This window comes from Panthera tigris, chromosome A3 (genome assembly GCF_018350195.1).
Source record: "Panthera tigris isolate Pti1 chromosome A3, P.tigris_Pti1_mat1.1, whole genome shotgun sequence".
Lineage (NCBI taxonomy): Eukaryota > Metazoa > Chordata > Mammalia > Carnivora > Felidae > Panthera > Panthera tigris.
This window is the reverse complement of record NC_056662.1, coordinates 77264653-77408831: the sequence shown is the minus strand read 5'-3', so window position 1 is coordinate 77408831 and position 144179 is coordinate 77264653. Positions and strand designations below refer to the sequence as shown.

The window sequence follows — 144179 nt, the reverse complement described above, 5'->3', positions numbered from 1 at the left end:
TTATCTCTTACTTTTCCTTCCCTTAATCATTCCATTCGAGCAACAGTGCCCCAGAAATTTTCCCATAAACACATAGTAAGAATGCTCTGCACCTTAGTACACTCAACTCCCTCACCTCCGAGTCATTTTTCAGAACTCACTTTCTCAATGAAATGTATCCTCAACACCGTATTTAACCCTGCAGTTACCTACCACCCCCAGCACCGTGATTCCTGGCACCCTTAGAAATGCTGAAATTTTTACTTTAAAAAGTAGAAAGGGGAGTCTGATTGTTTGTCATGATTTCCCCTTCCCATGTGTGGAAAAATCCATGCCAAGCAGTTCTCCAGTTCTCAGCATATACTGACTGGGTGTAAAACTTGACTCTGTTCTGACACTGTCTACCTGGAGATAGTATCAGATCCCACAGGTTGAGGGCTCAGTCCCCCAAGACTGCCCCCTCCTTAAGACGCCAATGGCAAGGCCAGATTGCTACCTGCACTTCTAAGCAGCTGGCTATAAATCAGAGGTTCCCACAGCTCGGCTCCTACATTGGAATAATTCACTGAAGTCGCTGACAGAACTCAGAGAAACATTTACTTACATTTACCAGTATAAAGGATGTTATGAAGCATACAGAAGAATGGCCAGATGAAGGGGTTACATGAGGTGAGGTTCGGAAGGGTTCTGGCACAGGAGGTTGTGCCCCCATGGAACTGGAGTATGCCACCCTCCAGGCACGTGGGTGCTATAACCAACCTAAAAGCCAATCGTATCTGATTACTTGAGAGTTTTTATAGAACTTTAATTTCCAGCCCTCCCTTTCTCTTTCCAGAGATTGGTGGGTAGGGCTGGAAGTTCCAACTCTAATCACTGGGTCTCTTGGGACCAGCCAGATCGGACACCATCTCAGGGCCCCGCCCTAGGTCACTTCATTAGCATAAACTTAGGTGTGCTCAAAAGGGGCTCCTTAGGAGTAACAAAAAATACTCCTGTCACCCAGGAAAGGGGTTTAGGAGCTTTGTGCCAGGAACCCTGGACAAAGACCAAATAAATACATTTCTTATTACACCACACCCCTTTACTGTGCAGCTGTGGGCTCTGTCAGCAACCTGGAGGACATTAGCAAATTCGTGAATCAGCTTGCACTGCTTATTGTGAAGGAGAATCATTTGTTAGCTTAAGTAAAACCTGGATTAATTACAACTGTCTGTGAAAATATTGACTAAGGAGGTCTTTAGTATACATTTAAGAAAGGTGAAAATCTCACAGACTCATGAAATTCAAGCCCTCTTTTTGTTCATCAGTAGTAGTTGGGGCAGTAATAAAAGCAGACACTTTGGTTCAACTGAATAATGATACAGGAAAAAATAATTAGGGTTTCAAATAAATGATTTTGCAAAGCTTTTTTCCCGGGGTATCTGTGAACAAATGGAGTGTGTGGAAGGGTGGACAAGCAAGACAAGAAAATGTACTTAGAGGTGGCTCTCCGAAGAAGTTGTTCTTTCAGTTTGTTCCCTCCTTTTGTGTGACTTGGGAAGAAACAATCCTAGAAAACCTCGTGAGAACAGTTCTGAAAAGATTTGAAAATGCTTATTTTCTGTAGGTTAACATATGAGGGAATTGGGTTGGTGGCATATTGTGACCCCTGTTTAATGTTGATCCTAAACTTCTTAAAAGTGTGTGTTGGGTTCCCTGTCCATGTTTCCAGCTCCTCAGTGTATTACTGTTCAAAATTATTTACTTTGGTTTAAAATCATATATGTGATGTCAATTATTGACTTAGAAAACATGCCTTGAGTAAAGTGCTTGTTGATATTAGCACACGCAGAAGAGTCTTTGTGGAAGAAACAATGCTACCTCTTCTTTAAAGATAGAAAAGTAGAACCAATCAGGGCTCCCATTGTGGGCCTGGGCATCCTGAACGGGACTGAACAATCTTTCAGGGTACATTTTCAGGAACCCTCCTGCAAACAAAAGGGGACTTCCTTTTCCCTTCTATAGCCTGGTTTTTGAAACCAAGTGGAATCTGTCGCATAATTGTTGCCATAAGGAGAGGCCTCATTCTGTGTCTGAATCCTTTATACCCTCATGTCCCTGAAAATGCCTTTCCAGAGAGAAGTGTGCAGGAGAGTCAGTGGATTGGGTGCTGCGGTCCAAAATCCCCTACAAAAGACAGAAGAAAATAGAGTCCCAGCCTGTAGCGTGTGGATCAAAAGAGAGGAAAATAGAATAGTTACATTTAGAAAGCTTATATGGATCTAGCTACTCATTAACACCATCAGACAATATGGACGTATTTATTCTTTAACAAAAGCTGACCACCCACAGAATGAGAGAGAAATTCTGATACTTACCTCATTTTTCAGGGTAGCATTTTTTGTTATTGTTATAGTAGTATTAATATATAGTAGTGTCAGTAGTATAGTTAGTATTTTCTCCTTTCCTAAATGGTAATGTGTGTTTGCGTCCTTTATATCCACGTTTAAACCTAAGTACACACATACACACGCACATATACATGCATGTGCATATAAAGAAAAAATATGTCTACTGTGTGTGTATGTATGTACAGAGCAAGATATATGTACACATGTGTGCATATTATATATACATGTATGTGTTTATATTTATATATACACGTGTATAGGTCTTACATACATATATATATATACACACACATATATACATATATACATATATATATATATATATATATATATATATATATATTTAAAAGTTTATTTATTTTGAGAGAGTGAGAGTGCAAGCAGGGGAGGGGCAGAGAGAGAGGAAAGAGAGAATCCCAAATAGGTTCTATGATGTCAATGCAGAGCCTGACATGGGGTGCGATCTCACCAACCATGAGGTCGTGGCCTGAGCCGAAAGCAAGAGTTGGACGCTCAACTGACTGAGCCATCCAGGTTCCCCAAGTCATATATATATGTTTATTAAAAAATTTCCAAGTCTTCCAACAAGACCTAAAGCATGTAGTGTCTTTTTTGCTGTAGTGTGATACATCTTTCTTTAAAACACATCATAATATTTCATATTGCAAGTAATATACATTCACTGCAGAATATTTGGGCTGTATAGGAAAGTACAAAGGAGAAATAAATATCACACAAAAATCATATAGTACAACTATCTAAAGAAAACTACTATTACTGTACTTTGTTTTTGTGTTTATGTGGGATACTTTTTAATTTTGGTTGTCCCCAAACTACTATTCTCTAAGAGGATATGTGAAACATATGTCTCACATGTGAAGCAAATAAATTGTGGCATAATTGGTGCATTCATTTTGGTATTTTAAGACAATGCACTTTTTTGTTCAATAAATCTCCTTTTCTGAAGTACATACTTATTCTTTGCCCATCCATCCATCCATCCATCCATCTATCCATCTATCCATCCATCCATCTATCCATCCATCCGTCCATCCATCCATGTATCTTTCCCATGTGTACTTACAGATCTTCAAGTAATGTTTTTCATTTCCATTAGGATTTTAGGTTTTCCCACCTAACTAGTCTCTTGCATTATCCTAGGTCTACCCAAACTCCATTTTGGTAATGTACCACATGGTAGTGATTTTGTTTCCTTGGTATTCTTTTTTCCCACTGCCTCTTACCTCCTTCAGTCCTTTAGCAATTCATCTCAGTGGCTTGGATTATGATGTCACTGTTCATCCACTTTAACCTGTTAGTCTGAGCTTTTCCTTTGTGGGTACCATCTGTAGTTCATCCATCATGCCTTCATCTCTTTTTACTTTCTCAAGGTTTTTTCATCTTTGTACCTATTCTTCACCTCCCTTTTATAATCACTTCTTCCCATTTGACTTGGGCACAGCAGTCAATCATTTCAACTACGACCTATCTCATACATTCAGCTTATTAATGAATTTATCACCCCTTCCCACACAATGCTGAGGAAATCTTGTGATTTTTCTGATTGATAAAAATTTATGATATCCAACCTTAGTTAAAATTTTAAAGGTGATGAAAATAACTTTTTAATGGCAAATGCATCCCTTTCCCTTTCTTTCTGATGTTTTATTATTTCTTTAAACTACAGTTCTGTCCCTAGGCCTCTTTCTTTTAGTGGGCAATCTGACTGCTACTATCAGAAAGAAAAGCAAGCTCATGGAAGTTGGTGTGGTATGGTGGAAGAATAAGGGACTCTGGACTTTGCTACATTACACTTTTGGCTTCACCAATTACCATCTGTATGACTTTGACCCTTGACTTAGTCCTTGAAAAACTTTCATTTTTTTTATTTTGAAAAATTTACCAACTTCATAGGATTTGTCAAGAAAACTCAATGACACGATATGTTCAAAGAATTGTAGCTATTATTCTTATCAGGTAGCAGTGCTCTCAACTTCCTTTTCCATTGAGTTCTAAGTTTATTTGTATCTTTGTCCTTTCTTACTCCTTCCCTATTGGTTTAGAAGAAGATATAGCAACTCCTTCCAAGACTAATAACCTGGAGACTGTATCCTGCATCCTGGACCTTGGCTCCATCAGGTATTCTGTCTCTTTCTTGCATCTTCAACTTGAGTGGCCACACATCTTCCTCATGTAAATGCCCATTCTCTCCAAATTCCGTCCTTCTTGACAATGGTTTTTTGAACATATGACTATTCATAACTCACAAGTGTAATCTTTTTACTTTTCAATCTTGTGCTCTTGGCGTCTTGTTAACCCCTTTTCTGAAACTGTTTATAAAAGTGTCTTATGACTCCTGATTGGCAACTTCAATTGGAGATGGGCCTTAGTTTTCAGCCCAGGAAGCATGAAGAGAACATAGTGCTTCCAGTGCTTCTATTAGACTTGGTTGCCACTCACACTGTGGTGCTATGACACTGTATTGTTATTGGGTTGTCTTTCTCACCTGGTAGATGATGAATGTCTTGAAGAGAGGGCTTTATTCCTAAAAGCCAAACTGAAGGATAAACACACACACACACACACACACACACACACACACACACACACAACCACATTGACTCCAAAGACTGTTGTCGTGAAAAGGAAACTTGACATATAAAGATTGCCTTATATACACCCTGAGGTTTGTAAGTGCTAGGAATGGGCATCTTTTCATGTTTAGTGAGTGTTACCAGGACATTTCTGACATTGCCATCAGCCAGTCAGCAGATATTTATTTATTGACAGTGCTAGATACTGTCATGAGTAATAGGAATTCAGTTCTGAATAAGACCTAACTGTCTTTGCCTTTTGGGGCTGGTTGAAGGTTCAAGGACTTGAATTCTGTACATCTACCCCTCCCCACAGGACATATTAAACACTTAAATTTTACAGCTTCACACTTAGAACTTTTGGGGGGAGAGAGTTATGTTAGAAGTTTCTGTCATTTTCACTTGGGTAGAAAATGTATTTTTCTCCAGACTCATCTGGAGTCAGGGATAGAGTCAGTAAATTAAGTTTAAATTTCAGTAAGTATTTTTGACTTCTACATAACAATGATTGCATAATATGGGAATATGTACACTTGTTATTTAAAAACTGAGCACCTGTGAACTTAGGCACATCCTTGCATGAAGGTTTTGTACAGATGGCACAGGTCTAAGGAAGGAGTCACAAGCACTAGAGAAACATATCCAGTTTGGAAAGTTTTGCTTTTTAAGGTCCTCTGTGTAGAAGGAATTATGGAACAAATTTCACTTTGAAAGGACCAGCTTTAAAAATAGCCTTTATATATATACACATATATATGTATATATATAAACAGAAATAGTCTATCATTGCTTTAAATCTCAATATGTGATATTTTCCATTCTGAGATTCCTGGATATATATATATATATATATATATATATATATATATATATATATATTCCAAATATATATGGATTTCATAACTCAGTAGCCTGCTTGTTATTGAACCAGACATACATTTGAAATATCCTTATCACGATTATGTAACTTCTGAAAAACTGAGTACCCTACTTTGAAAATATTTAAGACGATGTAATGCATTATCAGTACAAGATGATACTGCATAGTTTGTTTTGAAACTGCTATTGTTGTTGGAGTACAACACATTAATCACTGCCACTGGGGTTTTTGCTTTTTTAATATAATCAGAAGAGAAATATGATATGATCACCCCAACCAAAGTGCTGGAAGAACTGAAGCCACCTGTTGGCATCTTCCAGATGACAACTTTGAATGTATGTCAGTATTATCATATCTTTTTGTGCTTGAATGAAACTGTGACCCTCTTAGCATCTTTTCGGTGTTGCCCATACATTTATCCTCTCTTGTCCTTTGTTTGGTTTTTGGCCCCACTTTTTCAGCAGTTTGGGAGAATTATATGAGACTCACACCATTGGGAACCTGGGGATGATGACAAGGGGACTATCTTTTGCACTTCTGGGGTTTCACAGAAGTTTGAACAATGTTTAACACTTGTAAATGCTTAACAGATACTTTTCATAAGTCTGAATGGAGAAGCATGATTGCTTTTTTAAAAAGATTTTATTTATTTATTTATTTATTTATTTATTTATTTATTTATTTATAAATCCAAGTTAGTTAACATATAATGTAATAATGATTTCAATAATAGAATTTAGCAATTCATCACTTACATATGATACCCAGTGCTTATCCCATAAGTGCCCTCCTTAATGCCCATCACCCATTTAGCCCTTCCCCCCACCCAACACCCCTCCAGCAACCCTCAGTTTGTTTTCTGTATTTAAGAGTCTCTTATGGTTTGTATGATTGCCTTTTAAGTCTGTGTGACCACTGTGGTCTGAAATCATGGTCCTTTCCCATTTGAAAGGCACCTTCTCCATCTACTTATATCTGTTCTCAATAGAAGATGGCTATTGAGGCTCTGAGAGATGACCCTTAGAGAAGTCTTGACTTCAAGAAAGTTTATTTCCAGTCTTCTCAGACCAGTTACCTACTTCGAAGTTCCCTTGTCCTTTACCTGTGTTTTCTGTTTCCTCGTGTACTCCAAGAGCAAAAAGATTTTGCAGGAAAATCTGCTTTTTAATAGCAGCCAATGCTTTAACCTAAAGGAGTAGCTCTAAGTTCAGGTATTGGTCAACAAGGAGGGGAAGAAGGTATTTGGGGACAATTGGGATTTCCTGGAACTTCTTGAAATCCATTGAGTTAGGCCACCAGATCCTGTGCCCACAGATGAGACGAGTCCTAAAACTGGATAATGTTTGATTCTGGTCAAGGGATATTCTGCATGGGCATGGATTGGGATTTCCCTTATTTATTAAACTTAAAAAATTCTTATGACAAACAGTTTTTAAATTATATAGATGAAAGTTTATTTTCTTTCTGACTTAAAGGCCCCTGCCTCCACTACCACACCCACAGGCATGTACACTCATGCTCACACAGGTACATGCTTTTTGTATCCATCATACATCAACACTTCATTCTGTCTCCCTGTTAAGTTTATCCACATATTTGGGCAAGGGTAAAGGTGGGAAATGTGCCCCCTATCCAAGCAATCTCAGTTTATTGAACCTGTACAGCATTTATCAGGATTCTAAGACCAGGGACTGTTTGTCTTTGATAACAAATGCCAGCCATCAGGTCTATAGTAAACCTAGGAAAAACTGGGAAAAATCTTTTTTCATGTAACTGTCTTGTAGAAAATAATTTGCCCCAGACATTTTCATCTTTGAAAGAATGTAGATTTATAGGCTTGATTTCTTAATCAGGGTGAACTTTTGTTAATGTTTCATGGCTAGGATATATATGGTCGTGCCATGGACCCAGTGGTGATATTAGTAATAAAGACAATATTATTAATATCACTACATCAATATAAAAAGAGTTATAGAGTTAACATTTGTAAGACAAAAAAAAAAAAGAAAGAAAGAAAAATCCCAGGTTAACAGTTGCCTTCTCTGCCATTAACTCACTCGTTGGCAGTATTTTATGCACTCATATAGTTTATATACCAAGACTAGTATTTGGCAAGAACAATCAAAGACACACAAAAACAACCAGTTGCTTCTTTTTTTCCCCTTGCTTTTCATTTTCCCCTCCTCCTCCTTATGATGAAATTTTATTATTTCTTTGAAACTCCGAATCAGCCTCTAGTGGGGGGCCGTGTCCTTTTAGAGCCAAAGTACAGTATTTGAACTTTGCTATCACATAACACTTTCTGAGACTGCTTGTCTGAAATGACTTAATTTGCACTGCAGGACCAGCCCTGAACCCACAAATACTCCAAAAAGCCACAGTGAGCCAGGGCAGCAGACCTATTACTAATTTTTTATTAAAATCCCTGAGGCACCCAACACAGGGCCCCAAAGCAGCTTTAATAATAGACAACATACAGCACATTTTTCTTGTATTGCCATGTAATCAAATCTGAGGCTGCTGTTCACTTTCTTTGTTTTACCTAGAGGACCGGCTTCCAATTTAGTTGTGGCCTACTCTAAACTGATTTTTCATTGTAATTAATGCCTACTTTGGCCTCAGCCACTTATACAACTTTCCATTAGAGGTTTGCAGCCATCCACTGAGTCTTTTACTAAGTTACCCTCACAGACCTGCTATAGCTGCAATTTTGTTAAAATCTTTCTTTTTATTATTTTTTGTAAAGAATTTTTAAATTGCTTAGCTAAATAGTTAAAAAACATTTTCCTTCTTCCTTCTTTCTGTGCTGTACCTATTAAAATATTTGGGCAGAGGTCCATGTTGGAGAAAAATTCTCTCTTTCTCTCTCTCTCTCTCTCCCTCTCTCTCTCCCTCTCTCTCTCCCTCTCTGTCTCCCTCTCTCCCTCTCTCCATCCACCCCCTTAGCAGCCTCCGACTACCGCAGCCTTGAAGTGATTTCAGAAAGGCTAGTGGAACTTACTTAGATCCAGGGACTTCTGTGGCTAATTTTCTGTCTTTTGGTGCTGTCCATTTCCTCTGAAATAGTACCTGAGGTTTAAGGTTCTTCAGCAGAGGATGTTAGGAGATCTCTGCAAACATTCGGGCAACAACCTTCCCACCACTAACCTTAAAAAAGATTATGGCAGTGGGCCCAGGGTCAGATTGAATAGATGAAAAAGTATATGGCATGCCTTTGCTGCTCCCTGAACCTTTCTCTGTTGGCTGGGCTGACATTTTCAGTGACTTTTCTTAGAGTCTTGTTTAGACTGTCTTCCTAGAAAATTCTGGATCTGTTTACTACCCATCTTCTCTCACCTCCCTTGGCATTACCAAATCACAAGGAACAACTATCAGAAATTAGAGCCCTCTGGCTCCTTGAATGGAAGGAAGCCCTCCTTCATGTCCATGAAGACATGGTTTTTAAGAAGACCCAGTGAATTAGCAAGGTCCATTAACACAGCATTGATAACAAGTAGCTTCCACAGAAGGCAACTTCCTTGGCTTTAAAGGCCTTGGCTAAGAATACTCTGAAATTATGAGAACTTTGTGCAGTTTTTGCTTTTACATTTTAAACATTAGTAGTTTACCCTATGGGACTGATGGAGGATGATCTCCTACTGTCTGGTAATGAGCAATGGATTTCCTTGTCTTAGCTGATATAGGTTACGAAATGCTGCTAGCCATTGGGTATAGTAATTCCCTTTCTCATCTTTCAGAGTCATTTTTACTGGATAACATTTTACACTGTTGTGTAATACTGTCGGCCTTTTAAATGGCATGCACAGACTCTTTTGATCACATCTACGTGTGAGTTGTTGAAATTGAAAAGTGCACAGTGTCTCAATGGAAACTTGTATCTGTGTTGTGGCTAACTGTCAACAACTTGGTAAAGTTTTATGAGAGAGAACACATTTGTAGGTTGGGGAAAGTGAGATCCAGGTCTTTTTCCCAACACCATTGCTTGTTTGTTGAACAAATAAGGCTTGCTCTTCCTCATTAGGTGGTGTGGCCTTATCAAATTTATGGCAACTCTTCTTTCTCCCAGCCAAGATCCACAGGCATCAGAAGATAAACAGAAGCACCTATATAAAGCACTTGATAATTCATATATTTTACCATAGAACATGGTTCCTTTGGTTATTGTTTACGTAAGAAGTGAACCTTGAAAAGACTGATTTGTGTGTGAGGCTTTAGAAGTCAGGTAGTGTGCTTATACTCACACCTCATGAATCTTACGTTTGCATTCATACATATAAATTATCTAAAATTTAAATGTAGAGTGACACTGAAAGGGAAGTGGACTGGTAATTTATTAGGTGATATGTTTTCCTTCTAAATTGGAGCGATCTCATGTACCATGGGTAGAATATGTTGTAAGGACTGAAGACTAAAAAAGAATCACAGCCAACATGGAGAACCAGATTTCTAAAAGTTTACTTAAGAAAAATTCTATCTCAGTGCTTTTTATTTTCCTATTTTTCCAACCTCTTCTCCCTTGTGTCTATAACCAAAATGATCTATCCTGCCTGCTTCCTGAATGTGATAGCCCAGTCATAGTTTAACTCATTCATCAGCTTCTCGTGCACCTTCCATTAGCACCATGTCACCCCTCTCCTTGCCCTAAACATTTCCCCATCCATTGTACACCAGTTGGCTTCTATTTTAAAGAACTTCCTGGCATTGAACATCAGAGTCTGCCTTGTGCCAGTTCTGGCAAATAAAGACAGCCCTCCTCTTTCCTTTAGAAACATCAGGATGATTTTATTCCACCCTTATTTTCAAGTGAAAACATGAAGCTTGACTCTCTGGCTTTAAAGTCCCTCAGAAGATTAATTAGGGATTCCATTTAGGTTTTTCTAAAATGTGTGTGTATGTGTGTGCATGTGTGTGTGTGCGTGTGTGTGTGTGTGTGTGTGTAAGATGAAGGGCAGAGGAACATTCTATTTGGACCATTGACAGATGTTAGAATTTTCTAGCAAACAGAACTGTTGTGCATCCTACCAGGTGCCCAATCAAAACATGTCTTACTGACATCTGAATGGAATCAGATGGAGGCAGCACAAATGCGTTTCCCCCCCCAATATGAATGGGATATTTTCTTGTCTTTCTGACACAAGACAAGATGCTAAGAATTAGAGAGGGGTTGGGCGATTGTGGTTGGCCTGGGTATTAATGCTGGGCTGTTCAGAGCCCTTTCACAATACTGAATACAACTGCAAGGGCTATTTTTACATTAATTGGAATGATTTGGCATCATAAAATATTTGAATGCAAAGGAACTGCGGAGATAATCTAACTCAACACCCTCACTCTGCAGATGGGGAAAATGAGACCCAGAGAAATTAATAAAATTGCCCAAGGTCCCATAAGCAGCCAGTGAGTCAACTGAGAATGAGACCCAGCTCTTTGTAGAATGTTCTCTCCCTTGATCTGCATAAATAATTCTGAGGCTTCCCGTCAAAGCCCAAGCCTACACCAGAGACAGAAATATTGAATTTTGGGAAAGAAGTTTAAGGTACCACTTAATCTGCATCTGCAGTGAAAGCCCAGCAGGAATCTCCAAACGACTTTCCTGCTAAAGTAGCTGTTTGAAATAGACCAGCCATTTGAAAACTGCAGCTTGGTGTAGTGGAAAGCATGTCACTGGAAGTCAAGGGTATCTGTCCAGCCCTGGCTAAAATGTTGATCATCTGGACCTTCGAAACATTAAAGTGCTTTGAAAGAATCTAAGAAAGTATTTAAAATTCAGATCTCCACACTCCTGCTCCTAGATAGGAACTGCATATGTCTGAGATAGTGCCGAGTAAGCTGCATTTTATTGACGACAGTTTCTGAAGACAAGTTACTGACTCCGTGAAGCTTTGAGTCAAACACATGTGTCTGTGTGTGTGTGTTTGAGTGGGCAGGGAAGTAATTGATAAGAACATCATAAAGAAGTTAAATCCAGAGATTGATAAATGAGATGAAAAATAAGGTATAATAAATAGATACATGCTGTGTGGGACTGCAGTTGCTGGTATGGACAGAGATGGCTTTCAAAGACCCAAATAGAGAGGAAGAACCTGTCATTTGGAGATTTGAGGGAAAAAACAGAGCGGGGGAGCTTGTGCAAAGACTACAAGACAGGAACATCCTTTGTGTGAGCAAGGACCACCAAGAAGGGTGAGGGAGGCAGAGAGTGGATGAGGGAAAAACACCAGCCCATGAGGGTGGAGAGGGGCATGTGCATATCCTGTGTCTGTGGTGAGGAGTGTGAAATTGGAATGTGGATTTCTTCCTAATTGAATGGGCAACTATCAAGTGTTTTTTTTTTTTTTTTTTTTTTTTTTTTTAGCAGAAGAATGATACGATCCAATCTTTGCTGTAAAGAGATGCACTTGAACAAGCGTCCCAGGTGATTCTGACGCAAGGCATCCGCAGATGCACACTTTGCAATTCTCGGCCAACCTGTGATCTTCCGCAGTGATTTGCCTTTCTGGGTTTTAGTGTTCTTCTTTATAAAATCTGATTCATGACCATCCCTATATCACAGGAATTGTAAAAATCAAGTGTTCCCCTGGGAATATTGTGCAGCGGTAAATCTTAAAAATGTATACATTTATTTTTACTCTTGTCTCGAAAGCCAAACTGGAAGACTATTGACTGGGAGGTAATTCAGATTTTGGCCACTGGGTTGGAAAAGTCATGTGCTGCAGAACACCCACTTGTAACCAACTTATTTTTCTTCTTTCCAGTACTCATTCTAAGTGGATTTCCCTTTTGTGTATGTATGTGTTTGAGACAGATGGCGACTTTACAGCATGATGTTAGAAGAAAAAAGTGTCTGGAAAAGGAAGAAGGGAGGCAAACACAAAAAGCAAGCCTTGAATAAGCAATTTTTCTTAAAAGGAATACATTCTGGGACAGTTTATTTTTGTGATCTGCCTGGAATTTGGGGACAATGTGCTAGAATTCTTTTTGCCTTCAGCTGGCAAGCTGCCTAAAAAAGGTGGGGACTTGGAAGAGAGACACAGTGTTTCTGTTAAAATAAGGCTTTATTGAAAAGCAGGACCAGTGGCTAAAGTTAGTCCTTGGCTTTTTTAAAACACTGTGGCTGGGTCTACAGAACACTGAAGTAGAGAACGGAAACTATTACCCAGCTGGGCAGTTGGGCTCAAATATCTAAGTATACTATGTTCAAACCAGCGCAGGCCAAGCTGTTTTTGGAAAAGAATATGAATTATTTGGATAATTTCCTTAATTTCCCACTTTGTGGGGTAAATATGGTTTATATTTGAGCCGAGGATGAGTTTAACATATTTTCTCTTTCCAGAGATACTTCTCTGTTGTGTTCCTTCCATTCGCCTTGCGGTTGTCGCTGCCAGCGCTTGTAGAACAGCTCCCTTTGGCCTGGGGATCATCCTGGACTCTGGTCACATCAGACTCTTTCCCAGCCTTCCAAACATCCCCCGGGTGTACAGGCCTTGCTTCTGAGTCTGTTCTGGTCCTCACAGGATCCAAAGACAAATACTTTGCGCTCACAACCGATCGTTATTTTTTAACTTTTCTGTAGGAGTCAGCCTTAAAACGTTGGCGTCGTGATTGGTTCTGCATTTTTCCTATGCTTCCAGCTCTGGCTGCAGTTCTATTGATTCCTCCTTTAACGTGCTTCCCAGATAACTATGATATTCATTAATATTTATTGAGGCTTAAGGTATGTAAGTTCTTTTATGTTGATGAGTTAATCCTGACTCATTCCCATGATACCTTTACTAGTTGATGCTGTTGCTTCACCGTTTCACAGTTGAGGAAACTGAGATGGTGAGACGTGAAGGCACTTATTCCACATGGCAGAGCAAGATGTGGTAGACTGAGGGTGTGAACCGACAAATTAGTGGCTTCAGTCCACGAATAATAATTGTGTGAGTTCTGTGGGTCAGGGGTTTGCCAAACACTGAGAATTCAGTAGAGACCAGGGTAAAGGGGGAGACTGAATTACACCGGAAAATTGTGCTAAGAGACATTATATAATTGGTGTGTAGATACAATTTGTTAGTGCATGGGAAGGCTGATTATTATAAAGACGTCAGTTTTCCCCCAAATTTTATTAATCTAGTGTAGTTTCAAGAATATTATTTTATTTAATGTAACAAATTTACGACTGTAAAATTAATATGGGAAAAGAAAAAATAGTAGAACATTATGCAATATATCTCGTAAAGGAAGAGTAAAAAGATGAGAATTCTCTTTTTGATGGTGAATTCTACTACGAAAGTAATCAAAATAGTGTAGCAGATAGATGTGTGGAGTAAAGTAGGTAGCCACGGGCTAGACAAATCTATGAAAATGTGGGATGTGATACATAAAAAATCACAAATCTCCAGAGAAGGAAGTGATTGATCACTTTACTGATTGATCAGTAAATGGCATTAGGAAAATTGCTTTACAATTTGGAAATGTAAGCTTAAAACATTACTTCTTCCTTTACACTAAAATAAGTCACTAATCATTTATAAAGAGAATAAATTTTAAAATATGAAGTGATTAAACAACATGTAAATATATATATATAGAGAGAGGGGGAGAATAAGTAATAAGTATATTAAGTGTATTGTACCTTATGACTCATCAAAAATATACAAAAAATTTACAAATTCCCACATTTTATCATTAAGTCAGCAGAAATGTAAGCAGAGGTGTTATATTACTCACTATGGTGATGAGCGTAGGCAAAGTGCTTGCTCACTCAGTGATATAGGATTAGAAAGTGTCACGGTCTTTCCACACAGTGGATTTTTAACATTAACAAAGAGCTTCAAAATTTTTAAACCTATGACTTGATACTAGTCCTTTAAGATTTTATCCAAAGGAAATAATAAGAGAAGTATTAAAAAAAAATTATGTATAGGTCTATTTACCACACCATTATTTATCAGAGAAAAAAGTTTCAAAATGACATAAATGTCCAACATAAGGAAATAGTTAAATTATGATATGCAGGAGTATTATGAAAGATGCAGCTGTTTAAAATTATATTTTGAAAGAATATTTTATGTCACGGAGAAATGTTTATATTAGATAAAGTAAACATGATACAACTTTATATATTTCATCCTTTAAAAAAATCTGTGTATGTGGATTTCTTTTTTTTTTTTTTTACTGAATGGGCGTGATAAAATATTAAAAGTGGGAAAATGAGCACTTTGTATATGGAAAGTGAGTAAGAAGACACTTTACATCACGTATGTCTGCATTTTTCAAGTTTTTTTTTCTTTTCTTTTCTTTTTTTTTTTTTTAGGAGCATATTAGTTTTATAAATTGGAAACAAATTTGTTTGTTTGTTTGGGTTTTTTTTTTTGTTTGTTTGTTTTTTAAGAGGAAGCAAACCGACCCTAACATTGACTCAAGTCCGTTCCTAGCTTAATGGGGAAACTGCTCTCAGATGGTATTTGGGCCTGAGTAGCCATGTGTCTCCAGGATATGGCAGGCAGGTCCTGTTTCATCCGTAGAACCCTATGTATTGTGGTGTGTGTGTGTGTGTGTGTGTGTGTGTGTGTGTGTGTGTGTGTGTGTGTGTTTTAATAAGGGAAACTAGAGTTTTCAGAATACTTAAAGGAATGTTTGGCTCACATTGTCATTCAAATTGGTCTAATTTCATTGAATTTTGTTTTATCTCTAGTAAAACATTTTGAAATGGTCTTATGAAAGACCCTCTACAACCAAGCTATTGGCTGATCAATTTGATTAGCAGTTAGGAATTATAAATGGAAGATAAAACGGGTCTTTTCTTGTTATGCAGCCCTGGTAATAAATGGCAAGTACATATTTTTGTGAAGCTTTTATTCTTAGAAAGAAAGCAAAAGGATATAATAGGTTTTTTAAATACATGCCACATAATTTATTCTGACAAACAGATGTATTTTGTTGTTGCTATTATCATTTGATGAAATACTTTAAAACTAGTCCAAGGTGGTCCATTTTCAAATATAATACATACAGTACATCTAGTAGTTAACAAAATTTGGATGTGTAGCATAGAATGGTCATTATTTTTACTGAAAAAAAAATAAAGGCACTAATTACTTACAGACAAGATACTTAGCACAAACAGATAAGCTTCAAAATGAAAAATTCTCAGTTTATGATAATTATGTTCTCTGCTTTGTTTTCAGAGACTGATAATTTGAGGCTTTAAAATCACCAGGAAGCCATTAATTGGAATTCTTCAATAAAAAATAAATTACATAGAAGTTCATGATGAGTTGTAAAAAGCAGAGAGACTGTATTATACAGTGAGCGACATTGCTTCACTATTTATAGCCTCATGCAGATATGTCTAACAGAAAACTGTAAAGAATTTGAGATGTGCAGATAGCAATTATTCACAGATCCAAACTATCTACAGATATTTCAAATAACAGCTTTTAGCAGATCTCTGCACCAATAAAGACAGGGCTTTAATATGAAGCAGGGTTTTGCTAACATGTTGCATGTCTTGTTTTTGACATTTTCCATGGCTTTCTAAGGCCATCTCAGATCGTAGCTTCAGGAGAGAAAGATGTTTGTATCATGTGGCACAGTGCAGCCCCCCTGTAAGGGTAATGTAGCCCTCTGTAAGAGCAGGTACACTTTCAGGATGGTGTCTGTGGTACAGATGGAGGTCTGAGTTGCACTCTTTGTAAGGTCAGCTGCAGCATTCTCAGCTGCAGAATACTCTCCCTTCATCCCTTCTAAAGAGAACCAAATCACTGTAAATCCTAATCTACCATGCTCAGGGCTAGAGGTGAGAGTTAGGATAGCCTCTTTGGGATGTTCCAGGAGAAAAGCAAATCTTTGGGTTTGAGAAGCAAGCAAGTAATGATGATAAACAGGTGCTGTGTAAGTCGAGGTCAAGGGGAAATGCGAACATACCAGTCTATAATTGGATAGTGAATGTGACTCTGATATGGAAGTCTGGATGCTTTGGATCCTCTTCTCATGTGATGTCAGCATGTGAAGACTGGCATCACTCAGGCTCATTGTAGAGGGACAGAGAGAGATTTATATGAGGGTGACAAACAAAGACCATTGTCTAATGAAAAGAAAATGGTGGGACCTGAAGGGCGTAAGAAGGATGTGGCAGTTCACTTTCAGTTTTTCTTAGGATACCTGCCTCAGCCATCTGGTCCATAGTTTCACAGTGTACCCACAGTCCGTCCACAATTGTGGGAGATACAGGAATGTTTGGAGTGTGAAGGGAAACAGGAGAGCATGGTCAGGTGTACAGACAGGAGGCATCATGATTCTGTGAAATGTGCACCAAGTTCATAATCTGTGTTTGTCAGGGTAGGTGAGGTTACGCTTCAGTGGCAAACACTCCCCAAATCTCGGAGCCTTGATACAACAAAGGTCGACTTCTCCATCCTGATACATGTTTAACATAGGTTTTCAGGGGATTCTGCTCATCACAGTTGCTCAGGTACCAAGTCTTGATCACCAAGGAAGGAAAAAGGGAATGTGGTAAGTTTTGTACTAACTCTCAAATCTGCCACTCAGAGCTAGCACATGTCTTTTCGGGTCACATTTTATTGGTGAGTGCGAGTCCCATGGTCACTCTGAACTTCGGTGAGACACAAGAATGGTCCTCGCATGGACTTGGATAGAGAGTTGGAGTGTCTGTGAGCATTCCTAGTGAGCACCTACATTAGTTTCCGGGGGCTGCTCTAACAAGTTACCACACACTGGGAGACTTAAAACAGCACACGTTTGTCTTCTTACATTCCTGGAACTCAAAAATCTTAACAGTTTCACTGGACCAGAATCACAGTGTAGACAGGGTCATGCTACCTCCGTAAGCTCCAAGGGAGAATCTTTTTCCTGGCCTTTTCTAGTGTCTGAAGCTGCAGGGCATTCCAGAAATGTGAAAGGATTTATGTACGATATTATTTCTATAAATCAGGAAATTTAGATGAAATGGATGATTTTCTAGAAATAACCCAATGAAATTGACCAAATAAAAATTAGACATTTTTAATAGACCAAAAATGATAAATGATTAAAAAAGATGTCAGAGTTTTGGTTCTAGTTGGTTAAGCATGGGACTCTTGAGTTTGGCTCAGGTTATGATCTCCTGGTTTGTGAGATTGAGCCCCACGTTGGACTGTGCGCTGACAGTATGGAGCCTGCTTGGGATTCTCTCTCTCCCTCTCTCTCTGCGCGCCCCCCCCCCAAATAAAAAAATAAATATTAAAAAAACTGGTTTCTATGTAATTAAAAAGCAAAAAAAACCAAACAAACAAAACAAAAGCATTTAGACTCAGAAAGTTTTAGAGTATATTCTACCAAAGATGTAAGGAACAGATAATTCCCTGTGCTTTATAAACTCTTTCAGGGCGTTTAAAATGATATTCAAAATGATTTTACCAGGCTTACAAGCATGGCACACAAGAATAAAATGATATAATACACACTATACTATTGATTCTACTATAGATGTAAAAAAACCTACATAAAATAACAAAGCAACAACATGAAGGGGGTGCCTGGGTGGCTTGGTTGGTTGAGCTTCCGATCATGACGTCACAGCCATGGAATCAAGCCCCGTGTTGGGCTCTGCTGACGGTGTGGAGGCCGCTTGGGATTCTCTCTCTCCTTTGCTCTCTGCCCCTCCCCCACTCTCTCTCCATCCTTACCTGCTAAGGCTTATTCTGAGCATGGAAAGATATGCAATATTTGGAAATGTCTTGATTAGACTTACTGTATTAACAGATTAAAAAGATAAACTAATATAGTAATCTAGGTTTTCTCTGGGGAGGAATGGGAGAAGATTTGATAAAACCAGTCCATATTCAATTGACATGAACTTTTGACATGCTCATTTGGTAGTATCTGTCAGAATGTAGTATTTGTGTACCTTGTCTCCCATCAAGTCCTATTTTAAGTTTATGCCTCAGGGGGGAAAATGCTTGCTAATGTATACAAAGAAACATGGACAATTCATTTCATGTTGTTGATAATAAGTAAGAAGTAAAGTCATGCAAATGGCTATCAGTGGGAGGAAACAGAAGACCTAGAAAGATCACCAAAACACTTTTTTTTTGTTGTTTTTTTTAAAAAAGTAAATGCAGACTAGTCCATTCAATACGATTCTTATTTATGTTAAAATAAGACAAAAATAAAACCTAGGTATATAAATACATAGAGAAAGCCTTGAAAGATACATGCCAAACTGATAACTTTTGGTTATTTTTGGTAAGGAAAATGGGATCAGACTGTACAGGCAGGGGGTATGAGTGCCTAATAACTATAACTACATATGCTTTTTAAAATAATCAAAATTCATTCAAGTATCACTTGCATAAAAATAATGTTAAGAAACAGCAGAGGAATAGGGGCTTCATTTTTAAATGACCTCATTAATCCTATTATGTCACGCAGAAATATGTATTTCCTCTGTGGATGAAGGCATCTCTCAGTTCTCCCGAGCTTGGGAGAGCCACCCCTTTGAACAAGTAGCTGCTATTGTTGGTATTCTGTGTCCTGCAACATCCTTACGATGTATATCTGAGTTTCTTTAATGACTCCACAAGAAGGGAATGCCCTGTTTAGTTGCTTGGTTCTTACGTCGAGTTTATCTTTATTCTAAAATAATAGCACTAGCCACTGGTTGGTTTAAATAACAACTCCATACAAACCAATGCCACAATCCCTGGAATTCCCAGCATTTGACTTTTTTTTACTTTCCACCTCTCCAAATGCCTAGGTTTGCAGAACCTATGCAGAAGTTTTTCATATTTATATTTTTTTACATGTGATGCTAATTCCCCCATTACTTAAATGTGATGAATTCACGTCTTTTTATGACTTAATGACATAGCCAGTGTGAGTTTATGGAGATAAGGTAACAATGCCAAGATAGAATGAAACGATATTGGCCAGTGTCTGAACATGTCTTAATGTCAGGATGCAGTAGGGCAGAGTCAGGGACAAATGCCACACAATAAAAATATTGGGTCTCTGCAGGCACAGAAACAGCTCGTAGTTCTTGTTGAATAAAACCCACAGTAAATCACATGAAATCAATTGATAAGTGATCCCAGGCAGATTAAAAATTGTCCCTTCTCCTTCATTAATAAGGTGGCTTCAGTCCAAATTTGATTGTTGATGTGGCTCACTTTGATAGACTCCTTCTTACTTACTGAAAAGAAACTTTCCATAAGGAGACATTATCCTCTCTTTCTTGTGCCAGCTTCGTATTTCCGTGTTGCCATTCAGGAGGGAAGAAGAGTGAAAAGTCCGTTGAACTGGCAGCTCTGGCCAGGGGAATTGCTTCTTGGCATTTTCTAAATTCTTCACGCCGTATTCTATCTCCCTTCGCAAATTCTACCATCAGAAAACTTTAACAAGATTACAAACAAACAAACCCAAACCCCAGTTGTCTACTCTGAGATGCCTGGCTACTCTGGACTAGGGGCAGCAGAGATACTCTGGGGCTTTGAATTCTGTCACCAGTGGTGTTCTCTGGGAAGCAGGCTGAGACAGAGATGAGCATGAAATAAGCTGATTGGCAAGTGTTCCAGGAATAAGACCTGTAAGAAGTGAGGAGAGCAGGGCTGGTCCCAACTTGCAGCTGGACCACAGTGCTGTGTCCACAGAGGCCTCATCTGATCCATTAGAAAGTTCTGGAGCTGGGATGGTCCTGCTGAGGTGTCTCCCATTTGGTTCAGGGGGCAAGTTTTTTATAGCCTGCATTGGATTTGGGCTGCTTCAGGAACAGGGCCTAAGCTGGATGAGTTTATCTTCAGCCAGGGACTCTCAGAAGGAATGCTCAGCTATCACTTAGCACATACCCAGCCACTGGGGAACTGAGTGCCTCATCTTGGAGGACAGGACCTGGCCACCACAGAATCTCTGTGGGCCACCACAGAATCTCCTCACTGTCTAATGTTAGCTAATGCTCCTGCTAATTAGATTCTAAGCCGAGCATTTATTGGAATGTCACTGTGTTATCCGTTACCCTAGTGAAGTCATTCAGCCTGTGTCCAAAATGAAAAGACTGAAGTCCTGACTGGGCCCTTCCATCTGTGAATTCTGTGTACTAAGGACTTTCTTGCTGGACCATTTTAAGCATCGGTGTCTAAAATAGAAGTGCAACAATTGTTATAGTTTCTCATGTCTTCGTTCCTTTTACATACTTTTGTCTAAACCTCTCGGGTGACTTGGGTGAGGGGAGGTCACATGCATCTTTGACAGTCTGAAGTTGTCAGGAACAGTTCCAAAATTTAATTAAGTACTGATTGTCTTCTATGCACATGAGAGAGAAGAAAAAAATCTTCAGAAATAACAGAATTAAGCATGCTCTATTTTGTAGCCTTGTAATGACCTCCAGCAAACGCCTGACCTAGTTCTGAGGGCCTTGAGTCCACTTGCGTGAACATGATGCCTTGAAAAGCTGACTAGGAAATCAAAGTCAAAAACGGGCACCATCCCTGGTAATGGAGCAGGGAGGGATGTCCTGTGTTAGTGGTAGAAAAGACAAAATTTAAAATAGAATGAAAATTGCCTCCAGTCACTTAATTTGGAGACAGCACAGGAACTGTGCAGCATTTGGGTCTGATGGTATACCTTGAATTAAAAGAACTAATCTTCAGCAGGTTTTCTTATTATCCCTATGGTGTTGGGAACAGCTATTTCCCCAGCTATATTAATGACTAGGGACAGCAACTCCGGCACTCCCGCCTGCCCCCAAGAGGTTAACTAGTAAGCAGTGCTCTGTGAAGGTCCCAGAAGGTTCTGTGTGTCGGCCTCTCCTCCCTGCTGCTACAACTGAAGCATCGTTGGTCAGCAGAAACATTGCTCTTGCTGTTTTACGTTAGAAGGTAAACTTCACATTGGGTGGCAGAGCAAGGATGATGTCAGAGGAGTCTTGGACGGTGATCCAAGAGTTTTTTCCTTTGATCATAGGAGAAGGCCCAAAGGGCATGACCTTCCTATCTTGTCTGTCCTGTGTAAGTCACTTCCGATGTCCCAGCAACATTGCCCACAATGTGACTTCTTGAACACCAGTCTTGTGAAGTACTTCACTGAGAAAACTTTTTTTTGCATTGAGTTTGAAAAAAGCTGTTTCCCACACCCCTGTCTTAAGAATTCACAATGAATATTAGCATATTAAAACACCATGTGGGGGCGCCTGGGTGGCTCAGTGGGTTAAACAGCCTTCTGATTTTGGCTCAGGTCAAGATCTCAAGGTTTGTAAGATGTGTCCTGGATCTGGGCTCTGCACTGAAAGAGCAGAGCCTATTTGGGCTTCTCTCTCGTCCTCTCTCATTGCTCCTCCCCCTCATGCCCGCCCTCTCTCTCTCTCTCTCTCTCTCTCTCAAACTAAATAAATAAACTTAAAAAAAAAAAAAAAGACCATGCGGTCGTGCCTTAAAGAAAACAGTCAGGTGAATACATGTTTTTCCAATCTCATTTCCAATCTTATTTGATTTGCAACCATCTTTCCCCTTCCCTCTTCTTGGTAACGGCTTCATAATCACACAAAATGTACTGCAGGCCACAATTCGGGAAATGCAGCTTAAGCTGAACTGTCAGACTGTCAGGCGAGGGCACGGGCCAGTTTGGTGCTCCTCTTCTTGCAAGTCTAACCTGTCTTCCTCCTCCAGGAATCCTCTGATTACCCTGTTAATTGTAGCTCAGGTTAAGTGATTTCTCGTGATTAAAAGTCAAATCGTTTTCCTCATCATCCCTCCCATTCCCTGCTTCCCCTCCCCACTCCTTGCTTTTCCCTTTAAGCCAAATAGCAGTGTTATAGCGTAGGGTCACTCCCGCTTGCTTATACATTCTCACTAGTTACAGCCATCTTAGGTCTCCACTATGCTTTGCTCATAGTGCAGCTTCAATAAATATTGATGGGTAATTGAAGAATGCAAAGTAGCGAACGTAGGTGAAAGAGTCCATCTGGAAACAGGAACATGGGTAAGAACACAGCTAACTCAGAGGCAAAGGAATCCTGGGGAAAGGCAGAGGCTCTACGAGATGGTTTTCATGTCTACCTGGAACTCAGTCCAGGAAGTGTAGGGTCCAGAGCAGCATGCCTGGGATCCAGAATGACATCAGACCTCAGTAAGGATGTGTGGAGGACGATGTGTGGAGGATGATTCCTTTGGAACACATCACAGTCCGTTTGACTACCTTTACTCTTTTAGTCAAAATGGTGCACGAAAGTCTCATTACTTTTGTCCCACATCTAGTTTTTTATCCCCCAAGGATACTCTTCAATTCTGAAAGCCCTTGAGAAGTTCCCCAAGGTACAGTGTTTCTTGTTTCACCACACCCCCCACTTATAACATTTTCTTATTTGGTTTCTTGAAAAATGCTATAACAGCCTTTTACTGTAAATAGTGGCTCCTACCCTCAAATTTACCTCTCCCAGAAGAAAGACACAATAGCAAATCCAGTGTGAAGTATAAGGAGGAGGTAGTGGCTATTACACCACTAGGATTCATGTGGCATTATAAATTTCTATGAAAATGGGCATTACGGAGAATCTGCTTTGCTTTCGGGCAACCTGGTTACCTTACAGAACATTCTATTTCTTTTCTTTACCTCAGAGCATGAGTGGGTAATAGTTACAGCCATGAATCTACTAGATTTTTCTTCAAATAAATAGATGGTAAGATAAGTAGATCAACAGATAGGAGATATATAGCTTTATAAACTCTGGGATTATATCAACTTTAACTTCATAAGTGTTAATTATGTTTCCTGTGTAACCTAATTTATTTAAAAAAATATGTATTGAGTATGTGAAAATACCTACAGAGAGACACAAGAATTCATAAAATGTCCCAACACTTTCAATATAGTATTTTTCTTTTATAAATATGATTGTGAGAAATCAAAAAACAATTTGTGTTTCATTTTATATTTAAGAGAGAGAGAGATACAGAGACAGATGTGTGAGCAGGGGAAGGGCAGAGAGAAGGGAGGCACAGAATCTGAAGCAGGCTTCAGGCTCTGAGCTGCCAGCACAGAGCCCAACACGGGGCTCGAACTCGTGAGCTGTGAGATCATGACCTAAGCCGAAGTTGGATGCTTAACCAACTGAGCCACCCGGGTGCCCCTTGATTGTGAGAGATTTTATTTTGTACTGCTCACTGCAGAAGGGAAATATTATAAAGAAGAAGCAAAATTAAGAAATTTGACTCTGGACTTTAAGTGACAAAAAAGGCCCAGCATACCCATGTAATTTCTTCATTCTTAGCATTTTAATCAGCCAGATGATGCATACTGCTTGCCATTCAGTACAGTCTCCATCCCAAGGAGCAGTATAGACTATCAGGTTTACACTGATGACATGAAGAGTGTGGGCTAATGTCCTCAGGGAATGGCTTCCAGTGGAGCAGCATTTGGGCCTTAACATTTGGACAGTCACAGGGTGAGAATGTGTTGGGGGTGTTTTTAGGCCTTGGGGATACTAATATGAAGGGCGCAGAAATGACGGAATTACCAGTCTGGCCAGGGCAGCGCTACAACACGGGACTGAAGTATACCCACTAAGTGAAGAGTAATGGCAAATGATGCTGGGCATGTCCAGTTTGGATGGGCAGCATTGCTAGGTGACAGTTTTGCTTTCCTCCTAATGGCCAGCCACTTTTACCTGCGGCATTGCAACATACTGACCTGTCATAATCCATTATGCAGTATAATGGAGTGATTTGATTCTAGGAAAAAATAGCTACTAGAGATTTTGTTTGACTTATTTTGTATGTAAATGAAAGTTCCTATCTTTATAATCATGTGTGATAGGGATCTTAGTGTACCATAAAGTCTTCTATTGTCCGTTGCTCGAAGCTAGACATGGCTCAGCCAGCTTGGCCAGATGGTGGGACAGAAAGAGTAACACGCCGTGACGTATGCACGGCATCCACCTGCAAGGGGCTGAAGAGTGTCTATCTAAGGGAGAATACATTGAACCCAAAGAGCACAAGCCAGTGCCAAACCCTTCATCATGAGACAGGAGCTTATGTTCTCCTGGTGGCTGCTCCTTGACTCTGCTCCCCATCCCACCCCTTGATGCATATCTGGGCCCTGACATGATATAAAGCCATAAATCCATGTTACACATTGGGACTCGAAAGAACATTACCTTTGGGCTCCTCCAATGGAATGCTGTGCAGGGTGGAGAGAATGCTTTGCCAGTGTCTCCTCACTGCTGTAAGGCAGCCTGAAGACAAGTACTATGCTTAATAGACTGAGGCATGAGGAATAGCTCAGACGCTCTGAGATACTCTGGAGGTTTCCAGAAGTACCTGAAGCAAGGGCTTCATCAGATGGCGAAGGATACCTATCAGGATGTGATTTCCTAGCAAAGCAGGTAAGCAATTATTGGGTAAGCAGTGTCACCCTCATTCTCATGTGTTCCCATGCTATTACTGAATGGGAAGAAAGGGGGTGGCCATAGAGCAACAAGGCTAATTTTGTAAACACAAGAGATCCAGGGCCATATGAGTGAACAGTGCACATCAGATGCACAGTGGCCGGGGGGTCACCTAAGAGTCTCAGCTACACGTGTCTGGTCTCGGAGCCATTGAAATTCCAAATGGGTGATGTCTAGGGGAAAGTGATTTTCTATGATGAACCTAGTGGCCAGGTGAAGAAAGGATTAATTACAGCATATATTTCAGACCAGGAGGCCCACTTACAAGGGTGGCGTTCAATACAGTCAGCATTGAAATCAGAAAACTTATGTTCATGCTCTTGCTCTTTGAATTAGCTGCTGTGTGCCTGTGGGTAAGATTCTTACTTTCTGAGCCTGCTTTCTCGAATACTATGTGGTCCGTGAGATAACTTTGCTGGTTTGCCTCTCCTCGCCTTCTGCATCTCTATCTGTATCTCTCATTCTTTTACTCGGAATGCTCTTTACTTCCTCTTGCCTGGGTTTACTGTCTTCCCAGCTCTCCCTTTGAAAATACAAAAACCCTCAAAGAATCGTCTCAGAGTTTTTTCAGCTATTACCCCTGGGGCACAAATGAGGAAGCAAATAAGTATGTGAGAGTTTACAAAGCAATAGTTTGTAAAAAGCTTTTCAGTGATTCTTTTTCATCTTCAAACTTAACTTTCCTGATGCCCTTTTAGCTTCCCTGATGACTCATTGGTTAGTTTTTCTCCTGGACATTAACCCTGCTTGACCCTGCTCTCTTTGACACTGGTATTCATGTGAGCTTCTCCCCCTTTTGTGTAGATTGTCTCTACTTGCAGTGGTCGCTACAGCAGAGTGATAGTGAGTGCTCAAGGGATTGTTGTGGTCCATGAGACCCAAGGAAGAAATGTGTGGCCTCCACTGTGGGCTCCAGGCTGGCAGCTTCCCAGTAATATCTTCCAGGTTCCTATAGGAAACCTGAGGTCCCATTCAGTGGTTATGTGGTAGTTCCACACCCCCAGCTGATCACCTATCCCTCCTGTGGGCCATTGGAGTATTCTAAACTGAAACCAATTGGGTATGAGCTAGGGAAAGGTACGAGAAAGGGAAGAGTGGAAAAATGTGCATTTGTGTCTGTCTTTATGGTACACACATATTTGAAGGAATTATTCAAAAAATGTGTATGGGGGATGGAAATCATTTTAAACCTGTATTTCTACTCTTAGATAATATAAGATAATCAACTGGGCCAACCACATAGTAGGGGGTTAAGGAATGTTGGTTCATTTCCTGGTGAAAGTAACTATAAAATTGTGAACAGGTCACATATATTATGAATCTTGTTACATATTGAAATATATAACACAAATCCTAGGACAAAATATTGAAAGTTTTTTCCAGCTCAGGTTCTTAAGTTCTTCTCCTCGCTCCCTTCTTTTCACCCTTCCTCCCCCTTTTTGATGGACTGGCGCTGACAGTTATGTATGTTGGTTAAGTTGCTTAGAACTTCATAGCCATGCAGATTTTCTGCAGGAAGTTATTTTTCTCTCCTTGTTTGACTTGGTGGTGGCGGGAGCTTGGTGAAGGAATGTGAAAGCTCATTAGAGTTTATTGTACGGTGCAGCAGGGGGAAGTGAAATTATAGAAGCCAAGGGGCGTGGCGGGGGAGAGGCAATTGCTAGACCAGCGCTGACACCAATAACTTTTTACGAGGGTGAGTCAAAGCATCAGGGAGGCTGGAACCAAGTTTCCGCCCTCTTGAACCTATTACTGTAGATCATGACAGAGAATGGAGGGAAGGCAAGCCTCTCTCTCAGGCTGGGTAGGGAGAAAGACAAAAGTTATGGAGACAGATGTCAAGGTATTTGAACTCAAGTGGTGGTGAGGGCAGGTGGAGAGATTAGGAGAGACTGTTAATGTACCAAAAATAGTAAGAGTCAGTACCTGATTACCTAGAATAATGGAAGTCAGGAAGCATGTCCCTAGTGAAAAAATAGTGTCAGTGGGCGATTTCCATGGACATCTGAGATTGTCACTTCGTCCCTCCATTTTCATTTATTTTTTTTAAGTTTATTTATTTACTTTGAGAGAGACAGAGACAGTGCTAGTTGGGGAGGGGCGGGGGGTGGCGAGAATCACAAGTAGTCTCTGCATTGCTAGCACAGAGCCCATTGCGGGGCTTGAACCCACAAAGCCGTGAGATCATGACCTGAGCCAAAACCAAAAGTCAGACGCTTAACTGACTGAGCTACCCTGGCACCCCTTCCCTCCATTTTTATGTCCTTGTGAGAATGAAGAATCAGTGTCATGTTCAGCCTGCCGGAGAAATAGGGCATATTATGGACATGTGAAGCTTGAAAACTAGCCCCCTTAATAGAGACACTGTGATACCCTATCTTAACAACTCTTTGACCCTGAGAGTTAACAGGCAGAGGCAGGCATTTCTGGTGAGGCTGGTCCATACCGACCGCTCTTTGCCAATTCCCTTGTGCCTCCTTTCTTCAGTCAAGGGAAAGGCCTCAGTGAGGAAAAGCATAAGTGGGCCCAAACTTGACTCTTCTCTATGCTGGTGGCACCTAGATCTTTGCATTTCCTAGAGACGCATTCTCCTAGGACACTTCTAACCCTTCCGGTGGCCTCAGCTGTGCCAAGCTCAAATGGGAGAACTGTTTCCTTCAACCAACCAGAAAAGAACTAAATTAGTAACAACTTGCTCCGGGCCACAGCTTCTAACGTATGTCTTTACACTTTCATCTCCTCTAGTGTCAGTACTCCACACATTTGCCTCATTAGTTTTTCTTTTTTTCCTTCTTTCTTTTTCACACTAATAAATATATCTGCCTCTGGATGTTACTAGAAGGAGATGCAGAATCCTTTGAATGAGACCCCTCAATCTAAAGCTTCACCCATTATATAAAAAAAAATGCAAACTGCAATAACAGCCCAGGATGGAGAGTGTGTAGGTGCCACAAAGGATGCCAAATTGTTAGCACTTACCCTCTGCTCCCAACTCCGCACAGCCCTTAAGCAAATGCTCGGGCTGTGGTCAGCTTTGGTAGGGGCGGGTGCGCCCAGGCAGGGGTGCAGACTGTGAGAATAGAAGGGCTCTCTCTGAAATTCCTTAGAGCAGCTTTCTGTCCTATATCAAAAGATCGCTGCATTGTATGGGAGTACAAAATGGGGTTCCAGACACCGTTGGGTCTGGATGGCTCATCTCTCCGCTTTCTGCCCGTGTGTGGTCACTGTGGTGCTGCTCCATTAGGATTCTTGGAAAGCAAGGACTTCTTGGATGGCACTCAGTGGTCTTTTGTGCAGACCCGGAGGCCAGCCTCAGTGAGGTTTCCACGCATGTGAAGAAGAGGCTGCATGTAAAGAAGTGGGGAGATGGAGCTGATTGCAAGGCCCTGGAGTCCAGACCTCTTGCCTTTAGCTTACACTGACTTTGGCATTCAGGAGTGTCATTTGATCTGCTGACTCCAGGGTAGCCATGCACACCCCCCCGCAGTGTTCCCTCCTGGGCTGGGGGCAGTGGGAGCAGCGCACGAATACTTGGCTGCATCTTCACACTGAAGCACCAGACCCACTCTGCTTTCCCCGAGAGCTCTGTGTTGGGCATATGTCCAGCTGAAAGGTTTTCCCTTGTGGTTGCGATGAACAAAAACAGCAATGGGAGAGGGCCCCCTAGAAAAATGACCGCCGTCTTATTGTGTCCTCAGGCTGTCTCCTCTCCCTGGCTACTTTTCCTGTAGAGGAACATGCTACAACAGGATCTATCCTCGTTCCTCCAGGCTCTCTCTGACCTTTATTTTAAGTATCTTGTGACATGTGTACATGTGTTTTTATTGCAAACTGCCTCAGATCCATTTGGATATGGATGCTATACAAATTATAAATAAATAAATACATGATAAAGAGAGGAGCTCTTCCCTGCCAGCTCGTTGCTTAAAAAGCAGCAAGTTTGCACTTGCGTGACTCTGCTTTTGCTGGGCCCCATGCCGGCAGCCAACAGGAGTGAAAACAAAATCTGTCCCTTTCAGCACCACACATTCCTCTCCTGAGCCTAGGGGAAGAGGTGGCAAGTATCATTTGCCAATCAGCAACCAGATAGCCTTGTCTTTCCTAAATTCCACATATTTAAGGAAATTCCACCCAGTTTGGGGGAGTCAGGCTGGTAAATCAGGTAGTCATGGCTCTTCCTGCTGGGTTCAGGACACCTCTGCCTCATTCTTTCCCCGCCGTTCTACGCAGCCCCTGGCTCACTCTCCTGTTCTGCCCTCTGCCTGTCCCTTGGGAACCTTGTTTTTCTCATAAGCAAATGCTCCGCTGTCCTTCCTTTATTTTACACATCAGCGTCTTGGCACTTGCTTCACTGCGATCTAGGCTTCCCCTGAACTCCCATCACTTCCAAAGAGGGCATCTGCTTATCGTTTTGGTAGTCCCTTTAGTCATCTCGTGCTTACTTCTCGTCTTGCTGACTGTCTCTTTCAAGACAGGGTGCTGCCTTTGAACGCTGAAGCCCACCTCTTGTCTTTTCATTTTGAGCAGAGAACATTGGGCCCACTTAATAGGCTGTGGAAATCGTTCTGGGTGATTCTTCTCCATGTCCTTTGATTTTGGTTTCCATTTCTCCTGTGTTAGAAGTGGCCTTCTTCCTTCCGAAGGCTCCATCTTCAGCTTTGGCCTAGATTTCAGTCACTCCCTTCGACTGCCGCTCCTTACCCCATCAGTCTGACCCTGGTTTTCTCATGACTCCATTTACTTCACCTCCATGAGTTCTACCCCCATCTTTAAATTTAAAAAATATTAATGAGCTAGAAACCCTCATTCTACCGTGTCACCTCCATAGGCTATTTTCCTCTTGCTGTTTTTCTTATCAACATCAGCCTTTTGGAAGGAATACTTTGGCCCTCTTGCCATTGCTGTGTGATTCTCAATACCACCACCATGAGGAAACTACTTTAATTTTTTCTTAATTTTTTTTAACATTTATTCATTTTTGAGAAAGCATGAGTGGGAAAGGGGCAGAGAGAGGGAGACACAGAATCTGAAGCAGGCTCCAGGCTCTGAGCTGTCAGCACAGAGCCCAACGCGGGGCTCGAACTCAGGAACTGCAAGATCATGACCTGAGCTGAAGTAAGACGCTCAACTGACTGAGCCACCCAGGTGCCCCAGGAAACTACTTTCTTAAATATTATCTGTGGCCCCTTATCTGCCAAGTCAAGTAATTCCTCCCACCTTACATTCTCTGGAATATTTTCTTGCCCCTCACCTTGTGCTTCCATTTCATGCTATGCTTTAGGTCCTACTACCTCTAAAATTATTCCTTTTCCATGTCATTTGTTGCTTCATTGAGTTCTTTGCTTTGCCTTCTCTCCTGAGATTCAGTTCTTAAATCCCAGTTGTCTACTTGGCATCTCCTCCCACATAAAGTTCTATCCCACCAGAATCTCAAACTCCCCTTTCCTCCGTCCTGTTCTTCTACTGAAACCAAATGGCTTCTTTCTCCAGGATACCTTTTCCCCAGTGTCTGAAATCTGCGTGTTTACTCCAAGTACTCCTCCTTCCATAGTTCACACATCTGATCAGTTGGTAAATATTGTCATTTCCCCCTCACCAATGTCTCTTACATCTCTTCTCTTTCTTTCTATTCTTGCTAGCAACCTTCTGGTTCAGATATCTCTGCCTCCTCCCAAAGCATTCCATTAAATGTCATGGATATTTGGAAGGCGAAAATCGTTTGTAGCCTGAACCGAAGACATATAGATGATTCTCTCTTTCACTCCTCTTGCCTCACTATGGATATGTAGACTATGACAAAAATCAGTTGCCTGGGTGGCTCAGTCAGTTAAGCGTCTGACTCTGGCTCAGGTCCTGATCTCACTGTTTGTGAGTTAAAACCCCACATCTGTCTCTGCTATGAGCACAGAGCCCACTTTTGATCCTCTGTCCCTCTCTCTCTCTGCCCCTCCCCCACTGGTTTGCTCTCTCTTTCAAAATAAATAAAACTTAAATTTTTTTTTAAAGTTCACTTCTATACTCTTAATGATGGTTTTGTTGTCCTGCATGATATAACTTTATTTAGCTTATGTTAGATTTTTATGGAAAAACGATACTGTTTTTAAGTCAGCTTGCTCTGTACTGACTGACCTATTTACTCAGAAAAAAAAGAGATTAATCAAGTGTAGCTTGGGGTTGGCAAATATCAGAGGTTGATCACATGGAGAAACCCAGAAGAGAATGCCCACAGAAGACAGCAGAAAGTAGGAGACATTTTAGCAGCTATAGGCTTCAAAATGATATAAGAAAGAGTTTTAAGTGGAGCACATTGCTTCTAAGCAACAAAGTAGTGTTGATGTCATATAGCAAAGAATAAACAAGGAATAAACAATATGCAAAGAATAAACAAGGACGGGGTGGGGGGGCATGAAAACATTACAGACAACATGTGGTGAAGACCAGAAAAACCCACGCAAAATTATAATAACAGAGACTTTATTGCAGCAAAAACATTGTATACCCTTTGTGCGATATGTTTATGTGTAGTATATATACTTATAAATTAATTTTATTCATTTCTGTGTTGCTTTATGGATAAATAATTGTATTTTTCATTGTAAAAGGGTGGTTCATTTTATATATATATACATACACACACACGTGTATGTGTGTGCATATGTGTGTGTGTGTGTGCATATGTGTGTGTGTATGTGTGTGTGTATCTCAAGTTTCTTTTTCATTTATTTTCTTATGCTAGTTAAAAGAGAACCTTGCTAAATTTTGGGGTGTGCTAAATAGAGATACCTCGAACCTTCCAGTGGTGGTAAACAGAAATAAAGATGAGTACCAAGAAATGTTAAACAGCCTCCTTAGATCTCACCTTATTATTATTATTTTTTTTTACAGATTTCTCAGGGACTTTATTTGCTGGATCTTCTACCATCATCAACTTTTTCTACTTCTTCATGAAAAAGTAGTTCATAAATAAGAAGTGGGGAAGACCATGCATTATACTATAGAGATACAAAGTAAGTTAGTCTTGAATTCTACTCAATAACAATTCAAGTTACCATTAAGAGCTTACTACATACCATACCATACCTGTATACTTTATAGGCATTAACTCACTTGATCCTCATAGAATTTCATAAGGTATAAATATTATTCTCATTTTGTTTTTTTCCCCTTTTTTTATTTTTCAATATATGAAATTTATTGTCAAATTGGTTTCCATTCAACACCCAGTGCTCATCCCAAAAGGTGCCCTCCTCAATACCCATCACCCACCCTCCCCTCCCTCCCACCCCCCATCAACCCTCAGTTTGTTCTCAGTTTTTAAGAGTCTCTTATGCTTTGGCTCTCTTCCACTCTAACCTCTTTTTTTTTTTTCCTTCCCATCCCCCATGGGTTTCTGTTAAGTTTCTCAGGATCCATTTAAGAGTGAAACCATATGGTATCTGTCTTTCTCTGTATGGCTTATTTCACTTAGCATCACACTCTCCAGTTCCATCCATGTTGCTACAAAGGGCCATATTTCATTCTTTCTCATTGCCATGTAGTACTCCATTGTGTATATAAACCAGAATTTCTTTATCCATTCATCAGTTGATGGACATTTAGGCTCTTTTCATAATTTGGCTATTGTTGAGAGTGCTGCTATATACTTTGGGGTACAAGTGCCCCTATGCATCAGTACTCCTGTATCCCTTGGGTAAATTCCTAGCAGTGCTACTGCTGGGTCATAGGGTAGGTCTATTTTTAATTTTTTGAGGAGCCTCCACACTGTTTTCCAGAGTGGCTGCACCAGTTTTTATTCCCACCAACAGTGCAAGAGGGTTCCTGTTTCTCCACATCTTCTCCAGCATCTATAGTCTCCTGATTTGTTCATTTTGGCCACTCTGACTGGCGTGAGGTGTTATCTGAGTGTGGTTTTGATTTGTATTTCCCTGATGAGGAGCGACGTTGAGCATCTTTTCATGTGCCTGTTGGCCATCCAGATGTCTTCTTTAGAGAAGTGTCTATTCATGTTTTCTGCCCATTTCTTCACTGGGTTATTTGTTTTTCGTGTGTGGAGTTTGGTGAGCTCTTTATAGATTTTGGATACTAGCCCTTTGTCCGATATGTCATTTGCAAATATCTTTTCCCATTCCGTTGGTTGCCTTTTAGTTTTGTTGGTTGTTTCCTTTGCTGTGCAGAAGCTTTTTATCTTCATGAGGTCCCAATAGTTCATTTTTGCTTTTAATTCCCCTGCCTTTGAGGATGTGTCACGTAAGAAATTGCTACAGCTGAGGTCAGAGAGTTCTTTTCCTGCTTTCTCCTCTAGCGTTTTGATGGTTTCCTGTCTCACATTCAGGTCATTTATCCATTTTGAGTTTTTGTGAATGGTGTGAGAAAGTGGTCTAGTTTCAATCTTCTGCATGTTGCTGTCCAGTTCTCCCAGCACCATTTGTTAAAGAGACTGTCTTTTTTCCATTGGGTATTCTTTCCTGCTTTGTTAAAGATTAGTTGGCCATACGTCTGTGGGTCTAGTTCTGGGGTTTCTATTCTATTCCATTGGTCTATGTGTCTGTTTTTGTGCCAATACCATGCTGTCTTGATGATTACAGCTTTTTAGTAGAGGCTAAAGTCTGGGATTGTGATACCTCCTGCTTTGGTCTTCTTCAAAATTACTTTGGCTATTTGGGGCCTTTTGTGGTTCCATATCACTTTTAGGATTGCTTGTTCTAGTTTTGAGAAGAATGCTGGTGCAATTTTGATTGGGATTGCATTGAATGTGTAGATAGCTTTGGGGAGTATTGACATTTTGACAATATTTATTCTTCCAATCCATGAGCACGGAATGTTTTTCCATTTCTTTATATCTTCTTCGATTTCCTTCCTAAGCTTTCTATAGTTTTCAGCATACAGATCTTTTACATCTTTGGTTAGATTTATTCCTAGGTATTTTATGCTTCTTGGTACAATTGTGAATGGGATCATTTTCTTTATTTGTCTTTCTGTTGCTTCATTATTAGTGTATAATAATGCAACTGATTTCTGTACATTGATTTTGTATCCTGCAACTTTGCTAAATTCATGTATCAGTTCTAGCAGTCTTCTGGTGGAGTCTGTCGGATTTTCCATGTATAATATCATGTCATCTGCAAAAAGTGAAAGCTTAACTTCATCTTTGCCAATTTTGATGCCTTTGATTTCCTTTTGTTGTCTGATTGCTGATGCTAGAACTTCCAACACTATGTTAAACAGCAGCAGTGAGAGTGGACATCCCTGTCGTGTTCCTGATCTCAGGGAAAAAGCTCTCAGTTTTTCCCCATTGAGGATGATGTTAACTGTGGGCTTTTCATAAATGGCTTTTATGATCTTTAAGTATGTTCCTTCTATCCCGACTTTCTCGAGGGTTTTTATTAAGAAACGTTGCTGAATTTTGTCAAAGGCCTTTTCTGCATCGATTGACAGGATCATATGGTTCTTATCTTTTCTTTTTATTAATTGATGTATCACACTGATTGTTTTGCGAATGTTGAACCAGCCCTGCATCCCAGGAATGAATCCCACTTGATCATGGTGAATAATTCTTTTTATATGCTGTTGAATTCGATTTGCTAGTATCTTATTGAGAATTTTTGCATCCATATTCATCAGGGATATTGGCCTGTAGTTCTCTTTTTGTACTGGGTCTCTGTCTGGTTTAGGAGTCAAAGTAATACTGGCTTCATAGAATGAGTCTGGAAGTTTTCCTTCCCTTTCTATTTCTTGGAATAGCTTGAGAAGGATAGGTATTATCTCTGCTTTAAACATCTGGTAGAACTCCCCTGTGAAGCCGTGTGGTCCTGGACTCTTATTTGTTGGGAGATTTTTGATAACCGATTCAATTTCTTCGCTGGTTATGGATCTGTTCAAGCTTTCTATTTCCTCCTGATTGAGTTTTGGAAGAGTGTGGGTGTTTAGGAATTTGTCCATTTCTTCCAGTTTGTCCAGTTTGTTGGCATATAATTTTTCATAGTATTCCCTAATAATTGCTTGTTTCTCTGAGGGATTGGTTGTAATAATTCCATTTTCATTCATGATTTTATCTATTTGGATCGTCCCCCTTTTCTTTTTGAGAAGCCTGGCAAGAGGTTTATCAATTTTATTTATTTTTTCAAAAAACCAACTCTTGGTTTCGTTGATCTGCTCTACAGTTTTTTTAGATTCTATATTGTTTATTTCTGCTCTGATCTTTATTATTTCTCTTCTTCTGCTGGATTTAGGCTGTCTTTGCTATTCTGCTTCTATTTCCTTTAGGTATGCTGTTAGATTTTGTATTTGGGATTTTTCTTGTTTCTTGAGATAGGCCTGGATTGCAATGTATTTTCCTCTCAGGACTGCCTTCGCTGCATCCCAAAGCGTTTGGATTGTTGTATTTTCATTTTCATGTGTTTCCATATATTTTTTAATTTCTTCTCTAATTGCCTGGTTGACCCACTCATTCGTTAGTAGGGTGTTCTTTAACCTCCATGCTTTTGGAGGTTTTCCAGACTTCTTCCTGTGGTTGATTTCAAGCTTCATAGCATTGTGGTCTGAAAGTATGCATGGTATGATTTCAATTCTCGTATACGTATGAAGGGCTGTTTTGTGACCCAGTATGTGATCTATCTTGGAGAATGTTCCATGTGCACTCGAGAAAAAAGTATATTCTGTTGCTTTGGGATGCAGAGTTCTAAATATATCTGTCAAGTCCATCTGATCCAATGTATCATTCAGGGCCCTTGTTTCTTTATTGACCGTGTGTCTAGATGATCTATCCATTTCTGTAAGGGGAGTGTTAAAGTCCCCTGCAATTACCACATTCTTATCAATAAGGTAGCTTATGTTTATGAGTAATTGTTTTATGTATTTGGGGGCTCCCGTATTCGGCACATAGACATTTATAATTGTTAGCTCTTCCTGATGGATAGACCCTGTGATTATTACATAATGCCCTTCTTCATCTCTTGATCTCACCTTATTAAAAAAATATATATATATTGTGGTGGGTCGCCAGATAAGATAAGATAAAATAAGAATTATTGTGGTAAAGTATATACACTCAAATTTGCCATTTGAGCTATTTTGAAGTGTACCATTCCCTAACATTAGTTACAATCACAATGTCTGTGAAAAGCTATTTCCATTTTCTCCATCTCAGCCCAAGCAGGAGTCTGTAATAGTTAAGTAACAACTTCCATTTCCCCCCACTCTTCAGTCTCTGGTAACATCTAATCTATGTTCTATCTCTATGAATCTGCCTATTCTGGATATTTACTGTAAGTGAAATCATGGACTATATGGCTTTTGGGCCTGGCTAAATTCACTTAGCATGTATTCCAGGTTCATCCATGTTGTTACATGTATCAGAACTTTATTTTTTATGATTGAGTAGTAGTCCGTTGTATGTATATGTCACATTTTGTTATTCCATTCACCCATCAGTGCACACTTAGGTACCTATTTCTACTTTGGGTTATTATAAATAATGCTTCACTAAACATTGACACACAAGTATTCTCTTTGGTCTGTGTTTTGATTTATTTGGGGTATATACACCTACAAGTGGAATTGCTGGGTTATTTGGTAATTTTTTATTTAGTTTTTGAGCAACTGCCAAGTTGGATTTCACAGTAGCTGTTCCATCTTACATTCCCTTCAGCAGTGTTTGAGGGTTCCATTTTCTCCACATTCTTGCCAAGACTTACTTGCCATTTATAAAATTATAGCCTTTCTGGTAGGTGTGAATTCATAACTCACTGTGGTTTTCATTTGTATTTCCCTAGTGACTAATGACATCGAACATCTTTTCATGGGATTGGCCATTTGTATAACATCTTTGGAGAAGTATTTATTCAAGTTTTTGGATTGGGCTGTTTGTCTTTTTGTTGCTGAATTATAGGAATTATTTATATATTCTAGTTATTAATTGTCATATCATATGTAAAATTTGCAGATTTTCTCTCCCATTCTGTGAGTTGGCTTTTCACTTTCTTGGTGAATGTCCTTTGATGCACAAAAGTTTTCAATTATGATGAAGTCTGATTTATTTTTCCTTTTTGTTTCTCATGCTTTTGGTGTCATATCTAAGAAGTCACTGTTAAACCAAATTCCATGAAGATTTAACCCTTTTTCTTTTTACTATGAGTTTTTTGGTTTTAGCTCTCGTATTTAGATACTGATCCATTTTGAGTTAATTTGTGTATATGATGTGAAGTGGGGGTTCAACTTCATTCTTTCACATGTGTCAATTCAGTTGTACTGACACTGTTGTTAAAGACTGTTTTTTCCCTAATGAATGGACATGGCACCTCTTTCAAAAGTTAGATAGACAGATAGGTTTATTTGTGGATTCTCAATTGTACTTTAATGTTGTATAAGTCTACACTTACATCAGTATCAAACTGCTTTGGTTCCTTTAGCTTTCTAGTAAGTTTTGAAATTAGGAAATTAGAGTCCTCTGATTTTGTTCTTTTTCAGGATGGTTTTGGCTATTTGGGACCTTTTGTACTTCCATATGAATTTGAGGGATCAGCTTTTCCATTTCTGCAAAAACACCATTGGAATTTTGATAAATTGTCATCTTCAGAATATTATGTCTTCCTACCCATGAACATAGGGTATCTTTCCATTCCTTTAAGTTTCTTTTAATTTATTTTGGAAATGTTTTGTAGCTTTCAGTGTATTTGTGTTTCATCTGTTGGGTTAACTATATTTCTAAGTATTTTATTCTTTAGATGCTGTTGTAGATGGAACTATTTCTTACATTTCTTTTAAGATTGCTCATTGCAGGTGTATAGACTCACAACTAATTTTTGTTTGTTGAGTTTGTACTTTGCAACTTAGCTGAATCTGTTTAGATAAAGTAGTTTTTTGTGGATTTTTGGGGGACTTTCTATATATTAGGATCATGTCATTTGCAAACAGAGATAGTTTTACTTCTTCCTTTCTAATGCGGATAACTTATTTTGTTTTTTCTTGCCTAATTGTTCTGGCTAGAACTTCCAGTACTGTTGACTAGCCATGGTAAAAGTGGGTGTTCTTGTCTTACTCCTGATCCTAGGGGGGGAGCTTTCAGACTTTCTCCATTAAGTGTGATGTTAACTGTAGGTTTCCATTAATGCCCTTTATCATGATGAGGAAGTTTCCCTCTATTTCAGTTTTCTGAGTGTTTAATTAATTAATTAATTAATTTGCTATCAGAAAGTGTGTTAGAAAAGCATCAAATGCCTTTTCTGTTGATTGAGATGATCACATCCCCACTCCCATAGTGTCTCAGTGTGGTAGATTGTATTGATTTTCTGATATTTAACCACCCTTGCATTTCTGGGCTAAATCTCACTTAGTCATGATGTATAATTCATATTCATAAAAGGCATTGATGTGTAATTTTTTTTTTTTTGCTTGTGTTTATCTGGCGTTAGTATCCAAGTTATGCTGGCCTCAGAGAATAAGTTATTTTGAGAAGAATTTATGTTAATTCTTTGAATGTTTGGTAGAATTCAACAGTGAAGCTATCTCATCCTGAACTTTTCTTTGTTAGGAGGTATTTGTTTACTATTTCAGTCTCTTTAGTTATTATAGGTCTGTTGAAATTTTCTATTTCTTCCTGAATCAGTTTAGATAATTTGTGTTTCTAGAATTTGTGCATTTTATCACAGTTTCAGAATGTGTTGAAGTACCGTTGTTGATAGTATTCTCTTATTTCTCTTTATTTCAGTAAAAACAACTTATCCTTTCTTACATTTCTGATGTTAGTTATTTACATCTCTTTCTCTTTTTCCCTTTGTCAGTCTAGCTAGAAGTTTTTTAATTTTGTTAGCCCTTTGAAAGAACCAACTCTCAGTTTCATTGATTCTCTGTATTGTTTTTCTATTCTCTATTTTATTTATACTATTCTTATAGGTTTTTTTTGGTTTTTTTTGTTTGATTTTTTTTACTTCCCCTAGCTTTGGGTTTACTTTGCTCTTCTTTTTCTAGTTCCTTAAGGTGTAAAGTTAGGTCACTGATTTGAGATCCTTCTTCATTTTTTAAATGTAATTATTTATAGCTATAAATTTCCCCCTGAGTACTGCCTTTACTGCATCTCATAAGTTATAGTATACTGTTTTAGTTTTCAGAAGTTGTAGTATACTGTTTTAGTTTTCAGTTGTCTTTAATTATTTTCTAATTGCTTTTGTGATTTCTTCTTTGACCCATTGGTTATTTAAGACTGTATTGTTTAATTTCTACATATTGGTGAATTTTCCAGTGTTTCTACAAAACTATATATAACAAGATATTTTGTATGATTTCAGTCTTTTAAAATTCATTAAAGCTTGTTTTCTGGTCCAGTATATGGTCTGTCTTGGAACTTTTTCATGTGCACTTGAGAAAAATGAATGTTCTGTTTTTGTTTAGTGGGGTGTTTTCTATGTGTCTGTCAGATCTAGTTGGTTTACAGTAGTGTTTAAATTCTCTGTTTTACTTTTAAGTGCGCTTCCCACCCAGTGCAGAGCTCATCACAGGGCTTGAACTCACAACCCTAAGATCATGACCTAAGCTGAGATCAACAGTCAGGTGCTTAACCATCTGAACCACCCAGATGCCCCTAAATTCTCTATTTTCTTGTTGATCTTCTCTCTAGAAATTATATCTATTACTAAAGGTGTTTATTGAAGTATCCAAATACTATTATATAAGTGTTTATTTCTCCCTTCAGTTCTGCCAGTGTTTGTGTCATCTATTTTGGGAGCTCTGTTGTTTTGTGTATGTTTATAATTTTTATATCTTCTTCATGAGTCAACATTTTTATTAATATACAATGTCCTTTTTTGTCTCTTGTGAGAATTTTTTATTTGAAGTCTGTTTTGTCCAATATTAGGATAGCTACCCAGCTCTCTTGGTTACTGTCTGCATGGATTATCTTTTTATCTCCTTTCACTTTAATCTATTTGTGTCTTTGCATCTAAAGTGAATCTCTTGTATTTAGCATATAGTTGGATCATTACCAAAAAAAAAATCATTCTGAAATCTCTGCCTTTTCATTGGAGAATTTAATCTATTTATATTTAAAGTAATTACTGATAAAAAAAGGACTTAATTACTTTATGCTATCTTTGTTTTATGCTTCTTTGTCCCTCATACTCCCCATTATAGTCTTCTTTTGTGTTTGATTGATATTTTTATAGTGAACCATTTTGGTTCCCTTCTCATTTTCTTTGATATATTTTTAATACGTTTTCTTTGTGGTTACCATGGAGGTTATATTTAACATCCCAAATTTATAATGATCTAGCTAAAATCTATATAACTTATCTTCAGTAGCATACAGAAATTCTGCTTCTATATAGCTTTGTTTTCCAACCACCCTTAATGTTGTCAGAAATCATAGCTTTATACATTGTGGACCCATTAATATAGATTTATAATTACTTTATATGCTTTTTTCTTTTAACTCCTATATGAAATAACAAATAGAAACCAAAACACTATAATACTGGATTTTATATTTTCCCATGTATTTACTTTTGCCAGAGATTTCTATTTCTCATATGTCTTAAAGTTACTGTTTAGTGTCCTATATTTTAACCTAAAGGACTCCCTTTAGTATTTCTTATATGGCAGGGCTAGTGGTAATGAGCTCTCTGAGCTTTTGTTTAGCTGATAATGTCTTAATTTATTCCCCATTTCTGAAGGACAGTTTTGCCAAATAAAGAATTCTTGATTGACGTTTTTTTATTTCAGCACTTTGAATGTCATTCTGCTGTCTTCTGGCCTTCATAATTTGTGATGAGAAATCTACTGTTAATCTTATTGAGGATCCCTTGTATGTAATGAGTTGCTTCTCTCACTACTTTTAAGATTCTCTCTTTATCTTTTGATAGTTTATAATGTGTCTTAGTGCGCATATTTTTGAGTTTATCTTATTTAGGATTTGTTGAGCTCCATGGATTCATAGATTCATGTCTTTCATCAAATTTGGGAAGTTTTGAGCCAGTATTTCTTCAAATATTCTTTCCGCCCCCCACCACCCCTTTTTTTCTCTCATCTCCTTTTGGACAACGTGTATGTTGGTTTTTTGATGGTATTCCACAAGTTTCTTAGTCTCTGTTTACTTTTTTTTTTCTCTCTTTTCTCAGAGTGAGTAATTTCGGTTGTCCTATATTCAAGTTTATTAATTCCTTTAACTTCTGGCTTTTAAAATATTTGTTGAACCCCTTTAGTGAATTTTTCATTTCAGCTATTATAATTTTCAGCATGATAATTTTTGGTACCTTTTTAGTATTTCTGTCTCTTTATTGATATTCTCATTTTTCTTATACATTACTTTCCTGATTTCCTTTAGTTCTTTGGCATTGTTTTCCTTAAATTGTATATATTTAAGACAGTTGTTTTAAAGTATTTACCTTCAATTGTAATGCTTGAACTTCCTTAGAGATGGTTTCTGTTAATTCTGTTAATTTCTCTGCATACACGACTGATTTTACATGTTCTAATTTACTAAAGAAACTCTTCCCAGCATTTGTTCTCAGGCTTTAGGTAGCCTGTTGTGTATTTTGACTGTTGCTTTTGTCCCAAGCATCTGAGTATTGTGAGTTTAGCTTTCAGTGTTTCTGAGCAGTGATAACTGCTCTTCTGTTCTGAATTCCTAGTTAGGTGAAACAGATGGGTACCTTTTGTCAGTCCTTCAGATCACTCTTGGTTAAAACAGACATACACAATAATTTGTGAATAAGCTGTACTCTGCTCCCTCCCAAACCAGAGCCCAGGGTCTTACAGTTGGAATCTGTACTGCTGCTGCCTTAATATTACCACTATTCTGGGGAAGGGATTGGCTTGGGTGGGTAAAAATGCCACAAAGTTCTTCTGGTACCTTGAAGTTGGCTTTTTCTTGATGCCACAATCACTTGGTTGCTGTAAATTTTGTTTTTCACAGTTCTGGTAGAGTTGATTCTGACAGTTTTTGTTTGTTTTTTAATATTTCTGTGGAGCAATGAGAGCCTGGAACTGTCTATTGCTGTTTTGCTGATTACACTCCCATCCTAAAATTAACCAAAAGTCCTTTGGGAAAGATTTATGAGAATCCTACAATTTCAGAACTGCGGTAAGCTTTTAGATCATGTAGTCTGGAAGTTTATAATCCATCACCCCAGAGCAGCAGGGGTTACATGGAGGGCCACCTCAGAAGGCTTGAGTCTCTTTACCAACCCTCTCCCCCATCTTCACCTATAATCACTGACCTTGCCATCCTTACTTTTATTTTTTTAAATGGTAAACTTTCATTTGAATCAAGAGTTTTCAGCTTAAAAATTTTTAGAAACCACTAATTCATGTAAAGAGCTTAGTTCAGGACTAGGCAAGGAAGGTTCAGGTTCCTTATTCAAAGTCATTCAGTTTCCCAGCTACTTAGTTAGTAGCTGGACAAAGACATGTAGGCATGCTTGGGAGGATAATAACTTGGTGCCTTTGTTCAACATTTAATTAGAGCAAAGGCACTGTGCTATGCAGAAGGAAAGAGAGGGGGATTATTGTGGCGCTTCTCAATCCTTTTCTATCATCCTCAACAATGTAGTTGTGGCTACAAATGTGTGCCCTCTCCCAGCACAGCTAGCCTCTGAATTTAACCAGATTGTATCTTTTTGGAAGACAACTTATCAACTATTTATTGTGACTGGAAAATGCCTCTTGGAGCATTCACTGCTCCTTCTACCATAATCTGAGGGGCTAGCAAAGTAATTTTTCTTACCACATGTAATTCTGTTCCCTAGAGGAGATCTAGAAACTAAAATCTTCTCCATTTTGTTACATTTTCAGTTCCACTTATATAAGGCCACTAGCTCTGAATACATGAGAATATTGTATGGTAATAGTGAACTGTTTTTTTTTTTTCATTTTTCACTGTTTTTGAGCAACAAAAGGGAGCTTAAGTGATTATTGAATAAGGCATTGACACCCAGGACAGACATGGGACACCAGACATAATATCAAGCTAGACCTAAAGAGAGGTTGGAAAATTTTCTGCTTAGAAGAAATAGCAGTCTCCATTGGGTGGGTTTCACTGCAGTTATTAAAGAGAGTGAGCTGGTCTGATGCAATTAACCTCTCATAGTCTCTTAGAGTCCTAAGACTCCATCTTTTATAGTAATTAAATAATTTCTGATTTCACATATCTTCTATGGATATGACAAGTCTTATTTTCCTTGGTATAACTTAGATATTTAATATTTATAAATATGTAATATTGATATATATACACAAAAATAAATATATAATATTTGTATATACACATATCTTTAATTGATTGTATATGAGTATGGAAAACATGATAATAGCACTCAGAAGTTGGTAGAAGCAGCAGTTTTCAATCCATGTAATATTATATCTAAATAGAAAGCAATCAGCTTGGAGGTTTTCTTGCTGACTGGTATATTGACATGATTGTGATACCTCCAGCTGGCTTTTTCACACTGAATGACAATTACACGCATGCCCCATGATAGTTGATGCTCACAGAGCATAAAGAGAAAGGAAAACAGTGATCTTAGGTCCATGAGGGAAGGCTATAACCACGGACAAAGTAAGCAAACAGAAACCTAGCTAATTGAAAGGGAGGATAGTTAAAATTTAGCATTGTTGAATTGGGAATAGCATCAATGTCAAAGGGAACTTGGATTTCATTGGGTGATTGAAAACTAACATGGCAAATTGTTTCTTTCTTCGAATTTATGGCACCAAAATAAGCCAAGGACTTTCCCCCACTGTGTCATAAAAAGGGAGCCATTGAATATACATGTCTGGAATGAGTTTGGATAAAAGCTGTTGTTCTCTAAAAATATTTTACCTTTTGCATATTTTAACTGTGACTTATGGTTATGTGGCTTTGCATTCACATGAACATTAGTGACTTCTGTTTGAAAGTTCTGAGTATCTGAGTCTCTTTACCATCATGCAACTCTGTCCGTTATTCAGAGTAATAACACTTCTGATTTTTAAGCTAAGGAATAATATGTACATATGAAATTAGTCATAAACAATGAACAGTGATATATTAAGGCAAAAAAATATTAAAAGTTCTCCTTTGCATGTTTCAAAGAGGTACCTGAGTTACAGTGGAAAGATCTTGGTGGGAATTCAGAAAGTTTGGATTCAAGTCTCCACTCTGCCACTTGCTGTGGTTTTTGTCAAGTCATTTTTGTTCTCTTAGCCTTTCTCCCCTCTCACATTTGCACTATGGAGACAGGAATTTTGCTTTCTAATCCCTGGGTTATTTCAAAATAGTATGTAGAAAACCATGTGGAAAAAAAAGTGATATGCAAATGATGTGGATGGTGATGCTCCCAGCTAGAAATTAATCTTTTCAAAAATTATGTTTCTTTTTTTTATAAGCCTCTAGCTTTTATTTATTTTTTATTTTATTATAAAAATTATGTTTCTTACATGCTATTTTACATCTTTTAAAGACAAAGCATAACCAATAACCAGCCATCTTTCCATGAAATAAGAAAAATTTCATTATTATTTTTACCTGAATTGACAATGAAGAATAATGGAAAAAAGCTAAGTGGAAGCAAGAAATAACTAAATGCTATCAACTAACAGAGCTTATGTGTGTTGCTTCACAACCCTGAGGCTTTATTTATTTATTTTTTATTGTTCAAATGCAGATACTCTATTTTCTAAGTTCCTTTAAAATGTTATGATTTGGTAAGTTTTATCTTCATTTATCCTATTATTCTCTCTCTCTCTCTCTCTCTCTCTCTCTCTCACACACACACACACACACACACACACACACACACACACACACTCTTCTCTACCACTTTTTCCTTCTCCTTTAACAAGGTCTTCATGACTTAGCTCAGATGTCACATCTTCCAAGAATTCTTCTCTAATTTCTCCTCCCAACCTCAGTCTGGCTTAACTAAGTCTTCTTTAGGTTATGTTAATACCTTATGCCTAAGCTGTATCATTGGACGCTGCTCTTGGGTTAAAAAGAGTGTATGTGTCTTTTACCCCAGCTACAATCTAAGACTCCTAAAAGACAGGAGTCATGTGCTATTCATTTGGGGGACTAGCATTTAGTAGATTCTTAGTAAATGTTTCTTTACTGAGTGAATAAATTAGTAAATGGATAATATATGAGAAGCTCTTTGAAAAGAAAAGACAATGTGCAATGTGATATTTTTCAAATATAACTGCAGGAGGAAGAAGTATTTATCTAGTGAAACAGTACTATATTTGGAAGCAAGAAATCAGTTATTGGGCCATTTCTACTAATTTGATGAGTAACTCCAGGAAAATCACTTGAGCTCTCTGCATTTAACTTTCCATTCAAAAATGGGGCAATCTTCATTTCCCATTGCCTGCCTCATTAAGAATGTCACAGAGGCCAAAACTGGAGCAGTTATGTGATATCTGCTGATTTTTAAAAATAAAGTTATGTTATGCATTTTAGGGGCTGCATTAATACCTGTTCATAGTCAAACACATATCTCACTTTATACTGAAAAATTCCTGAAAAGTTTTCTCTAAACAATTCAGAATTAGATAGCAGTTTAAGTAGACTGAAGAAGATTTATATTTAAGGCATAGTTTTGGTCTAAGACCAGTTTTGTAGTATACCGAATCCTTTTGAAAGGGAAAAATTATTTATAATTTATTTTATAATTTAGAATTTTCTTGTAACACCAGTTTCTTGAAGTAGCACCCTCCTATATCCCACCACATCTCTTCTTCTGCTCTACAAGCCATTGTTGACTGACAGTGGAGAAGAACTATCCTCCACTGAACCGTCTGTATTGTCTTTGGGATGTTGAATTTTTGTTCAGGAGCACAACCTCTGTCCTGCAAATGATAATTTCCAGCATTGCACACAGATATCTGTGTCTTTGAGAAATAAGCAAAGAAGATGAATCTTTCTGGAACTTTGGGGTGTCTTGATCCTAAACTAAAATAAAAAGTACAACTCTTAATTCCCTAGAAGAGTAGGGATTTTTTTTCTTTTAAAACAAAGTATTTTTGTTTTTCTGTTTGGAAATTGACCTCACAGTAACAAATCCAGAGTTAATTTCTCATGTAATTATGGAATTACTTATCTCCATTTTATCAGGACACTTCTTGTTCTCACCCAGGCAAGAACATAATTTAGGCTTTGCTTAGTCTTCAGTTAAGAATACAAACTGCACAGTGTTTAGATTTTCCTTGTTATGAAATTGTTATGGGGTTTCTTCTTAAGTGTCCCACTATGCTTCTGTATGAAAATTCTGTCTCATGGGAGTAGGACATCTCTGTCTTGATTGCTTTTTTCTTTTTGAATCAACTGGATCGAAGTATACTGTATGTATAATAAACTGTACCCATGTAATTCCATGTAGCCACCACCACAATCAAGGAGCAGGGCATTTCCAGCTACCTCCAAAAGATCCCTCATGTCTCTTTGCATTCACTTCCCATTCCATCTCAGCCCAAGGCAACTGCAGATTTGCTTTCTGTCAGCATAGATTAGTTTGCATGACTGTCTTTTATTGAGCCCACCTTCTTAGAGTTGAGTTTCTTTCTAGGGAGACAAACTATATGGCTGGATTGAAGGAGAAGGCAGAGCTGAGGCATTTACTTAATCTTCAGATGTGATGAGCACTAAATTTTTGTGGAAGCAAGGATTATCAGAAGTCATAGGCCAGGTAGTTAGTTTCCTTTAGAACATGGGTAACAAAGAACTACGAAATAGGAATGAAGTTTGCATCTGGGTCATTAAAACCAGAAACACCCAAGAGGAAGTTCAGGATATGCAGCAGCTATGATGAAGGAACTTTTCCATTCTTCACATGAACTCGATCTTATGCTTTTAGCCATCACTAAACTACTTGGGGGGTCTGATATTTGTTTTTTATACACTCACCTTTCAGAAGTGAGTGAAGTTGTTTCCCTTTCATCATGTAAAGTTATGAGATATAAACTCTTATTTTTAGGAGTGCAGGAATTTGTTCCATTCAAATTTTGAAAGTGGTCAAGGGACAGGGCCAAGACTACTTATCTTCATTTGGCTTTAGTGCAGTAGTTCTGACTACTGGACATTTGACTTTATACGGCTAAGAGTCAAGAGCTGTTTGGTGAGATGTTTGCAAAAGGATTGGCATGAAATTGCCCGACTGGTATTTTATGCTTGTGCCACAGTCCAGAAATAAACATTACATTTCTTTCTCTAAATATATTTGTGTCCTGGATAGCCAACTGACAACTATTGTCTCTTTCTTTCCTTCTTTCTTTCTTTCTTTCTTTCTTTCTTTCTTTCTTTCTTTCTTTCTTTCTTTCTTTCCTTTCTCTTTCTTTCTTTCCTTTCTCTTTCTTTCTTTCTTTCTTTCTTTCTTTCTTTCTTTCTTTCTTTCTTTCTTTCTTTCTTTCTTTCTTTCTTTCTTTCTTTCTTTCTTTCTTTCTTTCTTTGATTTTCCAGTTAAATAGCAATTGTTTTGGATGAAGGAACAGCACTGTTTAAAACTCTTTCACTCTGAAGTGTCTCCTGGGTAAGAAGGAAAATAGATTTCCAGTCTTAAGAATCAAATGACCCTATTCAATGTCAGCTCTATGACTTTGCGCCCCTCCCCCCCCCGCGACATGTTAAAATTTTGTTAAATTGGGCTCTAACCTGTTTCAAAGTAAAGTTGAGAGGCTCCTATATCAGAAATGTTCTAGATGCGGACGTATTTCTCACTTACGAAAGTACCTTTTTTCTTCATAATGTTTGGGGGAAGAAGTGACTTTTAACCTCTTGACGTCTAGGTTTCCTTTATTATTTTTAAGAAGGTTTAATTGACCAATTCCATTTAAATTTAACCTATTGTTTAGAAATTTCTGGGGACATAATTTATCTAAAGCAGTAAGTCAGATTCTTCTCTCCCTCCTCCCTTTTATTCTTTTATAGGCAAGAACTGGAGTATATGCAGATTATTGAGAGAGGAAAAATAATATCTGAAAAGGTGGCTTTCTTAAAAGGCTCCAGCAGCATTAGTGTCATGTCTGAAGCACCCATTTGTGTCAACTGTACAGACCTTTCAATGGAAAATTGTGCTGTGCTACCTTTTAAAGTATGAAATGCTAATTTGGGATTTACAGTTTTTGAACTGGAGGGCTGCATTTTGCATGGGACTTTGTTTAATTTCCCAGTGAAAAAAGGCATTTGAAACACAACTGCCTACAGCCAACTGTCAACAAAAATCAACTGTAATAGCACAGAGCCTGTCACTGATGTATGTGGTGATGTGGTAATCTTCTCAATTTAGCTGGATATTTCTTCTCCGTACAAAATAGCTGAAAGTCTTGCTAGGCATTTATGAATATCGAGAGGTATTATTAGGCTGATAATGGGGCCAGATTAAGGAAGGGTACACTGGTTCAAGATGTCAGTTAAAGAGACGCAGAATGGGACGATGCATGGCCCTCAGTATAAGGGACTCTTCGTATTTCAGGTCTGCTGAAGATTTGGGCGATAGCATGCTGAGTTCCATCTGCTGTGAAAGTGGCTTTCTGGGGAAAAAAATAAAGTTGTTATGCTATTTTTTCCCCCAGAAATCTGTTTTTGTTTATCAAGAGGGTGAAATAAAAAATCTCTGAAAATGGAAGTGAGGAGGGCAGACTAGGGAAATCTCTTGAGGTGAGACTGGTCAGTATTACTCTCCTTGCAGCGTGGAGAGCCAGTGGTTGACAGCTGGCATCTTTTCCTCCTAAGTCACGACTGTATAAGAGCTGGAAGAAGAGAATTCTTGTGGAGACTCTGTATTTTAGTAGTGGGACCCCGTTTGGATTCTGAATAACAAACCTGCAAATGCAAGGAAAACAATAAACCTGCAGATAAGCTATTCTTCGGCAAGGCACAAAGTTGGGACTTATTAGCTGTCATCAAAACATAGCATTAGTGAAGCATCTCATATCAAAAGGGTATTTAGAATCAAATGGCACTTTATGTTACCAGTTGCTTCTTTTTTTTTTTTTTTAAGTGAGCCATATTCAAATCTGGCCCCACCATTTTTTAGCTGCGTGGTAGCTTAGCTCTCTGTGTTTAAGTTTCTTCATCTCAACATTGGATTAATAATCATGCCCACGGCATAGGGATTTTGTGAGAAATTATTTAATAGGTATAAAGAGCTTAGAGCATGCTTGACCTATAATAAGTATCATGTGATCAGTTATCATCACCACCATCATCATCGTTAGCATCAGTACAAGCAACATATTTACTGTTCTCAAGTACTCATGGCAAAAAGAGAAATATACTAGCACATATGCTACATAACTTGTTGTGAAAGGTGTATCCATTTTTTTCTTGATCATTATGTTTTTATATGTAGATGGAAGACAGGAGTGAATTGTGTTATTTTAGCTACAGGGAATATGTTCTAAGATACTTATAAATAGCACCATGGCTAATAAGAATTTGAGAGTGCCCTGGCCCGTTTCTGCACTGCCTGCCCGGTGCCCCTTTTTCTGTGGCTCTACCCTTCTGCCCTCCCTGCTTCCCATGTGACCTTGATCTCTTTCCTTCCCTGCTTACTTTGGCCAATAGTGATAAATCAAGGATGGACCTCTGATGGAGGAGTGTGGCTCCAGATAGGCACGTTGGTGACATGTCTTGGCACACCCCTAAGAACAGCTAGATTGAGCCAATCTAATCTCTTTCTCTGCAATTCCATGATTGAGCATGGAGGTGCAATTGTCAGTTATCAGTAGGTACCCAAATTTAAAGACATGGAGAGGAAGGCAGAGTTAGATGTGGCTTTGGAAGTTATATACAAATTCAAGCTCAGGTAAGACAGTGGAGCAAAGAGGAAGGCAACACCGTGAGACAGACTCTCTGAGGCTGCCTGTTTTTCTGTGTTTCCTGAGCTTTCATAACTTGGCTCTCAGGGGCGCCTGGATGGCTCAGTCGATTAAGCATCCAACTTCAGCTCGGGTCATGATCTCACAGTTCATGAGTTTGAACCCTGCGTCAGGCTCTGTGCTAACATCTTAGAGCCTGATACCTGCTTTGGATTCTGTGTCTCCCTCTCTCTCTTTGCCCTTCCCCTGCGCTCGCTCTCTCTCTCTCTGTCTCTCTCTCTCTCTCTCTCTCTGTCTCAAAGATAAATAGACCTGGCTCTGCAATTTTTCCAGATCTCATGAGCCCTCTTTATGTCCCTACAACAAACTTCCTGTCCTCTTGACTTCCCACTCATTTGAGAATTTTTCTGTTTGCTGCAACCAGTTAGGGCACGGAGAGTCGAAGGTTCCATGTGTGGTAAGAAGTAAAGTTTTCTGCTGATGAGTAAAAAAAAAAAAAACACTGCATGTAATGGAATTAAAATAACATTGACAGAGCAGTCAGGGAAATTTCCATTATCCATTTTCAAAGTCTTAGGAATGAAGGATTGGCAGAAATAGGAAATGGGCAATTATCTCTAGGTTCTAGTGGACTGACAAGGTCTTTGCACATATGGTGATTACTTTTTAATGGCATGGTCAGATAGATGATCAACAAGTAAATATAAATAAACATGGTAACAGTAATTTATAGCCTGAGATGACTTCGATGAGGGAAATAGTTTAGATAAGGAGTAAAATTAGGCGATGGATTGGAAGTTGGCTGAAGTGTGTTCTTTAGTACCACATGATTTTGCTGGGGCACCGCCTCTGAGTGAAAAAATATGACCACCATTCATCCCCTTCCTTGGCCTTGGCCGATGATGATGGACTGGGAATGGATCTCGAATGGAAGAGTGTAGCCCAAGACAAGCACAGGTATAACATAGTTATATACTAGATCAACATATACTCCAGGTAGATATGGACCACTCTAGCTTTTCTGCCTTTTATTTTCAAAGATGACACCAAAACCATCATCAAATTTTTGATTTTTTTTCTCTGTTTGTGATGGATTTGGATAGTGGATAATGGAACAACAATTTAATGAGCCTACCTTTTACTAGGCAATGTATAAGATCCTTTCCACAATTCTCTGATTTAACGAACAAAGCCACCCACTCTCACCTTGTAATCATTGGCATTTATAAATACAGTGGCTACCTGGGATTCAGGCTTCTGTCTTCATGTGGAAAGGAGCATTTTTCTCTGGACTAAAGAGTTTTTTAATCTGCTGCCTCTTTCCTCTAGCATAAAGTTCTAGCCTGAATACAGAGTTTTAATGAGCAACCCATATGTAAATAATTAGTATAAGAGAGGAATTAACTATCATTACCCAATTGCTTTTTTTTTCTTTTTAGAAATGATTTGCTATTCAGTTTTAAGCTTTCCAACTATTTTGATGGAGATCCAACTTGGAGAAAAGAAGTGTTTTTTGTTCTCATTATCACTTCCTGTAAAACTGCATAGTTAATTTCCAGAGGTAGATATCCCTTTGAGTTCTCATGATAGGAAATAGAGAAATCGCTGTTCTGTGCCTTTAAGATCAAGAGAGATCAAGAACATTGGAAAGGGAATATACCATGCACAAGGTCGTATATGAAACAATGGGATTTAATGAGCATGAAAAATTCTGTCACTAATATGTGAACAATTCTCTTGAGTCTTTCCCAGGATGCAAAACAAGTGGTCTCAGCAGGGACTTTTTCTTCTTCAGGGTTTTTATAAATTGAAGAAAAGGCAGATATAAGCACACTGACAAGTAAGCCTTCGGATGGAGTAGTGAGGCCAGGAGAACCACGGGCTACTTCTTGAGAAGGTGAGCATGACTGATTAGGGTGTTTTTCCAATGGTAGTAACTTGACATCTAAACAGGTCCTTTGGTGATGATATTCCTAGTTCTTCTTTACTGTGTGCTTTTCATTCAAAGGCATTTAAGTACGAGATGGAGGTACAGCCATTACCACCCTATTGTCCATCAGAAATGACACGTCCCGAAATACTTACTTCGGGCAAAGTGGTGATACTCCTTCTTCGGAATGCCATTTTGCCCCAACGAGAAGATCTATATCTATTTGTCTTCATAGAGTTAGGCTTAGACAAGTGTGAGACCAGTACGCTTTTTTTTTTTTCTGATGAGCTCAGTATTCTCTGATGTTCATCACACATTTTTTCAAAAATACTCATCCAGAGCCTATGTTTTGCAAGAAGCCACTGAAGATGCAGCAGTAAAGAAGGCAGACACGTCTTGGCTGCTTACATGAGATTATATTCTAGTAAGGAAGACAGATCATCAAGAAAATGTAAACAAGGTAATTATAGATTGTGATGGTTACCAGGAAAGAAAGTTTATCCAGTGGTGCTCAGGGCCATCCCCTCCTCACACCAAACCTCCAACATGCCTTCTTAGTCTTTGAAGCACACAACTGACTTTTCTAGTTTTACATACATAGCTATAGCTAATGCAGCTTCAAGCGCTCCTCTCTTTCCAAATTCTTGTCCCTAAATCTTTTCTATATAGACATTTTAGAACTGCCATTGGGCCCAGTAGTAAGACATTTTCTTGGGAAAAAAGACACAAGACACAAATTGTGTGTTATCAAAGTCTAGAACTCCGAGAGGACAAGTTGCTGTGTGGTAGTTATTTGCATACGCATCTGTCTTCCCTGTTAGATCTCCTTGAAAGTAGACACTAATCTATTTTTTTGTCTCCTGTGTTACATGCACATAGTAGGAACTCAGTATATTGCTCAATGAATTCAATTGAATTAGCACAAACCACAGGCTTTTGCCAAAAGCATTAGTGAATTCATGTTTGAAGAAAATTAACTAACAATTAAGATTAAAACGTCAGTATTCACATGGATTTTGGCTGAGCAGATACATTTCCTTACTGGTGAACATAAGGCTTTTCAGACCAATGAATCTGGTATCCGACAGTCCCTTGCCAGCAAGGCATGGCAGGAGTGGAAGGAGAGGAGCATGGGCTGAATGCAGACTTTGGCAAATGGTTGGCACTTCCATTTCTCCTGCCAGACTTATAAGCTCTTGGTGGGTGTGGCAGGAGATATGAGAGAGAGCAACTGAGAGGTCCTAGGATGAGACCTCCCTATGGAGGTGCCAAGGCTTTTTTTTTTTTTTTTTCCGGTTTGAAGTTTGTGAGAAGGATGCATGCCTACCCCAACTGAATAATTTTGGGCTTCTTTTCTGGACACTCCCTTCAGGGACCTAGTTCAAACGATTTCTTTTGCTGAGATCTCACAATGTGTCAGCCTCATACATAGAGCCAGGGTTACAAAGATTGACAATCAAGATTCTTACCCTCAGGTGACCACTGTTCCCATTTGAGAGGTAGGAATTAACATGTAACCAGTAAAGAAAAGCCAGCCATGTTATTCTCCCTGCCCTGAGAGTTCACCTTTGTGTGTACATGCGCATGTGTGTACCCCCACAGATGTGCACACGCAGACACAGGCACATACACATGTACCTTAGCACTTTCCCATATAGGATAAATCAGAGTAATTGCTCCAAGCCCTTCATTTTGGTAATGGGACTTGAGGCTGGTTCCGGGCTTTCCAGGCTATGACAAGGAGCAGGTTTCAGAGCAAGGACCAGGAAAGGCAACTGATATGGAAGAGGGATATGGTTTTATCAGCTGGCCTTGGTTATATGGACCTAAGTCCTCTATGATACAAATTGTATGAAATGAACAGCAGGAGTACACAATTTATTCAATCCTTCCGTTGTTCTTCACTTAAGAAACGATTGTTGAGTATCTGTTATGTGCTAGGGACTAGGATGGTGCAGAAGGGAAAAAAATATAATCTACAGGAAGAGCAGACATTAAGCAAATAGTTCCACAAATATAAAATTTGCAACTATAATAAGGGCTAAGCTGCTAGGTGTTGTGAGAGGTTATAATAGGGGCATTTAACCCATTGGGGAAGACTTTTTAAAAACTTTATCTAGTTTTGCTAATAAAATACATTTTTGGGGTCTGGGGTGGGGAGGATTGGTTTGCTCTCCACTTTGTGTGGTCAATCTTTGTGTCAGTATGTGAATGCCTGCACACAACTTAGACCGGTTCTATCTTTTTATCTCTTTACTTTTCATTTTACTTATGCATTTATTTACTTGCACACAATTACAACTATTTTTAAGTGTATTTATTTATTTTGTGGGGGAGGCGCAGAGAAATAGGGAGAGAATCCCAAGCACTCAGAGTCCAATGTGCAGCTCGATCTCATGAACTGTGAGATCATGACCTGAGCTGAAACCAAGAGTTGTGCCCCACAACTATTTTTAAATGTTGCTGTGTTTACTCATCATCTTCAGGAGACTATAGCAATTGCATGGAAAGTGCAAATTCTTCAGTCACTCACCAGACATGGGAGGATGTTTCCAATGAGCTGGAAAACAGAACTGAGTGATGAATCATAAAACTTAGCTTTTATATTTTCAACTATGTTATATTAAGGTAGAATGCACTGGTGGTAGCATGGTGTGTGGAAAGAGCAGGGATTTGGGGTCCAAGAGCCTCCACCACTTGTCCACGGAGGCCTTGGTAATTTCTATATCTTCCCTGAGCCTCAGTGACTCTGTCTGCAAGATGGAGATTATAATAGCTGCCTCAGAGGTTTTTTTGTGTGTGTGAAGAAATCTTTAAAGGCTCTAGGACAGTGATGCTCTAGCATTAGTAGGAGCTTGGTAAATATTTATTTCCTTTCCTGCATTCAGATTCTTGGGCCCCTTTATCATAAGTCTACATGGAGATACCCTGCTGACTTCAAAAAAGGTTTCTTTTACCATAGAAAGTGGGATCGAGGGGAAAATTCTCAAGGAATTCTCACCTTGACCTAGGGGAGATGAGATGCCCATACCCCGGCTCATAACAAGATTCCATAGAAAGAGGGGATGGAAGATGAATGTACATTAAAGTGATTCAAAACATGAGCAGACTCTGCAAGTGTTATGCACAGATGAGTTAATTGTTTTGCCTTAAATATATTTCCTGAAGAACAGAAGCCCGATCACAGCACACATCGTTATGTATTTTAGACAAACAGCACTTTGAATCAAATTATAGTACATGCATAAAATATTAAAATAAGACATTTATAACAAATCTTTCTAACTTAGTGCTCAGCTCTAAAATAGATTTATATGCGGATAAGCAATAGGTGCGATAAATGTGGTACAGATACCACAATTTAAATTGCAAATCAATGGGGCATCATGGGTAGAAGGAATGCAGACTTGAAGCACTGAGGGAAAAGATCCAGCCACGCAATATTTTTAGGTCTTCTGCCTGATTTTGTTTTGCAATGTCTGTATCTGGACTCCACATTTGATAAATTATAATATCTGCTCTCTCATATAGTTTCTTTACACACCCAATTTAAACGATCTAATTAAAACCTTCACTTATTGTTCCTTTTGTTTATTGTTGAACCGTTGCCAATATACAGCTCCCCAGAGTCTTCAGGTTATTTTCGTTCCTTGGGAGATTTTAGAAGGTTATTGTTTCCCAGTTAACAAAACAGGCAGGGGAATGGGGAATGATACCTTTGCACAATGCTGGTGTGCTGCCCACTTCACCAGATCACCTTGCACTCTTTTCCTCCCCCGTGGTTTGTTGGACAGTGTGCAGTGAACGTGTCGACAACTTGTCTCTAGGAATGATCCCTGCCCGAGAATATTAAACTTGTTTCATTTATTTTGAAGAACTTTAGGGCTGTCAAGTTGAATGTATATAGATATGAATGTTTCTGGGCTAGCTGGCCTTCTAGAGGACTCCCCCACCCCCATAGCAGAAGCCCTTGGGAAGTCTAAGGGATGAAGTTGCGCTGTAGGGCTCTGATGGGATCCAATCCATGCTTGAGAAGTAGATCATTTGCTAGATGCAGATGCACAGCTCTGGCTTGCCCAGCAGTCATTCTCAGGGCTGGAGGTCTGTGAATGGAATGGATGAAGGGCAATCACAAAGAGTTAATGATAGTATTTCTGGGTGCTGATAACTAAAGAGATCTTGTAGCCAAAATTTTATATGTAGCTACAGAATCGAAACATCTCTCAGCAAGGGGTAGAGCTGTTTTACTTAGAAAACTTTCTTTGCCCGAACTGTATGGTAGAAACTTTTCTTCCCATTGAATATCTGCAACTTTAGTTTTCCTTCACAGAGAAAGTCTGTGTTGCCATCCTTCTTCTCTTCTCATCTCTTCTCGTCTCTTCTCGTCTCTTCTCGTCTCTTCTCGTCTCTTCTCATCTCTTCTCATCTCTTCCCCTTCCCCTTCCCTTCCCCTTCCTCACCCCTCCTCTTCCCTTCCTTTCTTTTTTGCAATGTATTGTATTGAGTTTTTAATGCTTAGGTTCCTAGTGCAATGAACTTACCTACCTTTTTCCCACTCTGCTTGCCATAATTGTTTCCAATACTTTTTTGGAAGTTGCTGCCTTAAAATTAATAAAGAAAAAGAAATGTCTTCATATCCAAGACTTCAGGTGGCAAGCTTCAACCATACTTCATACGTCAGCCAACCACACCAGAAGAGACGACAATGCCTGGCTATATTCCTGCTGTAAAGTCGTATCCACAAAATTATATCTGTCAGTGCTTACCTCCATGTAGGTCAGTACGATTAGGACAGCTCTTAGGAAGAAATTAAATATATGGAATTAAATACATGTATACAGATGGTTCCTGGAACTAAAGAACCAGTATGCATTCCCAATAGTCTGTTCCAATAAGAGCCAAGTGCAACCTTAAAATAGAGGTGTAAAGAGTTAGATCTGTGCTATCCATTACAGTAGCCACTGGCTGTATGTGGCTACTAAGCACTTAAAATGTAGTTAATCTTAGTTGGCAAGAGCTTTGAATGTAAAATACATACCAAATGTTGAAAAATTAACACAAAAAAGTAAAAAAAAATCTCAGTTTTTATATTGATTATCAAAATGATAATATTTTAGATATTTTGGATCAATAAAATATATTATTAAACTCATTTTCATATGTTTCTTTTTCTTTAAAATGTGGCTACTAGAAAATTTAAAATTATATATGTGGCTCACATTATATTTCTGTTGGACAGTACTGAGCAAGATTGATGTCAGGTAATATTGTAATGAATTGGCTTAAAAGACTTTGATGTTAGGCAACTCACTTTGTTCTTTATAGCATGGCTGAAATGCATTGTAAATGGAGTCCTATTTTAAGTATGCCAGGAGATCTTACTGGTTATAGTAACCCCATGGTGAGAACCGCCATATTTTGAGTAATTGCTCCCTAATATATTTGTTTAATAGGTTTTCATTTTAGGGGCACCTGAGTGGCTCAGTCAGTTAAGCGTCTGACTCTTGATTTCAGCTCAAGTCATGATCTCACGGTTCATGAGATCGAGCCCTGTGTCAGGTTCTGTGCTGGATAGCACAGAGACTGCTTGGGATTCTCACTCTCCCTCTCTCTCTGCCCCTTCCTCTTTCTCTCTGCCCCTCCCTGGCTCACGCTCTCCCCTTCTCTCTCCAAATAAATAACTAAACATTTAAAAGAATAGGTTTGGATTTTAATAGGGTTTTCCTAAAGCAAAGCTCACCAATTTTATCATTTGCTTTCCAATATGACCATTATTTATCTCTGTGCAACGAGTCTCTGGCCTTTCATGGAATACATGTTTTTGTTTATTTATCTTTCATAATTGCCACTTTTAGAAGGTAAGTGTGGTTTGGGTGAACATGCTTGGACTCTTAGGGTGGATTGCCTGGGCTCAGCCGATAGTGACTCTTGGCATATCCACCTCTCTAGGTTGAACTTTCCTCATCTGTGAAATGAGACAACAACTCAGAGCTTGTAGGGGAGTAATGCACACTTTATGGGATGATTGCTATCTTGGGCCTATGGACTCAGTGGGGTGAGTCCCCTGTCACATCCTTTTGTTTTATAAGTGCCCTGGGCCCAAGTTTCTAGGACATTGAATCTATATTGCTGACCACTGATTATTTTTCCTGAGGGAAGGCCATTATTCTGAGCACTGTGTGCCTGTTTGATATACTCAAACAGATACTCAGGTATCTGCATATATACAGATATACTCATGACACTTGTGAAGAGTATCACACATAAACTCTTGGCCTGTGTCTTTGCATTTGCCCTCCTCCCTGCGCAAATTACCCTCCTTCCCCCATTATTTCCTTCCCCCGTTGTCTTGTCCGTCCTTCAATGTCCAGATGAAGTGTCACCTCTTTCATTAAGCCTTCTTGGACTACTTCAGAGAGGACTAATTTATCAGCTTTATACATGTTATTGCCAATACAAGCCAGCTTAAATGAAGTAACAAATATTTATCTGGTGTTGCAAATTCCAGTGCTCTCTGCCAAGTGATTTCAAGCTCAATTTTGGTTTCATGCACTGAACTGTAAGTGTTTTGAAGGCAGCGGCTATGCTTCATACCCACTTCACCACCTCCATGTATCTTGATCAAAAAATACTTACTGATTAATTGACTGGCTAGGGCCTGGCTGATAGCAGATTTTCTAATGCAAGAATAAGTATTCATGATAGGAAGTGACCCGGCAAGAAAAAGAACATACACCATCTTTACGGCTATCCGTGGTGAATAATTAATACACATGTCAAAATTTAAGATCATCATCATGTAAAATCCCTGTCTTCTTTAACTGCAGAGTTCTAGGAGATACCTGAGTTAGTAGGAAGATGACTTAAATAAGTTTCCGATTCTGGATCCTTCAGAGATACATAGATATGTGTAATATATACATGTAGATAGATGTATTAAGATCACTAAGATGCTTAGTTTCTACTTGTAGTCTTTTCTCAATAAGGCAGTGAGACATTGGTGCTTTCAAGTGAGTTTAGAGATGTTGAATATGACATTCATGTCATTAAAAATAGTTAGCTCTTCTTGGCTACATTCACAAAGAAGTCCCCTAATGCTTCCTTTAATTGGCAGGATCCACACGTGGTATCTATTTTGCAAATGTACTCTGCACAGAGCGGCTCGAGCTGTGTATGTGTCTGTGTATGTTCTCTGTAGGTGACACTACACCCTAATCAGATAATTCGTGCATTGTACTAGGACATACTGTATGCAGACAATGCCTCGCCTACCACTCCCCCCCCCCTTTTTTTAAACCCTGAAATATGGTTGATATGGTCCATTGCAAAATGAACCTATATTGGAAATGGCAAAATTGTAATGTAAAATATACCGGGGTCAGTGGGGTGTGCTGTTTTTTGCATATATTTTTTCTCCCCTGACCCATGCCATTCCCCTGCATACAGGGAAAAAAAGCTTCATCTCACACAGAAATGTGATGTCCTTTACTGCCAGAGGCTGTTGCTGTTTTAAATGAGGAAAAAGCACAATGCATGAAGAAGGAAAATTAAAGCATATTCATTTTGGAAATTAGATATGGTGTCAGGAGACTCTCAGAAAATAGCCCCGTTTGAATGGAGCCCCACACTACAAGACAGTTCACTGAACTTTTGACCACTATTTATGCTATGGAAGCTTTTGAAATAGGGAAGAGAGCAAAACATTTTATAGCTGCTTAATAGCTGAGTTCATTTTTCTTTCTTTCTTTTTCTCCCACCAGGCATTTGTCTATCCCTTCGGTGTATATAAGATATGCAAACACCATGTAGTTTATTGGCAGGCCTTTGTGTTAATGTTTCCAGGTTGGTTCCAAAACACACAGCTACTGGATGAGAGACTCTCCTGGCCAACCCAGTGACCTTCTTTACCCTCCACAGCACAGTCTGCCTCCTGCCCTGTGGCTAGTCTGGAATGGCCAGGGTCACACAGGCCTTGCGAGTGACGATGACCTCTTTAGAGGTCATTCTGCCAATGCAGAGAGAATATACCTTTCACAATTCCCAGGGAATCCTTATGCAAAATTGGACAGGGATGGGAGAGATGATGGAAAAGGCATTTTGTCTAATTTCTCCCTTTCTATTATTTGGAAGAACAGTTCTCAATTTGTGATCATCCCTGTTCTGCTTCATTGCTGCCCTCCTGCAGAGCATATCACACCAGCCAGGTTAAGTGGGATTCAAGGGCCCTCCAGGAAGGACAGCCAAGATACTTGATTAACACTGAATAAGGAAGCACCTGCAAAAATAAGGTAGGGGAAGAGTTAATCAGGAGTGGATGGTAGGGTCAACTAGAAGTGGAAAAAGAAACCCAATATGAATTGGTATTAATGAAAAATATGCCTTAACTTTTATACAAATATGAAGCATGGAGCTAAATATTACAAATTGCAGGTTGTGAGTCTGTGTCAGCTTTATTATTGTTATTACTATTAATGCAATGATATCAAACTAAGGGGTCACTGGTGTTTGTTTAATTTATTTTCTGGGAAAGCTTGGCATTTCATTTCCAAGTGAGGACCTTTTTTCTGGCCTCTCGGTGACTTGCCTACAAGGGCACAAATTGGGCCCCGCCTCTCTTAGGACCTGTGAGCTCCTTAGTGTTCTCTTTCGGATCATCACCAGCCTGGACTCTCAGGGCTTTACCCCTCACTCCATTCCTCAATCGACCATGGGTCTCTCACTTCCATTAGGAAGTGATACAATATCAAGCTTTTCGAGGTGGCTTGAGGTGGGGTGGGACGAGGGATGCTGAGAGAAGGCTTAACCGTGGAATCATTTTGTGCCACAAAATGTTAAAATGTGTCTGAATGCTCACTTTCTGTGAGGTCATGTCTTTGGCTTGGGAAATAAGGACAATCTGTTCCCATACACAGCTATGAATCCTTTGCAGACTCACTCGAGGAAAACTTCAACATGGCACATGTTGCCGTTTTCTTCTGCCTGTGCTCTTTGGTTTTAACTTCAGAGAGGGAGGGAGCGGGATGGAGGGAGAAAGAGACCATCTCTCTCCTCCCCCACTCCCAGCATTATTCATTAGGAGAAGATTTTTTTCCTCCCTTGGACAGGAAACTTCTCTCCTCTCACTAGCCAGTAACAACCCTTCTGTTCATCCTTATGTCAGACCCTCACAACTGCACTAATATGATCTCTGATGATTGGAAGGGAGCGGGAGAGTGTTGTAAGGGCTGCTCAGAAGTCAGGAGATGGCTCAGGATCTTCTCAGAGCAAGAACTCCTCCTGACTATCTACTTTCTGCCAGGACTGGGAGGTTGAAATCTGTGTGCTGACCTCAGGCCACAGGCTGAGAGAAACCTGAGAAGTGCTTTCATTACAATCTTCTTGGCCTCAGAAACTGCCCTCCTTTGTTTCCTGTTCTCCCTGAGGCTTCTTGGCACTGCCAGTAGCCATGTTGCTTTTGCTCAGGCTTTGTGCGAGGAAAGTCCCAGGGAGACCTGGGGAACTGCTTTGTGCTCCTGCCCATACTACCCACCCACCTCCAGTCTGTAGTCTGATGAATGGACCTGAGATAGGATGAGGGGGATGCAAAGGGGCGGAGTCGTGCTGGCCATGTCAACTGTTGGCAGAAAACAGGCGCCAGAATTGGTGACATCAAGTAAGTGCAGTTTAGAGCTGGGAGTGGGGGAAAGTGAAGGATCAAGCTTGGAAAATTCTCAAGCCCTCCCAGGCTGCTTCACCCTGTCCTTCCTACTTAGGAAGACTTTGCTGAGATGGACCCATGGTGGACTCAAATGCCCTTCATTCGTCTGTCACCCCTGCCTTGGCAGAGGATTACCCCTGCAGTTGTCGCACCATTTGTGATGGCCCATGGTTCCCTTGCCATTGTGGTGGCTGATGGGGATGAGCTTATTAAATAATGAAGCAAAGGGGAGAAAATGATCAAATCCCGCACCAAATGCAATAATAACCATAATGATTTTCTTTTCTTTCTTAAGACAATGAGGAGAGAGACCTAGGCAGGATTTCTGCTTTGCTTAATTATAAATGGACATATTATAGCAAATACGATGATTGTTTTAGTTTAGGAATTTCAAGTCTGACTCGAGTCTGACTGTCATATTCTGATGACCAGGCTTTAAATGCAAATCCGTCTTAAAAGATAGTTCTCATCACGTGCAGTATTGGTAAGATGACCTCAATGCATGTTGACCATGTGGCGGTGAGGTGTTTTCTGGGTCACAGGGGACTTTGCTGGTAGTTCCTGAGTATTTCTGTTATTCTTATGGTAGTCCAAGAAATAGGATTTTTTTTTAAAAAGTTTAGCCATTTCCTTTTTTTAAGTTTATTTATTTTGAGAGAGAGAGAGAGAGAGTGTGTGTGCGAGCGCACACATGCGCACATGAGTTGGGGCGGGGGAGACGGAGAGAATCCCAGGCACTGCACTGTCAGCACAGAGCCTGACACAGGGCTTGAACTCACAAACCATGAGAAATCAAGTGTTGGATGTTTAACTGACTGAGCCACCCGCGAGCCCCAAGCCATTTCTTTCTTTATGCAGTTGGGTTTTGGGTGAGGGTTGCAGGACATAGCAGACTGGTGAGAGACAATGTGATGGAACAAAGAGGGACAAAGTAGCATTCAAATCCCAGGTCTGTCACTTGGCTGACTTCAAGGCCTTGGGCTGGTCAGACTCTCCCAAGTACAGGTATCTCATAAATAAAACAGAGTAATAATCCCTACCATGCAGCATTGTTTTGAAGATTGAAAGTACTACTCACATAATATTTACTTAATAAAAGATGTGTTATTATTATCACTACAATAAGAGGTCTTAGAGCTGGATGAGGCCTTTAAGATCTACTAGTTCAACCTTCCCCCATCTTACAGAAAAAGAAACTAAGTTTAAGAGGAACTCAGCAACTTATTCAGCAACCAGCAAAATGGCCTCAGAGCTTGCCACGGTTTATGTTCTTTGGGTGCCCAGATAATGGGTTATCTCAGTCAACTCAGGCTGCTGTAACAAAAATACCATAGACTACGTGGCTGAATGGAGCATTTCTTTCTCACAGTTCTGGAAGCTGGAAGTCCAAGTTCAAGGTGCCTGCAGATTTGGTATCTGATGAAAGCCCTCTTCCTGGCTCATCAACAGCCTGTTTCTCACTGTGTCCTCATGTGGCAAATGGGGCCAGGGAGTTCTCTGGAGTCTCTCTTGTCAGGGCACCAATCCCATCATGAAAGTCTCATTGCCCTGACCTAATCACCTTCCAGAGCCTCCACCTTCAAATACCATCACACTGGGCATGAGACTTCAACCGAGGACTTTTGGGGCCACAAATACTCAGTCCATAGCATAAACTCTCCTCCTCCTTAGCATTTCTCAGGTCAGGCTTTTCATGTTGTTGAAGATGAGTGCTAAATAAGAGTTTTTCTTAAGTGTTTTATTTTTTTTCCTCTTTTTTTTTTTTTTTTAATAAATTCTTATGGGCCTTGGACCTCACATAGCCCTTGCTTCATTGATATTACTGTCCTTATTAGCTAGCCCTCTGATTCCCTTCAGTTGGAAAACTTTATTACCATATTGCCCTGTCTCAGCCTTGTTTTTTTCCACAGAGGGTAGAATACTTAATAAAAGACACCATGTACCATAATTTATTTAACTTTGTGGTTCCCAGAATTTTGTTTTAACTGATAAGTTAAATTTTTCTTTATTACTTTTTTTTGAAAATTTACTTCTTTCTAATAAGGGATGGATAGAAGTTTGTCAACACTTCAGTTTTCCAAGAGCTTTAAAGAAGTTTATTTTATCTATTAACACCACTTCATGAATAAAAACATCCTTGAAAACCAAAAAAAATAGAAATAATGAAATAGTAGAGCTCTCTTCAAGAAAGAATATCAGCAGAAGGGCATAAGCATTGTCTATGTGGTGAAGAGAAAAAAATTTTGTCACAGACCAGTATAGGCCCATAAACGAGTAAATGGGAGCCAATAGTCTAAGGGACAAGAGTTGGACTACAATGTAAATTGAAAAACCTTAAGGGCGCCTGGGTGTCTCAGTTAGGCGTCTGACTTCAGCTCAGGTCATGATTTTGTGGTCTGTGAGTTTGGGCCCCGTGTTGGGCTCTGTGCTAACAAGCTCAGAGCCTGAAGCCTGCTTCGCATTCTGTCTGCCTCTCTCTCTGCCCTCCCTGCTCACACTTTGTCTCTCTGTCTCTCTCTCAGAAGTGAATAAACATTAAAAAAAAAGTTTTAAAAAATTTAATTGAACAATATTAGCTCATCAGGAGCCTAAAATGGGGATAGCAATGTTAAAATGATTTCATAGAGGGGCTATGAGGTTCAAGTGAAATGACATGGAAATATGCTTTAAACATTCTGTGGTCCTGTGCAAATATAATGGGTTATGGTTATCGTGTCAGAAAGCACTTACAGAACACCGAATTTTATTTATATATACATACATAATATAAATTATATATAATTATATATGTACCGATATACAAGAGCTCTATAGGAGCTCTATAGGACCGTCATACCCCAGGTACTGGGGAAATATCCCAGGGTACTGGGAAACACAATGGGAGTGACAAGAACCATGGCATCTTGTCATAATCTAGTGAGCACAAAGAACTTTGGGAGTACAGAGGACAAAGTTACCATGGCTCTCACCTTGACAGAGTTCACAGAAACACTGCCACCATCCTGTCATCTGCATTGACTCTACCTCCCAAGTCCTTATCCCTAATGCTGGGTATATGCTCACGAAGAACTTTTGATCAACTGATTGTCTGCAGTATGTGGGGTAGCTGCCCAGATGAGATCTTGCTGTAGAGGCAGTGATGCTAGAAACTGAGTAATGTGAAGCTGTGTAGAATGATAAAAAAATAAATCAGTCCGTCTCTCAGCCATTGTTACTGTATGCCTGATTCCAAAACCAATACTGACCCACGTTTTTCTCCAGCCCACATAAGCAGAATGTGCAGTGATCACGGGAGCACACACGTGTCAGGTCATTGTAGCTGGGAAAACATTGTGCTGAGCCATCACTGCAGATGAGAAAACTAAGATCCACAGGAGCTAAGAAACTTGCCTAGTAATGCATGGCAAATAACTGGCAAGGTGAAAAGTTTTAGAATAAATCTATATGACTCACCAACTCACGGTCTTTTCAACAAACTTATAGTCATATATGTATGAGAGTTGTATGTCTTAATGAGTAGAATGAGGAAACTTCCATCGACATGGAAATGACGAACTTCTGCCTTTTTTCTCTTCCCCTAAATGACTTGCCTTTCATCTTTACCTTGACTGACTTTCTAACGCTAGTCACAGTTGAATTCCTTTTTCCGAGGTCCAAAGACAGATACTAATTTGGAGGCGATTAGTTCAGGCGTTGCGTGGGGGCCCAACTAACCTATGCTTTCTCAGATATCAGACAAGTCAGGTTACCCAATTATTTCTGAGAGTAATTACTGTGTTTTCACTCTAGTCCATTTCTACTCTTTGGCTCATTGTTTACCTCAGAGAAGAGCAAAGAATGAATTCAAGTTACAGTCTGACATTACAATGAGATTGCCAATAGAAATCAATGACTTGTCCCATGACAAGCTAGGGTTTATGAGGCAGCCTAACGGTGTCCTTATATCTTTGCCTACCTCATTGTACTGCCATTCAAGCGGATTATACAATTTTCCTGTTATAAAGGGGGTGTAGTCAGGGCAAAAGAGAGTCTAATTGAGTTTAATAAAGCTGGAAGCAGTAGTACAGAAGAGAAAAGAATATTATAAATAGGATATTCCAATAAGAGTGGTCTGGGTTGTCTGTTAAGGTTGATATTTATGTCCACATTTATTGACCTTACAAAGGGGGTATAGACAGAGCAGATAGAGGTCAAGGAACTCACCTTTTCAGCAACAGAAGCCTAGACTTCAGTGGAATTGAAAAGAGTTATACTCGATGTGGTGAAATGCCATTTCATCCATTTTGTATTTATGAGGACTTCTGCTTATTTGGATAAAGTGGCTGAAAAATACAGCCTTCTCCAAACAAAGCAGCAAAGCCATATGGAGACCGTGTGGAGTTGCAGGAGATATACGTAGTTCTAGTGTTGTTCTCTCAGGTACAGTAGCCGCCAGCCACACGTGGCCACAGAGCTCTTGAATCAATGCATAGTTTGCAATATGTGCTTTAGTTATAAAATACACCCTGACTTTCACAGACTTGGGATGAAGAAAATAATCAAAAATCTCACTAATGGTTTTCATATTGTTTACATTTTGAACTGATAATATTTTGGATGAATAGGGTTAAATAAAACATTCAAACAATTTCACCTGTTTCTTTATACTCTTTAAAATGTAGCTGCTATGTCAAATTACATATGTGGCTTGCACTGTATTTTTAGCATACAGCGGTCATCTAATGCAATGCCTACATGGTATCATCTGTGAGTCAAGTTCCAATAATTAGGAATGTCAATGTGTATTCTGCCGGCATGGGATATGGGTTTGCGCCCACGAGTGTGATGTGCACCTACACACACATCCATATTCATGCACGGTGAGGAATTCTATCACCTTTGGAAGGAGAGAAATCATCCCAATACAACCAAAGTTGCTTTCACACATAGAAATGATGTTTTCCTGCGTCTCTTTGTTTTAATAAAACCCCGAACCCTAAAGAGCACAATTTGGAATAAGCTCCTAGAATAATTTATTGTTTCCTCTCCATGGATTAGAGAGGCGGTACTTGGAGCGGCTTGTTAAAGAGAAGAGCTTGGCCCTTGCCCTTGCTCTGTGTTTAATGATCCTCTCTTCATGTGCTACCTCTCTAATCTGCAGAGAGATAGGTACAAATTGTGTCTATAATGTTATATTACTTAACAGTATAATGTATGATAAATCATAGAATTGCATCCCTACCTTGTAATTGGTGAGATGTGTTGCATGAGAGATCCCCTAATTCAATAGAGAGTGGTTGCTCTTATGTATAACTGCCTCTCTGGATCAAACCAATTCAGCCCACAAGTGATGAGGGGAGAGTTAAAGCTTTTTTAATTAAAAAAAAAAAGGAAAAATATGACTTAGAAAGGCTTTATCAGCCCCTGGATTCAAAGGCTGTTTAATAATCCTCTACACAAATGGAGCCTCTTTCCCCTCCCCCCCTTTTTTTTCCCCTGCAGGCGGCATGGATGGGCCATCTGTAGGAAATAGGTACCTGGGAGGACAGACATTAGGTGAATTCATGTTCTCACATGTGGCAGTCATCACTTTTGATATGTTGCCCTTGGCCAAGTGTGCTTATTATTTTTGAAAGTCACTGTCTTCCTGTTGTTATCCCCACATATTTTATCCTGAACACTTTTTGCTTTTGTTTTAAAGTCTATTTATTTGTTTTGAGAAAGAGAGAGAGAGGTGGGGAAGGGGCAGAGAGAGGGGGAGAGAGTCTCATGCAGGCTCCGTGCTGTCAGTGCAGAGCCCAACGTGGGGCTTGAACCTGTGACCTGTGAGATCATGACTTGAGCCAAAATCAAGAGTCAGCCGCTTAACCGACTGAACCCTCCAGGGACCCCTGCTTTTGTCTTAAATCCCTTCCTTTTACCTATATAGTCCACTCCCTGATTCTTCAGAGTTCTTTCATCTTCTTTTGTTTTCTCTTCCTAATTCCTTAAACGTCTTATTGTATTTTTTAGCACTGCCTGTTTTGGTGACCTGTTTTCCTAACTCGTAACCTTTTAAACTTCCCAAGTTTTCCTGCAAAACAAGTAGCATGAGGGTGTTTAACAGTGCAGAAAGATGGAGCGTGGGCGACGTCATCTCCATTCCTCAGAACACACGGAGGTTTTAGTAGGAAGCCATACTCATATAGAAATGAGCAGGGACAGTAGCATATAGATCTTGATTGTTCTTGGCCATCTGAAAATCTCTGACCAGCACTATACTTAATTGGATCATTGACTGTTCAGAAATTAGTTTTGAAGATAATCAAAATAAAATTTGACAGGTGAGCTTAATTAAGTCTGTTACAGTTGTTACGACTTTTTTATACAAATTAGACTGTTCCAGCTGGAGGGGGGGATCACAGATGTCCCTAACTTTCCAAAAGGGTGGAAGAAACATGGGGGAAATAACCAGTCTCAGCAATTCCTTGAAGGAGATCTGGGTCTAGCACTTGTTTCCCTTGGCTCTCATAAGCTCTCTTTCCATTCCCTCACAGAGTCTCTTTTCAGGAAGCTTCTCTTTAGGAGCTGAATTCTAGGATGCATTGTTTGGGGCTGAAAAATACCCAATAAAAGTTGTCTTATGCTTGTCCCTGACAACTCACCATTCATCATTTAGTAAATGAGCGAGATGCGGTGACCTGATTTTTCACTTTCAAAACTTGCATGTGTACATATTTTAAGAAAGATAAAACAGATTGTGTGGTCTTAACTCAGTCACTTCTCAAGTCTGACTTTCTGAGAAGAGTAGAAGGGCAGCTTTTGACATGAGTCATTGATTCTGTCCAAACAGACCTAGGGATAGTGCCAAAATTGCAGCCTAGCACAGCCTACTTGCAAAAGTGGTGGCTTTGAAGGTGGAATTGCCTTCTGGTGTTTGATCACATCTACATCGCTTTTCCTGTACTCTACTTTTTCACGTCTTAATAAAGAGAAACAATTCATTTGGTAAAGAATCTATAATATAATTTCCAGAGATTATCCTGCCATTTCTCAACTGCCAGATATATTTTATTTTTACTCTGCATGTAACCAAAGAAAACAAGGTTGCAAAATGATGCCAGCTTATGCTTTTCAGCTATGAGATGTCAATAGCCCTTGATTTTGTTGCTGTTGTCACTAATTTCTGCAAGTTCACAAAAAAGTGTCATAAAAACAAATTGCTTTTAAACATCCTATCATTATTCACCCAGTATTCTTATGAGATATAAGAATATATTTGCCATAGTTTTTGAAATCACTTTTAATCACATATATTCAGGCCCTTAGAAAAGGCTACTTAAGCTCTATTTTTTATTTTCCTCTCAGCTTTTTTCCCCCCTTCCTTGTGTTTTCATGCTGACATTTTTACTATAAAGTCACATTTTCATCTAGGACAATGGCATCTTGTTTTTAAAGCAAACAAACACGAGACGATTTGTTTTGAAAATATGTGGGTTGATGACAAAGTCATAAGAATTTCAGGGAAATGTCAGCGCTGGTGTCAGGAGAGCCAGTTCTCATGTGTTTCTTCTATGAAAATGGGATTCGGTGCCTTATGCTGACGACCTGCGCACAGAGCAGAAGTTTCTTTGTTTTTGCCGGGCACCAGCTTCCTCCTTCATTGCAAGCCCACTTGATGGTTTCGAAAGATCAATTCTACTTTGCAGTGAATGTATCTCTTAACCTTTTCCCTAGAAACTGAAACAATATACAAGTGAGTTCCACAAAAGGGGGAACTCTTAGATGAACGGCAAGGAAGCAGAGGGTTATATTCTAATTCATCTAGAAAAGAGCATTTTCACTAATCAGTACCCATATCATACATTTGTAAAAATGACTGCCTGACAGGTGAAAAATCTATTTTTTTTGACAACGTACATTTAGTCTTAAATCAGTCCAACACAATAGTTCCTTTTTTTGCTTTACACAAACTCTCTTTCACCTTTTGATAAACTGTACCCCTGTGAGCCGTAGAATGTTTCAGATTCCTACCCTATTCTCCGTTGCAGCAATATTTTGAGAGCAATGTAACGCAGATTCATTTGGCAGAGTGTTTTTATATGCATATCAGTGCAAAGGTAGGATTTAATGATTTTGAGGATTAAAGGCTCTGTCCGAAACTTTGTAATGCGCTGTGAAATACTTGCCGTGCGAATTGGACTCCTGACCCTCTGAGGCCTCTCTGAGGTATTCTATTTTAACCCGGTGCATAGAGCACAATAGCGATAAATCTTGAAGCAGATTAAGTAATTTCCCCATAGTGGTGTGTCTATTGGAGTTTCAAATAGCCCCGCATAGGGATTCAAAGTCTTGCTACATTTGGATATTCCAGACTGTATCCCCTCTGTGTAAAAAAACTCTCTGGCGGGCAGCATCATGCACTTTGACCCCCGTGTAAGAGTATAAATGGATGCCCTACTGGGCTGCTTGAATGCTAATTATTTTGCTGCTCCTGAATCCTTAAAAATAAAATAAAAGAAAGACAGAGAAGAAAAGATGGCCCATTTGCATGCTTAAAATATGCCAAAGATTGTATGAAATGGAAGCTTGAGACATTATGACAGTCTGAGGTTTCAGGATGCCATTGGGGATTTGACTTACTTTTCTATTTTGCTGGCAGATATTCTCGTTTGGCCTGGGCAGTTTTGGTTAGAAAAATCTCCAAGGCTTACCTGAGATAGCATTCATGAGCATGGGATTAGAGAGGCCCTCTAATCCCGTCCCGGTTCCGGGACGGCCAGGAAAGAACATGCGGGACCCAGAGCTGGGACTAGAAATAGTGGTGTCTCTTCATGGGAGCTATCTTGAATTCAGCACTTTGGTAGCGGAGAAACTTTGCATTGTGTCTTCTCAGTGCCAACACCTTTGTGAGGTAAAGGTCAGATCTACATAATGAAACAAAAGCAGGGCCAGGTCAGAGAGAGGGAGAGTTGTTTAATCTAGGAGACCAACAAACTTTGGAGATTTGATTAAAAACCCGAACGCTTCTGTGGGAACAAGCATCTAATTAGTATGGGTAATCTAAATGTGCCCTTGACTTCTTTGTTCCTTTTTGCAAATGACAAGTCTTCTCACTAAACACATTTTCAAAAACAGAGACCATGGGCTCCAGCAGAACACTGTATGGCCCACTGATTTCTCCGCTCCTTTGAAGAAAAGACCTGTGGGCAGTATTGTCATTACAGGGAGAGAGCACTTGGCAGTATGGTGTTGACAGCACATTAAGAAAAACAAACAAGAGAAGTAGGGCTCGAAGCACTCTCTGTTTCCCAGATCAAACCTCAGGGCCCTTCTTGTGGCCTGTCCAGTGGAAGGAACCAGGTGTGCAGCCCAAGCAAAGAGAAAATGTGCCAGTGGGCGTGTGGACAATTGTACGCACAATTGTATGGTTGTGGGGGTATTGAGTGTGCATACATGTGTGAGAGTGTGTGCACGTGCATTTGTGTGGAGAGCATGCATACGTATAGGCAAGTATGCATGATGGGTGTGTAGATTGTAGTGTGTGTATGTGTGTGTGTGTGTGCGTGTCCATTTAAAAAATTGTATATCACCACCTTAATCATGATTATACTCTTAGTTATTATAGTCTGTCATGATGAAAAACAAGGAAAAGAAGAGCTATTGCTTCTTAGCGGCAGTAGGATGAAAATACAATTACTCCCTTCATAGTTTTGATGGGGGCATCATGAGGCAGAGCACACTCTGGCCTAGGAACATAGGTGTACATTAAGTTGGAGAAAGACGGAGAGCATTTGTTGAGTGGGTCTGAGTCAACGTGATGTTTAAATAATGTGCCCCACTCCCCCTATTTCCCTGACTTCCTCATTCCTCTGCCGGCTTCAAGGTCTCACCAACCCAGTGATTCATTCTGCATCGAAGCTCTTTCCTCCTGCTCCCATTTTCCTCTTGGAGCTTTCTAACATGGTCCATATTTCTTTTTCCTCCTTATGTGTGTCTCTACTTTACAAAATATATACTAGAAATTCAGCATTGCAGAACCCCAGATCTCAGGCTTGGCATCACAGAAACTTAAAGCTGAAACTTAAAGCCTCCAGGATGTCCTAATTCAGTTCCTTCATTTGCAGATGAGCATGTTTAGAGCAGATTCCAGGGGGTGGGAGTGGGGGCAGCCAGCTGAGGATCTGAGTACCCAAGCAATGTCATAGGGTTGATGTGGACATTTCACTAGAAGTTGTGGTGATCTGTGTCATGGCAGTGACTGGAAACGGTGCAGAGAGCATTTCCTTTAGGAGATTAAATGTGGAAACTTACATTCGTGAAAGTGCTTTCTGAGTTACGGCGTGGTAACTACATGAAATGTAAGATGATTCTCATTTTTCCTTTCATAATTAATAATATACTGGGTGAAAGTTGTAACGTAACTTTTGAAACCATAAAACCTGGTGAAAACTGAAAAGTCTTTAAGTGCATATTTCAAAGAAGCCCTCTACTGTGTCTCAAAATTCTTTACTGCTGAGTTTCTGGAAAGCTGCTTTGAACGTTCAGCCCTTTAGAGGAAAAGGGATCGTTCATAGAGGTATAGAGAAAGAGCACTGGACTGGGAGATCTGCAGGCTCAGACCCCATTCTTGCTTGAGATTTTGCCATATTTATTTACTTGGTGTCCTAAATGACTGCTAATTATTTAAGCTGTCTAAGTGGGACACCTAATTTTCTCTCATCCAAAAGTGAGTCTCACCTTTTGCAGTTCATGGCCCCAAGTGTCCAGTTGCCCCAACCAGAAGTGTGGGAGGCTTACTCCCCTCGTCACCAGGACCTGTCACATTTGCCCCTAAATATCTCTTCAACTATCCTAGCTGCTGTTGTCCACATCTTTGTCTCACCTTGTTTTAATTCTAACTGGCCTCCCTTTCTCCAGCCTTGCTGCTTTCTCCTTCAAGTGCTGGCCAGATTGATGCTATAAATTCCACATTTGGTCAGCTCACTCCCCTGTTTAATACCCTTAATGATGTCAGAATGCTCTGCGGAGGAAGTTCACAGTTGTTACCTCCATCCAGGAGCCTTTTGTGACCTGGCCTCTGCCATCTTACCAGGCTCCTCTTACTTCACAGCCCACACCCCAGTCTTCGGGATCTTTTTTTGTTTCTTCAGTGCACCATCTTACCTCTCACCTCTGAGCTTTCACATGCCATGTCCTTGGCTGAATACCTAAACGTAAGCTCTTTAAAAGCTCTCTTTTCCAGCTCTGTTATTTTCATATGGTTAAATCCATCTTATCTTTCAAGTCTCTGCATAAACATACCTTTGTCTGGAAGCCTCTCCTGATTGCTCCTCTCTCAGGTTGCTAATTTCTCTGTCCTGTTAGAGCATTTATCACAAATCATTAAACAGCCTGTGGTTCCCCCCACCCCCACCACCATTAACTCCATGAGATAAGGGACCAAGCATATATAATTTTTATATCTCTAGGTTTTACTCCAGTGCCCCATACATAGGCTGCATTCAAATAATGTATGTTGAATAAATGAATGCGTAAATGGCAGTGACTTATTTGTGACCTTGAACAAGTCACTTACCTTATTTGGGACTCTATTTTCTTTGTGACTAGCATGAGAACATTGAACTAAAATTGCATGAAGGTAGCTTCCAGTTTTAAAGCCACTTGAATTTATAATGATATGTTTATTGACATATAAGAAATATGCTAGAAATTTCAAAGTATCTATGAGTCAGTGATACATAACTATGTTTGATTTGAGCTTATACATTTAGAAAGTTTGTAAAACTAGATCAGTACTGTCTACCTCGTGATTAATATCTTCCTAATGCAGCCAATATTGGTCAATTAATATCAGAGATCAAGAAAAGTGTATATACCCTTACAGTTTGGCGTTTTTGGGGCTTTCAGGACATGTGAAAGAAATTGTAAGAAATAATGTTTTTCTGAAAGAATTTGGGTCCAATCTAAAAGAGAGAAAATGGTTCAGAAGGAAATGCACTTTCATTGTTTCTCTAACGAAATAGTTACTTGAATGTTATGGACTAAATATGGGAGCTAGTCAATATGTCTCTCAACTAAGTTGAACTTTTGGAAGTCAAACCATCGACATTTATTTGGTGGCCAAGTCTTAGGTCTTTAATTTCATTGTTAAATGAGAAAATGTAGTGTATGTCAGTGAATCTACAGATTATCCCCGTGAGGAAGCAAGTGAGGTGAGATAGTACTGATGGCAAAGAGAAGCCACAAGACATTTGAGTGTAAAATATGCAGGGAAGAAATTTTTGAGCTTCTTGTTCTTAGTTTTTGGATGACCTCAAAGGTAAGAAATGCACATAATCTACTGTCAAAGAGAGCCAGTTTGGGGGAGCCATAATGCAAATCAACAGACATAGACACCACATTCCCTCCCCAGAGAAGCTGAGAAAAGGTCAGAGCTTTATACCAGGAGAATGATCCAATTAAATACCAATATGAAGCCAGCATGCTATGTGCCCAAAAAACAAAGCTAGGTATGCATTCTTATCAGTGCCTCTTTGTAGACCCCTGAAGCTTGACCCCATAATTATTGTATTTGCTCTTCCCCACTCAGAAATATAACCAACTTTCCAAGCGTTTTGTCCTTGACTTTTCATATTTTACCCTTCTCTGCCTTGTGGTGGTTAGGTTTTAACATATCTGCTCCATGGTATTGTGGTACTGGAATTAAAAGCTCTACCTCTAGGATTATTTTTCCAATTTACTGCCTTCTAGGGCAGGGATTTATTCTTTAGACCTCTTGCCAATCTGCAGTTGCTAGCAAATGATATACTGGTTTGAAGATCTGGATACTTTTAGGCGGGGAAATAAAATCATGAAAGAAAAGGATTTTTGATCTGAGACTGAAATTCAGACAAAGGATTGTTGGTGGTGTTTGAGTAGACAGTGCATCAACATGGCTCTATATTAGCTAAAAGTGCCAGCTTACAGCAAGCAGGAGAGGACTCAAGAAGAAAATAAAACTAGGCCTACCTCTGCTTATTCAAATACCACCCACAACTTTCTGGGAAAAGAACATATGCAGAGCATATTTGAAAACATTATAAGGCATGCATAAAGTACAATATTAGTCAATTTTATATGCTCAGTTGCATGAAATCTGTGTGTTTAAAAAATATAATAATTTGCATTTCATGGCTTTTGATAACCTCAGGAGTGCACTTGAAATTCAGCACATGCCCACAGCACCTCCCAGCTCACCCCATTTTTAACTGAAGACCAATGGTTTCTATTAAGGGATCAGGCAGGGCCTCTGACAAGCCAGTCAATAACTATGTGAGGTTACTTCATTAATGCTATAATGGCTGATAGAGTGAGAGGCAAAAAACAGGTTCCTGACAGCAGCAAATGAAAATGATAGAGATTCCTGAAGCAATGCGCCTTTCCTTTGTCATTGTCTTTTGCTTCGCTTATTCAAAATGTGGCATTTATGTATTCAGTCTTGATGAATGTTGCAGGCTTTAAGTACTTTTTCCATCTCTAATGCAGTGCCAATTGCACATTGTTCTCTCTTTCTCTCTCTCTTCCCCTCTCCCTCTCTCTCTCTCTTTTTTCCTATAACCTCTGCTGTCAAGGCACTGCAGGCTGAAGGGTTGCAGGCACTGGCTAAATAGCTTTTGTGCTATAAATGGTGAAGGTGATGGGACAATGCATCATAAGTGCTGGCTGGGTCATAGAGCAGAGAGGGTGGTAGGAGCTGGGCCCTGCAGCTAAGACGGTGCAGGTCCCCCTGGCCCTGCCACTCTCTTGCCTTTATTTGGAAGCCCAGGCAAAAATCTCCAAGGAACATAAAGACGTCTCTGTGAAGTTCAGACAGGAAAGCAACTGGGAAAGGAAAGCTCCCTGCAGGTGAATCACGAAGACAGGTTGCATTAACAGGACACTTCCGTTGGCCATGTTGAGAACCACGTGCCGATCTGGCCAGGCTGGGCTGACGTGATTGTCTGGCTTCTAGAGGCTGAAGTTTTTTTCAGCTTCTCAGTGCCTCGATGGGCACAGGCTCCATTCTGATCCTCGAGGGGACCTCCCACTCCGTCTGAATGGATACGAAGGGGTACACAGTGGAAAGACACGTCTTTGGCATTGGTGAGAGGGGGCTTTAGCACAGCCGGAGTGGGAGGTGCACACGTTTCCCTGATGCTGCTGAGTGCCTCCTTTGAGGTAGGTCAGAGTCCAGCAAAGGAGAGACGTGCAACGAAGCGAGAGTTCAGAGCTTCCCCGGGGCCTGTTCTGATGTGGTTTGGGGTGGCAAAGCAAGCCACATTAACAGGAGCTCTTACACCTTTGGTGGCATGAGAACCAAACTTTGGAGGAGGAAATGGGATAAATCACTTGATAAAGACATATATTTGAATTTCAGCAGGCTTCACCAGGGAACTGATCTGTCTTTTGAGGTGCTTGGCTTCAGCTGGCAGAACATCAGAATATCAACACGGTCAGAGGCAAGGCAGGCAGGAATGAAAAACGGGATGGCCCTGATTCTCTACGGCTTCTCCCCATACAACTTGGGTGGTGGGACGTAGCCTCAAATTGCCACCATGTGTTGTAAGAACTGACTCAAATCCTTTGTGAAGGAGTCTGTACTAGAATATAAACAAACAAAAACCTACCAACCCACAATTAAATGCATAATTGTAGTCTGGATGTACAGGTGACTGTTTGGCTAGAAGCGGCGTAGCAGAAAGGACCAACCTTTATTTTTCTGTGGTTCCATCACAGAATGTGGTAATACTCTTCCATCTTTGTTTACTCCAGAAAGCCAGAGCAGAAGTTCTTGTCTAATTGAAGACTGAGCTGGCCTGAACTATGGTATTTTATTCTGGGCAGCCTCCATTGCTTTGTCAATTACACAATTGTATTTTAGTGGGTTTTGTTTTGTTTTTCTTACTGGTCTTTACCAATTATTTACATGTAGCTATTATTCTCTCTTTTTTGGTAAATGTTGTGGGCTGAATTGTGCCTCTTCCCACATTCATATGTTAAAGTCCTAACCCCTCCTACCTCAGAATGTGACTGCACAGGAGGACAGGGTCTTTAAAGAGGTAATTAAGATAGGGACGCCTGGGTGGCTCAGTCAGTTGAGCTTCCAACTTCCGCTCAGGCCATGATCTCATGGTTTGTGAGTTCGAGCCCCGTGTCTGGCTCTGTGCTGTGTCTCCCTCTCTCCCTGCCCCTGCCCTGCTCATGCTCTGTCTCTCTCTGTCTCTCAAAAATAAATAAATGTTAAAAAAAATTTAAGAGTTAATTAAGATAAAAATGGGTCATTTGGGAAGCCCTATTCCAATATGACCAGTGTTCTTGTAAGAAAAGGAAATAAGGATATAGATAAGTACAGACTGAAGGTCCTATGAAGACATAGGGAAGAGATGGCCATCTATGAGTCAAGGAGAGAGGCCTCAGAAGAAACCAACCCCACTGACATCTTTTTTTTTTTTATGTTTATTTATTATTGAGAGACAGAGAGGCACAGAGTGTGAGCAGGGGAGGAGTAGAGAGAGGGGGAGACACAGAATCCAAAGCAGGTTCCAGGCTCTGAGCCATCAGCACAGAGCCCGATGCGGGGCTTGAGCTCCCAAACTGTGAGATCACGACCTGAGCTGAAGTCGGTCACCCAACCGAGCCATCCAGGCACGAGGCACCCCACACTTTTTTTTTTTTAATTTTCAACCCCACCTACATCTTAATCTCAGACTTCTAGCCTCCAGAATGGTGAGAAAATAAATCTGTGTTGTTTTAAGTCACCTACCCCCTATCATATGTCCCCAGTGATCAGCATTTCAATGAAATGAGTGCCTTCTCTGCATCCCTGTTTTTGATTTTTAGTTGTAAGTTAGAGGTCCATAGATAAGAGGTAGAATTAAGTCATATATTTGAAACATTCACACACATAAAGTTTCATCTTGCTGTGATGTTTTGTACCTTTATCTTGCTCTGCATTCTAGTTTTAACATGTTTTGATAAATGTAGAAATAATTTATTTTAACAGCTATATAGTACTTCAGTGTATAAATGTACCACCATTCATTTATCCTTTCCCTAATGGAAGGAATCCAGATCATCTCTATCTTTTTATGATAATGAACAGTGTCTTCCATGAACATTGTTTTCTGGAGCAGAGAATGAGACTTCACTAGGCCATATTCTCAGAATAGGAATTAACTGGATTATAGCATATATATATATATATATATATATATATATATATATATATATATATATATATATATTTGTTTTTTCAACCTAACTATATAGTATCAAATTACCAGCCTAAATAGTTATATAGGCCTCTCCTCCCAGAAGCAGAATAGAAACATTGCTATTTTTCTGTAATCTTACTAATACTTATTATTGTTCAGATGTGTAATGTTTTTCTAGTCTGATGGGAGTGAATAGCATCTCATGGTTTTGGGGAGTGTTTTTTTTTTTTTAAGTTTTTTTTTTTAATTTATTTATTTTGAGAGAGAGAGGGGTAGGGAGAGGAAGAGAGAGAGGGAGAGAGAGAATCTCAAGCAGGCTCCATGCTGATAGCATGGAGGGCTCAGTCTCAGGAACTGTGAGATCATGACCTGAGCTAAAATCAAGAGTCAGAAGCTTAAAGTTGGGAGTGTTTTCTTAACAACCACAGTTGCTTACAATGCCAGTATTTGTTGAGCCCTTATCAAGTGCATGGTTCTGTACTATTTGTTTTACATCTTACTTAATCTTTACAATAGTCATACAAAGTTGGCATAGTTACTATCACCTGTATTTTACAGATAAGGAAATTGAAGTTTAGAAAGATTAAATAACTTGCTTAAGGCTAGACAACTAGCAAGTGATTAAACCAGGATTAGAATGTATTAGAATGATTCCAAAGCCTGTTGCATTAGTTTGGGCTTCCTCAAAAGCAGACCATGAGATAAGGGACTTGGGTGCAGGTAGTTTATTTGGGAGTTGATCCCAGGAAGCATACATGAGATTCTGGGGAGAGTCGGACAGGGTTAGAGGAGTCCGTACAAGATGTATTAATGAGCAGATATCCACTGCGGGGAACTGGGGCTCCATATTTCTGGGGCTTCTCTGAGGGTTGGTGCCTTGGAATTATCTCACCTAGTTATGGGGAACCTAGGGGTATTTATCCTCTGATTTCCATTCCTTATTGGTTGGCTTCTGGGCTGCTCTGCATGGGGACTAACCAAGTTCCCCAGGCCAGAGAAGAAGAGATATGTTGGTCCTCTCCCTCCAGCAAGCTGCAGGGAGCGTAGAGGTGGGCACATATGTGGGGAGTGGCATCAGCACCCACCACCTCCAGCTGTACTGCCATCTGCTGAAGCAGGAGAAATCTCTACACTGGCTTCTCCCTCTCATGACCTAGGGAGAAGCAACTGCATTTTAATCTCTCCCCAGTGGGGCTGATTTATAACTGATAAGACTTCGCTTATAGATGTTGGCACACAGCACTGCACTTACCAAAATTGTCCACCTTGCAGTGTGATGGATTTGGGGGGCACATTTATTCTTTCTTGGTTTTTTTTTTGCTTTGTATGTGATAACAAGGCTCATCACATATTTTTTTTTTTTTTTCAACGTTTATTTTATTTTTGGGACAGAGAGAGACAGAGCATGAACGGGGGAGGGACAGAGAGAGAGGGAGACACAGAATCGGAAACAGGCTCCAGGCTCCGAGCCATCAGCCCAGAGCCCGATGCGGGGCTCGAACTCACGGACCGCGAGATCGTGACCTGGCTGAAGTCGGACGCTTAACCGACTGCGCCACCCAGGTGCCCCACATATTTTTGATAAAGTGGGGAAAACGTCAATTTTCTCACTCCTTTCTCTTGAAATATATAAAATAAAGCTCATCTCTAATTTTGAAGTGGTTTTATGTTTATAAAGATGCATTTTTCACTCTAAAAATGCTTCAGTGGGGTCATGGATATAAAACTAGCCCATAAGTAAGAATTTTACCAGAAATCATACTGGCAACAATAAAAACAAGGCAATGTGTCTAACAGAAATAATAACATGTAGATTTGTATAGTACTTTGGGTTTTCGAAGCATTTTCATGTTATTTTACCAGAACTGCCTAACAAGAAAGTAATGGGTACTAGAACCTCATCATTCTCTTTCATAGATGTGAAAACAAAGGCTCAGAATGGTAAAAAAGTTTACCCAGTGAATTGGTTGAACTTGGACTCTGGACTGCTGAAACCCAATCCTATGCTTTGTCAGCTCCATCAGAGTGTTTCTTTTTTTTTTTTTTTTTTAATATTTTTTATTTATTTTTGAGAGAGGGAGAGAGACAGAGCACGAGTGGGGGAGGGGCAGAGAAAGAGGGAGACACAGAATCCAAAGCAGGATCCAGGCTCTGAGCTGTCAGCACAGAGCCTGATGTGGGGCTCGAACCCACGAACCGTGATTGTGACCTGATCTGAAGTCAGATGTTCAACTGACTGCACCCCCCAGGCGCCCCATTCCATCAGAGTTTTTTAAATACATGGTTTGCAGACAACCTGCATCAAAATTGCTCGGTTTACTTCTAAATGGCCAAGTCCTAGGCCTTACCTCAGGGGATAGGCATCTGATAAAATTGCCTGTATACCCTTATGCAAAGGTGCAAGACATTTCGATGGGAATGTGTTGACACTTGTATGTCATGATGGTCACGATATTCTCACTACCCCTGGAGATGGTTGAGGGGCAGGCAAGCCACCATACTCAGGCAGTGTCTTCACACAACCAGGCAGCCCTGCTTTTCACAGCAGAATGTTTTTGTGCCCACCCATAGTGGTCATCATTGTGTCGATGTGAAGAAAGCAAAATTGTTCCGGGAGAAAGAACATATTTGTGGTCATCCTTTCCTTGCCAATGATATCTTTAAACAAAACAGATTTACCCCCAGACATACAGACAGGCTGATTCATGCAATCTGGATAATCTTCTACTACTTTTTTTTTTCCTCCCTCTCTTTAAAAAATTAACAAACGAATCCCAAGAGCATGTCTGCAATATAAAGAGTGACTTATTGTGGCATTGATGAAGTGTCACTTAAGCGAGTTTTAAACACTTCCTGTAAATCTTCTAGTGTTTTAAGAGGCCAAACTTCAGTTTTTATTTTCTCTGCCTATCAAAATGGCACTGTGGTTAATGTGTTCTCTAAAACCTTTTGGGGCAGCCTGAACTGATTGCTGTGCCATCACAATGAACCAGAGATGAGCTGCTCATAGTATTCCCTTGATTTCCAGGATTTTTGCCAGAGGCTGTGGCAATTGTCCAGTTGAAAGATGATAGGAGTTTAGGCATTGATGTGGCAGTGGGGGTGGTCAAAAAGAATTCAATTCTGTTTATATTTGGAAGTAGAGCCAACAGGATTTCCTGATGGATCGAGTGTGAGGTATAAGAGCAAGAGAGGGGTCAAGGATGACTCCCAAGTTTTCTCCCTGAGCCCCTAGAATGGTGAAGTCGCAATAAATTGAGATGGAGGAGGCTGTGGATGGTGCAGATTCTGTGAGTAAGATCAGCTTGGGACATGGATATTTGAGACAGCTATTCAACATGCAGGGGGAGATGTAAGGTAAGCTTTTAGGTGCATGAGTCTGGACTTTGGGAGACAAGTCTGGACTGAAGATATAAATTTGGGAGTCATCAGCATATAATTCAAATGTAAAGCTATGGGACTATAACTCACTGAGACAGTGAGTTGTAGATTTGAGAAGAGGAACAAGGACTGAGCCCTGGGGCACTTAATATAGACTAGGAAGAGGAAGAAGAATCACCCAAGTTGACTGGGAAGGAACAAGTAAGATATGTGGTATCTTGAATGTGAAGGAAATAACGGATATCGAGGCAGAAGCAATGGCCATGTCAAATTTCTATCAAGGTCTGCTGATAATTGACCACAGATTTAGTAACATGGAACTCACTGGTCATCTTTAGAAGGGTAGTCCTTTCTGTGGAAGAGAGAGGCAAAGGCCGGTTTGGGATATGCTGAAGGGATGAGGGAGGAGAAAAACTGGTCCCTGTGTTAACTTGGTTCCTACTGAACATCTCACCTGCACCATTACCTCCAGCGGACTGCCCTTCTGTTATGCTAGTCCAGCACCATTGGCACATGGTCCTCGACCATGAATTTAGTTAAGTAGGATGCCAGCGACCTGCAGAGGATTCAAATGGCCAGTTTTCACCAGCATGGTAACTTGTGGCCATCATCGAGAAGTGCTTTTCTCTGTTTGTGGGGAAGATGATTATAATTGGTCCCAAAATAGCCTATTCGGCACCCAGCACAGTGCCTCATACATAGTAAGTATTTAATAGCTTTTTTGTGGTCTGAATGGATTTGTAAGAGAATGAATGTGCTTGGGTATATTTGGAGCAAATTATCTATGTTTGGTCAATTTTCTTTTTCAAATAAAAGATCTACAAATGATTGCTAGCAAAAATAAATAAATAAAGCCAGGGTGGGGAGGGGGGACCTATTTGAGACAAACACATTGTGTCCTGAAAGATCTATTCTGTCATGCCAGCAGTCTCATTGGCTGTGATTTGTATATTAAGAAGATTTTAATTGCTCAGGTAAGTGCCTGCACCTGCTAAGACATTGTGTATTAGAGCACTTTATTCTAATCTTTTACAATACAGGGCACACTTCACCCATAAAATTATTCTCTGCACAATTATCACTCCGTTTTGCTGAGGTAGAAAGTGCAACTTAACACTTTTGGTTTCACTCATTATTATTAAAATCATGGAAATTAGGATCGTTGGGCAAAGCTTGTGCAGTTAACTGCTGAATTGCCCCTATCCTTTCTGCTCCTCTCTTTGCTTGCACCAATGAGCAGGACTTGAGTGAGTTTTCACGTTATCTGCAAGCATGGTGGGGGCTGGATTGTTTTCAACACAAAAGATTTGTAAACTCCAAGCAGAGCTTTTCTGCTGAGGCTCAAGGAACATCTAAACTAGCTGGTTTTCTTCTTTCTTCTTCAAATAGTATTTTTTTCTGATTATAAAAGAATTGCAAAAGGAAGATTAAAAATAATTACATATAGAAAGAGTGAAAAATTTAGAAAATATAGGGAAAAACAAAAATATTCATAATCATTCATATGTGTTTGATGTACTTTCTTCCAGTTTATATGTAAATAAAGAGAATGCATAAAGCACAAACACACACTCTCACAGTTTCAGATTGGGATATAAGCAAAAGACTAGTTGCCTTTTTCTTTTCCTAAGATAAACTACAGCAGGAGTTAGCAAACTACAGCTTTCAGGTCATAGTCTGCCTGTTATGATAAATAAAGTTTTATTAGAACACAGCCATGTGCCTTTGTTTACGTATTGTCTATGGTTGCCTTCATGGTACAACAGTGAGTGGAGTTGAATAGTTACAATAGAGGCCATATGACCTGCAAAGCCTAAAATATATACTATTGGCCTTTTATAGTAAAAGGCCTATTGACCCTGACTTCCTATAGCAACATTTTGCCACACATCTTGCTCTGACAACCAGGTACCTTGTTGCTAATGTGGTTAGCAATCTCATTTCAGTGCTTGTGTTACCAATTTCTTAGTGGGAAGCACTTACATGCTGTGTCTTAGTTGTGGTTTTGTTTGACCCAGCTCATCTCTATTACATATCTATTTTAGAGTGATGCTTCATTTCTTCACCCATTTTTACCTCACTTTCCTGTGGCTTGCAGCTCCCTGTGTTCCCCAACAGAACCTGCCTTCTCTTTTATCTAGAACACCAGTTATCAAACTTCTGTGTGCCTTAATATGCACCTCAACAGATTCTGAGTCAGTGGGTCTGGGATGGGGCCGAGGATCTGTATTTTAGACAAGCATTCCTCAATGATAATGATGTGGTTGTTTTAGACAACCTCATTTTGTAAGGATTGCCTGAGGCCCTCTCTCTTCTTTCCACCTGCCCTACCAAACTTACTACCTGCTCTCCCTTCCAACTCTACTTAGGGCTTTGCTCTTGGCTAGGAATTGAAAAATCCTTTGGGAGCTGGAAGATTAACATGCAGTGTCTAAGGAGTGTGCTTTTATTCCATTAGGACTTCTAGGAGACAAAATCTTAACCTGTAGAAGTGGTTCTTCCGGAAATTTCAAATCAGGAGCATGTCAGGACAGGAGATGTTTAGATGAGTGAGTCTTTAGGTCTTCATTCTCTTTAAAGTAGACTGTGAAATCTGTACTTGGATCAGCTCTGTTGAACACTGACTGTTTAATAGGCACTATCTAAATTTGTGAGCTATCCTAGTCACTAAGCAAACAAAACCAAGCAGTAGGTTGACACATAGGGACAGTCTTCACTGGTCAGAAGTAGTTCATCGTCATCTCAGTTCCTGTGGTTCATATTTTCTCTCATTTCATCCATTAGCTTCTGTTTATCAACCCTGACAGCTTCCAAAACCTCTTTGGACACAGTACAGACTCTATGTCAGTGTGAACATTGATTTGTAGTTATAATGGCATTATTTAGGTTAGGAGTGGGATAACTTTTTTTTTTTTTTATCAGAAGTCTAAATAAGTTTCTTGTTTGAGGGTTCTACCTCTGCATTGACTGCATCTATTAAGTGAAATGGTTTCTTCTCTAACTCACGAACAAGTCTTTAACAGCTTTTATAGATTTGTAAGGACTACAAGCTCTCAGGTTACTATGTCATTTTCTCCATTGCCCTGCCTGTACTCAGCACAGTTTTAGAAAGCAGTGATTTGAACAGTCACTATTTGGGGCGGAGGGGCTGTGTGGAAAGGGCTGAGTATACCCAGTATTGGTTTAGGTGTGGTGGGGGGGCTACAGAAGTGCCGTAAAGTGTAGTTTCTGTCCTAGAATTGCTTATAATGTGATTAAAGAGAACAATAATCAGGTGACTTACAATTGGGGCATAATTCAGGTCAGTAGAGTTAAACCCTTGGTGTTCAATGTTTTAACATTTATCCATTCAGTCAATAAGTTACTATTGGTTGCCTACTCTGCATTGGTACTATACTGGTAGTGAACAAGAGAGACAAAAACCTTTGCCCTAAGGGAGCTTATTCTAGTGGAGAAGACAGACAATAAATAATAGTATGTGAGTTATAAACACTGAGGAGAGCACCAATAAAACAAAAGGAACATCAGAGAGTGTGTGTTTAGGGATTGGGGAAGGGGTGGTGGTTTTGATGACATTTCTTGTAAGTTACCTAAAGTCTCAAGAATTTGGATTTCCTGAGCGTTGAGACCCTTGCCTAAATCCTAGCCTCTGAGGCCTCATGCCTAGAATCTCAAGGCTGCATATTACTCTGGAATTCTCAAGTGGGCAGAAATTCTAATTAAGTGATAAAATCCTTATTTCTTTATAAAACATAGTCTTAAAGGAAAAGGTGTAATTCAGTGACATGAAAATGTTAGAGAATTTATGAAAGTCTAAGTACATATCTCAGCCTCTGGGGGAGGTGTCTGGAGGCTTTTCTGGCCAAATTTTTGCATGTTTTGCTCTTTATCTTTCTGATCGCAGTTCCTAAGGGAGGTCTGCCCTGACCACCCATCTAAGTCACCACTACCACCACCACCACTACCACCCCCCCCCCCCGCCACCGCCGGCCACCACCCCATTACCTTGCTTCACTTAATTTTTTTTCATAGCACTTACCACTAACTGGTATTTATTTATATACTTGATAATTGCTATCTTCCCTACTACAAAGAAAGCCCCAAGAAAGTGGGGAGCTTGTTTGTTTTGGCTCTTGCATATAGTAAGTTCTCAAAACATATTTGTTGAATGAAAGAAGATTGCCAAGGCTTAGCTATGTCCAACCATATGCAAGGCAGAGAGAAAAGTCTTTCCAACCACTTTGCCCTTAAAAAGTTATTTCAACCTAATTTAAGATTCTAGTCCACTTTTTTAAAAAGAATAAACAAACTTATTGTAATTGTAATAATTCACCAATTTGGAGCAATCCAAAATAGAGCAGTTCTTATTAGTGAAATTTTCAAATTCCCCAGTTAGTTTCCAGATAGATAGATATACTTTTATTTTGTGAGCACATTGTAGAAAAAGCTGCAATTAAAGCAAAATTCCTCATTCTCCTGAAAAGTAATGTGTCTGCATCTTTTTTCACTTAATAAAATGCATAAAATGCATTTACCTTGCCTATGATGTTTCCCTTCAAATAACCTAATTTTATGTATATCATTTGAAACAATTTTTCCTATATTATGAATTAATTCAAGCAAATGGAAAAATATACAGAATAATATAAGCATCTATGAGCTCACCAACCAGCTTTGTCAAATTTTAACATTTTCTCAATTTGTTTCATGTCTTTATTTTAGATAAATAAAAATTCCAAACATGGTTGAAAGGCCCTGTGTAATTGCCCCTTTTCCCATTCCATTCTCCCCTTCCCAGGGGTCGTAATTATCTTGGTTGGATTTTAAACCTCTCTACCCTTGTTTTTATAATTTTGTGCATATATATGATTCCATAAACTGGATAAAGATGTGTGTATTATTATATAAATATATATAAATATAAATGATACTACATGTATCATTCTGCAACTTGTGTTTTTTTTTTTTTTACTCAACATGGCTATTTAGTATTTATTCATTTTGAAATATATAGCTAAGGGGCGCCTGGGTGGCGCAGTCGGTTAAGCGTCCGACTTCAGCCAGGTCACGATCTCGCGGTCTGTGAGTTCGAGCCCCGCGTCAGGCTCTGGGCTGATGGCTCGGAGCCTGGAGCCTGCTTCCGATTCTGTGTCTCCCTCTCTCTCTGCCCCTCCCCCGTTCATGCTCTGTCTCTCTCTGTCCCAAAAATTAAAAAAAAAAAAAAAAAAAAAAAAAAAAAAAGAAATATATAGCCAAGGCTTATCATAGGCTACTATGCTTTCCAGTTCACCCATGGCATCCTGGGTAGGCATGCCAGTTTATATTGCCATCTATAGTATATGAAAGTTGTGATTTGTTCACATTTTCACCAATATTTGGTGTTACTGGATTTATTTTCCTCTTTGCCCTTCTGATGATAAATTTCTATTTATTGTTATTTTGCCATGCATATCTGTAATTAATAGTACAGTAAGAACACAATTTCTTACATTTAGTGGACTTTTAGATTTGTTCTCCTTCAATTACTTGTTCATATCCTTTGCCCATTTTTCTTTAGGTTATTTAACTTCTTAAAATTGATTTATTAAAGTTCTTTGAACTCTGACTATCAAAAATTATCGGTTACTTGAGTTAAAAATACCATTATCCATTCTGTGATTTATAGTTTTCCTTATTTATGACATATTGTGCTGCACAGAAATACTTCATTTTAATTTAGTATTCAAATTTCAGTTCTTTATAATTTATGTATATAATATCTTGTTAAGAAATTATTCCTTACCCTGAGACCATAATGACTTTATCTTACATATTCTTCTAAAAGTTTTAACATTTTGATTTACATATTAAAACTTTCAAGGTATGTGGCTATCTATTCACATATGATATTAAGCTGGGATCTAATTTTGTTTGTTCCCATGCAGATATATAATTTTTCCTATCATCTATTGAATAACGCATTCTCTCCCCATTGGTTTGTAATGACACATATGTCATATTTAAATTTTTCGTAACACTTCTGTTCCATTTCTGATCACTCAGTTTGGTTCTCTGTGTTTTTATATATCTATGCACCAAAACCACACTGTCAATTATTATATTGATTTGTGGAGTATGGCATGGTATGTCCATAGGTGAGGCACCTGTGTTTGAACCTTATCTCCACTATATTCTTGTGGTTGATATTGTGCATGCCATTTAGCTTCTCTGTACCTCAGTTTCTTCTGTAAAATAAAGTAAGTAATGGTAACTACTCAACAGTTGTTATGGCAGTTAAGTTACCATATACTTATAAAATCCTTGGGCCAGTATCTGACACATAAAAGCGCGTAAAATTGTGTAATTGTGTTACCAATAATACTACATTAAAATAAGTCTTGATATTTTGATACTTGTTCTTTTTCCTCAAAAATTGTCTTAGCTAATTTTTGTCTTTTTGCTCTTGCATATAAGTTTTAGGGTCAACTTATCATATTCCAAAAAGTAACCTATTAGGATTTTCATTACAACTATATTGACTTTTTGGATTAATTTGTAAAAATAAATGGCATTTTATGTTTTTGAAATGTGTACCTAGTCAAAGAATAGGTATAATGGATCTGTAAAATATCTGGGCCTAGCAGGTTTGTGTGTGTGTGTGTGTGTGTGTGTGTGTGTATGTGTGTAGATATTTTAAATTACTGATTCAATTTTTTTTAAATATGAATATGTTAAGGTTTTTATTTCTTGAGCCAGTTTTGATTAGTTCTACTTTTCTAAAATATTTTATCTCAATTTTCAAGTAATTAATGTAAGTTTCAAATTATTTTAATAATATTTATATTTTATATAATTATTAATCTAATCTATGATTATGAACGTAATATTATATTTAGCTTTTAATTTGATTTGACTTTGTTGATCTCTATCATTTTTTTCTCTTTCATTATTTTCAGTTATCATTATTTTATTTCTACTTTTTTTGAGATTGTTCTGCTGTTCTTTCTCTTTTTTTTAAGTTGAAGTCTTGGTTTGTTCTTTTCTATCATAAATACATAAGGCTATAAGTTTACCTTTAAAGCAGTTTTAGCTGCATTTCATCACTTTTATTACATAATTTTTTGATTTGTGTTATCTCAAGTATTTTTTAACTTTAAGCATGATTTTCTTTTTTAACCATGAATTATCTCGGAACATTCACTTATGTAATTTTAAATATTTTTTTTATCTTTTTGATTTTGATATCTTAATTAAATATGGCTATATACCATTCTTTTGTAATTATTAGATTCTTTAGGTATTGTGTGTGTGTGAGCACTATGTAATCAATATGTTTGTTACAGTAGCATACCTAAGACACAATACAGGTGGTGAGATCACTTACACACCAAGATTCTTTGGTATTTATTGGGACTTGCTTTGTGCTTTTATGCATGCTAAATTTAGCATATCTATAACTGTTGTACACATTGTTCTATTAATGTCCATTCAATCAGACTTCCCCTTGAGTGTGAGTAGAACTTGTGACTATCAGATTTTACTCCCTTGATTAGGTTACTAATGAGCTGACTCTGAGTAATCATAAGGGAAGTGGCTAGTACCTGAGTAATCTCTAAGAGCTGTATATATCCTATATCCTATATATATAGGATATATCCTATATCCTATATATATAGGATATATCCTATATCCTATATCCTATATTTAATCTATCAATTGTTAAGAAATATGTGTCAAGATATCACAACTCTGCTATGCTTGTTGATTTCTGGTAGTAATTCTGCCCAATTTTTACTTTTTCTAATTTAAGGCCATGATACTTGGTCTATATAAATTCAAAAGAGATACTTATTCTCAATTGATTTATCTTTTATTATAGTGTAGTGACTATTAATAGTTATATTTCTTGCAAACTTATTTTGCCTGGTATTAAAATACTTATACCATATATCTTTTGCATACTGTTTTCCTGGTATTTATTGTTTAATCCCTGTATTTTCAATCTTTTCTTGTTTTATGTTTTTAGATTTGTCTTTAGTAAACAGCATATAGCTGAATTTTTAAAACCTACTCTAAGACTGTTTAAATATAAATGTTGAGTTTAAGGGTGCCTGGGTTGCTCAGTCTGTTAAGCATCCAACTTTGGCTCACGTCATGATCTTGCAGTTCATGGGTGGGGCCCCGCGTTGAGCTCAGTGCTGACTGCTCTGAGCCTTGATCCTGCTTTGGATTCTGTGTCTTCCTCTCTCTCTGCCCCTCTCCTGCTCACGTTGTGTCTCTGTCTCAAAAACAAAAACAAAAACAAAAAAAAAAAACTTTTTAAATTAAAAAAAATATTAATGGTGAGTTTTATCTGTTACATTTACTGTGACTATTGATTTACTTTGATTTTTTTCTATTATGGTATTTATCATGCTTTTTAATTAATTAATTATTTATTTAATTTTAATTTTTTTATTTTTCTTTTGAGAGAGAGAGAGAGAGAGAGAGACCCAGTGGGGAAGGGGCAGAGAGAGGGGGACAGATGATCTGAAGCAAGCTCTGTGCTGATAGCAGAGAGCCCTATACAGGGATCCAACTCATCAGCTGTGACATCATGACCTGAGCCGAAGTTGTACACGTAACCAGCAGAGCCACCCATGAACCCCAATGCCTTTTTATTTTTTAAAAAGCTTTCCTGCCTCATGTCTTTGATCAAGTTGTCCCCTATCTCCCATTTTTCATCTCTATTAGTTAAAGAGTTATATAGTAAGATTTCATTCTTCTGGTAGCTACTTTTATTTTTTTTTTATTTTTTTTTTTTTCGTTTTATTTATTTTTGAGACAGAGAGAGACAGAGCATGAACGGGGGAGGGGCAGAGAGAGAGGGAGACACAGAATCGGAGGCAGGCTCCAGGCTCTGAGCCATCAGCCCAGAGCCCGACGTGGGGCTCGAACTCACGGACCGCGAGATCGTGACCTGAGCCGAAGTCGGCCACCTAACCGACTGAGCCACCCAGGCGCCCCGACTTTTAAACTTTAACAGGTATCTTTTATTTAACAAACTTTAAAATTAATCAATATTTGTATACTCCTAAAAAATACGAGGATCTAAGCAATTTGAAGATCTGATTATGCCCTTTTATCTTATACATTATGTCTTAACTTTAGTTCCGCCTTCTTTTTATAGCATTCCAAGTAATCATTTTTATAAATATTGATTTATATTGTCAATGCTTATTGATTACTCATATTTTCTTTCTCTTTTTTTACACTGTATACCTTAATTCTGTGTTCAATATCTTCTTCCTGTTGAATATTTTTTTTAGTAATTCTCTCTATATGCCCTCAGTATCTGCCTGAGATGGATTTATTTTGGCCCTACTGTAGAATGATAGTTTAACTGGGTATAGAATTATAATTTGACAACTTTTCTCTTTCAGCACTTTGAAATTACTAATCCATTATTTCAAGCTTTTTGTGGCATGGAGAAATTTTTATCACTACCCAATAAGAGGTAGTCTATGCCCCTTCCCCTTGAATCCTCATAGTTACTGTGACTGATCAATAGAATATGGTGGAAGTGACACCATGCCAACTTGTGGGTCCAGGCCTTGAAAGATTGGCAGTTCCCCTGTCTTTCCTCTTGAAATTCTCATTCTCATGGAAGCCAGCTTCTATATAATAAGTTTGATTGCCCTGGAACTATCATGGTGTGAGGATGCCTGTGTGAATCACTTAGAAAGGTTTCAGAGAACCAGTCGTCTCAGACCAGGTGACAAACAAGGGAGTAAAAAAGCCATCTCGGACATTTATAATTCCCTGCCAATGTGATATAGAGTAAATCCATGGCCACAGACATAAGGCCCTCTTCTCATTTTCCCAGTCTTCTCCAGCTGCCAAAGACACACTGGCTGAGGCTTAAGTCACAGTGGAGCAGGGTTGAGCTGTCCATATTGTGCTCTGCCCACCTTTCTGACACATAAAATCATTGGCATAACAGAATGGTTGTTGTTTTATATAACTAAGTTTGAGGTAGATTATTACAACTTAATAGATATCTAGAATAATAGCAATTTCCATTTATAATACTTAGATAATACTGGAAAATGATGCATGTGTTAGTATGGATATTTGCTTAATATTTGTCTTCCCCAAAAGAGTAGGTTTTATTAAAGTAAAATCAAAACATAATTTGTTTTATGCTTTATTCTCAGGGTCTAGTCCATATAGGTGCTCAAAAAATATTTGGCAAATGAATAAATATTTTGAAAAGTTTCTACTGCTCAATTTTTATACTAATTATTGCTTTATTATAAATGCTTAAAAATTATTTTTACAGTGTTGTTCATCTGGGCTTCTATAATTCATAAGATACTCAATTAAAATTATAGATGAAAAAAGCTCCAAAAATTTAATTTAATCTGCAGATGCAAGATCTTTTTTTTTTTTTTTTTTTTAATGTTTTTAAGACTTCTGTGCTGATGATTTTCCTGGCCATAGAGGCTGGAAATAGTCAATGAACAAAAAAAGCTGGATTGAGTAGATAGAGTGCACATTGAAAAGTTTAGAGTTTAAATTTAAAGATTACTTAATCACTTCTATTTTAAAATCTGGGAAACATCAGAATGTTTTCCCCAAATGGGCCCTGGCTCCATTGTGTGTGTATGAGTGACGATGCGGCTACTTCATGGTTTCCTGACATCTGTTGCTCCATGTCTTCTCGGACAGCTGTTGAAAGTCTGATCTGTTTATTCTCTTTGTCACTTGGTTATTTTTGCTGTTACCCTCCAAAGATAAATAATTCCTTTGCAATGAGAGCCTCTGGAAATAGAGTTTGGGGAAAACAGCTATTTGTTTGTTTTCTCAGACCCCACCAAGTCCTAGTAATTAAAACCAGCTTATACAGATACATGAAATATAATAAAAAGATAAATTTTAAAAGAAGAGAAAGAAGGAAAAGAAGGAAGCAGACAAAGGAAAATAAAGGACAATAAAGTGGTTCTGGTATAAGATTCAGAAAAGTCAAACCATGGTGACTTTCATTCTGGCTTCTGGTGGGCCAACACGTGTCCCTAAGCATCACAGGAAAGGGGAAGCCGGTCAGTTACATGGTTCAAAGTGTCCGTGATATGAATGCACACCAACTGTTTAGAAGTACAGTTGTCCTTCGATCCCATACCGTTCAGTAATTTCTCCCAGGTTCCTCATAAAGGGGACCAGGAGGAACAAAACAGTTCTGGCTGATGTGTACTTTAGACTAAGAGAGCATGTAGCAGAGGCTGTGAGCAAGTGAGAAATTCAGAAGAGAATAGGTTGCTTTCATGTTTGTATTCTTGGTTGTCAGCAGTGTTGGCAAATAGTATGTACTCATTAAATATTCCTTGCCTGTGTGTAAAAAAGAAAAGGGAAACAATCTGTGACTTCTTAATCATCTTTAACAAAGTTCTCTAGAAGTGAAACTTTCTTACAAGGACCTGATGTGCAATCTGGCCCCACTTCCATCACCTGTCTTGAGTGGAGTGGTGGGCATCACTGAGCACCAGGAAAATATTAATCCTTCAGAACTGAGAGGCTGCTGTGGGTTTAGATGCCATGAAGAAAACGTCTCTGTAACTTCTGCGGTCCTCATTGCAGACCTGAGATCAAGGCAAACGGTAATAGCCATCACTGTCAACCGTTATCCCCTCCCTGCCATGCAGGACAGCTGATCAGTCCTCATATTTTATCCCCTTGGGTTCTCCAAATCCCTCATTCTGGGTTCTTTTTAATTAATAACATCTGACCAATGTCCCCCCATTTTTTTATTTTCTGGAACAAATCTTAAGATGCCTGATGATATTCAGTTGATATTAAGCCTTACTTTTCCAGGCCATAGTTTTCTTCTCTTTATCAACCTTATGTCCACCAAATAATAATTATACTGTGGCCTGAAAGACACAGTGTCATTGTGTGGGTTAAAGTCAGAGTGTAAAGGGGGGGGTGCGTAACAATGAGGCTATAGTATTCTTTGCTGTGTTGCAACTGTCCATCTAGGTAATGTGAGAAGGCCCAGAGGTAAAGCCAAGTCACAAAAAATAGGTTACTTTATTTCCACACTGCTCCACCCTCGGAAGCATATTGCTTCAATTAGAACAATGCTACACATTTTATGTTGGTAAAGAATGAGGCAGTCTTTTCCTTTATTTTCTTTGGTCAACATTTTCTTTACTTGGAAAGGCAGTCTCTGTGTGAAAAGCAGGAAACAAAGCACCGTCGTCTGGACTCTACTTTGACCCTTGCCAGTGAAACACCAAAACAGTGCAGCGGGCAAGGCTCGCATGATGGCATTTTCCATTTTTTCCAAAACAGCCATTTGGCCATTGAAATGGGGACTCTTGTTGGTTTTCTTCTTCCTTTTTTCTTTTTAAACCTCAGAATTTGCGTTTGTTAAAGGGCTGGTTGACATTTCTCTCCCAAAACAGAAAACCTGTACAATAAAGGGGAGAGAGAGAGAACTAGGGAGCACAGACATTGGTGGCTGCTTCACCAGCAAGGCTGTGTAGCAGATGCCAGTAAAGTCCAACAAGTCCCCTTGGGGTTATCAGAAGGGAAGCCTTGCTTGGTCATCCTCCAGTGAGGAGAGTGTTATGGGGAGCACCACACCAGCCTGTTCTTCAGGGGAAACTCGCCGTCTCCAAGGCATCATGGTGACAGACCCACACCACATAATGTAACCCTTGCCAAGTGGAAACTATTGGCACCTGAAATACTTACATCCGGCAAGCCCTAAGAGTGGAAGTTGATGTCCTTTCACATATATGTGGGTACCAGGCTGTAGAGCAGAAAATGGCTTGGAGGAGGCAGGATGCGACATGCAGTCTATTTTGCTCTATGAGCAAGTTGCCTCCACCCTGGCTGTCTTGTGCATGCAGAGGATAGGTCAAGGATCTAGGGCACCTGGCTCTTTTGTAGACCAACTACATAGCTCTCAACAGGTGGTCCCAGCACAGCCCTCTGCACTGGATCGGTGTTCAGTGAATTATACTGGTTACTGAACTCCAGAACCTGGAGAAAATCAAATGAGAGAGAAAGATGTGACAGGAAGCTTCTCAGAGTCTTCCTGGCCTACATTGGATAAGAAAATGCACCTTTAGGAAGAGTGGCTAAGGAAAGGCAGGCTTCAGATAATCAGGTCTGTATGGGCCTTCCACAAGCAGCCTAGTTAGTGTTAAGGAAAGAGGTGCTCAGACATTAGACCAAAATAGGAGTTTAAACCATCGGTTCTGTCACTTTCTAGCTGTATCACCTTGGACAAGGTGCCGAACCTTTGTGAACCTCTGTGTTCTCATCTGTGAAGTACAGATACCTGAGAGTGTTGTCATGAGAATCAAACGAGATAATGTATATCTGAGTGCCCAACTTAGTCCTTGGCATTGTCACCATGCTCCTTATTCCATTATCTTCATCGTTACTCAATCATTACTCATTTTGTTCTGTAGTCACATGGTCTTAAAACATTATTATTATTATAATTAAGTATCACTGAGAACACCCTATATGTTACTGATGGACATAGTTGCAAAGCATGAATAATAATGTGTTTCCTCTTTAGAACTAAAACTTTTTCCATATAGGCAAGAGAAATCATGTTTTGCTTTATTAAATACTTAATTTGGTTGAGTTACTCAAAACAGCTTGATTTGTAGATGTTTTCCTTAGGAGTATTTTTTTTTTTTTACAAAACCCAGCCCCTCAAAAACTAGCAGTGTGGCATTTAGTAAGTCACATCTCTTTGTTGGACCTCAGTTTTCTTCATTTATGAGATAATGCATGAGGACCTTCTCATTTCTCATCCATATGCATGACTCCTTGAGCTTCATAAAATCCCAGGGAGTTTCTGACATTAGGCATTACTTCCCTCATTTTACAGATCAGCAAAAATATTTGAAGAAGTCACAGGGTTTGTCCAAAGTCACTTTAAGTAAGTAGAAAGGTTAGGATTTGAACCAAGAACTTCTGGGCCTAAGGAGAGTGTTCCTGTTCCCTGTGTCTTCAATCACATGAAAGTGATGATAATGTCTCAAATAATTAAGACACATTAAAGCTTATTAACTGTACTCTTATACTGGTGTTTCACAGGCACTTCAGAATTTTATAGTTCTTTATGATTATCATTATAATAGCACTTGATACTATTAAAAAACAGTGAGCACTGGGGCACCCAGGTGACTCAGTCAGTTGAACGTCCGACTTCAGCTCAGGTCATGATCTCACAATCCATGAGTTTGAGCCCTGCGTCGGGCTCTGTGCTGACAGCTCGGAGCTTCGAGCCTGCTTCGGATTCTGTCTCCTTCTCTCTCTGCACCTCCCCTGCTCACACTCTGTCTCTCTCTCAAAAATAAATAAACATTAAAATTTTTTTTAAGAAATAGTGAGCACTATTCAGTCATGTAGAGATTGCTTTCAAAAGTTTAAAGAGTTTGGGCAGAATCTGCATGACCCCTTAATATTCTCAAGCTATTGCCACTTACCATTGAATAAATAACTATTTATTATGCCAAATGAGACTTATTCCCTTAGATGTTATTATCACATTCTCATAGAGTGTTTAAAAAGGCTGGCAACGTGACTTTTATTGTCAGTTTTACTCCAAGATAGTGAGGGTAGTGATAATAATATTAATAGATAACATTTGGTAAGTTCTCACTAAGTGTCAGGCTCTTTGCCTAGTACTTCGTGTAGATTTCCCATTTAATTCTTTCAGTTAAGCCTATGGAGTTGTTATGTCTCCTACTCTCATTTTATAGGTAAGGAAACAGACACAGAGAAGTTAAATGACTAGGTCATAGACCTAGCAAGCAGTAGCACCAGGAACTGAACTCAGATAATTTATTATGATTTTTTTCAGAGACGGGTTGGCTTATAACCTTCAAAATACTGTCGAGCAGGAGGCTCATAATTCATTCAGTCATTATTTGCCCAGCGCCTACTATGCCAGGCACAGTGGTGGTATCAGAGAGACAATGGTGATCAAGGCAGATGATCCTGTATGTGAACAGAAAATAGGAATCATCTCACATGAGAAGGCTGGCAGGTAGAACTATTCAGTTGCTTCTATAGCCAGTCTGTCTCTATCTCAAGAAAACTAAAGGTCTTCTACCAAGTGACCAGGATTTAACCTTCTTCTGTGTAACAGTATATTCTCTGCTAGACCCTTTGGGTCTCTTTAGGATCTTAGGGTTAAAGGTCTTGCTGCTGTGGACTAAACTGGTTAACGTACCTCCAGGTCAACTGGTGGGATTTATATAGGATGTTTGACACCTCATTGACTCTACCACTTTGATCCAAAGGACATTGAGATACTACTCTTTTAAGGAAGCATATTCAAATCAGGATTTTGTCAGCATTGATTAAATTTTGTTGACAAACTTTTAGGGAACCCATTGCATCCAGCAAATTTAATTTGTTCATCCATTTTCTGTAAGACCCAGCCAAACCATTTTCCATTCTTTCCATTCTAATGTTCATGTTACTGAAATTCTTTTCATCAAAATCAATTCATTTTCCATTTAAATGTTGTAATGAAGATTTGATTTATTGATCAAATCTGGATCCATAATAATTTTAACAGATTTTAGTGGATCTTCTTTTATGAGTATTGTTTCTGTTATGAACGTTCCAAAGTCTGACTTTTCATATTTCATGAAGTATTGATTTTTCTATCAAAATTTGTTTTGTTTTGTTTTTTTAAAAGATTTATGTGTGCATTTTTGACTGCTGTGTTTTATTTTACTGTTTTTTTTCTCATGATATTCATTATAAGTGATGACATTTTGTATTTATTTCCTAGCTAACCCACAAGAAAGATAGCATATATTTTGAAATGTTGAGATGGAAAGGGCAGGAGAATAACTCAGGCCATGAGGAGACTGAGGGATGGTAAGAAAAAAACCAGACAAAATGAAAGGTAGTGGGGAGTAGAAGGATAAATGGAAAGGATATTGGAAGAGGAGGAAAACAGGAGAAAGCAAACAGGAGGTGTGGGAGAAGAAGTCAAAACAATCTCATTTTCAAAATGGAGGAGTCAAAACAATTGGCTCGAAGTAGTGAGGTTAAAATAACCTGTACCACTTAGTGCTAATTGAACATCCATGTGTTACCTCTGAAAATATGTTGGGTGGGACTCTGTCATTTCAAACAATGGGGACCCTTTGAAGATTTTTATTTTGCAGGTCTGCAAGACGTTTTTGTACCTTGACAGAGTTGCCTATTTCTTTACTTTATTCTTTTCACGGTAACCAGAGACTGTTCTAATTATCGATGTTTCTTGACCCACTTATATCGCTCATATCTGCGGGCTTGTGGAGGGGAAGTTGGCCAGTGGGAATGTGTTTGGATGTGCCTAGTAAACCATTTTGAAAACATGGTATCTGGGATAGGCTTCTCCAGCGAGGACACCTTCTGACAAGGCAGGGGACTTGCTCTCTCCACAGAGCTCCACATGGATTCTCACTAAAACCCCACTGAAGGGAACCTGAATGATATTCAGAATGGGATGAGTAAAACCACCTCAAGGCTACAGGATTAATTGGGGCTGTCAAGGTCACATCGCAGAGCCGGTAACTAGAAACTGAAGCCTGGACTTATTGGGAAGGCTGAGTAAAGAACTGTTCCTCTGCAACTACTGCCACCGAGATACTCTCCAGATAGTCTATATTTGCTTCATTACCTTATTTCCGGTTATTACTGGATATTTATATTTGATGATCACTGGTTTAATGTTTTCTCCAGACTAGAGATCATAAGTTCCATGAAGGAATCAGCCAGCTGTTTTGTTCCCCACTCTGTACCTTTATTTGATACAGCCCCTGGCACATAGCAGGTGCCTAATTCCCATTTGTTAAAAAAGTAAAATAGAATAAGTGAATTAATCTAAAAGGACAGAGCAGAGCTTTTGAATTTGGTATGAACCAGAGTTACCTTGAAGACTATTCCCACTTGATTCTTGAATGTGGCTATGAAGAGGAAAGAGGGTGAATGGAGAAGGATATGGACAAGCGTCCTTTTATTCATGCCCCTGCTTCCTGTACCTTGATACTGAGTATCCCACTATGTGCTTCCCTGGCAACATCCCATGGCTGGATCCAGAACTGGCTCCTCTCACTTTACAATGGAGCTGGCTTGAGGGAAAGAAAGTTGATAGAAGTGAAAAGTTCTAGGGTCCAAACTTGTCACATGAGAATAAGCTGAGAGAAGCAAAAGACCTTCAGAAAACTGAGCATAACAGCTTTTGACACAAGGAAGCACAGGCAACATGAAAGAAAAAAATGTATTATTATTATCTGAATCTTGGAATTTTCCAGATGTTTGGAGGGCATGGTCCTTTGGAGCACAAAAGATGAAACTGCTTCTAAACGATGGCTCTAATTATAATGAAAACATGAATTGATCCATTTAGTTTAGGGAGCAAATAGGCGGAAGGAGTGTCCTTGCTTCTTTCTCTGATTGATGTCCCACCACCTTCACATCATTCTCTCTACTCCAGCAACACAACTGTCTTTCTATTCTATGGACAGATCAGCCTTGCACTTGCTTCTGTACCTTTGTGTGTTCTGTTCCTTTGCCAAGAAGTCTCTTCCTTGTGCTCTTCACAGGACTGGTTCCTACCCATCATTTAGTTCTCTGCTTCAGCACCCCTTTCTCATATCTTACCACCCCGTCTAAGTACTCCCTGACATGGGTCTTGTTTTTATCATTTTCCCAGAAGTTTCCTCTGGCTCTGATTATATTACTGCTTCATTTAGTCTTTCATCTGTTCACTTTCTTTCCTCCAACAGCATAAAGTGGGTGAGGGTATAAATGTTGTCTGTTTTGTTCATTTGTTATTGCCAGCCTCAAAATCATCACCTGGCATATAGCAGGCATTTAATACATTCTTGTTGGATGAGTGAATGAATGAATGGTTGGATGAATTGATGAGATCCAAGGAATGTAGGAACCTATGCATGTACTAGAGGTCTCAGAGGGCTACGTTAGGCAGTTTGGATTTTATTGTAGTGTAGTGTATCTGTCTAGATCCTGTGTTGCCAACAGTAGTGTCCATTCATGCTAGTTTAGGCAGAAAAGGAATGTGTTCAAAAGGTGGTAGGTAGCTCCTAGTCAGGGTTACCCCTAGGGTGTGTGGGCCCTAGGCAAATATTTTGTTTCAAGTGATGCATGACAGTTAGTAATAAGTGATAAATATGATCTAAGAACATTTATTCAATTAGATGATAGTGCAGGGTAAATGGGACATGTTAGATGTGTGAATTTTGTTTTTTCTGTGATTTTTAACTATATGTGAGGATCTGGGGCTTTGGAAATAGGTAGCTGTCTTGTCTAATCCAGGACAACTGGCTGGCTTATCTAGGTATATTCAGGCCTTTCCGTATTTTGTCCAAACAAAGTAACATGCTTGATTGTGATGTCACTCATTTATTTTCTGTATGTGTGTGTTTGTTTCTTTCCTATTTTATTTTAATCTTAATTTTTTGTGGTCAGGAAGCAAAAAGTCTTCTAAAACATGGATGTCCCTGAAATCCAGGGCTGGAGACTGAGGCCTTATCCGCCCAGGTCTAAAGGCGGCATTGCTTCTGGAACTTTATGAAGGCTACAGAGCCAGGGTGTGAAGCCATGCTGTGAGGATCTGCACCCAAATACACTGCAGCAGTTTTACCGCTCCCGTAAAGACTTCTTTTCCCCTTGGCACCAACAGTGCTTGATTTAAATGCCAGAAGTCTTGCCACATTCACTGTCAGAGAGCCAGGCACTGCTCTACGTGTCAGGGGATCGGTTCTGCGCGGACCTCTTTCTCATGTTTCTCAGCCCTCAAACCATGTCTCCAACAGGTGTGTTTTGATGGGTAGAATCCAAGATACTCCCGCAGCTGCAAGAGAGTCTGGGAATACAAGTTTTGTTTTGTTTTATGTTGTGTTGTGTTTTGTTTTGTTTGTTTGTTTTTGAATTCTATCTTGGAAAGGTAGGGCTTCCTACACAAATGTAGCGAGGGTTTTCAGTGAGGTAGCCACCACTGACAGAGGTCCAATGCAGCAGCTTTTTGGCATTTTAATTTTTTTAATGTTTATTTATTTGAGAGAGAGAGAGAGAGCTAGCATGAGCAGGGGAGGGACAGAGAGAGAGAGGGAGACACAGAATCCGAAGCAGGCTCCAGGCTCTGAGCTGTCAGCGCAGAGCCCGATGCGGGGCTCGAACTCCCAAACCGCAAGATCATGACCTGAGCCGAAGTTGGATGCTTAACCGACTGAGCCACTCAGGCGCCCCAGCTTTTTAGCAATTTAAATATGAAAGTGACATGACTTATGTTTTAAAATCATAAAGACACTAAGACTTCTGATTGAATTCTGTATTGGAAGGTGGCAAGAGTGACAACAGGTGACATCATTTGTGCGGGAGGTAGGAGAGGTGAAGGCCGTCTGGACCAGGGTGTGGCCTCAGGGTTGGAGAGAGGTCGGCGGATTCTGGGCCATTACACCAGTGCCGACCACTGCAGATGGGATGCCCTGGAGGAGGGGAGCTGCAAACAAGTTGTTGCTCACTTCATTTCGCTGCACTGTTTTCTATATTATCAGACAGATATTATCAGATATTATATCAGATATTATACAGATATTCTATATTATCATATCTTACTGTCCCTCTTACCCTAAGTGTTCCACTCCCAAGAGGAAGTCTAGGAAAACCACAGAAGGCCTTAAGTTATCAAATTGGCCATCTAATATTGCCTAAGATATTAAATGCCAAAAGTGAGGGTGTAGTCCTTGACCTTTTTTTAAATTCTAGTGTGGTTTTCATAGTCCTGATCATGGATGATAGATAGCTACATTAGATGGAGTGTCTCCACGAAGCAGGTTAGCAATATATTAACCTTCTTATTAATATTAATTATTTTTTATTTTTATATATAAAAATATAAAAATTATATTTTTATTTTTTTATATTTTTTTACTTGCTAAAATTGCAGCAAGCATCCAGGTCAAAGTGCAGGGCTCTCTATTTAAGGTGGTTCTTATCTCCTTAAGAAGCTAAGACTCTCCTGGCTGGCTCAGTCGGTAGAGCATGTGACTCCTGATCTCAGGGTTGTGAGTTTGAGCCCCACGATGGGTGTAGAGATTACTTAAAAATAAAGTCTTGAAAAAGAAAAAAGTTAAGAGGCTGGAGTCCACAAACTAAAATCTGACGTGAATGTTGCAAATTTGAGCTACCAGGAAGTGCGTTTAAAAGGAATTTCCTGATGATTGTAAAACAGATATTAATTCTTTTATTACTAACCTGAAGATAAATCTGTATAATCTGATCCAGTCATAGCTAAGAGGAATATAGAGTTTTCAAGAAGATTTGGAAGATTGAAAACCCTCCATAAGGAAGAGGAATTGTGTTAGGAGGTTTGATTAGGAATGGTAGGGGAAACTGAGCGAGGGGAAAATTTGAGGTTAACATCAAAGAAAATTTCCTTCAGTAAGAGTCATTTGGTGGTAAAAGTCCAAACCTTGGAGTCTCTCCAAACAGGTTTGTTCATCACACTCTTGTAAGACAGCCGGATTTTGACCTTGCCAGTCCCTGGTCCATGCAGGGAGGAGGTCCTTTGCCTCCAAGGCTATCTTTGTTCAGTTGCCATGATTAGGTGTGACATGAATTTCAGAAGACATCTAGAGGAATTGCACAGAGCGCCCGGAAATGTGAAGACACCTCTCATGCCTCTGCTGTTGTTTGACAGTAGAGGTGGAACAGAAAGTGGCCAGTGATCACCCACTGGAACAAGCCCTTTATCGTAATGACAACCTATCTTGAAAGAAACTATTTACATTATGATCATAATTTATTGATATAAGACATAACTTCATTCTAAGCAGTGGCTGGCTGACTGGTGGAATGTCTTCATTAACCATGATATGGGTGTCCCCTCTGATTTACGTTGAGTGAGGTTCATAATTTGCCATACAAAAAATAATTTGACACATTAGGAAAGGAAGGCTACATTTTAAACAGTATGTTTAAATGTTTATATTTCATGCCTTGACATTTTATATCTAATTCTAGGAACTTTGTAGTTCTTGTGTGTTTTGGCTTCTGTGGTTATATTCCACGAAAAAAACCTAAAACTTTGCAAACAAACTATGTGAATGAATCTATTCTCACTTTTTTTTTTTAACTTTTGGAAAGATGGAGATAGATTTAGGGGCATAGGTCAGGGAAATTCTGTTACTGGTTTTCATGAGATCCAGAATACTTGGAAAAATAGGGGTACTTATGCCAGTGATCACCTGTGCACTAAAATCTACATGCATTGGTGAGAAAAAGAACAGAAGACCCAGTGAAAGGGGAGACATACTGTGTCCATAGGTCACAGTGATTGAGAAAACTCAAGGTTATTCAGATGCCACTTCTCCCCAGATTGATCCATAGATCATGATCACGATTAAAATCACAGTGGGTTCATTTTTTTTAATAGAAATTGAAGTAGAGATTTTAAATTTGATATGGAAATTCATAGGTTCCGGAACATCCACAATGTCTTTGGAAAAAAAAAAAAAAGAACCAAGTTATAGAACTAACACTATTTGATTGCAAAACATCTACAGTAATTCAAGCAGTATGATATTGGTGTAAAGCAGGAATAAGAAAACCTTTTATGTGAAAGTCAAATAGTAAATATTTTAGGCTCTGTGGGCTATCCTGTATCTGTCACAGCTCCTCAGCTCTGCTGTTGTAGTATGGATACAGCCATACACAATACATAAAGAATCAGTGTGGCTATGTTTCAACAAACCTTTAGTTAAAGACCCTGAAATTTAAATTTATATAAAAGTTACATGTTATTAAAAACCATTTGATTTTTTCAACCATTTTAAGATATAAGAGCCATTAATAGCTTGTGGATGTATATAAATAGGTAGTGGACCAGAACTGACCTGTGGGCCATTGTTTGCTGGCCCCCAGTGAAAAGTAGACAAAAAGATCAAAGGAATGAAATGGTCAGGAAAGACCTATGTATATATGAGCAACTAATTTTTGACAAAGATACATAGGGAAAAGCACAAATGGTGATTCAATATCCATATGCAGAAAGAACCTTTATCCATACCCCACGCATATACAAATATTAACCCCAAATAAGTAATGTGAAACCTAAAACTATAAAACTTGTAGAAGAAAATATTTTGTGACCTTAGTTTAGAAAAGGATTTCTTCACAGAATAGTAAAAGTATGATACATTAAAAAATGGATAAATTGGACTTTATTAAAACAATAGCAACAAAAGACTCTTGATCTCTAGAAGACAGTATTATTAGAATTGAATATCAGTAGATAAAAATAAGCAATGTGGTATAACCATACAATGGACCAATAAAAAGGAATGAACTATTGATGCATGCTACAACATGGATGAATCTCAAAATAAGAGTGCTAAGTTAAAGAAGCCAGACAAAAAGAGTATAGACTGTGTGATTTTTTTTAATGTAAACTAGTCTATAGTGATAGAAATCAGATGCGTGGTTTCTGGGGGATTGGGGTGGGTGTGGGTAGGGGCAGCAGGAAAGGATTATGAAAGACCATGAGGACACTTTTTAGAATAGTGTTTATGTTCATTATTTTGACCATGGCTATGGTTTTCCAGAATATAGATGTCAAAACTTATTGAATACTATACTTTTAAAGTGTGTAGTTAATTTTAGATCAATTCTATCTCACAATAAAATGATTATAAAAATAGAAACATACCTACAAGTAGTCTAGTTATTGTAGTGATTAGACAAAGTCATTTTAAAGATCTGATTAATGTATTTAAGAAAACAGATGACATGATGGAGATTTGCATTGGATAAATGGAATATATTAAAAAGTACGGAATAGAAATCTAAAAACAGATTAATACAATTCTAAAATTAGTCAGGCTTCACAGAAGAGGAGACAAATCAAAGAGAGGATTAATTAACTGGAACATAGTGTATACATTGGTTATGTAGTGCATAACAAGAAAACGCAGTCACGTAAAACCTTCATTTTGTTCATCGGGCTGCAGCTCATCTGAGGTGTCTCCGCTTTGGGTTGCAGTCTCTGAGGGTGATCTGGTTCAAAATGCAGAATGAGGTTTGCCAGTGCTCTGAACTCCATATGCTCAGGTTGAGCGGAGAGCAGCTTTATGCCATGGAATTTTAAAATTTAGACTAAGCAGGTGGTTTCTTTTAACAACACAATTACCAACTTCCCAAAACTGACACAAGAAGAAATAAAAAATATGAGTAATACTAGATCCATTGTAGAAATCGAACCTGCTGTTGAGACTTAGTCTTACCCAAAGATCCACATTCACATGACTTCTGGGTGAAGTCTACGAGTTGTTTAAAGAAGAAATAAAATCAACCTTACATCAATTCTTTAGCAATCGAAAAACAAATGGAAATGGAACATTTTTCTGTGCATTCTGAGGCCGACATAAATTTGGTGCCAAAATTGCAGACCAGTTTCTTTATTGGACTTTGACACAAAACTCCTAAAAAAAACTATTAGCAAGTTGAATTGAATAATATATAAAAAGGAAAATACATCACAACTAACGTGGGTTTATCTCAAGAAAGCAATGTTGGTTTAACAATTGAAAAATCAATCAATGTAAGTCACTGCATTAAGAGAACAAATGAGAAAAATCATATGATCACTTTAATAGATGCAGAGAGAGCATTAGAAAAAAATCCAACAGCCTTTCATGATAATAAAAGAACATTTCCTTACTCTAGTAAAGAGTCGCTACAAAACATCTACATAAATCTTCATATGCAATGGTGAAATATTACAAGATTTCCACCAACATTGGGAATGAAACAAAGAGGTCTGCTCTCACTAATTCTATTCAGCATTGTGCTAGAGGACCTAGTCAGTGCAACAAGGCAAGAAAGAAATAAAAGTCATAATAATTAGAAAGTAAGAAGTAAAACTGCCATTATTCACAGGTAGCATGGTTTTGCGTGTAAAAAATCTAAAAGAACTAAAGACAACTTATTAGAATTAATAAGTGAATATAGAAAAAATCAATTGAGTTTTACGTGCAATATAATAAACCTTCACAGCTCATAAAGTTCTGAATGATAAATGTATGTGTGGTTACTGTACAGAAGTGTTGGATTCAGATGCCAGTGATCTCTGAGGTTAAAGTTTTCTTGCATGTATTTGTGAGGGACCTTAAATTATCAAATTGCAAGCAGATGGCAACAAACCATTAGAAATTAAAATGTAAGAGTGATGCCACTTAACATAGCATCATCAAATGATCAATTACTTAGCAGTAAATCTGATTAAATATTTGCAAGACCTCTATGAGGAATGCTCTAAAATATTACCGAGTAGCCAAGAAAATCATGAATTTGGAAGATTTATATGATCAGATATCAAAGTTAGTGTGCTTACCATTATACTTCTTATAAAACAAAGGGGAATGAGGAAAGTAACTGTCTTTTCAATAAGTGGTACTGAATCACTTGGATATCCATCCATCCAGGGGGGGAAAAAAAGAATCTTGGTTCCTATAACACACCATATACAAAAATCAATTCCAGGTGGCTTGTGGACTTAAATGTGAAAGGTAAAGTGAACATAGGGGAATTTCTTCATGACCTTGTGGTGGGTAGGCAAAAATTAATTAAAAGTATTTGGGGCTGAGCTTTACACAACCAGAAACAAACTCAAAAGTGTGAAACCAGCTATAAAGTGCGATACCTGATCATCTCACTTCAGGCCCCTGCATCTTGATTTTAAATAGTCTGTGGGAGTCCACTTTTATAGTGGCCTCTGTAATAGTAGAGACTCCACAATGTCTCTCTAACAATATCTAAGATATTGGGGGGACTTTATAAAGACACTAAAAGGAAAAACTGAGAATGAGTGTGGAGACCCTGAACTGTATTTGCTTTACTATGTAGTAAATGTAAGAATAAATGCATACAACAAACTATAAACAATATACAAGGGTTATGATATTTGTTTCCAAGCCGATCTCCAAGGATTTAATGAAAACTGCAGCCAGCTGAAGCTGTGGACTTTTCTTTGTTACTCTGGTTCAGATTTCTCCTCTTTTATCGCTTAGATCCTGCTAATGTTTTGGATGCCACGCGAGGCTGAAGGGATTGGTAATGCTTACTGATACAACCACTCTGCCGAAGTGATAGAAAGTGATAGGAACATGGGCTGTGGAGTCAGCTTCCTCTGGAATCCCACTATGGGCTTACTAACTACCTAAGCTTGGGCGATAACATTCTATCTCTCTGAGCCTGTTTCCCCGGTTGAGGAAAAAGGTGAGCTGTTCATAAGGCTGTTAGGAAGACTGAATGCAGAGATGGTGATTTTTCACTTATTGTTAACAAGACACTTGCCTGCCTTTTGTAAGGAATCCTTAGTCTTTGAAACAGCAAGGGCTCAACATTTAGATTTCAAATAAAAGTCCTTATCCATAGATTTTTAAAGAGACATTTGATCTTGTTAAGTATGTTCTACAAATACCATGCTATCAGTTTCTTGAAGGTACTTTCTTTCCCTTTCCCTTGGTATGCATAGTTTTTGGTTTCTTCCCCCCCCCCCCCCCCCCCGGAATATGTCTGCTCCATGGTACAAAGAAGAGGGTTTATATGTGATCCAGGGGTTTGTTTTGTTTTGGTTGTTGTTGTTGTGTTGTTTCGTTTCATTTTGTTTTTATTGAGAAGGCCAAGTCCTATGTTGGATCTAAAGTAAAAGTGGGCTCTCCATTGTGCAGAGTGATGAGTCCCATGATACTTTGACACGACTCCCTCACTGCTACAGGAGTCCACGTTTTACTGTTTAAAAACATATGGCACAAATTATGCCATAAGCCAAAGTTCCTCATAAGCAGAACCTTGCCTTTCTTTATGGGACTCTGTTGCAGGTCCTCCTTGTTTTACCTGTGGACACGAGTGTATATTGCAGCTGTTGAAATCTTTCCTTCTTAGCTATTCCATGGATACCAACTCATGCCTTTTCATTGGATGTCGTGCTATTGAAGAATAGGGTATTTTTTATTTACAAATGTGAAACCCTGCAGCCAGGCATATCTCTTTTACAATGCAGTGAACCTTCCAAACCCTTGTCTTAGTCTCTTGGAACCAAACAAATTACATGCCATCGTGTGCTGTATATCACAGCTGGAATGTTTAGAACGTCTGGCTGAGTGGAGTTTGGGAATGGGCTTCTCCGGTGAGCTGGAGCAGATTGTGTCTTTGACTGACAAGCTGCCATTTTCTTGAGATTTGACAATTTGGGGTCCTTCACCTACCCATGCAAAAAAACCTTAACCTCAGAGAGCTTTGGCATTTGACCCCAATATTTTTATACAGTAACCATACATACATTTATCACTCGGAGCTTTATGAACAGTGAAGGTTTATTACACTGCACTCAAACCTCATTTAACCTTTTCTCTTGAAGCAATACTTTAAAACAGAGTTGAAAGAGTTTGTACAACCAAGACTGGTTGTTGACCTTTTTGTGTGCTTCTGTTCCTGAGAACTCTTTGGTGCGGATGTTTGTGGTCAGTAGAAGTTTTCTGTAACCTTGAGGAGCCTTACCCTTCTGTCTGAATATGTTCTTGAGAGGCCTCTTGGTCCTTGGAGGCTTTGGGGTTGACAGAGATTCTAACATTTTTTTTAAAAAATTTATTTTTGACAGAGAGAGAGAGACAGAGCATGAGCCAGGGAGGGGCAGAGATAGAGGGAGACACAGAATCAGAAGCAGGCTCCAGGCTCCGAGCTGTCAGCACAGAGCCCGATGCAGGGCTTGAACCCATGAACCATGAGATTGTGACCTGAGCCGAAGTTGCACGCTCAACTGACTGAGCCACCCAGGTGCCCCAATGAGAGATTTTATAATAGGAAACTCAGAATTGGTCATTGGTAGAAGTGACCAGATCTGTCCCTCATGTATACCCCTGTCACTTCTGTCTCTGAGCATTTTGCTTATGTTTTTCCCCTTTTCCAGTCCACATGTCAGCCATAACATAAGGACCACTTCTTGCCTTGTAACTATGATTTCTTCCCTTTCTGTTCTGGCCCTCATGAAACTCCATTCCCTAAAAATCTGTTCCTACCTGAACCATAAAATTTAACATTTTATTACCATATACTATCTTGGAATATTTTTTAAAATTTTGATTTGTATAATGTTGCTTTCTCAACTTGCTTGAAAGTGTTCTAAGGACTAGAATTGTATGCTGTACTTCTGAAACTCCATACAAACCTACCACTATGCCTAGCACATTAGTAGGAATATGCCATAGATTACATGGACACATTTGGCCTAGTGTTTTATGAAAGATAAGTGTTTACATCTGAGGAAAATTTGTCCTTAATAAGCAGGCAATAATTAAGAACGGGCCAGAATTTCCTGCTGTGGGTGTTCAGAAGGTTTACATGGTATTTATTGCTTGGGAATGGGCCTATTTGGTATCTGAAAAGGGCTACCGTGTTACTTCTTGGGTCTAGACAGAAAACTTTGAGCCCTCTGTTCTATTTCCTCTGTGTTCCAATATTAGTAAATGCACAGGGTCTGCCTGCAGCTTTGAGTTGCACAAGGAGAGGTTTTAAGCTCAGTGCGAAAGAGGACCATGTCTGCATAGAAAGAGTGGATGGAAGCACGTGTGCTGCTTCATTCATTTGCCATTGCTGCTGTGTATATCTCAAAAGCCGGTCTGAGAGCTGATGCTCAGGTTGCTGTCGGTGTTACTTCTGGATCTGCCTCTTGGGTCTACCAAGAATAATAGCCTTTCCCTTTCACTAGGGAAATGGAAGACACAGATTCTAATTTCAAGTAGGTCTGTAGACACTCAGCAATGACAGATTTGATCACTTTGATTTCTCTTTTTAAGTTTACTCAACCAAATCACTGTTTTCCTTTCTGTCCTTGCTTCCAATATGAACCTTCAAAGCATTTCCACCATTTATAACTCTGCATGGGACTTACCATAACCATGCACATTGTTCTTCTAGTGGTTTTGGGGAAAGGTCAGGCAGATGACACCAAGCAGAGCTGCCAAGTGCTTTAACCAGCTGATAGATCTGGGCTATAATACCAGGAAGCATATCTCTGAGCCCCAACAACTTTTTATTTATGTGACATTTACTTGGTGCCTAACACTTATCAGATACTATTCAAAGTGCTTTATAGATATCAACATAGTTAATTCTCATAACAGCTCCATGAGGGAAGTACTATAATAACCCCCATTCAAAAGATGAGGAAACCGAAGCGCAGAGAAGTTACAACTGTTTTGCCTAAGGTCACATAGTCAGTAAATGGCAGAGCTGGGATGTGAGTCAAAGCAAACCTAATTCCAGAGACCATGCCTTCAGCCACTTTGCCTCCTCATTCCTTGTGTTCTGTGTATTTTATTTCTTTTTGTTTAACAGATATTTATGAAATGCCTTATGCCCAAACATTATGTAAAACAACTGTGGGAATAGAGAGAAGAGGGGACCCAGCTGTTTACCATGAAGGACACGAGCACTCAATGTGGGGGGGGTGGTGAAGAATATGTCAAGCTCTGCACAGCATATTGAGGTGTTTTTTCTGCCTCGAGGACATCTGATTCTTCATTGATGAGAGGAGAACAGCTCCTCTGTTGGGAGGGTTGACGTCTCATTTTACAAGGAGAGCCAAGTTGTTGAAGGACTTGTCCATTAGGAGACCTTTCATATGGGTTGTGTGGGAGTGAAAAATAGAACTGCTAGTCATTCACTTAATAAACATTTATTGAACACTAGTAAGGGCAAGGCATGATATTAAGAAATACTAGAACATACTAGTGGTTTCTTTTAAGTGTAAAAACTATAAAAGTTCAGTTTGGACTGCATGGGGAAAAGTGTAAAAATTAATGCAAATTTGCAAATTTCATGTTTGATTAATGCAGTGCTAGCCCTAATCTTACAAGGAAGGGCAACAAGAGAAACAGAAAGGAGGAAGAAAACAAAGGACCGGACATATGCCAGTAGAACATTTCAGTTACCAGGGCCCATGGCTCCTTACTCTCTCTGTCCAAGGATTCTCAACGTGGGTACCCCTGCTTGGCATTTTTGAAATCCATAGGCAGCATGAACTTGGCCAATATTCCAGCCCCGTAGGAATACTAAATGTACCCCATTTCATTTATAGGAAAGAAGCAAATTAAGACAGAGCACTTTTGTGTAAACCATAAACTGCATTTAACAAGGCAGGAGGCTTGGGAATCCATGCTCAGGCTGCTTGTTTTTCCTGGCACCTTGTTAAACATGGTTGAAAGTTTACATGCTGGGCAGCAGCCCACTTTCTCTTTGTTCCTGGGAATGGCTCTGACTGATCTGGGAGACCCCAGTGGATGGGGTGCAATCTTAGATGCCGGTGCTGGAATAGAACAGTGGGGCCTAAACTGCCACCTTCAAGCAGTGCTCACCTCGGTTGGGCCCGTGGCCCTGTGCTTGAGTCCCCCCGTTTGCATACCCTCCAAAGAGCAGGACTGCCTCAGCACTGATTGCAACGCCTAATAACACTTATTACCAAGGCACTCTTTCTATGTCTAAATTAAATCCTTCATCCTGCATTTAGTGCATCTCCTTTTGTTCTGCCCTGAATAAAGATTGAGAACAGCTGGTCAGCAGTCCCTGCAGAGTAACTCTTCAGACACTTGAAAGCTATTATTAAGTTCCCTCAGAGTCTCCTCTTCTCTAGACAGATACTGGAGCTTTCTCCCACTTAGTTTCTCCACTCACCTTTTTCTTTCTGCCTTTAGGTCCTTCTCCAGCTGCTTGCTTGAAGCCACCTGGAATTCTAACTGAACATTTTCCTAATGGTGTTGTTACTAGGAAATGATGGCAGGAGATTTTGTTTCTCTTTCAGTCATCATTTTCTGGTGGGCTTGGTCTTTAATTATACTAGAATCTCATTTGTTGGCTTCAATTAACTGAAGCATCCCCCCAATATTTAAGTATTTTGTGTCTACAGAGGACTTGTTAGTAAAGTTGAGTGTGTGTGTGTGAGTGTGTATATATGCAAATATGTATTTTTTTCTCTGTTTTTCATTCACTTTTTCCTAAATATTATTATCTTGATAAAATGTGTGCTTCCATCTAAAGTGTGGTTTCAAGCCACATTTCCTCCTAAATTAGGCATAGAATATTTGTGTGTGTGTATGTGTTGTGTGTGTGTGGTGTGGTGTGTGCACACGCATGTGCACATGTGAGTGTAGCATGCAAGTGTACATGTGTACGTGTAAACTATTTCTGATTTATTTGCAGTAGCTACCCAGAATTCAATGGTGGGAAGGATGCTGAAGCTCTGTGTAGTTAAGCAGGGAAGAATAATGTTGAAATGCATGTTTACAGCTATGACGGCATTATTGCCAGGTTGTAGGTGCCAAATAAGTGGCTGAAAATAACAAAATAATTAATTATATTTTTCCCTTCCCTCTCCATATATATATACATATATATACATACATATATATACATACATATATATACATATACACACACACACACACATATATATATATTTTTTGTTTGTTTGTTTGTTTGTTTTAGAAAACAGCCCTTTTATTGATCTACCCATGGGGAGCATCATCAGTTAACTTCTCGCTTAGTCTGACTCACTATATCCCATACATTTTGGTGTCTCCCTCACCTTCATCCCCTATATTCTGATGGCTTACCAGTAGTCTCGGGAAGCATCTCCAATCTCACTTTCCTATCACATCTTGGGAATTTATTGACCCACTCTTGGATTACTCCAACAGCCCTATAACTAGCCTGCTTTCCTCTTTTCACACTCTTGGCCATGGAACTAACACTCAAGGTGGATATGTTATTCATGGCAACCCCTTGCTCAAGAAGAGTTAGTGGCTCAGTATCACTTAATGTAACCCATCTAAATGCTTCTTTTGTACTGGCTTCCAGGTTGTTCCCAAGTAGATATCATCCAACATATTTATCTTAGTTTCCCACCACTTTCCGGGAACGCTTTTGTTTCAGATTTTTTAAAGTACACTTTGCATATTCAAAGAATTTTTACCACCTCACCTGGAATCTCTTCCTCTCTTTCCAGCCATTTCAATCTTCCCATTGTATGAGACCCATCATCCATGAAGCTTTTCTAAATGTAGATTTCCAGTCCTTACTGATGTTTTCTTTCTCTAACCTCCTACCACGATTGTATTGTGTCAGTTAGCCCAATTATGGATGGTTTGTGTGCCTCGCTAATTGTTCTGTGTGAACCAACTGGTCTTGTGTCTTCAGTTAGACTTTTATTTTCTTCAGAGGAGAGAACATACCTTCCCTTTTATGTGTTTGTTTTACCTATTTTTCTTTGTTTCAATCTATCCCATAGCAGCGCTATGCTCTTAAATAGTACTCTAAAAGTACCTATTACATGACCCTCCATGTAAACAGTCTGACTGCTTTTCACAATGAGTAGATAGATTTAAAAAAATAATAATTTGATCAGTCTTTATGGCTTGGATAGATAGATTAATATTTCAGAAAGTAGAGTTACTAGTGACATTAGTAAAGAAAAATGTATTTGGGGATCACACATAGTTAATAGATGATTCTCTTTGGGGGAAGAATAAAAGTGATTTCATTTTGACAGAGCTCAAAGTATTATTAATTACACAGATGCTAATATGGTATTGAGGGATAGCTTAGAAAGGCATTGAAATGCAATTTCTCACCTGCTTGCATCGACAGTGATGAGATGTTCACTACAAAATTTCTCTACTCTGGCACAGTAAACAGGCTAAAAATTGCAGGAAAAATCCAAAAGCAGAAAAAAAAATTCTTAATCAGTCATTATTAAATGATATTCAGTAGCATAGTCAAGAAAAACCAAAAAGGAACCTGTCAGATCTGGTGTATGTCTGATGTTTCGTTGGGGGTATGCTTCAGCCAAAGAAGATTTTAGAAACCCAGAAAAGACCCCAGAGAACCTCAGCATGGCTGTCGTTCTGTCCCCCGTATGGTTGTGGAGCTGCCTGAAAGTCACCTGAGAGGCAAAAAGGAACCATGCCATAGACTGGCATTTCTGATCCACAGCATAGTGGCTTAATTGATTTATACTTTATTCTTTTCAAAAGACAGCTGAATGTCACAGGCCCTTCTTTTGTGTAGTACTGGAAAACTGGTTGTCAAACAATCTCTGCTCATTTAATAATTTATCCCCTTTTGTAAAAGAAAGGCAGCTGACATGCAGTAAATCTACTCCATATTTAAATTACCACATTGAACAATAATAAGGAGAATGAAAAATCTAGTCCATTATTTAAAATTAAACATATATGAAACTGTTTTTTTTTTCCAAATGATCACCAAAGGCTATAGTTTAAAGGCAGCACTGAAGCCCTGAGTGGAATAAAAATGCCTAACAGTAGTTTGCAAATGGCAGCGGAATTATTTATTCTATTTTTTCTATACATAAGGAATTGAGCTAAATGAACAATGTTTAAGCATGTCAGAATTTCATCAATTTTGCATGAGCATTCTCAAATATCCTGGTGGGGGTAATTGCTTGCAAATACATTTAAACTAATGATATGTTATATCCTTACTTGATATAAAACTATTAAAAGATACGTTATTGCATTTGACAATGCCATGCAGCTGGGTCAGATCTTAATGACAGATTTCTGCATTTGTGAATTAAGATATACTCTGCTGGAAGCAAATATTTTGTAAAAATAAAAGCTATACACTATGTAAGTTTGATCATTTGTCTAAATTTTCCATTTCTGTTTTTCGGGAGCTACAAGAGTTAAGAGAGGAGAAGGTTTGTCCCTTTCCTAAAATGGGGAAAGGAATTCCAAACTATAATTGAACCTTCCTCAAACCCCATTCCCCTCAGCAGGAGTGAACAGAACTCGTAAAATCCACCATGTGGTTTTAAAGGTCCACTTGCAGTGTGGTTTTGCACCCCTTGCAGGCTGAAATGACTGACAGGCCCCAAACCAATTAGAGAAAGTGGCCCTTCCCTCCCATGAAAAAGACTTGCTTACTTTTAAAGGGGATTAAACTAGGCTGAGAGGGAACACTGGATGGGAAAAATAATTTCACAGAAAAAAATTATATAAAAGTCTACTTGCAAAATGGTGTTATTAAGAGGAGAGTGTAACAATTTGCTGCAAGGATTCTTTGGTCCTTCACTTTCAAGAGATACTGGCTTTTCTATTTTTTAGTCTATTCTTGGTTTTGCCCGAGGTGAGTATACAGAGGGTCCAGCTTGTACCAGCTTGGGTTTTATTTGCCTGGATCTCACCCTAGGCTCTGTGATCAAAACCCTAGTGTGCTTTCCCTTCTTGACAGTGGGCTAAAATGCATATTAATTTGTCTCCAGTGCCGGGATTTGTGACTCCAAGATAGATTGTGAGGCAGGCGTTAATGCTCATACGTGATTACGGAACTTGGGGAGCTAGCTTGGCATCCCACTGGAAGTCAGATGATGTTATGATTACAAGGGAAGTATTGATATACTTCCCTAATTGTTTCTTAGGACTTTGGGTTCTATTTATGATGTCATTACAAAGCTATGCATTATCTGCATAATCGCCAAGGAAAAGACTCTCATGAAGGAAAATGCGTCCCACTGAGATAATGCCGCGAGCTACTGCTATACATCCAGCGGCATATGTATGGTGTTGAAATAATAAGACAGCATGGAATAATGATGAATTCTTGTTCCCATCATGACAGAAAGCTTTCCTGAAATTATCACTATTACTGGCTTAATTGATCCATGCTCAGTGAAAGGATTTCAGCAAATGGATGGCTTTGGGACTCAGTCCCTACTCCACAGTACAATTTCTGACAGTATCAGCCTCAGAAGGGCCAGTTACTCTTTGCAGAAGCTATGATTATTCTGCATGGAATGCACACCGCCTCTCTGGAAGGTGTGTGTGTGTGTGTGTGTGTGTGCGCGCGTATCTTTACACAAACATGTACGCACACAGTTCCATTGATAGCTTGGGGCTGAAAAATAAAGGTAAGATAAACTTGCCCCTGCAATAAGAGGACAATAATTTTTTCTCAGTGAACAGACTTCACGGAGTGAAAAAATTACACATTATTGTTGCAGGGTGTTATATATGTGAAGCTCTTGCCTTGACTCGGCAGCCTAGCAGGACTAGATCTTTTATATGGCAAAGAACAGTACAATATACCTTTACTGCAAGGTTTTCAGTTACACGGTAATTCTGATACATATTCTCTCCCTCTCCTTAAAAGGCACGTATGCTGATTTTCAACATCATTGAAGATTATTACAACTTCCCTTCATAATATACTGTAAATTTTATTATAAAGCACCAATTCCTTGGCTCCTAAGAACAATCTTAGGGAAAGAGTGCACTATACTTCTTACTCTCTCAGTAATGTGAGAGGAGACCTAATGAAGCTCTTTATGCAAATTTTCCAGTTACCAGGTAAAATCTTCACATAGAAAATCTGTCACATGTTGTAAAATTTCTTTATGTTATCAAATGCTAATGATGACTCAGAACACAGCCCACAGAGGATCTTTGAAATCCTTCATAAAAACTGTATTCCACCCCAATATCAGAGGCCTTGGAAATTCCACCACTCTGAAGACGCGGGTTTGTAATTAGCATGGTGCAGGCTTCTCTGCCCTCTGAAACCATAATGTTAATTACAAAAATTACACTGTGTTTAAAAGTGCAATTAAGAGACTCCACCGCACAAAGGGAATCTTGGAACCTCTTTTCACACTTTGAAGCCAGGTCATAATGTAGCCCATAAAAAGGAGGCCAAGGCTCATTCCCTTTTAAAGGCTTCAGAAGATCAGAGAGACGATCTCGGCGAGAATGAGCTCTACTGAGCTCTGCAGCGCTCGTAATGAACAATGTTCTACCTGGAGCAGGGGAGGAGGCAAAAAGAAAATTAGCTGCAAAATGATGGCTGTTCTACACCCAGCTTGGCTATTGCCAACATCAACGCCCAGCTTGGGTCTACTTTGGGCCAATTCTAGAGTCATTTGCTTGGCCCTGGTGTCTGCGTGGCTCCCAAAGTGGGACATGTGTATCTGTAAGTAAAACTGTAAGATGGAGTTTTGTGGATTCAGGCCTATTTTTGTCCTTCACAGAATGGAACAGTGGAATAAAAAATAATACAGGGAAATAAATCTCCCCTCCCCCAACTGCTTGGAGGAAATAAGGTAGAGAGACTGTAGAATTAAGCTGAGCACTTGCTTTGGTGATTTAGTGGTAGGACTCCATCTACATCGTTGGTGGTGAAGTGTGTTAAGACAAAGCAGGCAGTGTAGACTAGTGGGAAAACACTGCAGTAGGAAACAGCAGCCTTGAAGTTGAGCCTCAGCTCTGCAACTGGGTGACAGTTTAACCTGATAACAGTTTAGTGACCACTCAACTTCTCAAAGTCTTAGTTTCCCCACTAAGGAGAGGGAGAATAATGCAGAACCTGAGCAAGATCAAGATAGAATTATCTGGAGTAAATTATTGGAAACAAAAATATTCAGGAGTCTGTAAAGGGGTAAGCTAATACAAATTATCATTGCTTTGTATATGCCTTAGATAAACATTATGGGAATTTTGGTTAACTCCTGAGGAAGTTCTCTCTCTCACCCTCTGTTTCAGGGTAAATTATTCCCCCCCTCCCCACCCCGTCCATTCATATGTTGCAGTCCCAACCCCCAGAACCTCAGAATGTGACCTTACTTTCAAAGAGGCAACTTCAGATGTAATTAGTTAAGGTGGAGGGGGGGTGTTTCTAATCCAGTATGACTGGTGTCTTTACAAAAAGGGGAAGTTTGGGCACAGAGACAGATAGGCATAGAGGGAAGAGCATGTGGAAAGACAGGGAGAAGACTGCCATCTCTAAGCCAAGGACAGGGGCCTGGAGCAGACCCTGCCCTCAGAACCGTCTGGAAGAACCAGACCTGCAGACACCTTGATACCCAATTTGTAGCCTCTAAAACTATGTAGGACAGTAAATTTCTGTTGGCTAAGCCAACCAGTTTGTGGTACTTTAGTGTGGCAGTCTTAGCAAACTAAGAATACCCTGGAGGTGAACGTGTCTTCCTTAGGGTCATTTTTCTCTGAAAACTTTGAAATATCTTACTTGCCTTTCAGACAAATAAATATGAGATCACATAGCCCTTTATGCCATGTCTCCTTCACCTGGCCTTTAAGTCGCTCTTCTCCAAACCTGAACTTTCGCTTACACTTTGGGACTCCAGAAACCTACCCTGATTTCTTTGTCTGTCTCCTTTTACTTTTCTTAGGGAACACCCTACTCTTCTGAGTCATTGCTGTGTGAGGAGCTCTCCTGGGACATGAATGAAGGGGCAGCATTCAGCTCGGAGTCTATGAGGCAGCAAAAAAAGCTGCCCCAGATTTATTGACATCCCCAAATTTTCATTTTAGCCCAAAGAGCAATAAAAGATAGAGAATGAAGAAATTAACGGCAGTGGGAGGGCCTTTTTTTTGTTTGTTTAAAGAGTTGTGGAATGGGACCAGAATGTTAGAGGTTAGAGAAGAGGTTCTTCTTTGACCAGAAGTCTGGGGAGAAGGTTCCAGAAAGAGGGCAGTTCAGTGTTGGTATTATGGAGAGCATGAGGCAGAAATACATTCTTATGTCCTATTCAGGCCCACCACGTAGTTTCAGGTCTGGAACTATTCTGGTATCTCAGATAACACTAATAGTTACTCTGGAAAGAGGTATATTTATGGCAAATAAAATGATTGTTAAAACTCAGGAAGGCATTTTTATCATGCCTTTTTTATGCTTATCCCCTTTCTCTCTCTCCCTCTTTTCTTTCTCTCTCTCTGTCTCTCAAAGACATAAACACACACACACACACACACACACACACACACACACACACACACAGGCATACATGCTAAATCCCAAATGGAGGATTTTGCATTTTTTTTTGTAGATTTGCAAAATCTGCAAAAAATGCATTTTTCAAATGTCTACAACATCCAGGTAAATTGCTACCTAAATAATTACCATCAGGGGAATTTTTTATTCTCTGTCCTCTGAAGACCTAGGACGTGTTAACCACACTAGTTTGTGCTCATGAGCCCCTCTGTGGTCTCTGAGCTGGTGCACTTTGCTTAATCTTTCCTTCCATTTACAAATAAGTTTCTTGTGAAGTCTAATGTAAAAACTCCCGACACTGCCCAGTAAATCACCAGCCTGACCTTTTGTAGAAACACTGAAGGTTGGTGGTGAAACCGATTTAAAGATGAGAGGGAAATTCCTTGTCCCCCCCCCCACTGCTCACCCCATCGTGGCCCCCAATGTCCTGTGCACGGTGCTGCCCGTTGGCCTGGCCGTTTGGCCTATGTGCCTGGAAAAATTCACTTCCTCCTCCTTCATCTTCTACCTGCCCGACTCGTTACAGAACCAGACAGTTTACATATGTGATCCTTCCTATTTAGAAAATTAATGGTGTTTTCTGGCTCCAAATCACAGCTTGTGGTGCTCTGCAGGCGATGAAAAACTTGGCCAGCTTCAGCAGCAAGGCAGCCATTAGAAAATTAACCCTTGGTGACCAAGGAGCAAAGGTAGGCAAGTGGGGTCCTGGCGACGTGGCAGGCTGTAGCTTTCAGGTGTCGATACATATGTTAGCCGTGTAGGAACAGCACACACGGGGCCCCCTGAGAGCTTCTAGCTAGCATGTTTGTGGTTGGCCACTGTGGAGAGGGCACGGACATAGCACTTGGCAGCCACTGCAACCAATATGCCACGCTTTTTATTAGAGCTCAGGAGAAAGCCCAGAGCCCAGCTTTGGAATCCCAGCCATCGCAGTCTTGGCTCTACCTGATTAAAATATGTGCCATTCATCGCCATCCCTGTGCACCTCCATCTCACACACCCGCTCCACCCCTCCCGTGCTGTGCCCTCCCTGCCTGCCTCAGGAAATGGCTGACCTCAGAGAGACAAGCATAAAAGTCAGGGTGGGAGAACATTTTAAAGTGGTTAATTCCACATTAACTTAAGTCTCCCCTGCTTGCTTTCTTTTAGGGTTTTTCATTTGTTCTTTGCACACGGTAGCCAGAAGGGGCTGTTTTCTTGTGTAAGTTGGGAAACTTCTGTGTGTGTTTGTGTTGTGTGAATGTGTGCAGGGAGGGGAGTGGGGTCAGGGTACGGAGCTTGGAAGTGTCAAGTCTACCTTTGGGAATTTGATTTTTTAAGGATGATATTCTTTAGACCATCGTTATAGTTTTCTATTTTCATAGTCAAGACTGAGCCAGTGTATTATGATGGTTCAACTTTAGTCCTGGATTTATCCTTGATGAATGTAAAATCATTTCTTTGCCCTATCCCAATGGAACCGGCATCGATGACCCCTGGGATCAGAAGCATTGAGGCATGCTTTTCTGTGTTTATTTCTTCAACTGATAAGGTGCAAGGACTCTAGATTCTGAGCAGTCATGGATCCCTGAGCCTACCACTGAGGGGAGGAAAAGGGCAGCCTAGAGTAACAGCATGGGCGAGTGTAGTCTGGAGACTCCCTGTCTCCCTCTCCCGCACACCTATCCTGCAATCCTGAAGTTGATTTTATTTTTAGGTCCGAGGACAGGAAAAACACAGCTGCTTATTTTACTACTCCTGAATGGTGTGCTCCGTGGCATTCAGTGAAATCAGGCTATATTCATCTCTAACATTGTGTAACACCAGCTTTAATACAAACAGGGGTAAATAACAGTGGCACATTAATTACTCCTTTCTAGTTTACTCTGACAAAAATGTACTAAAATGAAGACTAATATAATTATAGATGATGCATTTTCAATTAGCCTTTGTTAATACTATTAATAAGATTAATAATATATACTAAAAACGTCAATATGCTTATCTAAATAAATTTTTTAAATCACCCTTTCAAGTCTCAGCATCAAACATTAAGGCACAGCATCTTAATTACATGTGCTCATCAACAAAGTTAAATGGATAACATCCCTCAACTGTGGCAGAGACAGACAGAGGCAGGCTCCAAAGCCGCCTGCCTATTCACCTTGTTTACCCCCCTTTTACTTGCTGTGAACGGTCAGCATGTGCAGAAAGAACATACCCAAATTAGCACAGGGCTTTGCAAAGTTCTTACACAGTGAGGGCTACATGTGGAGTAGCTTATGTGCTAACACACACACACACACACACACACACACACACACACACACACATAAATGACCGCTTTCTGAACTGAATGATAAAATGTGGGGTTTTGCCTTTATAATTTTAATAATATGCAGCACAACTGTGACTGGTGTTAATGTATAGAATTAATTGCCCCAGTGAGACATTTCTTCCAAAAAAGCAATAATAGCTGGATTCTCCTTGAGAATGTGAAAACCCTCTGGTATACTAATAAAATGAAAAAGGTTCACAAAATAATATCCTAAATAATTGGGTTCCCCGTACCAAAGACCCCATGTAGTTTCTCTTAAGTGATCTAAAAAAATTGTGATTATTCCTTTGGACTTAATAAAACATAATTGAAAAAATATCAGTGAGGATAACACAGAGATATCCGTATCCCTTAATATTTTTAAAGGTGAAATGCTTAACACTTTCTCATTATTAAGGAGAAAAGGTGTTGTGCAAGTAAAAGATGATGTGTACATGGCCGATAGCATATTGATAAAATATCCAATTCCCCCGCCCCCTGTGTGTGTGTGTGTGTGTGTGTGTGTTATGTATACTTGATCATTAAAACTTTTCAACAGCTCCAGTTAGTAAATCCTCTGGCCCTTTCCTTCCCAGAAACTGGGAAACTGTGTACTCCTACTGTGCTGTATTCATAAACAAATTAGTGTGCTTTGAATAGAAAGAGAGAGAGAGAGAGAGAGAGAGAGAGAGTGTGTGTGTGTGTGTGTGTGTGTGTGTGTGTGTGTAGCGGGGGATGGGGGCATAAACTGCTCTCCTGCTTGGATGGATGTTTTCATTCCAGTAGCTTTTCTTTCTTCCCTATAGACAGAAAAGGTTACCCAGACCGAACATCTCACCCCGCATTCCTTTTTCCTACTTATTTTAACCTGTTTATTCACTTGTCCTTATGCTACAACAACCAGGAAAAAACAAAAAACAAAAAACAAACAAACAGTGGCTCTAAATGAATATAATTTTCCATGAAGAAAGAGGAGCCATGGAGAGTATCGGGGACCTGGAGGGAGACGGGAAACACAGAGAGGACTTGGGACAGAGCCGGGGATGCTCAAGCGACAGAATGCTGAAGATAGTTGTCCCAGCTACGAGATAAAAGCTACATTACATGAAATTAATGGAGGCTGTCTGCGACATACATGAATCACTGTTTCAACACTAAGAAACCAGCACAAAAGAATAAAGAAATCTGAGTACTAACTACATCTTCAAAGGTCTCCTATTTACCCAGCTATACTGGGTACTGACACAAGTGGGGGGAAATATAAGAAAAAAGCACTGCTGTGATCGAATGAATGCGACCATATGAGCTATATTGGAGCCGTATGCATCCTATTTAGCTGATATCAAACACAGTTTAATGAAAGTTAAATAGTTTCTGAGGAGTGCATGAGCTGGAACAGATTAGATTCCACCGAGGGGTCTCTCAGCATATTGTTGCTCACATGTATTCCCTGCTCAGGGCTGCTACAATTCCAGCACTCCATTAGCAATACACAAAAGACTTATGCAGATAGCAGGCATAAGCTTCTACCGCCATGTTGGGAAATAAAAACACACACACACAGACACACGCACACGCGGATGAAGGTTTTGTTCAATGTGTTCATCTCAAAATAGATCTCTGTAATTCAAAACCGATAAGAGCATTTGTAGGAAGAAGGAAGTAGCTGCCTATATTTTTAAACAGAGAAATATGTAAACTGCCTCCAATAGAAGATCCTGCATCAGGCACAGAAGGAGAGTTTGATCTCGCAGAGGACAACGACTTGGGTGAATGTGATGCCCTTTTGATCCCTAAGTGACATCTGGTCGGAAGGTACAGCAGCCTCTCTGTTACTGCCCTGTGAAGTTATAGGGGTGTACCCTTCTGCCAGTCCTCACACACACAGTATTCCTCCAGCAATGCCTCGTTTTTAAAATGTACGATTTCTTCCAGAAATACCGCTGAACAGCCTGTCCATCCATTCACATGGCTGTCGCAAAAACTGACATGAATTGCAATTAATAATTTCATTACTTGGCAAAGACTTTTTTAACTTCCTCACAATTAAATTGTCTATGTGCTTTCTTTTTCTTCCTTCTGTCCAAGCACCCCCCTCTCCTGCTCTGTCTATATTGAGCTGACTTTTCAGGGACAGTGACAGTGACATTGACAGTGGTGTTTTAATTTAAATAAACAGGAGAGATCTTTCATGTCGGTCTCTCTGTGAAAGTGGCCAGAATGGTTGAAGAGAAAGGCATCCTTTGCTTCTTTCAGGTGAAGAGTGAAAGAAGTCACTTCCAACATTTGTCATGTTCACTTCTTCTCTTACATAATTGCGGTCAAACTTCATTGAACATTTACTCTTTGTCCGGCATTTTCCCTGTGCCAGGCTGGGTTATAAAGATGAATCAGATATGCTCCCTCTGTCCAAAGAGCTCAAAGAGGGTATAGTAGAGTTTCTCAGATGAAGTGGTGGGGGGAGGTGGATTTTGACTCCACCCTTAGATGGCAATGTCTGGAGATATTTTTAGTTGTCCGAACTAGGGGAATGTTACTGGCATCTGGGGAGGGTGGGTAGAGGCTGAAGGTGCTGTTTAAATACACTACAGTGTACAGGACAGCTTCCCTGCCCGTGGCCCACAACAAAGACTTGTCCAGTCCCAAATCTCAATAGCGTCAGTAGATCTAGAGAGACGATTATTTCCTAGGAAGGAGCAAGGTGAAACTTTCAGTAAACGTCAAACTCTCTGGTATATCTTACACCTTTTTCCTCTTCCCAGTTAAGTCTGAATCACACTTTAGCGTGTGGTCATCTGGTAGCACCCAGAGGCTGAATGAGGCTCCCATGGTATTCAGCTTAAACTTCAGGAGTAAACTCCTAAAAGCTGTGTGCAGCCAGGGACAATGCTATACATTTTGGGAAAACCACTTTTAGTTTCTTAGCTGCAGAAACCAGAGAAATGAGAGGTAGGGGCTCTTTTGCAAACAGCCAAGGAAAAGGAAAACAGAAAAAACCACGTATCTGTCCTACATTCCATCTCAGCTGTGGGGAGATTTTCCCGTTAACATTATGCAAGTCCTTCTAGAAAGGATGGGATTTTTTCAGCCATCTCTTCTATGTCCTCATATTATTATTCCTCAGGATAAAAGTGGCTCCACAATTGGGATCTGAGTGTCCATTTAAGGTGGCCTGTCAGAGACACTAAGGTAATCGGCTCTATTTCTTCATCTCTGCGCTCAGGTATAATAATCTCATTAAGAAGCAGAGTAGATACCGGAGCTCTCCCCAGCTGCCTGTCTGGTCAAGAAGAATTTCCCCACCTTACTCCTGCTGTCCCTGTCACCACGTTATGTCGTCATCATATTCCGTATGACGTCACGCCACAAGTGCACACATTGGAAGTTGCCTCCATCTGCTGGTGACAAAACGGGGAGCTACTATCCTGTTTGGCAACATTGACTAGCCAAAAATATGTGTAAAAATGTTGATGCGTATATTCTTCCCTTCCTCTTAGATTTGTGCTTCTCAGATAATTGGGAATATACCATCACTAGGGCCAGAAACTGAAGCGTAATTTATAATAAACTGATAGCAAAGTTTATCTACTATGACTAATAATCATAATGTAGTAACGGTAATGTCAGTCATAATAAGAAGGAGCTAATTAGAGTGGGAAACAATATCTCTCCTTAAGAATCCTCACCTAGCTTAGAAAATAAGACATGTAGATGGCACAGCGTGTGCTAATTCACTTAGCACAGTGAACGCAAGTAACAGCAATTGCATGGAATGATCGATTGACCCAGGAAATAATTCACATGGAAACTAATTGATTGAGGATAACTCTCATAGCACCTTTACCTGTGACATGAGACACATTACAACGGTACTGGGATGCTGTTGCATGAAGTAGCCCAGAGCAATTATTTCCTAGGAAATGACTCTATACATGTTCCTAGATGTAAGTATCAGCTGGCCTGAGTGTTGAGTGAAGAGAGAAGCGTGGCTGCAATGGTGATTGCAAAGGCATATCTTTGATAAAGAACGTCGTCAATGAAATGAGACTGTGTTCCTGCTGATTGGCAAGGTTTGCGGACTTGTGGAGGTACACATTACAGTGTGCTGTGAGGATTTCAAGTATCTCGCAACAGTTTCTCTTTAACCTGCAGGTGGCATTAGTAGTAAAAAATGTATTTCCTATCATTCTTGAAAAAAATATTCGGCAATGAAGTGAGGGAAACAGTAAAGGGCTTCACAGCATGACTCAATTAGAGGAGCAAGCCCGATTCATTGCAGATGGCTTTTTGCTATGTTTAATAATCCAGGGAACTCAATGATCCAAATCCAGAAATAGTAAACTACAATCCTTACAGGAATTGAAAAATCTGGGGAAGTTTTTTTCTTTCTCTTGAGTTTGGAATACAAGCATACGTCTATATGCATACACACACACATGTCTTTGTGATTCCGTTTCCATGTGGGAGGCCAAGAATCTGAGCACTGGGAGCAAACTTGGTTCTTTACTTACAGAGCGAGAATGGAAACTCAACAAAGTGTGATGGAAACTCTCCTTCTGCAACCAGTCTTTAGTCTGCGATGCTCTTGCATTGATGCTGGCCCCGTGTCTAGCCCACAGAAATTCTGTATTGCTAGCATAGCGGTTCCTATAGTGACAGTATGTATTTTTCACTTCATGACGTAGCAGCGACTTACTAATGGCACTGACCAAGCACATCCTTGGACATGATGAAATACCTGGAATAGAGCCAATTTAGTGACGCCTTCCCTCCCACCCTCTCCAGATAGCTTCCAGTCTAACTGCTTGAACCTAGGAATGGGAGTTAGAAAGTAACACAATATTCCTTTAGAAACTTTGAGACTTAAAAAAAAAAAAAAGAAATTTCAAGGCATCAAGAGATCACAAATTCAGGAACACACAGAGAGTGGGTATAAACCCTACTGGGACTGGGATCTGTGACCTTATTCTGTTAGATGGAGCAGGATAACTATGGGGGAGAAGATGGTAAATAGGGTGACCCAGCACGTAGCATGCAGTCAGTCCCTAAGCATCCTTCAGTGAAACATGGTCTTCCAGCAGAAAGAGGCTACAAAGAAATGACAAGCAGCACCTGGGGTTCTTAGAAACACAAAACTCAAATTGATACATGAAGTTTCATCAAGAACAGGCCACTAACTACTAACCAGTAAAGTGAGAGGTTCTGAAATGAATGTTTTCTTCTCCGATGTTTCTCACGTTTAAATGGTTTATTGTTCATGCCTCTCCTTCCCTTCCAGTGGACATTTGAGTATTTTCTTGATATAGAACAGTCCTGATCAGTATGCCAGAGGTAGATCTCTAACCATGGGATCTATTTCTCAAAGTTCTTTTTAGATAAACTGATACAAACGCCAGTATCTTTTTTACATGCAGTGTTATATTAGTTCCAGGTGTGTCGTGTAATGATTCCACAATTGTATACATTTCCCAGTGCTCATCACAATAAGTGCACTCTTAATCCTCTTTATCTATTTCACCCCTCCCCCTGCCCACTTCCCCTCTGGAAACCACCAGTTTGCTACCAATATTTAAGAATCTTTGGGGTGCCTGGGTGGCTCAGTCATTTAAGCGCCCGACTTCAGCTCAGGTCATGATCTCACAGTTCATGGGTTTGAGCCCCACATCGGGCTCTGTGCTGACAGCTCACAGCCTGGAGCCTGCTTTGGATTCTGTGTCTCCCTCTCCCTCTGCCCCTCCCCTGCTCATTCTCTCTCTGTGTCTCTCTCTGTCTCTGTCTCTCAAAATAAATCTTTTTCTAAAAAGAGCCTTTTTTTGTTTGTCTCTTTTTTTATTTCTCCCTTAAATTCCACATGAGTGAGATCATATGGTATGTCTTTCTCTGACTGACTTACTTCACTTAGCATTATAACCTGTAGATCCATCCATGTTGTTGCAAATGGCAAGATTTCATTCTTTTTAATGGCTGAGTCGTATTCCATTGTGTATGTATACCACATCTTCTTTATCCATTCATCTATGGATGTACACCTGGGTTGCTTCCATATCTTGGCCATGGTAAATAATGCTGCAATGAACGTAAGGGTGCATATTTATTACTTTCTTCCTTTTAATGGCTTTTTTCAATATTTAGTGCTGAAATTATGTGAAGTAGTCTATCAATGAATCAGTTAAATCACTAACTTTTATTGGGCCTGCATGTTATATTCTAAATTTCCCCTTTTCTCATGAGCCTCTATGTAGCATCACAATTTCTCTGGCTCCAGTACACAGGCTCTCTGCCTCCCAGGAAGCATACCGCCCCACATACCACCAGTACTTGTAGGAGTTTCCATCAAGAAGTCCATTTCTACTGGGGGTTGCTACTGCCTACATCTCTTGCTGCAACCTGGGCTTTGCCTGGATATTGCTGTGCCTTTGAGTTCTTTTTCTCACTGAAGTGAGGGAGACCCTGGAGCCCAGAGGGCCCCCAGGCTTATCTTTGAAGAAGTGGCCAAGATGGCCTCCCTCTCCATTGGTTCCTTCCACTATAATAGGGGCTTCAGGCAGTGTTGTCTGTGTCCAAAGACTTCAGGAGTATTTCGCTAAAAGGCTTCTACAGTAATAAGTTATATCCTCTGAGCTCTCCACAAAACTAAGAGACAGGCATCATGGAGGCTAGGCTGGGACACAGAGCCACCACACCCAAGGCACAGACAACCCAGTTCCAGGCTGGGCCTTCCTACCTTAGACATGCTGTGTGTCAGAACCTGTGTTCCCCTGTATAACCTGATGCGTCTTGCTCAGCTCAGACCTTATATACTCAGTGCCACGTTGTCCTTCTCTCTTACTGAGTCTTGCTGGGGACATAGACCCCTCATTTCTTCCAGAAAGTCTCCTTAACTCCAGATCTTGGACATTTTTAAAAGAGATCCACTAGTCTCCTTATTTAGATTAAAATATTCTTTTCTAAAATTAGGATATGAAGCCTGATCAAAGATTTTTTTTTCATTCTAATTGGAAAAGTTATTATCTGAAAAGACGTACATAGTGTTGTGGACTAAGTATTTGTGGTTCCCCAGAATGCATATGGTGAAACCCCAGTCCCCAAAGTGGTGATGGTATTTGGAGATGGGGCCTTTGGGAGTTAACTGGGTCCAGAGGGTGAAGCTGTCATGATGGGATTAGCACCCTTATAAGGAAAGACACTAAAGATCTTGCTTCCTGTTTCTCTCTCTTGGCCATGTGAGGACACGGCAAGAAGATGGCCATCTGCAAAGCAGGAAGAGGGTTCTTGCCAGAACCCTCAATGCCTCCAGCACTGTGGAAAATACATTTCTGTCGATTAAGCCATCTAGTCTATGGTATTTTGTTACAGTGGAAGGAACAGACTAAGAAACATAGCTGTAAAATGTTTCACAATCAGTTTTCTGTTTAGCAAATAACTTTTTTAAAAAATGACACCAAATCAGGACAGTCTTAGAAAATCTGGACATATGATTATGTCTGCTTCAGTCTAAACAATGGTAATGATCTTCAGCAGCTGAGAAAACCATTGTCTTAGTCACCTCTACTTGGAATTCTCTTATTAATCAGTTCATTCTGTGGGAGTTTTCACCCCTGTATGTTATATAACATATGGGATCTATATGGCAATTTATGAGAACCCTGCAACTTAATTATATTACGTAATGATAATCTCTCCTGTGACTGTTTTCTGTTCCTGGCCTGCTGCTTGCACGGGCCATGGCATCTCAGTTTTCACTGGTATGACCCTTGCATGTGCTTCAACTCATTTGCATTTCAACAGCTTTGGTGATACATTACTTCCCTTTTATCAGATCATCTTCAAAACTCCTTTCTAGATAAGATGCCTTGGTTTTATGATGACTCCAACATATGGCTCCCACCTCTGACCGTTTGGGAAGATGGAAACCACCCTCTTTGTAAATCCACTAACATGTGTTTGACCTTTGCTTCTCTTGGACTTGTTTCCATATCTACTCTAGAAGCATACACTGGACTAGCTCCAGATTGGCCCCAAACACTATGCTCCACAATTCCTCCAACACACACACACACACACACACACACACACACACACTCCCTACTCTGTGCACGATTCTGAAGAGAATTCATGGTAACAAAACAATGGGTGCTACAGATATTTGGAGCAGAGAGGTTAACCCATTAGTGAAGGTAGGATATGGAAAGTATGATAGGATGTGGGAGATAGGAAATCTGGAGATTAAGTACTGGCTTTGTAACTTAACCACTCTCTGTCCCAACTTTCTCATCTTGGAAATAGGACTCATAACACTTGTTCTTTGTACTTTATACTGTTATCAAAGCAAATAAGACAAAGGAAATACTTTGAAAAACATAAAATGCTGTACAAACATAAGGAAGGGTGGCATTAGATTTATTGCTGCTTAAAAATACCCATAGATTACCTGCAGGATACCCAGCAATGCTCAGGAGTCCCAGTGAGCACAGAACTGGTATATTACCTCCACTTAAGTAAGGCAGACTGATTATCCCTAGAAGGCACATATCTGTGGATGTGGACCTTATGGGCAGTGGTATGTTACATCTTGTCTCATCCTTTATGAAAATTCTTCTTCATCCATTCATTTGATAGAGAAAATTGAAATACGTAAGATGGGATGACTGTCTCTAAAGAGAAGTAGAGTAGGGGAGACGACTCTGTCAGAAGAGAGTACAGAGGGAGAGGACCGTGGAAACTGCTGCAGAGTCTGCAGCTGGAAGGTACAGGGAAAGGACCGAGGGAGGAAGTGCTAGCCCCTTGAGGAAGGGAACACTGACCCAGGGATTTTCGGCACTGTTATAAAGGACTTTGAGACTCGTTGGTTTTGACTTAGGTGTGCGTATTTCTAAATGACTGCCGCTTTACAAACACGTTTGTTCTAACCATATTGCAACGGATCTGCGTTCCTAGCCAATTCCCTTGCATTCTTAATTCTTGTTAACAACTCTGGCAATTAACCAATTACTCCTTCCACTGAAGGGCTCAGGGAGGAAGGGACTGATGATTTATAGCAGCACAGCATCCATGCTTGTTGAATTGAACTCAATTGCTGGAATACTTCATTTAGAGAATAGATGGGCAGGTGAGTAGCCAACAGGCTGAAGCCAGTCAAAAGACTAAAACTGCCAACAGGTGACAGTCGGCAGTTCTGCCTCTCCTGACTCTTCGTGCTGTTTCTCACCTCCTCTTCCTGTTGCCAGAACTCACGCAAAAACCAGCCCCTCCCCCCCCCCCCCCCCCCCCCCCCCCCGCCCCGTGTAGGTGAGCCAGCTAAGCCAGTGCTGACGGTTTTCCAAGTTGGTGGAATCAAGTGGTTCAGGACTCTAAGAAGTTGTCTAGCCTAAAAGCGCAGGAAGCTGTTCTGTGATGCCGTTTAGACCCTTTTCAGGTATTATCAGTAATGACTTTGGAGGGCAGCGCAATTCCACTGCTGGACAACACTGTTTGTTGGAGGGCCTCCCTTAAAATGAGAAAAAAAAATCTTCCTCTTTGTAATGTAATTCCCCACTGATTGTACTTTTGTCCTGTGAAGCAGTCCGGAATCACTCTGCTCTGCCTTTTAGATAATATACCCTCAGAACTTGAGAACAGCTTCCGTGTCTCCATCCGCCTTCTTCCCTGCCATTCCTCTAGGGCTCATGGAGCGTGGTTGCCTTACCTCTTTTCAGCACCTTCTAAAGACACCCTTTTATTTTTCAAGGCTCTGCTTAAATTGCAGCACCAAAATTTTAATGTAATTGCCCACATTGCATTTCTTGTGAGCCCCGTTCCTGCCGTTTAACATTCCCATATTATCTTTGGTCCCAGTAAACCATAGATTTCTAGGGGAACTATTCAATTAAAGCCAATAAAATGACCAGGAACATTCTGATGACATTTGCTAGTTCTTACCTGAAATAACTTTGGAGTCATCATTTCTGTTTCAAGAACTGTTTCTAGGGCTGTGTGGCATGGCTTGAACTTTTGATATGCTCTTTAAGAGAATCTAAATTTACTGAGTTAATAAAACTATAGACACTGGCAAAGGCAATAATAGAGCAAAGGAAGGTGAACAATGGTATCAGCCAGAGGGAGGAAAGAGAAGGTCGTTTGGGGGAGAGGAAGGCAAATGGTTCCTACAGAAAAGAAAGCTCTTTGTTGGTACATGTGAAATCACCCCAAGGGCAGGACTGACCAGATGTGTAGACATGCCAATGTGTCCATGATGTGAATGGAGGGGTGCTAAAATACCACCAGCTCCCACATATTCGTTGCACACCTACGTCAGAAATCCCCATGCGGTTAACATCTTTTGCTTGAGGCCGCCATAAAAATGTAAACGTTCTCTGGAAGAATAAAATATCAATCCATCATCAACCAGTTAGTACCAACCAAATTAGTACCAGTTGGTCACTGAGTGGACCCCTAAGGGAATAGGCTACAAAACTGATATGTTTTATTTGGGGGAGAATCAAGAAGGATATAAAAAGACAAAGTTCCAAAGTTTGTGGTGCAAGGGGGTTAACAGGAAGGGTAAAGATTTCGTAGGCAGCGAGCTGCTTGAAACAAGTACGGTACCTTTACAGGGGCCTGTGGACCCCTCGGCAGCTGTGTGGATACCAGGAACTGAATGACTACAGGGAGGATGCTAAGAAGGAATATTAATAAATCTCTTAGGTTGAAATGCTATGGAGGGAGGCCCTGAGGAAATATCTATAGAGCCTGAGCTCAGGAACTATGAATGACTGTCTAGGCATGATGCCCTAGTTCTTTGATTTTTAATTATTGTTTCCCACTTCTGAATGGACTGAAATGACTTCAGAGCTGTAAACTATAAGAGGAAATATCATTTAGTTCTCTGCTTTTTTCTCTTTTTATTTTATTCTCTTTGATTTCCCCCATTTTGTTCTCTCTGCTTTCCTGGCCAAGCCCCCGAAGAGTGGTGAATTAGCAAATGGAAGGGAGGTCAGGAAGCAGATCATAAATGGGAAAAAAAGATAAGGAAGAATAATTTTCATATTCTTTGTAATTGTAAACTAGAAGGACTCTTTGACTTCTAATGACAGAGAAACAAAATAAATTAAGCACAAAAAAAGAACGTATTTATTTCCATAAACAAAGAGTGGAAAGGGAAGGATAATCTCATGGATGCCTTGATCCTGAGACTTTAGTGCTGGTATCTCTTTATTTCTCTTGCTCTCCTCTGCCCCTTCCCCATTTCTAATGTGTGTTTCTTTTTGCCTTCTGGGTTTCTTCTTTCCTACTGTGGAGGGGCTTTTTCTCCACATTGTAGGCTTACATCTTCACACCCTCATGCCCATATGAGAAAGTTTTTTTTTTTTTTAGCTCAGTTTTAGGAAAAATATAAAACAGAGAGAGGCTCTGATCTGTTCAGTGCCAGCTTATTCCCAGAACGATCACCTGCCAAGGTAAAGGGTGCTGTAATTTGCTTATTCTGGATCCCATGTTACTCGCATGGCCAGGCGGCTGATATGTTATCACACTAGGAGAAAAGGATGTTGGACAAATTATGAATCCTATGGAAGGAAGAGTGGGCCAGTCATTAGACAACAGTGTCCCTGCATTCCTTATGAGAGTGAAGATCTTGGTGGTTTTTGTTTTTGTTTGTTTTGTTTTGTTTTGTTTTGTTTTAGTTTTAGTTTTTACAACCTGCAACCTAGTTACAAAATCTTGAAATGGACTGCATTAGTCTGCTAAGGCTTCCATAACAAAACACCACAGATGAGGTGGCTGAAACACAGAAATTTACTCTGTTATAGTTCTGGAGGCTGGAAGTCCAAGATCAAGATACCATCAGGGTTGGTTTCTCCTGAGGCCTCTCTTCTTGGCTTCCAAATGGCCTACTTCTCAGTACATCTTCCCAAGGTCTTTCCATTGTGTGCACACACCCCTAATGTCTCTCTCTTTTTTTAGGAACCTCAGCCATATTAGATTTAAGTCTCATCCTTATGACTTCATTTAACCTTAATTCTCCCTTTAAATGCCTTATCTCCAAATATAGTACCATTGGGGATTGTGGTGTTAACATAAGGATTTTGAGGGGACACAACTCAGTCCATAACATGGACTAATCTAGGTTTCACTAAGGAAATGAGTCCTGCTGAAGAATGGTGTTTGAGTTCAATTTTTTTCCCCCTAAATCTTAGAGGGCATGTGTAAATCAGGAAGGGCGCACCTACCTGAAACAAATATATGGAATATTTGCAGTGTAATGGTTAAGGACAATTAAGATGTGGTTTTGACTCATAATGCCACTGAAGCACTGATCTAGCAAACAGGTAAAAGATACGGGACTATTACAAACTGGGAATTCTGTTTAGCAGAAAGACTGATGTTAAGTTCTTGGAAGGTCTCCCCAAAGAGGAGAGCCTTAGTGGGAGAGGCCATATTTTAGGCAGTGCCATCATCTGAGTACAAAGTTTTTAAAAATGTCTAGGAGAATGTAATACTTATCTGCAAATATGAATGCTAATGGAACCCTGTGACTGACTAATTTACATCAGAGGAAACTGTTATATATTCAAAATATCTATCATTGGACCCCTAAAATTATCATTGCTATTAAAAGGCAGTTTATACCAGAGCTCTTATTTGAACTAAGTGAAAAATCCAGTCTCCATACTGAGAGAAAAATACTCTGGTAAGCTTCCTATTTAATGAGAAGAAATGAGGTTGGAGAAAACAGAAATAAAAGCATTTTTAGAAGTCAGCTAGGTCTGGGGAATAATTACTATTGTGATACATTGACTGGAAGCTGTGTGTTTGTTCACTTGATGTACAGTTCATTTATAATCCTCCTACCTACGTACATAGAACACATTTGGGGGAGAGAGAGAGAGAGAGAGAGAGAGAGAGAGAGAGAGAGAGAGAGAGATGGGAGAGAGTGAGGGAGGACAAGTGAAAGAGAATGAAATCAATGTATGAGTAGCATAACTAAGAAATTTATCTTTTTTAATAATATAGTTTGTAAAGTAAGATAAGCCTGCAATGAGATTTTATGTTGTTGTTTTTTGTTTGATTATTTGGGTCTGTTTGGGGTTTTTTTGGACAGGTTTATATAAAAAAGGGAAAAAAAAACTTTCTTATAAACAAATGGAATCCGTGTATCATGTATTGTGCCCCCTGCAAATATAAGCACGGATGTGCACATATATCCCAAACTAATTCTGAAGCATTTTCAGATCCAGATTTGAATTAATGCATTTAGTAAGTAATTAGTTGTCCATTCATTCATTAACAGCATATTTTAAAACTCCCCTCCTCCCAAAAAAACCCCACCTCCCCCTTCAACAAAATGGCACTTCCAAGAAGACAGAAAGGATATTAAAAAATGTCAAGTAAGATAGGAAAACAATTCAAAAAAGAAATGAGAAAAAAGAAAATTACGTGTTAGTCATGGAAATGGGACTTAGAAAGAAAACACTTTGCTTCCCTTTACCTTTTCACACAAAAAGGGTGAAGTTGTGAATTGGAGCTGCGTCAGTGAGTACTTTAGCATTTTATGGTTTCAGTTTAGTATAATGTTTTTCTCTCTTGGACATTAGAATTTTTCTTCCATTTGTAAAGTGCTTTATAGTTTTCTAAGCAATTTCACATAGAGTAGTTCATTTGTGGAACTAATGGCATTTACATGGGATAACAATATTCTGATAGAATTGTGCAATTCACATAATGAGTTTAACTTGTTATTAAAATACATGTCACTTGGTAAGATGGAAGGAGGAACCAGACTGGTCAACAGTCTTGAGACAGATGTTGACCATTCCTGGTCTAAGAGACAGGGGTCCATGAGTCTTTCTTCAGGCCTTTCGATTCTTCTTTATTTGTATACTGCCTGTCTTTTGCCCATGTCCATTTTCAGTGAGCAGACAGAAGAACTCAGAACAGAGACGGTGGGAATAAAAGGACTTAATATCCTGCTCTGTACCTTCTAAGAGTACAAGAAGTGTATACTTCTTTTTTATTTGTTTGAAGATATTTCATTAAAAAATGAAATTGGGATCCAAATGAGCATAGTTGGCCTCTTCTTAGAAGCTGACATAAAGATTTGGAAATATGTTATACAGGAGTTAACAGAAACACAAAACAGTGTTTAGGATAAGATAATAGCTTTGTGCCCCCATCAAAATGCAGCTCTAGTCTTAACACAGAAAGAATAGACAACATTTAGTGTTGAATCACCTTGTCTATTCTTTCTGTGTATCTTCTCTGTTTAAACATTGATGAAGGCCTGATTTTCCACCTTGAGAGCTTCATACCCTCTTGAAGTCTTATTTTTGGCAAAAATGCAAAATCATCTAGGGATGATTCATTGGGAGGTTATCAATTCTGAGGTATTTTTAGAAAAAGGAATTTGAGGGTCTAGGGACAAAAGAGAGGGAATGGGAAACTAGAAGGCAAGAAATAAAACTGCCTTGGGGGGATATGACCATAGATTGAACATTTTAACATTCAAAAAGGAAGGCTAAAGGCACAAAGATACCCTGTTCCCACTTCACATTCCTTAAGAGTTGTGACAGAAATTTCTGGTTTCATTTTTTCTCCCTTATAAATACATCCCCTGCTTTGTTGGATGTGGTAATGTTCCCAGATAAAAAACTGCATGACCCAGCCTCCCTTTCTGCTCCTTGTTTCTATCAGTGTACAGACTTTCTGACCACAAGAAGCCACAGGGAATGGGAGCTGTGTGCTCAAGGTGGAGGAAAGAAAGATGGAAGAAATCTGAGATACTGAGGCAAGGTTGAACATCTCTTGTGCACAACTATTGTTCCAGCCACTGCTAAGATGACCAGCTTCACTCATGTACCTCATTTGGATCCATAGAATCCCTAAATATTGCCTTCACATGGGACAGTAATAGGAACTTCTCTGACACTCAAGGAAGTACTAACCCAGAAGAGTTAGTGGTGGTGCATAGAGACTTAACACATCTTGGGACTACTAAGTATCCTTAGCAGTAAGGGAATGGGAGACAGTGCTTTCCTCTTTCTTTCTATCAGATGGTCCCTTACTAAAATAGCAGAAAATGATTTTATATTAGAAAATAGAAAAAGGCTCACATCAATAATCTAAGCTTCCACCTTCAAGAAAACAGAAAATAATAAAGATCAAAATAAATGGAAAGCAAGAAGGAAATAATAAAAGAACAGAGATCAGATAAACTGAAAATACTAAAACAGTGGACAAAATGAAAGAGTTGGGTTCTTGGAAAAGATCAATAAGACTGGCAACCCTTTAACAATACTAACAGGAAAAAAGAATGAAGACACGATTTACCAATATCAATGATGAAAACAGGATACAACAGACTCTATAAAATTTAAAAGGATAATAAGGGAATAATATGGGCAACTCTACATAACATAAATTTGACCATTTGGATAAAGTAGATCAACTTCTCAAAGAGTACAAATTACTACAAGTCATTCAACATGCAGTAGATAATTTGAAAAGTCCTATAACTATTGAGGAAATTGAGTCTGTTATTTAAAATCTTCTGAAAAAGCCTTCTCCAAGCCCAGATGGCTTCACTGAAGGACACTACTAAATCTTTAAATAATAGTCATCAAATGTTGGGGTGCCTGGGTGACTCAGTCATTTAAGTGTCCAATCAGCTTAGGTCGTGATCTCATAGTTAGTGGGTTCAAGCCTCACATCAGGCTCTGTGCTGACAGTTCAGAGCCTGAAGCCTACTTTGGATTGTGTGTCTCCCTCTCTCTCTACCCCTCCCCCACTTGCACTCTGTCTCTCTCTCAAAAATAAATAGACATTAAAAAAAAAAAGAATCATCAAATGTTCTACACAATATCTTCTGGAAAGTAGAAGAGGAGGAAACATTTCTCAGCTCATTTTATAAGCTAGTCTCAGCCTGATACCCAAACCAGACAAGGTAGTACAAAACAAAGTAACAGTAGAATTTATCAATGATATTAATAACTATTTCTATAAAAATACCTATGTAGATCTGTGTAATCTATATATCATAATTTGGTAAGTCTGATTAAGAAGAAAATACTACATTAACATTTGATTTGTGAAAAGGGATATAATTACAGATGTGAAGGTTATTTAAGTAATAGCAAGAGAATACCATGAGCATAGTTAAGGCAATAATTATTCTATTTATATGGAAATTTTAATGTGTGCATGTGTCTGTGTGTGTGTGTGTGTGTGTGTGTGTGTGTGTGTGTGTATTCTTGACCGTATAACCATAGGAGGACATTGCAAGTCAGTCAACTCTGTATTTCCAGTCTTGGTAATGATGAACAGTTAGTATAACCAGCTATCCTGTTGGAAAAAGCCCTGAATGATGTAGATAAAATATTTTTTTAATGCTTGAAGGCACTGGAGTTCTGGTAAGACATTGAGAACTTATCAGACCAAAACATAAGAGAAGTCAGAAATACAGAGAGGTAAGCCTGGTGTCTAGGGCCACTTTGGTTCTAGTAAATTTACTGTTACTTGATTCACTGAGCTGGGACAAAAACAAACAATGAGAAATAACTAGAAGCTAAAAATAACTACTTTAGAACTTTCAAAAAATGTTAGAATTGAACAGTATTGTTACCACAGTTGAAAGCTCATTGTACAATTTAATAGCATATTAGGTACAGTTGAAAACAAAAGTAGGAAACTCGTACATAGGTCAGATGAAAAAAGTCATAAATACAGAACAGAGAAACAAATTGAAGGAAAATATAAGAGATAAAAATACATAAAAAGAGAGGTTCTAACATATATGTTAAGATATATCCAGGAGAAGATTAAAGAGAGTTTGAAAAGGAACAATATTCGAAGAGACAATATCTGAAATATAAAAACAAATTACCAATGATTCCCCAGGAGTTTCAAGTAAAACAAATTAAGAGAAAATTACACCTACTGTGATAAAACTACTGAAAACTAAGGACAAAGAATAAGATCTCAAAAGCAATTGAGCAAAAAGACACATTACTTTCAAAGGAGCCACGGCCTGACAGCAGATCTTACAACAGAAACAATGGAAGCCAGAAAACATTGAAATGATACCTGCAAAGTACTGAAAGACAAAAAGGTTAAACTACAGTTTTATAACTATGGAAATTATCCTTCTGAAATAAAGACATTTTCAGAAAAAATAGTTTTAAAAAAGTTTACCTATAACAGTAACACACTAAAAGAAATTGCAAAGGGTATTTTTCAGAAGGAAGTAACATAATTTAATATATGAAGAAAAGGGATGAAAGTGCAAAAAGGTACATCTAAATGAATATTGACTATAAAAATAAAATGCATAATATGTTTTAGGGTTTTACACACACACACACAGAATGAAAATATACAACAATAGCAACTTATAAGATATGAGACTGGGAAATAGAATTAAAGTGTCGTGAGGTCCTTGAAATGACTGGAAAAAAATAAAAGTACCATTTTATGTCAGATTTTTATATGTTAAGAACTTATGCTCTAATCTCTAGTGTTACCCTAATATATTAAAAGTAAATAATATCAGGTAATACAGGGAAGAAATAAACAGTTTTTAAAAACTCCAGTTAACCCAAAATTAGGCAAAATAGAGAACAATTCAAAGAGGAAGTGAGACATACTTAGACGAAATAATAAGATTTTACATTTGAAAACATTGCATTAGCTATTACTTTATACATAGAGTTAATACTCTAAAAAACACAAAATTGTCAGCCTAAGTAAAACATAAATCCCACCAAATGCAAATTAAGAGAGTTTAAATGTAAGGACACAAAAAGGTGAAAATTAAAAGGATGGAAAATGCATACCATGCAATCATTAACCAAAAAGCAGGTTGTGTAACTATTATCATCAAAGACTTCAAGGCAAAAATCATTAATAGAGATTAAGAAGGATATTTCACAATGGCAAAAGGTTTAGTTCATCAGGAAGGAATAGTAATTCTAAATTTGTATATTTACCTAACACATACACATATGTATTAAAACAAAAATAACTGACCAACTACTACCAAAAAGTCTTAATAAATCTGTAATATCTATGATACATTTTAACACACTTATCTTAATTAACTGATAAAACCAACCAGAGAATAAAACAGTAAGAAGATAGAATGTCGAATATTTGAACAACACAATTAACAAACATGATGTCACTGATACAGAACACTACATCCAACATATGCAGAATATGAATACATATGAAGTGCATATGGAACATTAACCAAAATAGATTATCTGTCAATTCATATAGAAAATCCAAACAAATTTCAAAGGATTGTTGTCACGTTGACTGTTATCTGACCACAGAGCAAATTAAGCATGAAAACAAAAACAAAAAGGTAACTAGTAAATTTCCATATGTTTTGAAATTAAAAGGTATACTTCTAAATAGATTCTGAGTCAAAAAAAGAAATTATCAAAGAAAGTATAAATTTATGAGAGATAATGAAAATATAAACTGCAGATTGCAGCTCAGGAAATTTAGAGGGATATTTATAGATTTAAATGCATATGTAAGAAGATAATAAAGATTTTAAAAAGTCAGCTATCAATCTAAAGAAAATAGAGCAAAAAAAGAACAGTTTGAAAACCAAAGAAGAAAATTACAGATACAGAGGAATTTAAAGAAATAGTACACAAACATGCAACAGAACCAAATGTTAATTCTTTGAAATGTTTATAAAATTGATAAATTTTAGTTTTTGAAGGAAACTGATGAGAGAAAGAAGATATAAATCAGGAATAGAAAATGGGCATTACTAAATCTCTTACAAATAATACATTTGTTGTAAACAACTTTATGCTAGACATTTAAAAATATAACATCCAATGCACACATTCTTATGGAAAATTCTTCTTACAAAAATGACAATAAGAAGAAATAAAACATTTAAGTGTACATAACTGTTAAAAAGTGACTTCCTTATTAGAAGTTTTCTACAGAAAATAAAATATGCTCTGTGGCCAGATGGCTTCATGAGTGAATTTTACCAGTTACTTAAAGAGAAAATCATGACAATCTTATGCATCCTCTTTCAAAGAATGGAAAACAAACACAAACTAGGGAATACTTCCAACTCAGTTTATGTAGTGTGTGTGACCTCTATACCAAAACTGACAAAGAATTACATAAAAGACTATTGCAAGCCAGTTTCTCTTATAAACATAGATAAAAATTTATAAGCATAAAAAGAGCAAACTGGATATAGCAATAAATTAAAAAGGTCATGTTTCATGATCGAGTTGGTTTTATTCCAAAAATGCAAAGTTTAACATTAGAAAATTAATTAATGTAATTCACCACATTAACACAATAAAGGAAAATAAAAACATATTTTTAATAAATTCAGGAAAGGCGATTTTAGAAACTTGCCCTTTATGATTAAAACAAACACATAAGCAAAACTTAACAAAGTGGGAATAGAAAGGAACTTACTTCATCTGATAAAATATAACTATACATAAACTTGCAGCAAATAACCTACTTACCAGTAAGTATGATGAAATATTGAAAGGTATTCAAGATTGGGACTGATTTGAGGATGACTATCAGTACTATGCAACATTTTACTGGAATTCCTTTTCAGGGCAATAAGATACAAAAACAAAAACAAAAAACAAATGAAAGAATTAAAATCATTGTTATTAAAGAGATGATTATAATCATAAACATCTGGAAGAATTTTTCAGATGAATTATTGGAATTAGGAAATGGGTATGGCAAAAATAAAAAATCAAGTATATTTACGTATATTAGCCTCAAAAAGAAGAAAATGAAATATACTAGAAGAAACCATTGTAATGCATACAAAATTATAAAGCAAATATCATGGAAGATAGGCACAACTTCTACACAGAAAATGGTAAGATAATTTTGAAAGAAAATAAAGTAGTTCTAAATAGAGGAAATCACATGTTCATTTATTGGAAAACTCCAGATTATAAAAATATCAATTCTCCCCAAATTGATATTTAGATTCAATATAATCCCAAACAAATTTTCTATAGATTGCATAATGGAAATGGATGAGCTGATTGTAAAATTTATATGTGAAAGGGCCAAGAATACCTGATAGGACTTGTCCTATTAGACCTCAAACTTAGAATGAAGGTATAGTAATTAAAACTGTGTGGTATTGACAAATATAAAATAGAACAGATTCAGGACCAGACTCATACATATAAGGAGGCTTGATCTGGGAAGGAGACCCCTGTAGGAAAGTTAGGAATGAGCAATTTTTTCAGTAAACTTTGCTCGGTCAACTGGATGGATATTCATCAATATGAATGAATTACCTCGAGTCAATAACAAAATCAACTTCATCTAGGTTGTAGATTATGAAGTTTATAGAAAACACACAACCTCCTACTTCCAAATGGGTTGGGGACTTGACTGGACACTTTGTTTTATTTTTTTTTATTTTTGTATTTTGTATTTTTTTAAACTTTTAAAAAAATATATGAAATTTATTGTCAAATTGGTTTCCATACAACACCCAGTGCTCATCCCAAAAGATGCCCTTTTCAATACCCATCACCCACCCTCCCCTCCCTCATACCCCCCATCAGCCCTCAGTTTGTTCTCATTTTTTAAGAGTCTCTTATGCTTTGGTTCTCTCCCACTCTAACCTCTCTCTCTCTCTTTTTTTTTTCCTTCCCCTTCCCCATGGGTTCCTGTTAAGTTTCTCAGGATCCACATAAGAGTGAAAACATATGGTATCTGTCTCTCTCTGTATGGCTTATTTCACCTAGCATAACACTCTCCAGTTCCGTCCACATTGCTACAAAGGGCCATATTTCATTCTTTCTCATTGCCACGTAGTATTCCATTGTGTATATAAACCACAATTTCTTTATCCATTCATCAGTTGATGGACATTTAGGCTCTGTCCATAATTTGGCTATTGTTGAGAGTGCTGCCATAAACATTGGGGTACAAGTGCCCCTATGCATCAGTACTCCTGTATCCCTTGGGTAAATTCCTAGCAGTGCTACTGCTGGGTCATAGGGTAGGTCTATTTTTTAATTTTTTGAGGAACCTCCACACTGTTTTCCAGAGTGACTGCACCAGTTTTTATTCCCACCAACAGTGCAAGAGGGTTCCTGTTTCTCCACATCTTCTCCAGCATCTATAGTCTCCTGATTTGTTCATTTTGGCCACTCTGACTGGCGTGAGGTGTTATCTGAGTGTGGTTTTGATTTGTATTTCCCTGATGAGGAGCGACGTTGAGCATCTTTTCATGTGCCTGTTGGCCATCCGGATTTGACTAGACACTTTAAAAAGAGAATATCTTAATTACCAAAAACAAACCAACAAACAAACAAACAAACAAAAAAACCCACACCATATGCATAGATGCTCAAAAAAGGGAAAATACAAATTTAAATAACACTGAAATATTGGTATATATTCTCTAGACTAATAAATTAAAAAAGATATAATGGAGGGGTGCCTGGGTGGCTCAGTCAGTTAAGCTCCTGACTTAGGCTTTGGTCAGGATCTCGTGGTTCATGGCTTTGAGCCCCACCTCAGGCTCTGTGCTGACAGCTCAGAGCCTGGAGCCTACTTCAGATTTTGTGTCTCCCTCTCTGTCTGCCCTTCTCCCGCTCACACTCTGTCTCTGTCTCTGTCTCTCTCTCAAAAATAAATAAGCATTACAAAAATTATAAAAAATAAAATAAAAGACAATGGAAAGCTATAGCCATAATAAAGGCATTGACTTTCCTCTGGTCACTGCTACTGGGAATGTCAATAATTATATCTGTTTGGCATTATCTGCAAAAACATTTTTTACGCCTTGGTATACCCAAAAGAAATGCATGCTCACATCTACCAAGAAACATCAAGGGATGCCAAGAGCAGCATGGTTTAAAATAGCCATTTTACAACATTAGGTGAATAAATTGTAGTATATCTGTATAATGAGATACTCTACAGCAATGAAATGGATATAGTTTGCTGCATATTGAAACATGAATTAATTCACAAACATATGTTTTTTGTTTTTTGTTTTGTTTTAACTTTTTTGCTAAAATTTTTTATTATAATTTACATGTAATAGTAAATTAGTTTCAGGTGTACAATATAATGATTGGATAATCATACACATTATGAAACATTCACAAGAGTAAGTATATTGCAATATTATTTACTATATTTCCTATGCTGTACTTAATTCCTAACTGGAGGTTTGTAACTCTTTTTTTTTTTAAATATGAAATGCATTTGCTGTCAAAGTACTTTGCAAATATCAAATGAATAGTCAGTGTTACATACTTGACCTTGAGATTTTGTTTTTTTTTTTAATTCAAGTTAGTTAACATACAGTGTAATAATTTCAGGAATAAAATTTAGTGATTCATCACTTACATATAACACTCATTGCTCATCCCAACAAGTGTCCTCCTTAATGCCTCTCACCCCTTTAACACTCCCCCTGCCCGTCAGCACCCTGCCAGAAACCCTCAGTTTGTTCTCTATATTTAGGAGTCTTTTATGGATGGTCTCCCTCTCTGTTTTTATATTATTTTTGCTTCCCTTCCCTTATGTTCATGTGTTTTGTATCTTAAATTCCACATATGAGTGAAATCATGATACTTGTCTTTCTCTGACTTATTTCATTTAGCATAATACACTCTAGTTCCATCCATGTTGTTGCAAATGGCAAGATTTCATTTTTTTTTAGCCACTGAGTAATATTCCATTGGGTATGTATACCACATCTTTATCCATTCGTTGGTCGATGGACATTTGGGCTCTTTCCATACTTTGCCTGTTGTCTATTGTGCTTCTATAAACATTAGGGTGCATGTGTCCCTTCGAATCAGCACTCCTGTATCCTTTGGATAAATACCTAGTAGTGCAAGTGCAAATGCTGGGTCATAAGGTAGTTCTATTTTTCATTTTTTGAGGAGCCTTCATACTGTTTTCCAGAGTGGCTGTAGCAATTTGCATTCCCACTAGCAGTGCAAAAGAGATCCTCTTTCACGGCATCCTCACCAACATCTGTTGTTGCCTGACTTGTTAATTTTAGCCATTCTGACAGGTGTGAGGTGGGATATCATTGTGGTTTTGATTTGTATTTTCTCTGATGATGAGTGATGTTGTGCATTTTTTTTATGTCTGTTACCCATCTAGATGTATTCTTTAGAAAAGTGACTATTCATGTCTTTTGCCCATTTTTTCACTGGATTATTATTTTTCTGGGTGTTGAGTTTGATAACCTCTTTTTTTAAATTTTCTTTTAACTTTTATTCATTTTTGAGAGACAGAGAGAGACAGAGCCTGAGTGGGGAAGGGGCAGAGAGAGAGAGGGAGACACAGAATCTGAATCAGGCTCCAGGCTCTGAGCTGTCAGCACAGAGCCCAACGCGGGGCTCGAACTCACAAACTGTGAGATCATGACCTGAGCTGAAGTCGGATGCTTAACCGACTGAGCCACCCAGGTGCCCCAAGTTTGATAAGTTCTTTATAGATTTTGGATACTAACCCTTTATCTGATATGTCATTTGTAAATATCTTCTCCCATTCCGTTGGTTGCCTTTTAGTTTTGCTGATAGTTTCCTTTGCTGTACAGAAGCTTTTCATCTTGATGAGGTCCCAATAGTTTATTTTTGCTTTTGTTTCCCTTGCCTCTGGAGACATGTCCAGGAAGAAGTTGCTGCAGCCAAGGTCAAGGAGGTTGTTAACTATTTTTTCTTCTAGGACTTTGATGGCTTCCTATCTTATGTTTAAGTCTTTCATCCATTTTGAGTTTATTTTTGTGTATGT

The 144179-nt window shown here is 39.1% G+C and overlaps 4 long non-coding RNA genes across 5 annotated transcripts in view; 2 read left to right on the top strand and 2 right to left on the bottom strand.

Annotated features, from left to right (window-relative positions):
* Positions 1-3607, bottom strand: part of LOC122237328 — a 6182-nt gene extending 2575 nt beyond the window's left edge. The window contains exons 1-2 of the long non-coding RNA XR_006215740.1: positions 3454-3607; positions 584-738 (exon numbers count right to left, since the gene is read on the bottom strand). This is a non-coding gene — a long non-coding RNA (uncharacterized LOC122237328). The remainder of the gene's footprint in view (positions 1-583; positions 739-3453) is intronic.
* Positions 3608-60111: 56504 nt separating this feature from the next.
* LOC122237329 lies at positions 60112-118804 on the top strand. Of its 2 annotated transcripts, none has more exons than XR_006215742.1 (3): positions 60112-60258; positions 115481-115677; positions 118712-118804. It is a non-coding gene; the product is annotated as an uncharacterized LOC122237329 (long non-coding RNA). The 2 variants fall into 2 exon arrangements; XR_006215741.1 differs by lacking the exon at positions 60112-60258 and adding an exon at positions 72712-72841.
* On the bottom strand, positions 69102-72599 carry LOC122237327. The gene is made up of 3 exons (XR_006215738.1): positions 72366-72599; positions 70340-70552; positions 69102-69365 (listed from the first exon to the last, which is right to left on the bottom strand). It is a non-coding gene; the product is annotated as an uncharacterized LOC122237327 (long non-coding RNA).
* Positions 118805-119266: 462 nt separating the features above from the next.
* LOC122237330 lies at positions 119267-119942 on the top strand. Its single transcript, XR_006215743.1, has 2 exons — positions 119267-119315; positions 119811-119942. It is a non-coding gene; the product is annotated as an uncharacterized LOC122237330 (long non-coding RNA).
* The last annotated feature ends 24237 nt before the right edge of the window (positions 119943-144179 follow it).